Source organism: Ylistrum balloti, unplaced genomic scaffold (assembly GCF_031769215.1).
Source record: "Ylistrum balloti isolate Yb309-2 unplaced genomic scaffold, AGI_CSIRO_Ybal_v1 Utg370664, whole genome shotgun sequence".
Taxonomy (NCBI): Eukaryota; Metazoa; Mollusca; class Bivalvia; order Pectinida; family Pectinidae; genus Ylistrum; species Ylistrum balloti.
The window spans coordinates 201,173-339,656 of record NW_026782402.1 but is presented as its reverse complement, the minus strand read 5'-3'; the positions used below and the strand labels follow the sequence as shown (position 1 = coordinate 339,656).

Here is a 138,484-nt window from a genome sequence, read left to right as displayed (position 1 = left end):
ACAACCATGTCAAATGTCATAAAGAGGTCCTGCCTTTCAGCTTTTAAAAAAATGGACAACAAAACTTCTAAAAGATGTAAAATAATCGATTGTCCGAGACATTGTCTCAATATCGATATATGAATTGAATATCTGAAATATTTTCGCTACAATGGTATTTTAACGAGAAAATAAGGATAACACATGAGCTGCCACGTGTGTTGTATGTCGAATGTATGTGTGAGTGACGTTTGTTTGCGACCACTGCGCGAGAGACTGATGTACATACTTACACGAGAATAGCCTTCACCAGTGTAAAACCGTGTAATTCAGTGTAATATTTCTGTGGTACATAGTGCAATAATATTTAGATGTTCATACTCTTTGATCAGGCTAAAATTATTCCCAAAATTTTCTGTAAATATCTGGTTTTTTTTTTCGTCCATTTGATAGTCGTTTTTGTAACATTGCTATATTTTGAAAAGAATTCTCAAAATTATAATATATTTCAATTTCTGGTTACGTTTGAAAATTAAAACTATTTTAGAAAAACAGTAGTCACCATTTGATCGACAAAAAAATCTTGTCAAATAGTTCAATGTTTTGCCATTGAGTATTAAGTTGTTATTGTATATTTCTTAAATCCACTAGTTTATTTCAATATTATAATCAGTTTCTAAGGGGACAGCCTTTGATGTATACTCTGATCATTTGCATATTTTGACATTTTGCATATTTTTGTCATTTGATAATTTATAATCTGATGATAAATATGTTTTGTTTTGCATATACATTTGCTTATTATATATATTACGTCTTTAAAATCCATTTTAATACTCAGAAGACTTGATTCAATACTCTATCAAACTATTATTAAACAAAAATTGATAAATAAATAAAAAAAATAAATAGATAAACAGGTAAAAAATAAATAAATACAAATTGAAAGTTCAACCGGTGATTTTATAAAATAAAGTTAAAAAAAAGAACATTAGTTGTATTAAAAATATCAGTTTGATATTACAAACGTATATCAAAGATATAAAATTAGACCCATTACTTAATCTATTTTAATCATTTTGAAGCATATAGATTTAGTAATCACGAACGTGTAGTTATCATTAGGATGCGTGTGGAAATGTTTTCAAGCTGGCCTTCATTAGGATGCGTGTGGAAATGTTTTCAAGCTGGCCTTGGTTTATATGTAATACTAGATGCTTTCACGTTGGTAAGAGTATAGTTGTTTCAAAATTCTTTCATTAATCGCTAACTATAATAGATTGGAACACGAAGTTATTAAGACACATGAACAGAGAAGAACGTTTTTTTTTAGATTTAAGACTCTTGGTGGTCACAGGTTGACATTTCTTGAATAGAAAAAAATATGTATGTATTACACATTGAAGGAAAATAAATATCATTTTTAGACATTTTCTTCGGGGTTGCGGTAATGTCAACAGAAATACGTCCTTATAACACAGACACTAGAAGATTTGAGTGTGACGTTCCTATCACTATAAGTCATCTTTATCAAACAACTGACCAGTATGAAGCGCTGACATAACATCACTTCTAACCCATAATATTTTAAACATTATTTAACATTATTTTTGATTACATTAAGGAAAAAATAGAAAGAAGCGAAATCTATTTCATAAAGTCTTTGTGGAAATGTCTTTCAATATTATACATTTATCATTCTATTGCCGTCAATTAACAGTTAATTACGTTCATGGTTGAGAGTGTAACCATACAACAAGGAAATTCGACTATTTGTAATTTTAAATTACATTTTAATTTGACTTCATCGAAAACACATTTTTGGAATTCTATATTTTTATTACGAGAAATTAAAAGGAATATACAAATACAATGTATAGAATTATGATCTGTTTCCTATGAGATTCTGTTTACAAACAAAACAATGTCTTATAAATGTACATTGATACTATAAAGAGAATGATGTGTTCTATATTTTTCTTTCACATAATTGTATTTATTTACTGTTTTTGTCACTTCAAAGCTAAATAAAAATAATTTGATAAAAACTGGTGTTTTTTTTTGTGTTGTTAATTATGTGTAAAATTTGTTAGTTTACAAAAAAAAAAAAAAAAATACACTAGGGTTGATATTATCTTATCTTTGTTCGCGATGTCACTTTAAGAATCAGAGAAAATTGGCCTTTATAGGCAGGTAGTCGTTATATGGAGATGTAATAACCTTATATCTCATCCACATATAGTTCTATAGACAGGTATTTTAATAGAGGTGGCCGTTAAGACAGGCTCAGTCCTCATACAAGTATTGCTGTTAAACTGAATAAGAGAAACGTGGCCTTTATAGGCAGGTAGTCGTTATATGGAGATGTAATTTCTTTTTATCACATCCACATGTGGTCCTATAAACAGGTATTTTAATGGAGGTGGTGTTTAAGGCATGCTCAGTCCTCATACAAGTATGGCTGTTTAACTGAATTTAATATCAAAATATTTTGAATAAAGTTCGATACCTATGCATTTCTTATACCAAATATCTCTTCTAGTTTGTTAACTCCTGGGAAAATTATTCAAACAGCTTTTTATCCAAAGCACTGAAACACGAAACAAACCATTTTGTATCTACAGAAGCTGATGTCGATCGATTGGACAACGATCTTTGATACCCGTTAGGTCATCAACCTTTACGGTTAGTGCTGGATTAGAACAAATGTCCTCTGAGTTATCCCCGGGTTAAGTTCACGGAATTATCGTCAAATCGCAACGGAAGTTCAATGACCGAGTTTCACGCATTGTCGACAAGGAAATGAAACAATGAGTTTTGTTGGCTGGTGGAGGAGTGGGGATCATTGTCGACAAGGAAATGATACAATGAGTTTGATTGGCTGGTGGAGGAGTGGGATCATTGTCGACAAGGAAATGATACAATGAGTTTGATTGGCTGGTGGCGGAGTGGGGATAGACAACAGTCTAATATGATACTTGACCTACTTTTAATGCAAAACACAATTCATGATGCAATGTAAATGGCTTGTGTATCTACTTAATGAAAACAAACTATAATTAGCACGGGATGCAATGAACAGAAGAAAATGCACAGGAAGAACACGTGCACGGTATCTGCGAATGATTTACACTATTGTCTCGCACCTGTTACGGAAACAGGAGGCAGTTCCTCTATATATAAACAGAACATTTCAGGGAGAGAAATGTTCTCTTGCCAGCTGTCTGAAGCATTCAACTATAATGATAAAATTCACCATAATGTTCTATTAATATTTCTTCTCATTCATTTCTAAATCATACAACTCGAATGGGTAATGAAACGATATTTTACTTCTCTATCGAATGGAGCCGGTTGAATATGAAACGTTTTAATAATAGAAATATGAAGTATTCTTGATATGAGTGTTCCGTGGTATTTCCATTGTTCTCTAATAACAATGTAAAATATTACTATTAATATGACGTTGGTGCCAATGCCAATTTAAATCTTCCTTTCCGTGATGATCTCGTGGTTTTCGAGGCGGGATGAGAAGCGCCAAAGTGACACAGACTTGTCAGTTCTACATGTGTTCACAGTCATATGAAAGACTCTTCCTTGGTTAACTTAATATGTAACATGTATTGATAAAAGAGTTAAACAAACTCGATGGTAAAGCCATGCTCAAGATGTACAACCCTTGACTAAATGTTCAGGAGTTTTGTTTCAACGTGTTTGTTGCCGAGTTTCATCCCTAACATCAGACGTAAAACGCCGTTGCCAATATCACAATGACATCTCTAACCTGTTAAAACCACATGTCCAAGTGGCCTGTAACGGAATCACTAAACCGCCATTGGACAGTCATCCGGTAACCATTTATACTGGATCGATCCGAGACAGCATACAATTAGATTTGGTTGATTACAGGCCTTGTTTTGTCGACCAAGTATATTGCAGATAAGTACCGATGAGATCGATGCTATGTGTTAACAGTGTCTCTTTGTTCTTGTGCACTTGCTAAAGGCAAATGTGACGTTATTACACAGCACGTCGTTTTATCGTACATTTTGGTCTGTTTGTCGTCTATGACTGTTCCGACATTTGGTGAAAATGTTCAAATCCTCCTTCGTATGTGTCGGAGTTGGTCATGCGTTTGTCATTCTGTTCGTCTACCCTAAAATAATTTTTGTTACTGCTGTTTCCTAAGAAGTACTGGACAGGCTATTATCAAATCTTTTATAATATAGATTCCTCTTGATACAAAATAAAATGGCTGACGGGTGGCTTGATCTTAACAACTATAGTTTGTTACAGCGATTTCCAAACCTTTATTTGTTTGTTCCCTGTTCATGTCCATACCATTATTTTTGCAAGAAAAAGCAAAAAATTACCTGTAGGTAGCAATCTTTGATTTTGACAGATTTATAAATTATTGCATTCTCAAATTTAAGAATGTATAGAATTACCTAGTCTGATGTGAGGTACCTATTTTGGGACTTGAAAACAAAATGGCCGACAGGTAGCCATCTTTGATTTTCCAGTACAGATATTGTTTGTTATCACTGTTTCTCAGGAAGAACTTGCTGGGTTTATCCCAGTCAATTTTGACAACAGGTAGGAGTCGTCTTGGTCATAATATGCCCATTTACCATATCATTTACTGAATCGAAAAAATGGCGGACCTGTTTATCGATGTTACAAATAAAAATTCCCAGGTCAACACAACAAACACAATAAATTCAACTGAGAAAGAGAATAAAAGGAGTGGGAGAAATTCCAGCTGATAAAAACCTATTAATGGCAATCATGGCGGGCACAAAGTTGTTTGCAATTCCGTCTATTGTATATTGTATCCCTGTATGAAATACATTAACACTATTATATATACAGTCTCGTTATTTCTGGCCGGAACAATTGATTTGGTATCATTAGTACTAGAGTAGAACAATCTCGCCTCTTTCATCAACAACATTTCCCTGTTTCAGAGTTTCCGACGTTGGCAGTAACGGGGCATATATGGAATATATGTCTAAGGGTGATATTAATTTAACTTAGAAACAAGGTTCTTTTGTGATAATCATTCTCGTTGAATCGTGTTGTAATCTAACTACCTTTTGAAGAGCGCTTGAACAAGAGCCGAAACAATTGTCTCCGCTCATATGGGAATTCCGAAGATAGGAGTCTACAAGTCTCGTGAAGAAATTGAAGTGTGATTATCATATTCAAATTATCTTATTTCGTGTGAAGTTTAAGGGTATCCGGATCCTCCGTATCCGTTTCTGATAGTTAAGAAACAGTTACACCGGATATTACCTCATATCTAACCTAACAGTAGAAAATAATCATTCAGTTTTTAACATTCATATATCAAATATTTGTTTATTATGATGAGAAACAAGTTACAAGTGCAACAAAATATTTCTCACGATAGCTTTTCAGTCATCTCTGAAATTGAAAGAAATAGAAAATATGTCAAGTGGGTCGTCAAAATATCGTTAGTTTGCATGAGAAATTTATCATGACCAATATTTCCATTCTAAATAAGGTGTTAGTGTTCTGAGGAAACATGAGCACTCAGTCATTGTTAGGATGTAGTATTATCACTTGTTCTTTCCGTCCGGGCATCAGATCAGATGATGATGAATTTAAAGGCGCATAGATTGTGTTTGAAATATGTAATTTGACGCTCTTCGATTTGTTAAAAATTAGTTGACCAAATGCGCACAATTAGCTTTTTGACAAAAACAGAATAAATGTCAATTACATGTATATCTTTATAAATTTTGAAGCAAAATTATGATAAAGATACATTGTTTAAAGTTAATTGTTGTTCCGCAGTTTCTGTTCTTACCAGAAAAGAACATCTTCATGGACTCCATTACCATACATTGTCAGCTGTGTCTCTTTAGTTACAAATAATGATTAGACTTTCAGTAGACACCGTCTTCAAAATGTACAAATAAAGATGTTGCTAAAATGACGCACAACTCTTAAGCAAAATAAATATTAAGAAGCGAGTTTGAAAACTTGATAATTCATACGCTTGCAATTTTTATATCATGTTACGATGTCAGTAGATGCCACGTTGAATCAATTGAAGAACTACCGTGTCGATTTACATTTAACAGATTTCTAGTCAATCGTTATCAGATGGTGAACTTTTCAAATCGCCCCATTGCCCTCCCACCGTCTGCCCTTTAACAATTCTTGTTATTGTTATTTCTGGAGAAGTACAGAATTGATCATCCTTAATTTTCATATGTGGTTCCTAGAAGTACATTTGCAATTTCGAAGTGATCAGAAAGTAAAATGTCTGACAGATGGCCATCTTGGACTTTGACAATTCAATTTTGTCATTGTTTTTTTTAAGAAGCTTGGATCTTTCTCAAATTTAATACGTAAATTCCACTTCATCCTTAGTATTCGCTTTTCAAATTCAGACTTGAGAAACAAAATTGCTGATAGGCGACCATCTTTTCTTTTCAAAGTTCATAGGGTTAGCCGTGAATTCAAGTAGTGTCATTTCAATTTCGGGGGTGTAAGTAAAAGAAAATGGATGGCTGGTGATCATTTTGATCATGAAAACTTGGTGGATCATTCTCAAATTTTAACGTCATATTCCTCTTTTTTGGAGCTGTTAAAAACAAAATGGCCGACAGGCGACCATCTTTGAGTTTGGCATTGAATGTTCGTTATAGATCTTTTTCAAAGTCAGTTCACCTTGGTGCCGAAATATGACATGCCGTTACTTCATTATTTTGAAACTGAGAAAAAAAGAAGAAGTTCGACAGACATTTTGGCTGTAGACATTAATTTTTTTCATCACTTTTTTTGACAATGTACTTGATGTTTTGTTTAATTGATTTGTAGATTCTCTCTATTCCGTTTAGGTTTGCTTAAGATAGATATATATAAACTTATATTTGCATGTTTCTGGTTGATTACAGAAGGAAGGGAAAAGATCAGGAAACGGTCTAACTTCAAAATAACAATGAAGATAATACAATGATGGACCCCTATGATCCCTATGGGGTCTCCACGTACAGCTTTGAATGCATATTTTGTACACATTTTTAACATGGCTGCCATTCAACTTCCAACTCCAAGATCGTCAGTTTTGTTATTGAGAACATTTTGCGTCAATGACGCTTTAGGAAAAAAATTGCATCTACTAATTAATTGTGAAAACACTATATGCTTTTAGGATTTTGAATGAAGAACGCGGTCTGCTTATCATCAGGACTTCAGGGATTTATATTTCAACAATTAATGATGATTAACGGACGTTCATTTTTCCAAACAAACGATAATTCGGACACTTACCCATTTGTGGCCTTTTATAATTTACTCTAGTGAATGATATTAGACGACGTTTTGATAGATGTATCCGAGCTGTCAGTGTCAACAAACAATTCTTCCGCGAGCAGATTACAGACGGTTTCAATGACATTCAACCCATTTCCAACATCTATCGGTTAACATGAGAACGATATGCCTTTAAGAAATATATTTATACTTAAGAGGATATCAACATTTAAAACAAACTTCCTCGATTAATGATTAAACTTAAAAACATTCCGACGTTTGTGCTTACTACTCGGTAATCCATCGGATGTCTGTGAAAATATCATATCCTGTGATTTGTCAAAACGCCTGCGCGAACTTTTTAAACAAGCTTATTCGCAGGATGTCCCGAGTATGTGAAAATCATACACATCCAGTCACCATCCGGTTACAAATTTGAAAGTCAGATCCGACAATATACACAAAAAATAATTCACATCACTCAAAGAGGCAATATCTAAAGAGAATAGAAAAACGTATTGGTAATACCAATCTTCGACTACAACATACACATAAGCATATCTCAAATGCAACGGACACTTATTCTAAATTTTGAATCAATTTCGGTTGAACGGAATTGTAGGTCTCTATTGCTTGTTTTTACATGTCGGCAAAGCACACTTAAAAGTGCATTCGTATGTATATACACATTGATGACTATACGGCAATTAAGGTTACGTACGGCGAGACGGACGGCGAGACGGACGGAATCAACACTATTTTGGGAGAGGCGACAGCAACGTTGTTTGGAAAACTGTTAACACAGGTCATTATTTTTTGTGTATCCGTTAGTCCATAGACCCAATGCTTATTTTCGTTAGAAGGAAATCTTCCCAATACGTCAATACATATACCCTTTTATGCAACTGGGTAGATTGGGAAAGTTTTGGGGCAAGCAATGACATTTAACATTGACGATGACATACGAGCACTGAAGTAATATAAAACGAATATCATACCCGTTTGCATCAACAAAGTTTTTGAACGCATGCGCTAAGGTTAGTAACTACCACAACCATGTGGTATAATATCACCAGTTTAACCATACAAGCCCTAATCCTTCAGAAACATTGTTACATGTCCCGGTGACCACTGTCGCCACACATCTGAGAAACTTCGGAAGTTGATTTCCAATTTCCGGAAATTTCCTCGATATTTTGCAATTATTTTTTTTTCCAATTTCTTTTAAGAATCACGTGCGGTCTTTTCTAACTTATTGTTGAGAGTTTATTTTTGTATTTGTTTCATTGATCAGCAGATGTGTCGCAATTTTGTGGAAAATACTAACATTACTGTTCATATGGGCTTGCATTTGGAACTTTTTTAAAACTTCAAGCCGATTTAGACCCCCTTTCCTTCCACTAGTGTTCCTGTATTACCACGACGAACTGTTTACACAGAGCTTTAGCTAAGTGATCATTGGCTGCGGGAGGGACGGTGTACTATGATATGGCGTAACTCTTAATGTAATAATAACGCTTATAATGATAATTGTCACATTAAGCGTGGCGAGTGTCATGCTTATTGTAATGAAATACATAATTATTGCATTAAGCGTATAAGCTGCGACGCTTAATGTAAAAAAAAACAAAACAAGAAAATACTTACATGTCAACATAATCATAATACAAGCTCCAAATTCAATCAAACTAGGGCAAAATATTAACTTCTGAAAAAGTACAAGGAGAATAAGGCCAGGTTTACTACACTAAGCGTAGAACTCCTAACGCGTAATGTGTTAGTGCCGTGGTAACCCACTCGCCTTTCATCTAGCCGTCCGGGGTTCGATTCCCGGAATGGAGGTGAAAAGTTATGGAGTCACATGCCCAACCACCTGGGATTTCCCCAGGTATTTCGTTTTTCTCCTACATGACGACCCCTCGCGCGCACTTCCATCCGCAGCAACAACTTGGAAAATCTTTTTTTCGCAATGGTTATAAAACAATTTTATAATTATCATGCTGTTGTAACAAGGTCCTTAATCGTTATTTCAATTTTCTTGGACCCTTCACTTTCTACCAATTTTCTTTTATTGAGTTTGAGTCCTGCCGTCTGAAATAAAACACAATAAAATTCAAATAACACAAGCTAGTGTAATACACAAAAACTTTATTGTCAATTAAGGTATAATATTTTGGTTACTTTTGTAAATATAAGCGTAAATTATGCGAGCATGCATGTTAGAAGCGAAACAATATATGTGACACGCGTGACTCTGACATGAAAGCCGGAAATTTCAATTCGAAATAAGAAGTTTGTTAAACAATAATGATCCCCGCAAACAGGATTAAACCTTCACATTTCATTTTTATGTTCACTGTCCAATTGCTGGCGATGGCTGACTGCGCCAGTGACTGATAATGTTTTCAGCTCTGACGGTTTCCGGATCTATGACGTATGAGAAGAAAGATAACCACAAGAGTTTGAATATGGTTTGGGCACAGCCGAGTTGTGTCCCTTGAAACGGGATCCTGCTAATAGTAAACAGTCACAATAAATCAGGTGAGAAAGTGATATATGATAAAATATATACAAAATACCTATATACGTAGTGCATTACATGAACAAGATCAGTTCAAAGAATCCCCGTGAAACTGGATGACTATACTGACTACATTTTTAAACATGCATTGCATTTTGTAAAGTTAAACATGGAAAGTGCTACAGGAGTATACATGTGTGGCCACGACAAAAAAATGGTGAATTGAAATAGTTAGAGAATTTAACATATACCAAGGACAGGGTGCAGCATCTGTTGGTACAAAGTGTATAGGGACTTGGATCGGAAAAAGGGGTACAAAGACAGGTTATAGGCTACAGGGTAACGTACGGGATAAGGTTATAGGCTACAGGGTAACATACGGGATAAGGTTATAGGCTACAGGGTAACATACGGGATAAGGTTATAGGCTACAGGGTAACATACGGGATAAGGTTATAGGCTACAGGGTAACATACGGGATAAGGTTATAGGCTACATCGTAACATACGGGATAAGGTTATAGGCTACAGGGTAACATACGGGATAAGGTTATAGGCTACATCGTAACATACGGGATAAGGTTATAGGCTACATTACAGGGTAACATACGGGATAAGGTTATAGGCTACAGCGTAACATACGGGATAAGGTTATAGGCTACATACGGGATAACATAGGCTACAGGGATAAGGTTATAGGCTACAGGGTAACATACGGGATAAGGTTATAGGCTACAGGGTAACATACGGGATAAGGTTATAGGCTACATCGTAACATACGGGATAAGGTTATAGGCTACATCGTAACATACGGGATAAGGTTATAGGCTACAGGGTAACATACGGGATAAGGTTATAGGCTACAGGGTAACATACGGGATAAGGTTATAGGCTACAGGGTAACATACGGGATAAGGTTATAGGCTACAGGGTAACATACGGGATAAGGTTATAGGCTACAGGGTAACATACGGGATAAGGTTGTAGGCTACAGATTCATGTGCGTTATTAGTTTACAGGACACTGTGTAACGTAAAAATACGAGTTTGTAGAATTCGGTTTGTGGTGGTACAAAAGGAGACACAGAAAGTCGGTTACAGTAATAACACATTTATACATTTAGTACATTAAAAAGTAATACTGCAAGCGAAAAACATTTCTTATGTACTGTCACATCTTACGGATATTTTCATGCAGGTAAATGCATACAAATGGACATCTGAATTACAGTTAGAAACGAGACTGAATTTACGGTTTACTACCAGTGAACCCGTCCAATGATATCTTATCTACGGCTGGTCAAGTCTCATCCTGTCTAGATAAACAATAACAAAAATGAAGCAACATTGATGATATCTAAGTCTACACATGTTATAACATATAATACAAAAAAACTAAAGATAAGTGCTGTAAATCTACATGAAACCCGTCTTAAAGATGCATGTACCTCGGTTTATAAAAATAAACTGTGATTGATTAAAGATACTTTGGTCAAAATAATCCCGAAGGTTATAAATATACCATCCGAAAAATATTTGATCCGCACACATCGTCCTTTTCCTAATAAAATGTAAATTAAATCTAGAGTTCGTATTCTCAGCATTTGGCAGTAATACAACTATTTTCAGTTTTAATTAAAAGTGTTAATTGATATTGTTATAATCATCCCCGTTACATTAAGTAACAATTTAATGTAATTTACATTGCCGAGTCACGTTTGATAACACATTTTCCAGTACGGAGGTTTTATATTTGAAGTACATTTCTAATTTCCGATCAATATTTCCAGAACTAACTTGACAAACAATCAATGTGAGAAACTAACTTGACAGAAATATTGTGAGAAACGATACTACCGGTCTCCAAAAATGTATTGTAAGATTGTGCCGCGGAGAGGTATCACATGAACGTTCCTGTAAATTTTGATCACTAACAAAATAACTATTTTGCACCAATTTGATATTGGTCTAAAGCATGTTCGAGTGGTATTTCTCTGGCTCCGGAGGGCAAAGGCGTATATACAATGTTCGTCTGTGAGGAGGGCGAGAGGAAGAATGCATATAGGTTTAAACCCCAGTTACCAGTCAATGTACTTAAGAACCTTCACATTTGAGCGACCAAACACTGCCCATAAAACGTTTTGGTGATCCAAGCCAATGACACCAGCGTCATTTGTGTCAACATGAAGTATTCGGATAAACTGTCCCTCACCGGTGAGAAGGCGGACACAGCCGTTGGCATAGTCGCTTAGAACGAGGTGACCAAGGGAGTCGAACTGAACGTCACAAGGACTGAACGGCTTTTCCATCTTGCAACCCCCACGTGTTGGCGGGAGACCTCCGCTGTACGTAAACATCTCTTGTAAATACTTATCAGTGACCAGTACGTGTTTATTACAATGACCACCATCTTCTTCCCTATCCATGTTCATCACAGCCACGTGTTTTGTTAGGTAGCACTCCGACATCCGGTATGCTGAACGGACTAGAGGCACGCTTCGCTGGAACAACGTGTTTTCCCTGCGGTGCCAGTTGTGAGAAGTATGGTGCCACATGTGGTGAATTTTGTTACTTTCTTCGACATACCGACAAGAATATGTTCATCTGCTGTAACACAAATACTATAGACTTTGGAATCGGCAGTGAACCTGGTTTCAGTTTGCTGTGATGACGTGTCACACTCCATGATTTCAAAGTGGGTATCTGAGCACATCCACAAATTTTTTGTCGTAGGCGATAATTGAACCTCTCTGATCGGAGATGTATAGTGTAACTCTGTTCCCCTTTTCCCTTGTTTATCCACAAGTGTCACTGTGTTACCATGGTTACAAATCCATGCTCCATCCTCGTGATAAGGACAAATGGAGCTGATCAACTCAGGAGAGACGAACTCGGACAACGTTTCTGTATGTATCAAGGGTTTGTGTTCAGCTGATGTGATCAATTCACCAAAGGCTTCTTCTAGACAATTGTTAGCGGCTTCGTTAGGAGTAAATGTATGGCAGTGGCGAGTGGGACGTACCGGAAGTGTTTGTTCTGTTCGGGTCATTAGTTCATATCCGGTATCGTAGGTCTGAATGTCTGTTCCCTCCTTAAGTATATGTTTACAGTTTTTCAAGTTGTCGTTCAAAGCATCAAGACGACTACGTAGTTTCCAAAATCCGTTTGTTTTCCTCTTCTAATTGTTTGTACAAACCTTTAAACATGCAAGTGAAAACGTCAATTTTCATTTTCAATGTTTTCCCTTGTCGCACAATGTTCTCTGTGAGTTGATTATATTTACGTGTAGTCTGCACGAGCTCGTTCTCCGCCAAGATGATTAACTGATGAAGTTGTAAACATTGCCACTCCTCCGTGTTGTCTATGTACTGCTGGATCTGAGTACGTGTAGCTGCTGTCAGTTCGCTAAGTGCACAAATGTCGTGCCCCTTGTGTACAGTTGACAAACATGTTAAGCATGCCAAATCTTTACATAACTCACAAAACAGCGTAACAGTCTTGTCAGGATGATGAACACACGAAGTTTGTCCAGGCTTTCTCAGCACTCGCCATCTTGGAAATGCCGTTTAGTTTCGATTTCGTTTTCGTGGCGCGCTTAAATTTACGTGGTCAAAACGACGACTGACTACTTTTCTAACATATTTGATGATTATCCGTGTAAGAGTTGTTAAATTTGCAGTCGCAGTGTTCATTGGATATTTCTATTGGCGTAAACGATAAAAATACTCACAGAATAGGTTTGACGTAAATTAAACCACCCGATTCTCATTATTAGACTCTGCAGTGCATAAGCGAACTCAACCATGTAGTATTCACATCACAATTACATGTTTCATGTAAATGACACATCACAGTGACATGTCTTATGTAAACGACACACCACAGTGACATGTCTTATGTAAACGACACACCACAGTGACATGTCTTATGTAAACGACACACCAGAGTGACATGTCTTATGTAAACGACACACCACAGTGACATGTCTTATGTAAACGACACACCATAGTGACATGTCTTATGTAAATGACACACCACAGTGGCATGTCTTATATAAACGACACACCACAGTGACATGTCTTATGTAAACGACACACCACAGTGACATGTCTTATTTAAACGACACACCACAGTGACTTGTCTTATGTAAACGAAACACCATAGTTACATGTCTTATGTAAACGACAAACCACAGTGACATGTCTTATAAGACAGATTCACCACTGGTACATTACTTATGAGACTGACACACTATAGAGGCATGTCTATTTGGCAGACACATCATGGTCATGTCTTAGAAGACCGACACATCACATAGGCATGTCTTATATGACAAACGTGCTATATTGGCATGCTATTCATGGCAGACACACCACAGGAGCATATTTTATATGTCAGACACATCATATAGGGGCGTGCCTTGTATGTCAGACACACCACAGGAGCATGTTTTATATGTCAGACACAGTATAGGGGCATGTTTTATAAGACAGACACACAACAGGGACATGTTATTTATGATAGACACACCACATGCGCGTGTCTTATATGTCAGACACATCATAGGGGCGTATATTATATGTTAGACACACCATATGAGCGTGTCGTATAAGACAGACACACCATAGTCACTTCTTACTAGACGGACACACCAAAGTCTGCCTTTGTACTAAAATACTACTACATGGTGTTATGTGAAGTGACTATTCTTTATCTTAACAATAACAAAAAAAAAAAAAACAAACAAACAAACAAACAAACAAACAAAAAAAAAGGCAATTGGAATTTTATAGATGTACTTCGATTGGTCAGTTAAACAGCCAATCAGACATGGCAAGTGGTATATATTTAATTATATGCAATAATCCTAAATAGATAAGCTGGTATCTTATATTAACAACGTGTTAATGCCAAACGCAAATTTAAAAAAAAAACTCTCTCCTTTTTATACTAACTGTGTAGCTATAGTTAGAGCTGTAATTCAAGAAATCTGTTTGTAAAATTCAGATACACTTTTACTATTAACAATCAGCTTTTATGAGAAATGCTTAATCTCATCATTTCGGCTAAAACAAAGTCATAATGCGATATGGAGAAAAAAGAAGCAACATTCAGAGAGAAATAGGAAAATGATGTTTTAGAACTTCAATAAATGTAGATACTTTTATTGATCTTATCAGAAAAGTATGCCGAGTTCGAGACCAGGGAAAGTGAACTGAACGTCCGGCGAGATGATAAACTAGAGGTCTTATTAATACATAAAAAGGGGTCCACAAGGGCCGAAATAAATAATTGTTGTGTATAAAGCATAAATTTTACTGAAAAATTAATACTTGAACTAATATTGGATGGAAGATCAAAACTTTATGATTTTAAAAGTTATTTTACAAAAACATGTACATTTGTACAAATTTTTACACAAATCAAAAATCGTTTTATTAACCCTCTGATATGTATGGTTGAAGATAAACCCTATTTAACCAAACTACGTTAAAAACAGTCAAGAGTCGTGAGGATGTTTATTTACTTTAAAATATGAATGTTTCATATATTTCTGAGGACCTGTCCGTACCATAAATAAGATTGTTTTCATCCGTTTTTTTAATAGGTCGATGAGCATAAATGATATATAGCTAAAAAGTAGATGTTATTGGAGTGTCTCAATGACAACGAAAATAAAGTTTAGATTGCTTAAACATTTCAGCAAAATCTCGCAGTAAGTCCCGCCAAGATGCTGAATTCAACAGTTCGCTCGACCCTGTGAAGAGTTTACAATTATTTATGCCCAAAACAGCACTATACAAATAGTGTAATACAAATATCGAATATTCCGGAGTTTCGCGTGGCGCTTGTCCCTGTCAGATTGTAAATAAACCAGTGATTTTAGCTTGAAATGAGCAGCTACACTTTGTGGCCGTCTACGTTCGCCATCTTGAAAAGACCATTCCTTAACAGGTACACGACAGTGATGTATTATACAACACTTTGAATTCGACCTCTGATTTACTTTAGTTGAACACCAACCCATTGAGTTTTACTTTAGTCTAACATTCAACCCATCAAGCTTTGCTAGGGTGATATTTTGCTTACTGACGAGCCTCGACCTCAGTTCTGTAATAACTTATTTTGCTTATTGACGAGTCTCGACCTCAGTTCTGTAATAACTTATTTTGCTTACTGACGAGTCTCGACCTCAGTTCTGTAATAACTTATTTTACTTACTGACGAGTCTCGACCTCAGTTCTGTAATAACTTATTTTGCTTATTGACGAGTCTCGACCTCAGTTCTGTAATATTTTATTTTGCTTATTGACGAGTCTCGACCTCAGTACTGTAATAACTTATTTTGCTTATTGACGAGTCTCGACCTCAGTACTGTAATAACTTATTTTGCTTACTGACGAGCCTCGACCTCAGTTCTGTAATAACTTATTTTGCTTACTGACGAGTCTCGACCTCAGTTCTGTAATAACTTATTTTGCTTACTGACGAGTCTCGACCTCAGTTCTGTAATAACTTATTTTGCTTACTGACGAGTCTCGACCTCAGTTCTGTAATATCTTATTTTGCTTATTGACGAGTCTCGACCTCAGTTCTGTAATATTTTATTTTGCATACAGATATAATAACGTTATGGTCATTTTACCAACAAATTGAGAGAGGGACAGAGAGAGAGAGAGAGGGGGGGGATGAAGAGAGAGAGAGAGAGAGAGAGAGAGAGAGAGAGAGAGAGAGAGAGAGAGAGAGAATAAAAATTAAAAAATAAAAACCAACGATGACTGGTATTTCGCCAAGTGGGATAACAGAACTTGAAGATTTCCGGGGCGAAATATTATTTTTTTCGTTTACATTGTCTTTGTCTGTATTATTTATCTCACGTGAGGTGTTATCCAGGCTCATGTCTTCATTCAGTCGCTGAGGGAACAATATTAAGTCGGTCGAAAATAGGCTTATTGTTATTTCATCCGATATCGCATCTACTATTTTAAACAATAGAACTTGGTGCTCAACCCATAAATGAATGACAACAACATTCATATAATTTTGATGAGGATGATTTATTTATTTTCAACGTTAATATGTTTGCATTATCAAACAAATCAATAAGTTACAAGGTAAAATATCCATTACAATTACATTCAGTCTGTAATAGATTAACACATCGTCCCTGCCTCATTCCGTGTTCTTAGCCATGAAGGATATTGATATACCAAGTCCTGCCGTTAAACCGTATGTGTCCATTCTTTATTACCAAACTTCCATCCCAATTATGACTGAACTTTTTTCCGGTTTCCGACAAGTTTGCGTAGAATCTTTCGTGGTCTGAATTTCCTTGGCTTCACCTTCTGTTCAGTAGAAGCATGAGAGTTCCTGTCTAGTTCGAGGCTGCCCTGGGAAGAAGTTGTACTGTCATTTCCGCAGCTCTTCATCACATAACTGCTTGGTTGATGAGATGAACCATTAACTGGGGTATATACATCCAAGTTGTCCACTACGGTGGTCAGAAAGTTCAGCTTACATTGTTCGTATCCCCTCCTGGCTCGAAAGAGTTCTTCAGGGCATCTCTGTGAACGCAGTCCGTCAAAGTCGCCAAGCACGAGCAGAGGCGCTACCTTGCAGCTTGAAATTTTCTGTAGTACGTTGATAGCCATTTTCATATTAAGGATAAAAAAGAGGTATTAGATATACCTTAAAGCGTGTTCTCAGTTTGTGCTGCTTGTATCCACGGAAAAGCATTTGTGACGTCACAGTAGTTGTGACGTGACATAAATCCCTGATGGGAAGGATCATGATCACGTGACGAAATTACAATAGCTTCTTCAAAAATACAAATATTATAATACGTTGTACCCTGTGAATAAAAAATACCACATAGGAAATTTGAACCATACTTTGTCATATTTAACTCGATTAAGGATACATAGTTCAGTACGTTTGACACGAATAGACAAATGACACTATAGAGTTCATGCTTTGCTGTAGGTCTATGTTTTTTGTGAGACGACGTAACACGGGATGTCTCCTTCTATTTATTCGGTATTTAAAAAAGAACACGTTGACGTATTTACAAATTTCGCAATATTTCATATTTCAACTTGACCAATTTAACGTCTGCAAAAAGATGTAGAAATATCTAGGTATAAAACATCGGACAACTCCGAGACAAGAGGAATGTTCCTGTCCGGTCAGGGAATCGAACCCCGGTCGTATTGGTGAAAGCATTGTCGATGATTAATGTAATTTCGTGTCCGCTGTATGGAAGATAAAGTGCAGCGTAAAAGTGTCATTAGCTTCTATAGAACAGGTGTAATTTCTTGTAAACTGTATGTCAATATGTGAAAAACTTCAAATGCACAATAATAACTTACAGACACACTACTTCTATTACTGTCAAGATTGGTTATCTACATGTTCTTTATATGTTTTCAGCTGAGTTTTGAATGCTATGGTCTTTGGATCGAGCAAATTATTTTTAACCGTATCTAGTACATTTCATGCCGTTCACACAACTGTTCATGCCACACCACCGAATCGGAATTTCACGTCAGTCACAATGGTAATATCTTATTTTACTTCCTGACGAGCCTCGACCTCAGTTCTGTAATATCTTATTTTACTTCCTGACAAACCTCGACCTCAGTTCTGTAATATTTTATTTTACTACCGGACGAGCCTCGACCTCAGTTCTGTAATATCTTATTTTACTACCTGACGAGCCTCGACCTCAGTTCTGTAATATCTTATTTTACTACCGGACGAGCCTCGACCTCAGTTCTGTAATATCTTATTTTACTACCGGACGAGCCTCGACCTCAGTTTTGTAATATCTTATTTTACTACCGGACGAGCCTCGACCTCAGTTCTGTAATATCTTATTTTACTACCGGACGAGCCTCGATCTCAGTTCTGTAATATCTTATTTTACTTCCTAACGAGCCTCGACCTCAGTTCTGTAATATCTTATTTTACTACCTGACGAGCCTCGACCTCAGTTCTGTAATATCTTATTTTACTTCCTGACAAACCTCGACCTCAGTTTTGTAATATCTTATTTTACTACCGGACGAGCCTCGACCTCAGTTCTGTAATATCTTATTTTACTACCGGACGAGCCTCGACCTCAGTTCTGTAATATCTTATATTACTTTCTGACGAGCCTCGACGTCAGTTTTGTAATATCTTATTTTACTACCGGACGAGCCTCGACCTCAGTTCTATAATATCTTATTTTACTTCCTGACGAGCCTCGACCTCAGTTCTGTAATATCTTATTTTGGTTTCTGACGAGCCTCGACCTCAGTTATTAAATTTCTTATTTTACTTCCTGACGAGCCTCGACCTCAGTTCTGTAATAACTTATTTTGGTTTCTGACGAGCCTCGACCTCAGTTCTGTAATAACTTATTTTGCTTATTGACGAGTCTCGACCTCAGTTCTGTAATATTTTATTTTGCTTATTGACGAGTCTCGACCTCAGTACTGTAATAACTTATTTTGCTTATTGACGAGCCTCGACCTCAGTACTGTAATAACTTATTTTGCTTATTGACGAGTCTCGACCTCAGTACTGTAATAACTTATTTTGCTTACTGACGAGCCTCGACCTCAGTTCTGTAATAACTTATTTTGCTTATTGACGAGTCTCGACCTCAGTTCTGTAATATCTTATTTTGCTTATTGACGAGTCTCGACCTCAGTTCTGTAATATCTTATTTTGCTTACTGACGAGCCTCGACCTCAGTACTGTAATAACTTATTTTGCTTATTGACGAGCCTCGACCTCAGTTCTGTAATAACTTATTTTGCTTATTGACGAGCCTCGACCTCAGTTCTGTAATATCTTATTTTGCTTACTGACGAGCCTCGACCTCAGTACTGTAATAACTTATTTTGCTTATTGACGAGTCTCGACCTCAGTTCTGTAATATCTTATTCTGCTTATTGACGAGCCTCGACCTCAGTTCTGTAATATCTTATTTTGCTTATTGACGAGTCTCGACCTCAGTTCTGTAATATCTTATTTTGCTTACTGACGAGCCTCGACCTCAGTACTGTAATAACTTATTTTGCTTATTGACGAGCCTCGACCTCAGTTCTGTAATAACTTATTTTGCTTACTGACGAGTCTCGACCTCAGTTCTATAATATCTTATTTTGCTTATTGACGAGTCTCGACCTCAGTTCTGTAATATCTTATTCTGCTTATTGACGAGCCTCGACCTCAATTCTGTAATAACTTATTTTGCTTATTGACGAGCCTCGACCTCAGTTCTGTAATATCTTATTTTGCTTATTGACGAGTCTCGACCTCAGTTCTGTAATATCTTATTTTGCTTACTGACGAGCCTCGACCTCAGTACTGTAATAACTTATTTTGCTTACTGACGAGTCTCGACCTCAGTTCTGTAATATCTTATTTTGCTTATTGACGAGTCTCGACCTCAGTACTGTAATAACTTATTTTGCTTATTGACGAGTCTCGACCTCAGTTCTGTAATAACTTATTTTGCTTATTGACGAGTCTCGACCTCAGTTCTGTAATATTTTATTTTGCATACAGATATAATAACGTTATGGTCATTTTACCAACAAATTGAGAGAGAGAGAGAGAGAGAGAGAGAGAGAGAGAGAGAGAGAGAGAGAGAGAGAGAGAGAGAGAGAGAGAGAGAGAGAGAGAGAGAGAGAGAGAGAGAGAGAGAGAGAGAGAGAGAGAGAGAGAGAGAGAGAGAGAGAGAGAGAAAAATTAAAAAATAAAAACCAACGATGACTGGTATTTCGCCAAGTGGGATAACAGAACTTGAAGATTTCCGGGGCGAAATATTATTTTTTTCGTTTACATTGTCTTTGTCTGTATTATTTATCTCACGTGAGGTGTTATCCAGGCTCATGTCTTCATTCAGTCGCTGAGGGAACAATATTAAGTCGGTCGAAAATAGGCTTATTGTTATTTCATCCGATATCGCATCTACTATTTTAAACAATAGAACTTGGTGCTCAACCCATAAATGAATGACAACAACATTCATATAATTTTGATGAGGATGATTTATTTATTTTCAACGTTAATATGTTTGCATTATCAAACAAATCAATAAGTTACAAGGTAAAATATCCATTACAATTACATTCAGTCTGTAATAGATTAACACATCGTCCCTGCCTCATTCCGTGTTCTTAGCCATGAAGGATATTGATATACCAAGTCCTGCCGTTAAACCGTATGTGTCCATTCTTTATTACCAAACTTCCATCCCAATTATGACTGAACTTTTTTCCGGTTTCCGACAAGTTTGCGTAGAATCTTTCGTGGTCTGAATTTCCTTGGCTTCACCTTCTGTTCAGTAGAAGCATGAGAGTTCCTGTCTAGTTCGAGGCTGCCCTGGGAAGAAGTTGTACTGTCATTTCCGCAGCTCTTCATCACATAACTGCTTGGTTGATGAGATGAACCATTAACTGGGGTATATACATCCAAGTTGTCCACTACGGTGGTCAGAAAGTTCAGCTTACATTGTTCGTATCCCCTCCTGGCTCGAAAGAGTTCTTCAGGGCATCTCTGTGAACGCAGTCCGTCAAAGTCGCCAAGCACGAGCAGAGGCGCTACCTTGCAGCTTGAAATTTTCTGTAGTACGTTGATAGCCATTTTCATATTAAGGATAAAAAAGAGGTATTAGATATACCTTAAAGCGTGTTCTCAGTTTGTGCTGCTTGTATCCACGGAAAAGCATTTGTGACGTCACAGTAGTTGTGACGTGACATAAATCCCTGATGGGAAGGATCATGATCACGTGACGAAATTACAATAGCTTCTTCAAAAATACAAATATTATAATACGTTGTACCCTGTGAATAAAAAATACCACATAGGAAATTTGAACCATACTTTGTCATATTTAACTCGATTAAGGATACATAGTTCAGTACGTTTGACACGAATAGACAAATGACACTATAGAGTTCATGCTTTGCTGTAGGTCTATGTTTTTTGTGAGACGACGTAACACGGGATGTCTCCTTCTATTTATTCGGTATTTAAAAAAGAACACGTTGACGTATTTACAAATTTCGCAATATTTCATATTTCAACTTGACCAATTTAACGTCTGCAAAAAGATGTAGAAATATCTAGGTATAAAACATCGGACAACTCCGAGACAAGAGGAATGTTCCTGTCCGGTCAGGGAATCGAACCCCGGTCGTATTGGTGAAAGCATTGTCGATGATTAATGTAATTTCGTGTCCGCTGTATGGAAGATAAAGTGCAGCGTAAAAGTGTCATTAGCTTCTATAGAACAGGTGTAATTTCTTGTAAACTGTATGTCAATATGTGAAAAACTTCAAATGCACAATAATAACTTACAGACACACTACTTCTATTACTGTCAAGATTGGTTATCTACATGTTCTTTATATGTTTTCAGCTGAGTTTTGAATGCTATGGTCTTTGGATCGAGCAAATTATTTTTAACCGTATCTAGTACATTTCATGCCGTTCACACAACTGTTCATGCCACACCACCGAATCGGAATTTCACGTCAGTCACAATGGTAATATCTTATTTTACTTCCTGACGAGCCTCGACCTCAGTTCTGTAATATCTTATTTTACTTCCTGACAAACCTCGACCTCAGTTCTGTAATATTTTATTTTACTACCGGACGAGCCTCGACCTCAGTTCTGTAATATCTTATTTTACTACCTGACGAGCCTCGACCTCAGTTCTGTAATATCTTATTTTACTACCGGACGAGCCTCGACCTCAGTTCTGTAATATCTTATTTTACTACCGGACGAGCCTCGACCTCAGTTTTGTAATATCTTATTTTACTACCGGACGAGCCTCGACCTCAGTTCTGTAATATCTTATTTTACTACCGGACGAGCCTCGATCTCAGTTCTGTAATATCTTATTTTACTTCCTAACGAGCCTCGACCTCAGTTCTGTAATATCTTATTTTACTACCTGACGAGCCTCGACCTCAGTTCTGTAATATCTTATTTTACTTCCTGACAAACCTCGACCTCAGTTTTGTAATATCTTATTTTACTACCGGACGAGCCTCGACCTCAGTTCTGTAATATCTTATTTTACTACCGGACGAGCCTCGACCTCAGTTCTGTAATATCTTATATTACTTTCTGACGAGCCTCGACGTCAGTTTTGTAATATCTTATTTTACTACCGGACGAGCCTCGACCTCAGTTCTATAATATCTTATTTTACTTCCTGACGAGCCTCGACCTCAGTTCTGTAATATCTTATTTTGGTTTCTGACGAGCCTCGACCTCAGTTATTAAATTTCTTATTTTACTTCCTGACGAGCCTCGACCTCAGTTCTGTAATAACTTATTTTGGTTTCTGACGAGCCTCGACCTCAGTTCTGTAATAACTTATTTTGCTTATTGACGAGTCTCGACCTCAGTTCTGTAATATTTTATTTTGCTTATTGACGAGTCTCGACCTCAGTACTGTAATAACTTATTTTGCTTATTGACGAGCCTCGACCTCAGTACTGTAATAACTTATTTTGCTTATTGACGAGTCTCGACCTCAGTACTGTAATAACTTATTTTGCTTACTGACGAGCCTCGACCTCAGTTCTGTAATAACTTATTTTGCTTATTGACGAGTCTCGACCTCAGTTCTGTAATATCTTATTTTGCTTATTGACGAGTCTCGACCTCAGTTCTGTAATATCTTATTTTGCTTACTGACGAGCCTCGACCTCAGTACTGTAATAACTTATTTTGCTTATTGACGAGCCTCGACCTCAGTTCTGTAATAACTTATTTTGCTTATTGACGAGCCTCGACCTCAGTTCTGTAATATCTTATTTTGCTTACTGACGAGCCTCGACCTCAGTACTGTAATAACTTATTTTGCTTATTGACGAGTCTCGACCTCAGTTCTGTAATATCTTATTCTGCTTATTGACGAGCCTCGACCTCAGTTCTGTAATATCTTATTTTGCTTATTGACGAGTCTCGACCTCAGTTCTGTAATATCTTATTTTGCTTACTGACGAGCCTCGACCTCAGTACTGTAATAACTTATTTTGCTTATTGACGAGCCTCGACCTCAGTTCTGTAATAACTTATTTTGCTTACTGACGAGTCTCGACCTCAGTTCTATAATATCTTATTTTGCTTATTGACGAGTCTCGACCTCAGTTCTGTAATATCTTATTCTGCTTATTGACGAGCCTCGACCTCAATTCTGTAATAACTTATTTTGCTTATTGACGAGCCTCGACCTCAGTTCTGTAATATCTTATTTTGCTTATTGACGAGTCTCGACCTCAGTTCTGTAATATCTTATTTTGCTTACTGACGAGCCTCGACCTCAGTACTGTAATAACTTATTTTGCTTACTGACGAGTCTCGACCTCAGTTCTGTAATATCTTATTTTGCTTATTGACGAGTCTCGACCTCAGTACTGTAATAACTTATTTTGCTTATTGACGAGTCTCGACCTCAGTTCTGTAATAACTTATTTTGCTTATTGACGAGTCTCGACCTCAGTTCTGTAATATTTTATTTTGCATACAGATATAATAACGTTATGGTCATTTTACCAACAAATTGAGAGAGAGAGAGGGAGAGAGAGAGAGAGGGGGGATGAAGAGAGAGAGAGAGAGAATAAAAATTAAAAAATAAAAACCAACGATGACTGGTATTTCGCCAAGTGGGATAACAGAACTTGAAGATTTCCGGGGCGAAATATTATTTTTTTCGTTTACACTGTCTTTGTCTGTATTATTTATCTCACGTGAGGTGTTATCCAGGCTCATGTCTTCATTCAGTCGCTGAGGGAACAATATTAAGTCGGTCGAAAATAGGCTTATTGTTATTTCATCCGATATCGCATCTACTATTTTAAACAATAGAACTTGGTGCTCAACCCATAAATGAATGACAACAACATTCATATAATTTTGATGAGGATGATTTGTTTATTTTCAACATTAATATGTTTTCATTATCAAACAAATCAATAAGTTACAAGGTAAAATATCCATTACAATTACATTCAGTCTGTAATAGATTAACACATCGTCCCTGCCTCATTCCGTGTTCTTAGCCATGAAGGATATTGATATACCAAGTCCTGCCGTTAAACCGTATGTGTCCATTCTTTATTACCAAACTTCCATCCCAATTATGACTGAACTTTTTTCCGGTTTCCGACAAGTTTGCGTAGAATCTTTCGTGGTCTGAATTTCCTTGACTTCACCTTCTGTTCAGTAGAAGCATGAGAGTTCCTGTCTAGTTCGAGGCTGCCCTGGGAAGAAGTTGTACTGTCATTTCCGCAGTTCTTCATCATATAACTGCTTGGTTGATGAGATGAACCATTAACTGGGGTATATACATCCAAGTTGTCCACTACGGTGGTCAGAAAGTTCAGCTTACATTGTTCGTATCCCCTCCTGGCTCGAAAGAGTTCTTCAGGGCATCTCTGTGAACGCAGTCCGTCAAAGTCGCCAAGCACGAGCAGAGGCGCTACCTTGCAGCTTGAAATTTTCTGCAGTACGTTGATAGCCATTTTCATATTAAGGATAAAAAGAGGTATTAGATATACTTAAAAGCGTGTTATCAATCTGTACTGCTTGTATCCACGGAAAAGCATTTGTGACGTCACAGTAGTTGTGACGTGACATAAATCCCTGATGGGAAGGATCATGATCACGTGACGAAATTACAATAGCTTCTTCAAAAATACAAATATTATAATACGTTGTACCCTGTGAATAAAAAATACCACATAGGAAATTTGAACCATACTTTGTCATATTTAACTCGATTAAGGATACATAGTTCAGTACGTTTGACACGAATAGACAAATGACACTATAGAGTTCATGCTTTGCTATAGGTCTATGTTTTTTGTGAGACGACGTAACACGGGATGTCTCCTTCTATTTATTCGGTATTTAAAAAGGAACACGTTGACGTATTTACAAATTTCGCAAAATTTCGTATTTCAACTTGACCAATTTAACGTCTGCAAAAAGATGTAGAAATATCTAGGTATAAAACATCGGACAACTCCGAGACAAGAGGAATGTTCCTGTCCGGTCAGGGAATCGAACCCCGGTCGTATTGGTGAAAGCATTGTCGATGATTAATGTAATTTCGTGCCCGCTGTATGGAAGATAAAGTGCAGCGTAAAAGTGTCATTAGCTTCTATAGAACAGGTGTAATTTCTTGTAAACTGTATGTCAATATGTGAAAAACTTCAAATGTACAATAATAACTTACAGACACACTACTTCTATTACTGTCAAGATTGGTTATCTACATGTTCTTTATATGTTTTCAGCTGAGTTTTGAATGCTATGGTCTTTGGATCGAGCAAATTATTTTTAACCGTATCTAGTACATTTCATGCCGTTCACACAACTGTTCATGCCACACCACCGAATCGGAATTTCACGTCAGTCACAATGGTAATATCTTATTTTACTTCCTGACGAGCCTCGACCTCAGTTCTGTAATATCTTATTTTACTTCCTGACAAACCTCGACCTCAGTTCTGTAATATTTTATTTTACTACCGGACGAGCCTCGACCTCAATTCTGTAATATCTTATTTTACTACCTGACGAGCCTCGACCTCAGTTCTGTAATATCTTATTTTACTACCGGACGAGCCTCGACCTCAGTTCTGTAATATCTTATTTTACTACCGGACGAGCCTCGACCTCAGTTCTGTAATATCTTATTTTACTACCTGACGAGCCTCGACCTCAGTTCTGTAATATCTTATTTTACTACCGGACGAGCCTCGACCTCAGTTTTGTAATATCTTATTTTACTACCGGACGAGCCTCGACCTCAGTTTTGTAATATCTTATTTTACTACCTGACGAGCCTCGACCTCAGTTCTGTAATATCTTATTTTACTTCCTGACAAACCTCGACCTCAGTTCTGTAATATCTTATTTTACTACCGGACGAGCCTCGATCTCAGTTCTGTAATATCTTATTTTACTTCCTAACGAGCCTCGACCTCAGTTTTGTAATATCTTATTTTACTACCTGACGAGCCTCGACCTCAGTTCTGTAATATCTTATTTTACTTCCTGACGAACCTCGACCTCAGTTTTGTAATATCTTATTTTACTACCGGACGAGCCTCGACCTCAGTTCTGTAATATCTTATTTTACTACCGGACGAGCCTCGACCTCAGTTCTGTAATATCTTATATTACTTTCTGACGAGCCTCGACGTCAGTTTTGTAATATCTTATTTTACTACCGGACGAGCCTCGACCTCAGTTCTATAATATCTTATTTTACTTCCTGACGAGCCTCGACCTCAGTTCTGTAATATCTTATTTTGGTTTCTGACGAGCCTCGACCTCAGTTATTAAATTTCTTATTTTACTTCCTGACGAGCCTCGACCTCAGTTCTGTAATAACTTATTTTGGTTTCTGACGAGCCTCGACCTCAGTTATTAAATTTCTTATTTTCCTTTCTGACGAGCCTCGACCTCAGTTCTGTAATATCTTATATTACTTTCTGACGAGTCTCTGCCTCAGTTCTGTAATATCTTATATTGCTTTCTAACGTTATGGTCAATTTACCATCGAACTGAAAAAAAACCCCAAAAAACAATGATGACTGGTATATCGCCCAGTGGGATAACAGAACTTGAAGATTTCCGGGGCGAAATATTATTTTTTTCGTTTACATTGTCTTTGTCTGTATTATTTATCTCACGTGAGGTGTTATCCAGGCTCATGTCTTCATTCAGTCGCTGAGGGAACAATACTAAGTCGGTCGAAAATAGGCTTATTGTTATTTCATCCGATATCGCATCTACTATTTTAAACAATAGAACTTGGTGCTCAACCCATAAATGAATGACAACAACATTCATATAATTTTGATGAGGATGATTTGTTTATTTTCAACATTAATATGTTTTCATTATCAAACAAATCAATAAGTTACAAGGTAAAATATCCATTACAATTACATTCAGTCTGTAATAGATTAACACATCGTCCCTGCCTCATTCCGTGTTCTTAGCCATGAAGGATATTGATATACCAAGTCCTGCCGTTAAACCGTATGTGTCCATTCTTTATTACCAAACTTCCATCCCAATTATGACTGAACTTTTTTCCGGTTTCCGACAAGTTTGCGTAGAATCTTTCGTGGTCTGAATTTCCTTGGCTTCACCTTCTGTTCAGTAGAAGCATGAGAGTTCCTGTCTAGTTCGAGGCTGTCCTGGGAAGAAGTTGTACTGTCATTTCCGCAGTTCTTCATCATATAACTGCTTGGTTGATGAGATGAACCATTAACTGGGGTATATACATCCAAGTTGTCCACTACGGTGGTCAGAAAGTTCAGCTTACATTGTTCGTATCCCCTCCTGGCTCGAAAGAGTTCTTCAGGGCATCTCTGTGAACGCAGTCCGTCAAAGTCGCCAAGCACGAGCAGAGGCGCTACCTTGCAGCTTGAAATTTTCTGCAGTACGTTGATAGCCATTTTCATATTAAGGATAAAAAGAGGTATTAGATATACTTAAAAGCGTGATATCAATCTGTACTGCTTGTATCCACGGTAAAGCATTTGTGACGTCACAGTAGTTGTGACGTGACATAAACCCTGATGGGAAGGATCATGATCACGTGACGAAATTACAATAGCTTCTTCAAAAATACAAATATTAGAATACGTTGTACCCTGTGAATTAAAAATACCATATAGGAAATTTGAACCATACTTTGTCATATTTAACTCGATTAAGGATACATAGTTCAGTACGTTTGACACGAATAGACAAATGACACTATAGAGTTCATGCTTTGCTGTAGGTCTATGTTTTTTGTGAGACGACGTAACACGGGATGTCTCCTTCTATTTATTCGGTATTTAAAAAAGAACACGTTGACGTATTTACAAATTTCTTTTGGAGAAAGGAAGCCAACTGATCGCTAGTTTACATGGTAAAAAAACATGTTGATAAAGTCAAACATCTTGGCGTGATTTTGGACCCAAAACTGTCCTAGAACTAACAAGTAAAATACGTCACAGAAGGTCTAGGAGAGCTTCAAACACACTCATTTTTGTTACTGGATTCCAACAAAACATATATAGAGGTCTTATCAGATCAAATACACCACTCGGCTTCCGGCAATGTTCTCAAGACGCTAGATGCAATACAACAGAGAGTTTTAAGAATAGCGACATGAGCTGTAAAAACACACCGTCAGGTAGTTTACTGGCAGAGTCGGGCGAAATACCATTAAAGCTTCGACGAGTAAAACTAATTGTAAAATATTGGGCTGGGACAGAAACTTAAGAACCAACTTTTCCTCCCAATAAACTAGTAAAAGATGCAAGGAAAACTGTGTATAGGGATAAAATTAAATTACGCCAGCAGCCAGCATACGATAAAAAATGATGGATAAAATTAGAATAGATGAACAAAGATGAATTCCGATTGAGCCATGGCCTTTACCTAGTCCTGTAATTAATTATGAAATTCCACACACAATTAACAAAAAAAGTAAATCTAACAGATGTAAAATTAGTATCCATGGCAATCATCGATGATATATATTACAGTTTTGTTTTATACTATACTGCAGGTTAAAAACCCAATAAATATTAGAGTAGATCTATAGTTTTTTTCAGTTAGGATTTCAGACAATTGGTCGGTTTACTCCAGTGATTTGATAGCTATAGGCTTAGCATTAATGCTAATTGATCAAATATAACCAGACAGGGCTGTTATTTTATCTGATGGTCTTTCGGCCTTACAATCTAAAGAAACCGGAAACAGTTCGAGGCCTGTCACACTAAATTCAATTCTATGCTAGTTACATATTTTAGAGAATCATGGTATCACTGTAAGGTTTGCATACATCCCATCTCATGTAAATATCCCCGGTGACAAAAAAGCAGACAAGTTAGCTAGGGAATCTTTAGATCATGACGTAATTGACATCGACGTCAAATTTACCAAAAACGGAAGTATACTCGATGATCAATAAAGCTAGAGCACACAAATGGGAACAAATTTGGAACGATCAAAGGAACTCGGAACAATCTGAGACAAATTATAGAAAAATATTTATATAAGAAAATCCAAAGTGTACGGTCCTAATAAAACAGAAGATAAAAAATATTACAAGATTACAAAATTGAAATCAAACATCAATATTATATTAAAATAGAAAAAAAATTGTAAGTTCTGTAGAAACAAATTATTATGTTTTTTTTCTGTTCTAAACATCTCACAGCAAGGGCAGAACTTCCTGATTTTCAGGAAGGAAGGAATTGAATACAAATAAAATCTCAATAGTTTCCACCAACAAAATTCTAGCTTCACTGGATAAACAGGACATTGTCCACAACACAATCATTAGATATTTAAAAATAATAGGCTGCTACAACAAAATATAACACGAGTTAACAACACCACACTGCAAAGGCGATGGTGTCAGGAGCTGGAGACTCGGGCTCATACTTGGGCGCTGTAATGGGCACAGTAGGGCTCTTCTTCTGAATATCAGAACCTTGCGCAATAATCAGAAGTAGGTAGGATTCCCCAGGATACCCAGGGAGACTTTACCAGAAAGGATTACTGCTGATTCCCCTGTGCATTGGTGCAAACTGACACCTTGTGAGGTTTGTGGTGTCCTCCTCTGTGCCCTATCCCCCATATACGCATACAGCGAAGGCAGTTGTGTTCTCCGGAGGTTCCACGCGGAATGCTCGCTTCTGAAAACTGTATACATGAAGTTAACAGCGATACCTCAAGTCGTATACGAAAACAACAGCACAGTAAGGATAACAGATTGGAGACTTGGGTTAATACCCAGGGCGCTGTAAGGGACACAGTAGGGCTCCATTTCAGATTATCAAATCCTGAAACGATACACAATACAACGACACACCCCCTCCACCTACTGGCCCATCTTTACTGCCACTTCCAGTAGTTTTCTTGTTCTATCATCCCTACCCTCTAATGCATTAAGTTTGAAATTACCCTATAACATTCATTAGGTCAATGAGCTACATCGAAACAAGTCTACATACATGTATTTCATTTACCACCTTGTAAACCCCTACTAACACCTCCAACCTCTACCAATACTAACCTCACAATTAGAAGATCTAATCATATAAACGTCGGAAAGCAAACAGCTACATAAAGAAAGGAACAGTATGGAATATCGAAAGCATAGACATTGAAAAAGCAAACAGTATATAGAGTGGCAGATAGTAAAGGATAGATGAATTACACGAGCATGGACACCAAAAACAAATCAGCGCCAGCACCTGACTAACAACTAGCTATTAACCCACAGTCCGTCGGATAGGACTTAAAACGGCGGCCCGTGTGAGAATTTCCAACTCGCACGATAAAGATCTCTCTGTGGCTTTTCTAAAAAGAGCAGGCGTGATAACGTTAGAGTAAGATTAGCATTGGGGATTATTTATTAAGTACGAACTTCCAAAATACTATCAACATAGCGTAGAAGCCCTTTCCTCTTCATCTCAGTCCTGGAACCGGTCCTCTTTCTGTGTCGTGCTTAGTGATAGGCTAAATCTACAACTAGGCCTATGGGTGATCTTCTAAATTATAGTTATCATCTCTGTATCCCACACTCTTCCGTCGCTTCCTATTTTCCCCTCCTACTTATTTCCTATCTTTTCTCGTCAGCTGAAAGGCCGACAGATCGTAATAGTGGACATTAAACCCGTTTAATTAAATTGCGTTTATGAAAATCGTGTGGAAATAATCGATCATGTTTTCTTCTGTTCCAAACATTTAACAGCTAGGGAAGAACTGTATAAGGATTTAAAAATAATAAAATCCCTGTTATTTCCACCAATAACATTTTGTCCGCACTCAATAGGCAGGGCATTGTCCACAACACAATAATTAGGTATTTGAAAAACTATAGATTTCTACAACAAAATATAACATCGGTCACAGTACTAAACACTAAATTGCAGAGGAGATGGTGTCGGATTTGGAGACTCGGGTCCATACCTTGGTCACTGTCAGGAACGCAGTAAGGCTCCACTTCCGATTACCTGAACCCTGTGCAATACTCCGTGGTATAGGTAGGATCCCTGGATACCTAGGGAGACTGTAACAGGAATGGTTACAACTGTTCCTCTCATCCATTGGTACATACTGACATGCCATGAGGTATGTGGCGTCCTCCTCTGTGCCCCTACCCCCGCATACAATGAAGGCAGTTGTGTCCCACAGGTGTTCCGAACGGAATGCTCCCTGCTGAAACTATACACTTAAATAAAACAACACACACAAGTAAACACGTCCTTTCAAATACTTGTTATACAAAGAACTACATACGAAGAAAAATATACAAACAAACTCCACATTTAAGGTCCTACGTCCAGTATAGATAAAACATAAAGGTAACCTCGAGGTACAACGGTCATGGACTGGTTTGCAGTCGGATTCGGATCGTCTATCCATATCTGCATGTGGAACTCTGTTAGGTAGGGCAATGTGGATAAACAGTTCTTGATCATTTTGTACAGAAATGTTTAAGCATACACAGCACCAATACCTGCAATATCGAAATCTAGAATCTCGCACTATTATACTCATTCATACATACAACACAACATACAACCATACAAGCCAATTAAACATCGAACAAGACCCCCGCTCCCACCACTACCCGTACCCCATCTCATAACCTATATACAAATACTTCTACTCTAACCGCGGGAAGTATATGATAGCAAAGAGGTTAAATTAGACAACATAATTCCTCTCAATCTATACTCAAGATGTAATCAGTTAGAATAAACAAATTACTCATGCGAAACACATATCCTAAAATATAATCCAGCCATCATACCTGTGCACGCGCAAGGAATCTTTCTCTTTTCGGAATGGAGTGGAATCACAGAAAGCAATAGAAATTGGTAAAGTAGTTTAAACAACATGATTGGAAAGGTTTTTCAAGACGGGGAAAAAACAAGTATTAACTATAATTACACCTACACCGATCTAACCACAAACCATAGGCCGGCGGATGGGACTTAAAACGGAGACTCGTGTGAGGATTGTCTAAAGTTCCATTGTGGTGTTTCAGACTATACAATTATTTTAAGGTACTAAACGGACTTCAAAAATACCCTAACGCAAACCAAATCTAGACATGCCCCCAATTCGTCCGGTTAAGACAGCGTTGAACTTGAGACGTCACAGTTGTGGGTCCAACATCGAGGAGGTTGCCGCTGAGTCGCAGATGCGCATTTCAGATAAATCACAACAACTGGGAAACGTAAGTAACTACGATGTCCGCATTTTCTTGACATTTTGTTGTATAATATGAAGTATTTTATCGCTAAATATAGCAAAACAATCCGGGTACACTTTAGCACTAAATACTCGTGACATATCAAATTTTTGAAGTCATCTGCAGACTCGTGACATCAAATTATTGAAGCAAATTAAATGCTCGTGATATCAAATTACTGAAGTCAATTACAGGCTCATTACATCAAATTATCAAAGTCGTCACGGCTTCTGACGTCAGATTATTGAAATCATCTACAGGCTCGTGATATCAAATGATTGAAGTCGTCTACATGCTATATATGTGCCATTAAAAGGGAATATTGATCTAGACAAGTCTCGCTCTCTGCTCCAAATTAAAATCTTATAAGGTTATATTTTTTAGGAGTTACCTCCCTTCACATTAATGTTGCGCATGACTAGGAAGTACTTGTAAACATACGGAAAAGGCAGTCGACAAAAACGGATGCGTCAAAAAACCCAAAACAGATGTAAGTATGTCAACAAAACTTGTTTATATTATGATATGGTACTACAATATGATAAATATATCATATCTGACACATCGGAGGTAAAAGGCGAATTAGGATGTTACAGCAGAAGGCTAGAACAGTTGTTTGTTGTTACTGTGCCGAGTGAAGGCAGCAGCACTGAACAGCAGAACACACGTGCATCACCTTGAGCATTTGATCATGTCAGACATTTCTCGCGAAGAACACATTGACAACGAGAATGCTGAATGATTTAATAACCAAACCCCCGAAGAATTGTTTAAGCATGCTGTTGGCGTTGTAATGGTAGTAGGAACACGGTCACTGGTCTGCCATTTATACGTAGAAACGAAACCATTACAAAACTGACGTAATTATGTATATATTGTTTATCATCAACATGCACACAATTGGGTCACAGGGTCTACCATTGGAAAGTAGAACTGTATCATAGATATACTGACTCATCATTTATCCATAACACATTGACTGTTAATCTCAACCAAATCCAAGACTAAGGGTCTCATTTTTACTAATCTACTTGGATGTTCTCTTTAATCTGTGAAACGTTTTTAGTAGACATGACTGAACAACATGGGGTACATAGACTAAGCTCTATAGGTAATAGAAAAGAGTTATAAAAACACCTTGCTATCGCTGGGGTTGGAACTAACAACCGTTTAGCTGGACACTATCACTGGACTAAAGGGAAATTTCCACTAGCTGAGGCTAGTAACGGGGACCTGTACTCTCAACTTCAACACTTGAACATGACTTGAAGAAAGAATATCAATTTTTCATTGCTTAATTCCTTAGAATGGTCAACACCACCAAATCTTGAACTAGTGACCTTTTGATCTCTAGCAGGACACTCTACCACACGACTAAAGGGGAATTCTCACTAGCGGAGACTAGTAAGGTCTGAAATCTGAATATCTTCACGTATTCAATGCCTTGTAACAAGTAGACAATAACTCTAAACTGCATGGAATTTTAGTTAAAATACATTTCTATACAGGGCCCTCACACCCCATTTTGAGACTGGGGCCCGGGGCCCTTAGAATTGGGCAAAATAATGGTGCTTTCCTCAGAATTGGAAAAAATAATGGTGTTTTCCTTAGAGTTGGGAAAACTTGAGGTCTAAATTGGGAAAAAAAGATACTGTTTTGCATTGGGAATAGGCCCGAATATCGGCCCCAAATTTGGCAGATCGAGAGCCCTGCTATAATACTTCTGAGGGATTTTTGTCTATTGGTATTGTCATTAAAATGATTTTCACCTCCTCCAGTGAAAATATTATTCCTATGAGTTAAGGTAGACTTTCAAAACGCAAGGAGTTACCTCTTTGACTGTAATTGTTTAAGTATCACATTTCCTGTCAAAGCTCTCTCTGAAAAAAAAACCAAAATGTGGTCTTAATACTCTTATCCCAGCTGCATGTAGAGAAATTTGTTTTAATGTTGTAAAATAATTTTCAGATCAGTCATTTAAAAGACATCCCTGTACTGAAGACTAAACAGACAGAGAAATATGATAAACTGAGAAATCTGATACAATCAGAAACAAGGCTGACACTAAACATGTACATGGACGTGCAGCAAGACAGTTCATAGTTAATTGAAACCTATATTTTTTTTGGCCTGCATTAAAAGTAAAACACAGGTTTGGCTCCACTCCATGGTATTAATGGACTTCTCCACAATTACCCTAAATTACATACCTACCACTACAACCATCCAAATTCTCCTGTAACTTATCATCTTTGTATTTATTGGCAAGAATGTGATAAAAAAAATCCTGTATGCAGGTTTTTTTGTCATGACTGGAGGGTTACTGTTCTACATTTTAGGTTTCAGAATAAATATTTGGGAAAATGTTCTTGTAGGCATGAAGAGAATCTACATGATGTCGCAGTGTTACATTGAATGTTAGAAATAAACAGTTATATATATATATATAATGAAGAGTCTGCATCAATGAACGTTATCTTTAGGTGTATAGTATACTTCAGAAGTGATCAAGTTTACAGGGATATGTATACTTCAGAAGTGATGAAGTTTACCTGGGTATGTATACTTCAGAAGTGATGAAGTTTACTCGGGTATGTATACTTCAGAAGTGATGAAGTTTACAGGGATATGTATACTTCAGAAGTGATGAAGTTTACCCAGGTATTTATACTTCAGAAGTAATGATCATGAAGTTTACCCGGGTATGTATGCTTCAGAAGTGGTGAAGTTTACCCGGGTATGTATACTTCAGAAGTGATGAAGTTTACCCACGTATGTATACTTCAGAAGTGATGATCTTGAAGTTTACCCGGGTATATATGCTTCAGAAGTGGTGAAGTTTACTAGGGTATGTATACTTCAGAAGTGATGAAGTTTACCGGGGTATGTATACTTCAGAAGTGATGAAGTTTACCTGGGTATGTATACTTCAGAAGTGATGAAGTTTACCCGGGTATGTATACTTCAATAAGTGATGATCATGAAGTTTACCCAGGTATGTATACTTCAGAAGTGATGAAGTTTACCTGGGTATGTATACTTCAGAAGTGATGAAGTTTACCTGGGTATGTATACTTCAGAAGTGATGAAGTTTACCTGGGTATGTATACTTCAGAAGTGATGAAGTTTACCTGGGTATGTATACTTCAGAAGGGATGAAGTTTACCTGGGTATGTATACTTCAGAAGTGATGAAGTTTACCTGGGTATGTATACTTCAGAAGTGATGAAGTTTACCTGGGTATGTATACTTCAGAAGTGATGAAGTTTACCTGGGTATGTATACTTCAGAAGGGATGAAGTTTACCTGGGTATGTATACTTCAGAAGTGATGAAGTTTACTTGGGTATGTATACTTCAGAAGGGATGAAGTTTACCCCGGTATGTATTCTTGAGAAGGGATGAAGTTTACCCCGGTATGTATTCTTGAGAAGGGATGAAGTTTACCCGGGTATGTATACTTCAGAAGGGATGAAGTTTACCCGGGTATGTATACTTCAGAAGGGATGAAGTTTACCCGGGTATGTATACTTCAGAAGTGATGAAGTTTACCCGGGTATGTATACTTCAGAAGTGATGAAGTTTACCAGGGTATGTATACTTCAGAAGTGATGAAGTTTACCCGGGTATGTATACTTCAGAAGTGATGAAGTTTACCCGGGTATGTATACTTCAGAAGTGATGAAGTTTACCCGGGTATGTATACTTCAGAAGTGATGAAGTTTACCCGGGTATGTATACTTCAGAAGTGATGAAGTTTACCCGGGTATGTATACTTCAGAAGTGATGAAGTTTACCCGGGTATGTATACTTCAGAAGTGATGAAGTTTACCCGGGTATGTATACTTCAGAAGTGATGAAGTTTAACCGGGTATGTATACTTCAGAAGTGATGAAGTTTACCCGGGTATGTATACTTCAGAAGTGATGAAGTTTACAGAGGTATTTATATGTGACATTTCTTATTTAAAGAAAAAAAGATACACACTTCATATGTAGTACAACAATTGTGAAACAAGTTATTTCAACATATATTAATCACTGTTGTTAGCACAGGTGAAACTTTCGGAGTGAATGAGGGGTTTAATTGTGGGAGGAAATCAGTATTATTGTCATAACCAGACTGAAATGGCTGATCAATGATGTAGTTTGTCTTCAGTAGTTTTGTAAATGATATACATACAGGTCTTAAAGGCCTCATGGTGACTGTTTGTTTGTCTGATGCCTGTATGTTATTGACTTAGATATGACCTCCACTGGTCAGACTGTATCAGTGAGGTCATTTTGACCAAGGCCAGTTTATGTAAACATCTACAGACCAACCAAATGCCTTGATCATGAATCAGAAAGGTATGTATGGTGGACAGTATCTTATCTTATGTGATCATATAATACCCAAATGATATACTTTTTTAGAGAAAATCATTGATATCTTATATTAGAATATTAAGAAAATTTTCCTATTTATAATAAATAATGTTGGTTTGTGTATTTCTTCGATATCTCAAGTGTAAGCAATGTTTTTATCATACATTCATTTGAATAAAGCTGAACTCTGAACTTAGATAAATATATATTACCCATGGAATACAAAATGTTGTATTTACCCGAAACTAATTGTTTCCATATCGTTCAGACTGTTTACAGAAAAGGTAAGGACATAGAAATTTTGAAATTTCTTCTTTTGATTAAAATTCAAAACTTACTTATAGGGATATTCCAAACAAGCTTGGATTTGATACAATACTTTTGAAGAAAATTGTACAAAATCATCTGCTTGTGTTCTTATGGAAATTGTACACCTCAGTTGACCAATAAATATATATTAAATTTGCAAAATTCAAGCTAGATTGATTTATAAACATTCACACAGTCCTTATTTTGTTTTTACCAGTTTGCATTGTTGTTATCAGAAAAGAATAAAATATTTGTGTAAATTATAAAATATACAGAAAAAAGCCAATTGAATTATTAGAATTGTAACCCCAGCGGAAATTATAAAGAACAGCATGTACTCTTGTGTATTTATCCAATATTCTGTATCAAATCTAAGATCCAGTGATCCTTCAGTTCTGGATTTCATGATGCACTGAAATTTATATTGGCTGGGATTATTCCCATTAATTTCCTCTGTCCAAACTGATCACAGGAGAGGTGTTTTTATGCTTACTGTTGTTTTGATTTATGTTAATCAATAGTTTCAATAGAATTTTCCATTTCAGAATAGCAATATCCCTGCATCTTCAACCTATGGTATTCACTTGTCATAGTTGATTTGATATCATGGTCCAGTTCGCATTATCACTGTTTTCATGCAAGAGGTCATCAACTGACTGACAAACTCGTAACACAAGGGTTCAAAAGATGCAGGTTGATGAAAATTATCAGGAAGTTATGGTCGCAATAGTGATCTCATTGAGAAACATTCTATTTCTTTGTGTAACATGAAGCTGGACGTTTTTGATGCTAGATAGTTTGCCTGTTGGTTCTGTTGTTATATTCTTTGTTCTCATTTGAGAACATGACATTGCTTACTTGGATTGACCAAGGTTTACTCACTTGGATTGACCAAGGTTTACATGGCAGGTGTCGTCAGTGAAGCAGAAGATGCTTATTCTCCTGGAACACCTGGTCTCATTCTCCTTGTACTTTTTCAGGAGTCAGTGTGTAAATCTTTCTTTTGTTCATATTTTGCACTAGCTTTTTAATCAAAAAGAGAGATATACGTGGGGTTTGAAAATGATCACATTTCAGATTATGTATCAGTCCATATTGATTGTTTCATGAATGCTTCTGCAAATTATAAATTATCTGATAAACAGAATCTTACATTTGTTACCATTTCACATGTAATTTAATGAAAGAAAGTTGTCACAGATCTTATGTTTTACCTCACAAGAGACTTAAATTGGTAGAATGAAAAGTTCTTTGATTTTTTTTTCTTTAATTGATTGTACTCATGTAAAATCCGTTAGGATAATATTGTATTTAGAAAGATGAATGTCACATTTAGTGGCCCAGCCCCACCCTCCTCACCCCCATCCGTCTATTTCTGAAAAAAAATCAACAGATTCAGTGTTATGATCTGTTAAATGGTACAATGAACAACAATAACTGTTGAATGAAGCTGCCCACGTTGATCTACTGCAGATCAGAGATGCTGTAAATATATATAGAATCAACAAATTAAATATGTTTGTTCCAGAGTATACCCAAGTTCTTTACCCTGAGTTCATTATTATAAATATTATGAATTCCATGTCAAGACGACTGAAAATTCACTTATGTAATTGTAAACAAGGAACAAGGTCTTGTAAACTGCAATGTGTAAGCCAAGATTTACAAGTGTGTAATATACATGTACCACATGGGAAGGTTATAACATATATGATGGATTGGAATACACTTATGATGAGTCTCTAAGGGAGGTAATTAACCACCATAATGTGTAAGAAAGTGTAAAAGCGTTAACATAGAGTTATCCCAGCTGTATATTTAGGTAAGGTGTATATGAGTGCACCACATAAATTACAGGTTGTATGATAATGGATAGGAAAACAATTGCAGATTGCTGGTTTTGTCATTGACGTAATGATAAAGACATTGAATGTAGACTGTCACATTGTTGGTAAAACTGTGCTACTGACATAATGATAAAGATAGTGACTGTATAGACTGTCAGGCTGTTGGTGAAACTGTGCTACTGACATAATGATAAAGATAGTGACTGAATAGACTGTCAGGCTGTTGGTAAAACTTTGTCACTGACATAATGATAAAGATAGTGACTTTGTTGGTAAAACTGTGCCACTGACATAATGATAAAGATAGTGACTGTATAGACTGTCAGGCTGTTGGTAATACTGTGCCACTGACATAATGATAAAGATAGTGACTGCCAGGCTGTTGGTAATACTGTGCCACTGACATAATGATAAAGATAGTGACTGTATAGACTGTCAGGCTGTTGGTGAAACTGTGCTACTGACATAATGATAAAGATAGTGACTGTATAGACTGTTGGTACTGTCAGGCTGTTGGTAAAACTGTGCCACTGACATAATGATAAAGATAGTGACTGCCAGGCTGTTGGTAAAACTGTGCCACTGACATAATGATAAAGATAGTGACTGCCAGGCTGTTGGTAAAACTGTGCCACTGACATAATGATAAAGATAGATAGTGACTGTAAACTGTGCTACTGACATAATGTAAAGATAGTGACAGGCTGTTGGTAAAACTGTGCCACTGACATAATGATAAAGATAGTGACTGTAGACTGTCAGGCTGTTGGTAAAACTGTGCCACTGACATAATGATAAAGATAGTGACTGTATAGACTGTCAGGCTGTTGGTAAAACTGTGCCACTGACATAATGAGAAAGATAGTGACTGTTAGGCTGTTGGTGAAACTGTGCCACTGACATAATGATAAAGATAGTGACTGTATAGACTGTCAGGCTGTTGGTAAAACTGTGCCACTGACATAATGATAAAGATAGTGACTGTATAGACTGTCAGGCTGTTGGTAAAACTGTGCCACTGACATAATGATAAAGATAGTGACTGTATAGACTGTCAGGCTGTTGGTAAAACTGTGCCACTGACATAATGATAAAGATAGTGACTGTATAGACTGTCAGGCTGTTGGTAAAACTGTGCCACTGACATAATGATAAAGATAGTGACTGTGTTGGTAAAACTAGACTGTCAGGCTGTTGGTAAAACTGTGCCACTGACATAATGATAAAGATAGTGACTGTATAGACTGTCAGGCTGTTGGTAATACTGTGCCACTGACATAATGATAAAGATAGTGACTGTATAGACCAGGCTGTTGGTAAAACTGTGCCACTGACATAATGATAAAGATAGTGACTGTATAGACTGTCAGGCTGTTGGTAAAACTGTGCCACTGACATAATGATAAAGATAGTGACTGTATAGACTGTCAGGCTGTTGGTAAAACTGTGCCACTGACATAATGATAAAGATAGTGACTGTATAGACTGTCAGGCTGTTGGTAAAACTGTGCCACTGACATAATGATAAAGATAGTGACTGTATAGACTGTCAGGCTGTTGGTAAAACTGTGCCACTGACATAATGATAAAGATAGTGACTGTATAGACTGTCAGGCTGTTGGTGAAACTGTGCTACTGACATAATGATAAAGATAGTGACTGTATAGACTGTCAGGCTGTTGGTAAAACTGTGCCACTGACATAATGAGAAAGATAGTGACTGTATAGACTGTTAGGCTGTTGGTGAAACTGTGCCACTGACATAATGATAAAGATAGTGACTGTATAGACTGTCAGGCTGTTGGTAAAACTTTGTCACTGACATAATGATAAAGATAGTGACTGTATAGACTGTCAGGCTGTTGGTAAAACTGTGCCACTGACATAATGATAAAGATAGTGACTGCCAGACTGTTGGTAAAACTTTGTCACTGACATAATGATAAAGATAGTGACTGTATAGACTGTCAGGCTGTTGGTAATACTGTGCCACTGACATAATGATATAGAGATACATGACATATAAACATGTATAGTGCATATAATGTCTACTTGTCAATGATAACAGACTTATGTGTTTATTTGCAGATAAGGAAAATTAAAATTTTTTAAAAGAATAGCCAATCAAACAAATGTTGATTTGGTGCCTATGTCAATGTATTCATAAGATTTCAGTATACCTAAACATACCCAAAGACATCACCCAAGTAATCTACACTGTGTCTTTATGGCATGTGCACCAAGCTGCTAGTTGATAGATAAAGCATGTTGTTGATGGACGAGGATTTTACTTAACCAGGACTTGATTTTGTGAGATTTTCTTGTCTTTTGTTACTGTTCAGACTGGGGAATGTCCCTATTAATAACTTAACATCACAGTAATGATCCACATCATGTCGAAAATTCAATAACCCTTTCATATGTACAAAGTTTTTAACCAAAAACACATCAATTAAGCCCGCGGGATGAGAGAGAAATAATCATCCATCCTTTAGTTGGTGAGATAAGGAGATCTCAACCTTCAGGAAAAGATTATTAAGTTGCAAATACCCTGCAATCCTTGTCAGTTTAATTATCTTTTTCCAGGCTGAGATCCCCCTGTAACACCTCCAAGGGGATGAAGGATTCTATCAGATTTAGTATATGCAAAGAATCAATTGGTGATGATATATTAATTGGTTATACATATTACCTGAGGGTGCAGAATCACAAGTGTTTTTACACCATACTAATTATAAGGTGTCTGTACATCAAAAATGAAAATTATAGTGAAAAAAATTACAGTTTATAATTTCACACATACATGTAGTATTTCATATATTAATCATTTGTTTCCTTATTTTTTTGCAGATCATGGCTTTCCATTTATGCAGTGATGTGACGTTTCCATAGTCATCTTACACATATTAGCCCAGCCTAATCAGGAAGACATGGGAGACAACTCTATTTGAAACATTCCAAGAATATCAATATGTAGGGACATTATTGATAATTTACATGTACTAAATAATGTACACTGACTGTTATAATGTGTATATGGTACAGTATTATAGAAGTAGATTTTAGCTCTCACCCTGACACGTTTTCTGGATATCAATAACTCTTGCTGCAACATCGAACTTTCATTATGGCAAAGGATGAAATTGACTCTGAACTACCGTCACAGGAAGTGGCTAAAGGATTCTACGCTCGATATGAGCCAAAGGAACAACTAGGAAGGTAGGTGAACATACTTCAAGGAACTTAGTTGGAACATTTTTAGCTGTGATTGGAACAATCTAATTTTTCCTCACATTCAAAGACTCACCTATCCTGTGCTGGAACACATAACATAGTTTTTTGCTGTTTTGATACTTGTGAATGATTTCAATTATTTTTTTGGAAACTTAGGAAAGACATGTCATGAACTTTTTTCAGCTAACGGCAGTTTATAGTTTTTATAATGGAAGTTGAAACTTATGCTTGAACACGAAACCCATTAGATACCAAAAACATCATCTACACAGAAATAGGAAAGACTTTTCTAGGTGGATAATGTTGTAAAAATATACGAAAATAAAGAAAATGGTTTCTTTTTAAGAATTGATGCCTGAAATTAAAGTTCAGCATGCAAAGTAGGGAAGAAAAAAAAAAGAACAAGAATGCAAATTTTATAGGAACTGATGTTTATTTTGACAGCCATCACATACAGCACGATTGGCTGTGCAGTCACGTGCTGGATTAATATCACCATGGTAGTTAAATAGCTTTTCTTATAATAGGTAGACAAGTTTTAAGACACCCCATAATTACCATACATCATGCGTGAAAAAACCTATTGTTTTGTGGAATGAGAACTGAAAATATATCCAAGTGTTCGCGCACTGTTCCTGTTCGAGTACTGGTCATGTTAATCTGTGTAACAGAGGCCATTATTCAAGGGACAACTTTCTACCAGGCTTTATGATAGATATGATGATTTCAATTTCTCTTTTTTGACTTTGCATTTCTGGATTGCAACATTCCCTTATCACCAATCTGTGATGTTAACATGTTGATGGGTGAAGTTTCCTTCTGCAGTCTGAAGTTTTTTGCTCGTTTTGAGGTTCCATTGTTGTTGTCTTGTTCTAACTTGGGAAGAGACGTCACTCACTTGGATTGACTAAGATTTACAATTCTCATTGTTCTTTTTCAGGAGTCTGTGTAAATATTTCTTTTGTTCATATTTTGTTGAGGATTTGAGTTTGTTCAAATTGTCCATAGTCCATGATTCATGGTCCATGGTCTGTTTGTCAGTAAACAATTCTTGTTATTTCTGAGAAGAATTGGAAGGATATTTCTCAAATTTGATGTACATGTGCAAGTCCCTCTTGAAACCTAGTTGTGGCCTTTAAAATGAGACTGACTGAGAAAACAAAAAGGCCAAAAGGTGGCTATTTTGTATTTTGACAATGAAAGTTTGTTATCACTGTTTCTCATGAAGTACTTGATGGATCTTTCTCACATTTCATAATAAGCTTCTGTTGGTCCTTAGTTGTGCCCTTCAGTATTGACCAGAAAAACAGGCAGCCATTACTTTATGACTATTTCTTGAGGGGTACTGACTGTATAAGTACTGGATGGATCTTCTCAGATTTCACAAATACATGTAGGTTCCCCTGGGTCCCTAATTGTGCCTTTTAGGATTGATCTGAAAAACAAATTGGTTGACAGGGAGCCATCTTGAATTTTGACTGTAAAAGTTTGATAATTATGGCTATTATGATTTTTATTTCTTGATAACTACTAGATCTTTTTCAAATTTTCATGCAAAGGTTCCCCATGGTAATTAAATGGTCTGTTTTAATTTTAGGACTGCATTCAGAGAGAGAAAAAAGAAAGATGACAGGTCGCCTTCTTGGACTTAAGCTAAAATTCATTATTGATATTTCTTTGGCGCTTCTTTATAAATCTTTCTCAGATTTCATAGGTCCATCATGCTCCCCAGTTTTGTCCTTTTGATTTTTGCAATGATCAGCAAAACAAACTGGCAGGCAAGTGATCATCTTGGATTAGACAGTCAAAGTTTATTATTTTCTCAGAGCAGTTTTCAAATTTTCTGAAATGATGAGCAACAGGTAAGATAAAAAGTTAAAAGAGATGAAATAGATATCAAAGTGCAGAAGGGGTAAAGATCCCTTTGACATTTCTGTCTGTTGTTTCCAAAGCCTCTGGTTTGATACCTTGAGTAAATATAAATGGATTTTGATGAAACTTTGTATGCAGTTTTATATCATCAAAATCTCGCAAGGAGATTAACAATGAGACCAATTTAATGTAACTTATAATATTATGGGTTTGCAGTTGAAATTTGTTTGAGATTAATCAGGTGACAGTTTAGACCCATAGGCCTCCTGTATATTGATGTCAAAGCATGTTATCCATGTGGAGTGAGTCAGTAGCTGAAGTATTTATTGGTCAGTTACTGCCAATCATTTACATTTAGCTGAAGGCAGTATACCAGGTCCTTTGAATTTTTATCTGTACATTGTATGGACTGCTTTAAGGCCCAGAGGTTGTAATAGCTAACACTAAACCTGTTATTTAGATGAATAAACTTGTATGTTATGTATGGTTTCCAGAGAGGTCAAAAGGTCATAATAGCAGACTTGTTATGTCATGGATCATCGATGTTTAGCACTCTTATGAGCACCAGGTTTTAACGTCACTTCACTTACACCTTCCTGATACTTACATATATATATCATTGGTGATATTGTCATATTATAGTCTTGTCCCTTAATGTAAAAGTTCAGTATTAAAGATGGTGGCAGGGTTATTATTTCTTAATTACTTGCAGCATACTATTTCAAAATTGATGATTCTGCTAAAATGTAGACAGGGCTTATTTGTGGGCAGGGACATATTTGTTGAATATGGTATACATTTAGTTACCTCTATTACCTGTATTTGACATAAACTTAATAAAAATGCCTTTATGATGATATATCCTTTTCTTATGTGTTGTACATTATGCCCACCTCAAATGTAATATGTATATTGTATTTGATAAGACAGAAGAAATCCATGAAAAATCAGGACAAAACCACAAATCACAGACTGTTATTGATGGAAATCACAGGTGCTTGGAATTAAAGCAGTATTTGTTAGAGATGTCAGTATTCAAATAGATGCTTTCAGTATGGCATTAAATGAACAAGAAAATGACATTAAAAATTACATGTTTATGATTGTTAGATATTAACACATGTAAGGTCACTGGAATTCATCTCTCCTCTGTTGACCTAGTGGTCATCGTTCATTCTGTATAGAATTCTGTCAGCTAAAACATCAAGGTAAAATTATTGTTTTGATCAAGTTACTTGAATTAGCTAATAAGGTAGTTTTTCTTTGTCTTTATCTTAATTGAGTTTGTAGATAGTGCAGATTTCACTGGATATGTTTTATAACATGTAACTGCATCTGGAATACCTCAGGCCTTTCTTCTGTTTCTGCAAGGAAATCCGGAGGTGTTCCGGATGTGTTTTAACTGTATATATTAAATATTCTTATCAAATATATCAGTATATGTCTTTCCTTGACTTAATCATTTGATATTGATTAATAATTTTCAATAAAAGATTACCAGCATAAGATACAAGTTTTGCTGTATGCATCCTAACATGCATTCCTTCATTTTTCTTCTAGATGTCTAAGCTGGCATATGATAATGTGTTGTGCTTGTTCTATATTTAAACCATCAGAAGCACATTGTGAAAACGTGACATGGCTGGGTCAATGTGACATATACATGTCCGTTTCATTATTCATAATGAAGAATGACATCATTATTCATCTGATTTTAATCGGTTTACATATACAGAGAAGGTTCTTCAGATGAATTATAATAATCCTCAAGATTTCACTGGAAACAATTTTGACATGTTTTTAATATATTTATGAATTGTTAATGGCTTAATATAATATTCACTGCTCAAAGTTATGAAATAAAAAAAAATAGTTCCTGACAATAATATATCTTTACTGTTAAAAACATTATAGTACTGTAGAAATGCTCACTAAATATCTATTCACATATACTGCAAGCTGGCATATTACAATGTGCTGTGTATGTTCTATATTTAAACCACCAGAAGCACATGGAAGAAAACGTGACTTGACTGGGTCAGTGGGTCATACAATTTCTTAGTCTACCACTGTTTATATCCCTTTCAGAGTCTCCTACTTAATCATATATTGAAGAAAGACAATATTGTTCAATAGAAATTAAATTTATTTGTTAATAACATATATTGAAGTGAGTGTAATCTGCTAGACACTTAAAACTGGTTATGTAAGCTTATTTAATGACCTGGGCACGATCACATATAGGTGAGAGCTGGCATAATCTGCAGACATCCCAATGTACAGTAGATGATGAGAGGAAAAAACTCTGATAAGTCTGATTGTTCAGTTATAATTTGTCTGGGCTACACTACTTACGTACTTAATAACCAAGAGCACATGGTGGCATTAGAAAAATTTAAGTACATGTACATAGATGTATAATTTTTTAATAAGAGGTTTGTGTCAGCATGTGGATGACTGTGGATCATGATGCCAGATATTATATACAACTTTAACTATATACCTGCAGTGTGACTTTACCTAAGGACAATATACCGTACCGGTGCACTTGTACGCTGATGTAATTGGCACCAAAGTTTGTTGTCCTAGTGGGGGCGTGTTGGTATACAGTCCCAATCAATAACACTGGACGAGCAGTTGTATTATGTGTTCAGTGGTGTAGTGATTGTGTTGGGTTGTTTTGGATTGTGATCTTGTGTTGTGAATCTGGTGATATTTGGATTACATATAATTGTATTGAAACATATGGTAATTTTGAGTGTGAACTACATACGGAACCATTTTCAGGTAGATTTGTGTAAATGGAGACAATCTGGTATCCTGTCTTATCAATAAACTGATGTCAGACATTGGATTTCTCACCATGGACTTAAATCTCAAATCTGTATTGGTGTAAATTTTCAAACGGTTTAAAGACTGTAGACTTGTTAAATTCTATTCCAATTTTAATCATCTTGCGGTATTTAAAGGTTGTGTGCTTTGGTAGTTGCCTTAGTATCTAATAATGGGGAGATACAATGAAAATCCCCTATCCTTCACCTCTGATGGTGACGGAAAAATCCTGTTACTCAAGGGGTCTTTTGGAAACAAAGAGTTTCTAATGAGAAAGGATATCAAGTGTAGCCATTGTGGTTGGGTTCACGATCTAAACAAACGCAGAACAAAAACTGATAAACAAAAATGCAGGCAAACGTGTGACAAGGAAAGACAACTCAGTGTAAAGGACATTAGGAGAAATGTTGAGAATGTGATCCACCGAGATGGGAAAGACCAAAGATGTATGGCCCAGCAAAATGGTGACAACTTTGATCGTAAGGATCAGTCAGTGACTAAATCCAGAAAGGACCAAAAGAAAACTTCATCAACCAAGAATTATGAACAGTCCAGTGAAGAAAGATATGTCAAAGTGTTTGAAACAAATTGTGAGACTTCTAAGTTTGCTTTGGATGATATTTGTGGAGTGTAAGTATGTATGAGATACAGTTACTTCATGATAAACTCTAGCCAAGATACTCACAAAGAAAATTCATTTTCTGAAATGTATACAATTGATATATAAAACATTCACATGTATGTATATAAATTTATATATAACTAACTGGTCATCTATGTGATAACGCCCATTATATAATTGTTTGTTATTTTTAATGTGTGGTGATATGACCTAATAGGGCTGCGATTGGCTCTCGTGGTTTCCTTTGTTATGTCATAGCTTCATGATGTCCTTTGCATTATGATGTCACCACCAACAATTATGAATAGAGTAAGAATGTAGCCAGTTTAGTCTGATCAAGTGCTGTTTTCACAAATATTTGTCGATGTGGTAAACAGAATCCTTCTTCACATGACATTACTGAAATTCTAAGTCTTGTTTCATTACTCTCATATGAATCAAAACTCATATGATATCTTCTATATATAACTTTGAGAGTTATTAATAGATGTTGTAAGATAACAGATATTTAGCAACTCTTTGGCCCTGTTCATAACAACTGTAAAAATTTTGACAAAAAGCAAAAATAAAAAATGGTTCAGCCCATCCCATTTGTTCATGCATTAAAATCTTTTACCTGGAGATTCTTATCTCTTAATTTTCAACTGGCACAAAGTTGAGTTTTCTCAAACAAAAACTTGGTTCCACTAATTTAAAAAAAAGAGTTATTGCCCCTTGTTTAATCCCTTTATAAAGTTTTCCAGATATCACCTCTGTCAGTTTTCATCTCTTCTCTTTGGTATCATTTAGACAATACACCTGACTTTACATTGTATATCACTGAGCGGAATTTCCGTTCGATAGTTTTTAGATGAGTTATAGGCCTTTATTATTTTTCAGCATTTTCTCTTCAATCATTATCTTCTAATTTAACATGTTTCACTTAATTTTAATTCTGTATGTTGTTTCTTAATTTTAGTTGATCAGACAATATTTGTATGTATACTGATACATTAATAAATTTGATTATGACATTAATATTAGACACAAATTGTTCAGACTCCAGGTACCCTTGTTATGAGTTAGAAAAGACTTTGTAAAAGTATAGAGTCCCCTTGAATTTCTACCTAAGAATTTCAGTACGCATAAATTTCTAAACACAATTCATAGAAATATAGAAAACCTTTGATGTCAGGTTAAAAGTTTTCTATGTATCCATAGAAGATAAATTTGAATCCCCCTTCCCCCTCCCATCCCTTCCCTCCAAATCAAAAAACAAAAAATCTTTAGCAGACAATCTTAGAAACGTCAGTGGTTCTGAGTAAGATGCCTTTATGTAATGATGATAAGAGTACAAGTGATATGATGGTACTGGTATATGTTTGACTGAATGTCTCGTATATCTTTACTATTGCGTAGGATGGGTAATTTTACTTGTAAACATGCCAGGTATTTGTGTTTATAAATCAAACACAACAGTAGTAACCCTACGAGACTGCAGCTCTGATGTTTATAAATAACATCGCACTCTCACGTCATATAATACTTTTATGATGTCTGATGTCATGCTTTTTCTTATCCTAACTATAGATATGTATAAACATACAGAGTGTTTTCTGAAAGCTGAAGTGAAGCTGTTACGTAATATTGATAGCAGGTTACTTAAAAGAATAGCGAGGCATGATCACATGATCTGTCAACTTGAACTTGAGACGGGCATTGCTATTTTATTATGTGAAATATGTAGGTCAAGAATTCAGGTGTCATGAGTGCTAAAGACTTGACGTAAACCTGGTTATGTATGTATGTCATAAGGTCTCTAATCTGATTGTTTGATTCCTTGATATCTGTACAATACTAAGTTTTTAAAAGTCTTTGTTATACTGTACATATATGAGTAACTATTTGTAACACCATCAACAGATGGTCCTTTGTTAACTTGGCTGCAATGTTTATGTTTGGGAATGAATGACCTAGATATGGCACATGCTGTAGTTAGGGTGTGAATGTAACCTCTGATCTGATTGGCTGGCAGATATTGGTCAGAAATGGGTGTGTTCCATTCCTAAGTCCTGATTAGCTAAAAATTGTATTCTTGTCTCTAGATGTATATATGTTAGCTTAAAGTCGGTTAACTTTGAAAGGGGAGCTACTCTATAGCTTATATGTATTTGTAATGTTTGTTTTAGTCATGTGGTGCTTAACTCCCTTGTTAAAGACATGAATCATAATTTGAAAAATGTTTAAAAAAAAAAATATTTTGACAACAAAAGACAAAAGTACAATATGGAATCATTAATTAAGATGTTTTGTTTTTGACTATTTTAATATCAAATTTATTGTAACTGGTTTTTATTCTCATGATTTTGTTCAACTTTTACTACAATGATATAATAGGTAAAATTCCTGATCTTATGGAAAACAGATGAAGTGAAACTTTATATATTGAGAATAATGAATCTGACGACACCATTGATGAGCCTGGTGGGTAATAATTGTAAATTTGATTTTAAATCATTTAGAAAATTATCTAAGAGGCTTTTGAGTGGGTGAAGCCTCTGACAGTTCTCAATCCCTAATACATTGGTATACAAGTAATTTATGAACATGCAATTTTGACCTGTGTTGTTGGAGATGTAACATAGCTTTTGTTTTAACTAATGTATATCCTTTGGTAAAAAATATCTCGTGTTGAAGGAAAGTAGATATGATACACATGATTTTGGGAGGTTTTATGATAAATTTCTTCTCTTTCATGACCTGTATAATACCTGTATTCAATACCAGTACTTCACAGACTTCATAGGCTTTGGAAAAGATTGAGGCATTTTTCTATTCCAGCTGTCATCAGTATGTCTTCTATGATTGTGAGGTCGGTTCCTCATTGTGAATGATTTTGATGTGGGTGCCTAATTGTGAAGTATCCTTGTGCTTGTTTTAGGGGTGTGAGCAGTGTGGTGCGTCGCTGTGTGGAGAAGGAAACAGGAAAGGAATATGCTGTTAAAATCATTGACATCAGTACAGAGAAACAGGAAGAGTATCAAGCAGAACAGACAAAGCAAGACACTATAAGGGAGATTAATATACTCAAGATGTGTTCTGGGCACAAACATATCAGTAAGTATTCAGGACACAAACATAACGGTAAATGTTCTGGGCAAAAACATAGCAGTAAGTGTTCAGGGCACAAACATTATCAGTAAGTATTCAGGACACAAACATAACAGTAAATGTTCTGGGCAAAAACATAGCAGTAAGTGTTCAGGGCACAAACATATCAGTAGGTGTTCAGAGCACAAATATATCAGTAAGTATTCTGAGCATAAACAAATCAGTTAGTGTTCTGGGCACAAACACATCAGTAAGTGTTCTGGGCACAATAAAATCAGTATGTGTTCTGGGCTCAAACCTATCAGTTAGTGTTCTGGGCACAAACCTGTCAGTTAGTGTTCTGGGCACAAACACATCAGTAAGTATTCTGGGCACAAACAAATCAGTAAGTGTTCTGGGCTCAAACCTATCAGTTAGTGTTCTGGGCAAAAACATAGCAGTGAGTGTTCTGGGCACAAACCTATTAGTAAGTGTTCTGGGCACAAACCTATCAGTAAGTGTTCTGGGCACAAACCTATCAGTAAGTGTTCTGGGCACAAACCTATCTGTAGGTATTTTGGGCACAGATTAGTAACTGTTCAGAGCATAGATATAACAGTTAGTGTTATATGTGGGCTAATTTGCTTTTTTATAAAACCAAAATGATAGGCAAAACTGTAACACGGGCTTTTTATTTGATACATATTGATGTTAATTTAATTTCAATCTATTTTGATTTTGTAGATATTTACAGGTGAGACAAATATGGTTTAAATATGCTAATTCTGGCAGTAGCTCATGACACATCCTCTGATATCCATCTATGCTCTGCTTCATACAGAAAATCATTTCTGTGTACCATTATAATGATAACACTCCTGTGTAGACATGACAGCAGATTAAATATCTTATTTTATGAATACATTGAATTTTATTTCTTTATTCATTTCAGTTGAACTTCATGACTCATTTGAAACCAACACTTTCATCTTTCTTGTATTTGAATTGTAAGTATAATACTGAATTGAAAACCAATTAATTGAGTCTTGTTTATTTAAACTACTACATGATCATTGTTTCGGCCTGTTCTGTTTGTTGTCTGTTTGGTAAACTGTCAATGCATTTGGACAACTCATTCATGTTTATATTTTAACAGGACTTCAAAAATATGTTTTTGTTTATCAGTTATAAAATATCGCGTAATTATGAAATAATATAGGAGACTATTTTCAATTAATTCCAATTAAGCTTCATTTTGATGTTAAAATGAAGTAAATGTTCAATATTTTTTATGTTAAACATTAGAGGAATTGATTCATACCTATGGAGGGCTGAGCAGATTGACCAGTGAAATTTATTGCCAAATCACTGTCATGTTTAGAATAAATCACAAGGAAGTTGACTAGGCTTTTCATTGGCTGAAGTCTAAAAAAGAGTTATTTTTCACTGGGAAAAATAACAAATTTTTTTTTTTCACCAGTGAAAAATAACACTTTTATCAATGAGACAATTCTCTATATTTCACTGGAAAAAATGTAATAAATCGGGAATATTCAGGTTCAGCATGATAATGGTATATACAATATTCAAGCTTTCAGTAATACACAAGTATCAGAAATCATGAAGACATTGTAATCTCTTGTGAATGTACAACTATATGTAAAGGGCTATGATAAGGGTGTAATTTAGATGCAACATTTTGGTACCAGTGTGACGGGTGATATAGGAAGCATAGAAAGTGTAAAAATATAATAAGGTGTAGTATTACATAATGTCACAGCTTCAAGGAAACAATGAGTATTTGGTATATCTGTTGTTGGCAGGTTTACTCTTCCTCCCAGGCCTGACTAATATATATAACACCTTAACTCCATTCACACTGACCAATGGGCTTATGTATGTTCTATAGGTGGTGTAAAATCACTCAGCATGATGTAATGAGCCTGGAGGTGTTTTAAAACCTATAATTACACCCTATGTGTATATATATATACATATACTCTCACACACTCATCTCCCCTGTCTGACCATATGTCAGCACAGCTATATTTAGAGGAAGGGTTTCCTGGAGGTCAGTCAGATTAAAGGTCTAGTGTTATTGGTATATGTACATGGACATCCACTTTACATGTCTGTGGAAATATAACTACATTGTGTTTGTTTGATTCAAGAAGTCTTTCTGTATGATGAGAATCGTGTATTTCTGTGACGATTCAGTGAGAAAACAGTATAATGTGTGATTTTAAATCATTCCTGTACTAAAAAAATCATCTGGATCTATACCTAGAAATTGTTTATTCATTATCGATGCTGTCATATTACCTGAAAACTTGACAATTATAAAATGGCAGTGTTGAGTGAGTGTAAACTTCGTGAAGGAAAAGTGGCGAAACAGATTAAATCGTTGGAACTTAACAGAGTGGCCAGAATATGGAGAGATTTTATGAAAAAGAAAAGGGAATTTAAACGTGAGAGATCTTCAATTAGCAAAAGGTAGTATTAAATACCCATCATAGGAAAAAATGTTCAAGAAAATACAGTTATTACATTTTTATCTCTATATGGATGGTTACTAAGTACAATTACGGAAATTACAGCATAGTAAACAATGGGAGAAAAGAATATAATTTTTTATGTATGTTTATTTACTTTTTTTAGTATGATTTTGTTTTTTGTTACAGATGTAAACAGGGAGAATTATTTGACTACCTCACACAAGTTGTAACTTTATCAGAGAAGAGGACACGGTAGGTTAATAGGGAGAATGTTTCTAGTTCAACAGAAACCTAATCAAGAATGTTGTACCTATTAGTGACTTTTAATTTTATGTCTGAATTTTATAACTGTCATTGCCTACATAAGATTTGGAAACTTAGTAAAAGTTTTTAAAAAAATGGGATAATATTCCTGATTTTTTTTCTCATTTTGGTTTTACATGTACAAATTTTGGCTTTAAGCAAAAAATATCACTGTATTTATTTTCTTTGTGATTCATTGCTGCCAGACTGAAAATGCTGGTAAAGGACCTCTGTAATTATCAGGAATATAACACATCCCTTCAACCTGTTATTGTATATTAAGTAGGATCTCTGTTTAGAGATGTATGTGTAATAATTTCTTAATGGTGAGGAAGTCGGGTTTACTGGCTGCATGCATTTTGTATTCATGTTTTATTGTGGTTTTCAGAATTGTGATGAGACAGTTATTAGAAGCAGTAGAGTTTGTACACAAGAAAAATATAGTGCATCGAGATTTAAAGGTAAATTACTAACAAAGTTTACCGTACTTTGTGTTAAGTTGATGTAGTAAAAGATAGACGCATGTTCATGTTAATTGTCCACTTTTATCAAAACCGATTCATTGTATTATATATCTACAGATATATATACAGTTAATTACTGATAAAGAGACACAACTTCTATACACGTTTGCATTAATAGTTAAACACACAAATTCTGTTTGCATTAATAATGAAACATGGACAACAAGCAATTTTTTAAGGAAGAATATTTTTATACTCAACAACAAGATATTCCCCTCAAGATCTGTTGATTCATCAGTCATTCAGTCAGCATGTGTTTCAAAGTGATATGGTTGTTACATAACGACATGGTAGAAGGACTTAAATCATCTTAAACGACAGAACACACATGTACAATGTATATCCCAAGCTGTGTCATAGGAGGAAATTCTCTCCTGTGGTCTTTGTCAGTGTATAATACTGGTTCACAAGCCTTGTGAATTTTTAGCTGATATGATATAACTTCTCAGGAAGCGCAAAGAACAGTGACATCTGTGATATTAGATTATTCATTAATCACGACAGCAGGACATGATCAAAATGTAAATTGAAGTTTGACTGTTGAGTTGGTTTGTCTGTGGGAAGGTAGGATGAGTCATAGCTGTTCACAAGTTTGTGATACGCTGTGGTTGTAATTTGGCGTCAGACAGGACCAGGTGTTTCTTTGTTCCAGTATTCAGTGATAGTGGCCACACACTTCAATAAAAATCCAAGAACAAATTTAGGAAAACCGGTATATTTGAAGTTGAGTCACACAAAATTAAATAATTTTTCTAACTTAATGTTGTCCCTGTGATACTGAATATGAAATGTTGTTGGCTAATGATTACTGTGAAACAAGACTAAACATTTCATTCTGATGAAAAATATCAACAATCTAGATGTGTGATATTAGAATGCTTAATTTTCATATCAGGTTTTGTTTTTGTCAAAGGCAGATTGTCAATAACAGGGAAAATAATGGACTTTCTGGTTAATAATGGACTCTTAGGTATCCATTATGAAATATAACGTACCAATACAACAATACAGACGTTGACTTCACATCCGAGTTTTAAACGTTAAAAAAAAAAAAAAAATGTTCTGGCCCAGGTTGCTGAAAAGTTAGTTATGTGTTAACCAGTGGTTAATGAAACATTGAAATTACTGCCACTGAACATATAAAGAATGTTTAAAATAGCAGTCTGACCTGTCTCATTAAACCTATAACTGTGACATAAAAAAGAATGTTTCTGATTTTCTTTAGTTCATTTTTCACTAACTACTAGTTATCTCTAACCAGTCTTTGATCAACCAGGGCCAAGAGGCAAATTGACTCATTAAATCAATTGTTTTGCTTCTTTTAGCACTACCAAAATCAAATTCAAAACACAATCATTTTACATCAGTATATGTTGGATCGTGGATATTTTTCCAAGAATGTTCTAAATTCTAAAGAAAGGAGGGATTTCTTTGAAAAGATATGTAAAGTTGTTCATTTTTATATTTATTTCAGCCTGAAAATATATTACTAGACGATGATCTCAACTTAAAGTTGTCGGACTTTGGCTTTGCTACAGTTTTGAGTCCCAATGAAGAATTAAGTGGTAAGTGATCAAAGGGAAGTAACTCATTATCAAACAGACCATTGATAAATATAAAATGATACTATTTATTTTTAGTTATTTTGTATGGAAAAATGAGTTATCTGCATGCCAGGTTATGATTTATTCAAATAAGATATACACTTGACATTCTTTGGAAATTCTTTGAAATGTGGAGATTATTGCTCGACCCAATCTAGCTTTTGTGATTTTTGATTTATCTCAGTTGCCTCCAAGATTTTAGAATGTAGGCCTGTAACATCACTGACGAGTCTCAGAAGGATGAAACAGCTCTTTGATACAGTTTTATTCTTTAGTGGGCACTACTGTTTCTAATTCTAAATTTGTATTGAAAGGTCTTATTCACAATCATTGATTTGTGTTCAATCATGAACTGTAATTGTTTCTATACATATGGGGAAAAATGCAACCATGACAGTTAGGTGCTGTGTATATAAGTCTATTCAAATTGTATAGTCCAAAGACGAGGTACAATTTTGTAAACTTTTTATTAGAGAGATGGATTCAGTCAAACAGATTTGTAAATATCAATGCAGGACTTTGACATCTGTGACTTGACCATAGTCAGAGGAAAGAACCAGACCACAATGAATTCATGTGTTTTTTGTTTCTCAATGTGATGAACAAAAGTCTTTCTTTATGTGTTTGTATTTTGTGTAGTGGTAATTATGTTGTTTTACCAGTATTTATTTTGGTAATTTTCAACTTCACAGAGCTTTGTGGAACACCAGGGTATTTAGCACCTGAGGTATTGTCAGTGTCTATGTATGACGATGTACCAGGGTACGGTCAGCCGGTTGACATGTGGGCCATAGGTGTTATTATGTACACACTTCTGTGTGGCGCACCGCCCTTCTGGCACCGTAAACAGATGCAGATGCTGCGAATGATTATGCAGGCTAACTACCAGTTTGGAAGTCCAGAGTGGGATGATGTCAGCCAGGCCCCTAAAGATCTGGTGAGTCAAATCCCCACAGAATACATGATTGTGTTATGTTTTCTTTAATATTTCAACTTTTTAAGAGACTTCTGATGGTTACGCTCCTATACATAATTATATTGAAAGATGTCCCATTAAATGTCAGCTGTAAAGTTTGCTGTTATGGATGGAACAAAACACAAATGTAATATCAAGAAAATAAAAAAACAAAAATTGTTCGTTTCAGATTTTCTCAAAAAATACACCCTTTTTGCTAAGAATTTTGAGAAAAAAGGCGAAAATTTAACAATTTAATAAATACAACCTTTACAAGATTTTCATGGATAAGGAAATGATGATTTTCCAGATTTTGAAGCATGAGTGAAAACACCAGTCTGTTTTGTTATATAAGGATATTCAATGGGAATTTAGGTTATTTTCAGTCAATTATGTTTTTTCAAAAGTTAACAAAAATGGTGAAAGAAGTTTTTGTATCCAATAGTGCTGCATCTTGTTGTATCATAGTTGTCTGATTGTTATGATATGATGCCTCACAACACGACTTTATGAAAGATATATTTAAACCATCAGTATATATAGCAAATGTACATTAAGACATTGGCAACCATCAGAGAGAGCAGTGTGCTTTAAAGAGAAGATAACCTGTTGAAAATACTGCATACCTATTTTTTTTTCTTTTCAAGATCGCATCATTGCTGGTTATAGACCCAGTCAAGCGACTAACTGCTTCTGAAGCTTTGCAGCATCCATTCTTCAAAAGAGAGGTAAGCACACACAGTTTTGACAGAGAAACCATCCCAAAAATGGAAGGATCTGATATAGTTTAAAAGGATATATTTTCAGGGGCCTTAATTAACAGTGTTTCTCAAAAAATTGCTATTTCATGGACACTGGATTTGAAATTTTGTGAAAGAATACTGCTCAGTAACCTGATTTCAACTGTTTGAAGACATATCAATATGTGTATTATGAATACCCACGATATCAGTGAAAATAATCCCCCACAAGAATTAATGATTTTGCAGTATAACAGTGAACCGGTGTGTAGGTGATATCCTATTATTTCTGTATGTTTAAATACAATTATTATAAATAATTAATTAATAGATAATGACATTGTCTTTGTACTTTACTTTATATAGTAGGTTATTTCTATCTGAAATGTATATAAACCAATGATAGGAGATCAATGAACATTTTATGTAGAAATATGATTTTTTGGTGAATGGTACATGTATTAACAATTTTATTTCAAAATCTTGCATATTAATTGAAAAATAGAAAAAACTTAAAGTGCAGTTTTTAATGCAATATGCACAATGTAATTGTATTGATGTTTTTTTTTTTTTTGTAGCAGGTGAAACCTGTTGTAAAATTCCAAGCAAAGAAAAAGTTCAAGGTAAGTGGATGTGATATGTTACACTACATAAAATTATAACGCTACCCAGTTTTGAGTAGCGTTATAGCATGTATCAGCTGTCTTTCCCAAACCAACGTGAGATAAAGTTATCCTTAGCAATAACAGGATAACCGTCAGAAATCTATGAGAAGTTTATGTCTTAAGTTTCGGAAATGGCACATTTTTTCACGATTTTCTTTCTGCACTTCCTCACAAATTGTTTGACAAATCAGGTAATGAAACAAGTAGATTCAGTTGTCAGGTTTTTGAATGAGGGATGTTCACCAATTGGGATCTGTTAATTTCTAGATCTCAGTAAGAAGTATATTTATTTGTTTGCTTCACGTCTTCCATACACAATAATTAATTTTTAAATGTTTACAATTTTATTTTCAGGCTGCAGTCATCTGTATCAACTTCTTCTTTCGTTTGAGGTTTTTCAAGAACAACCCTCCGCCTATATCTGGTGAAGTGATGAATAAAAATCCATATAGTGTTAAAAACTTTCGCAAACTCATCGATGGGTGTGCATTTAAAATGTACGGACACTGGGTAAAGAAAGTGGACAATCAAAACAGAGCTGCTCTGTTTGAACATGCCCCACGCAATGACTGGAAAGAACAACACCAAGATTCATGATCACTTTTGACAGGAGGACTGCAAATTACTACTGCTTCTTAGTTGGCCATATGCCTGATGTGATCAGACAATTAGAAAAAAAACAGTGCTCTCTTATTGGATAAATGTTTGAGGAGAATGGCACTTTGTGCTACACAGATTTAATGCAAGTTCACAGGTGTGTTGCTTTTAAAGAAATGAAAAAGAAGAATTCTACCTTGCCAGATTAGATATATGAATAGTAAAAGTAGACTCCTCTGAATGGAAGTGACTATTTCCCAGCTTTTTCTACACACCAAACCAAATGTGATATTTTTCTATGTTTTCCTCCATTTTGATGTTCAGGAATTTACCAGTCCCATTAAATATGGTACACGTCTATTCTTGCATGTTTTACACATAGACTATTTTTAAATTGTGTTTATTTTATCAGGTTTCAATTGTGTTGCTTAAATTCAGTGATGTTGAATCCCTAGAAATGTGATGTGCTCGTTTATCTAATATTTAAATGATTTATTTATGGGTTACCTCGTTTTTTGTTCTTTCATTTTAACTCATGCTTGTTATGTTTAAACTCCCTGTAGTATCCAAGTACCAGTATACATTACTGTTATTATGGAGAAAGATTTTTGCTTTTGCTTCTGTAACCATGGTAACCTGTCAAAGGTCAAGTGCTGACCTGTTGGAGATAAGATATCTCGGGTCATTTTTATCCTAATTGTTTGCATGGTAATTCATCACTGATTAGAGTTTCACTGTATGTTGATGCCTTGGCCATTGACAAAGTCCCTTTTGTTTCAAGCTGATTTGAAAGTCAGTTGTCGTTGTACACATCTGGTATGTAATTTAGTACCAATATCTGTTGCTTAAGAAAATCTCAGTGGATTTCCGAGAAATTAGATTCTTTGATGACTTTGTGATATTAAGTCTTCCTACTCCGTAGATAATACCCGGTGAAGTAAGTACCAATATTTATTAATCAGGGTCAACAACTCATTCCGCAGTATTCAATGCAGCCTATTGTTCATGCAGTTTTATCATCCCATGTGTATCTATTTAGTACTCTCAGAGATTACTGTTTGTCTCAGAATTTCACTCTCCCGCAAAGAAATATAATTCCATTACAGATATACAGAATTTGATCAGGGAACATGAATTTTTTCCCCAAAACTCCACAACTACACAAAAAAATTTTTGTTTATTGCATATGATCTGATACAATCATGTTTATGTTAAAACAGTGGACTTCAAATTCAAATTAATCAAGGAATGTTGGAGAGATTTTATAATTTGAATTCAATGGAATTTATGAAGTTATGGTTTTGAAATGATTTCTAAGAAAATACAATTGAAATGATGGTTTAGTATAGGAAGACATTTATTTAGATTTCATTTCTTCTTTGGACGAGATAAAATAGAAATCTTCTGTATAGAAATGACAGACTTGTTAGCTAGTAGATTGTGATGAGGGGTTAGCACAGAGTTTGATATGTTACAAGTTGTGAAGGATATATGCATTAGATGTTGTTACTGCTAGCTTTTGTGTGTGTGTGAGAGTTGTTCATATGCTATGTCCTCCCCAAAAAACCAAGAGATTTCTACAAGCTTCTGTTGACAAAATTAAAACTTTAAAAACTAATTATAGCTTTGTTGTATTTTTTGTTTAACGATGTCTTTGGAACTTGACGAGGATACAAGCACTGGCTTAACCTGTGTTCTACTAATTGCAAGCAATATTGTATGAAAACAATGAAATTCAGAACCAAGATCTTGCTACCCCTTGGGAATGCAACTACGTACGCTTGATGATAATTACCCTGAATCTTGGGAGTTAGTAGCTAAAATACAGAAAAATAGATAACTGACAAGTTGTGTATCCAGTTGTTATAAATGTATAATGTACTGTAATACATTTGTATAAGTATCTCGTTATGGAAGAAAGCATAAGAGTAGAATCCCCGGACTTTGAGCAAGAAGAACTTGACCCCCTGGGCTTATTCCCGGATAACTGTATTATCCAGATTTGGTGGAAATAAAGGTTTTGTTATTAAATGAAAAATATTTACTGAAGGATAAGAATTTGGGAAATGCCAATCCTGTTGTATTATCTCGCACGGATGCTGATACTGATCGATTTCAGTCATCTGTAAGAATTGTGTCCCTCTTCACATATGCCTTTGCAAATACACATTACATGTAATGAGAATGGAAAAACTTGTAGCCACATCATTGGGTAGGCCGTTCAGAATGGAGGAATACAGATCAGATACATTATACACAGATTGTATTAATCTCAATTTCTGTAGCCAGAGTATGATAATTTCCAATTACACTGTAGACTGATTGTAATAATCTTTCATTACTGTACACAATGTAATTAAAACATTATCATTATAGACAATTGATACCACGTGGCACAACTAAACACATACTGATTCATATGACAATTTATTTGGGGATTTGACAATGATATATATACATGAATGCGATGACATTTATACATGAATGCGATGACATTTATACATGAATGCGATGACATTTATACATGAATGCGATGACATTTATACATGATTGCTATTTTATACATTATCTATCACAGTTATTTTTAGCACTTTTTCATGTCACATACTAAAGAAGGGAATATATAATCATTTACCATTGTAACAGTCTCTGACATAAGAAACTCTCTCCGTGCAATGTACATTTATAATACACATATGTACAATTACTAACAGTTTTCAAAACTGAACCAGAATACATAAGGTAAGTTAATATTAATGCAGCTAAGATGCATTGTCTGTTGATTTGTAACATCATACAGTCACATCTTCAAAATGTTCATTTTGGCTTTTGAAACCACAGTATCAGTCTCACTTATGTGGTTCTATTGAGTTTGATGATTTGATCCAATAACATTACAAAAAAAAATAATAAAAAAGATAGCGAACAGCATTGAATTAGTGATAGTTTTGAAATTAAAAACTAAAAACAATATTTGCAAAAACAAAGCTTCTGGTTAAAAGAAATATTTTTATTAATTTTTTGTTCAACCAAAAAAAGTGAATCTTTATACCAAGTTATACCAAATATCTCTTTTGATATGATATAAAAGTAAACATATTAACATATTACAAAATAAGATTATTTCTACTTTATGTCATATCTTGGCCTTACCCTTATCTAGGCCTTACTTTATCTAAGGCTTTACCTTATTGATGAAGGCCTTTCCTTATCTAAGAAGACCTTAGGAAGGTCTTAGGAAGGCCTTACCTTATCTAGGCCTTATAATCATGATCCATAAGCACCAAATTTCATACATGTAGCCAGCAAAAATATAAACACTACATAGACTTAAACTGAAATTTTGGCAGGACAAACTATGTACTTGGCAATGCAGGTTAATGACATACAGTGATTTCATTGTACTGTAACATGACAGGATCTTTGTAACAGCTTTAAGCAAAGGCTGTTGCAAGATTCAATTAAAGTATTACAAGGTTACGGTGTCTTTAACACTATATTGTGATGCTTAAGTATCATTAGCTGAAAAATTGATAGAAAAATATTAATTTGAACCAGGTACATTTATTTTAAAGAGGATTTTGTAAAATTATTAAATGAAGTTTATTTTTCCTAATTTGTATATGTATTAATCTGAATACACCTAGACTGGTCGTATAAATTGGTATACTACATTAAGAGTATTAGCAATTTACAAAAGAGTGCTATGAAACCTTCTGACTCCCAGTAATTAACAAAAAAAAAAAAAACAATCACAGCCTATTTATAACATCTTATACTACACATCAGAGCTATGTGAGACTGCCTATGGAGACATCTTGACACAGTAATAGGTCACCCTTCTCATCAGCCAGGGCGTTATGATGTACATCAGAGCTCTGTGAGACTGCCTATGGAGACATCTTGACATAGTAATAGGTCACCTTTCTCATCAGCCAGTGCCTTTATAACGTCCAGTAACAAGTCTTTACTGAGTCTGCGGATCTCAGGTAGACGAGCCACCTACAAGGTAATGTTAGATATAATAGTAATGTGTATGACAATAACACACAAGTATGAAGTCAAATCAGGTCAGCTGTTCAACTAAACTTATAAAACAAAATGTTGAACTTCTGACACAAAACAAAACTGCAGACAAAAATATTTTTCTAATCCTAAATGAATGATATATTACATAAAGATGAAGGACATCAGAATAAGCTTAATGGTCATTAGTAAGAAAACAACACTTTTATAGAAATTTTGTTTCCTTTAGATATTAATGGTCTTAATAAGAGAGTTAACTATGGTGAAGTGGTGGTGTATATTTGTATATATGTTACTATGGTGAAATGGTAGTGTATATTTGTATACATGTTACTATGGTGAAGTGGTGGTGTATATTTGTGTACATGTTACTATGGTGAAGTGGTGGTGTATATTTGTATACATGTTACTATGGTTAAGTGGTGGTGTATATTTGTATATATGTTACTATGGTGAAATGGTGGTGTATATTTGTATACATGTTACTATGGTGAAGTGGTGGTGTATATTTGTATATATGTTATATTTGTATATATGTTACTATGGTGAAATGGTTATGTATATTTGTATACATGTTACTATGGTGAAGTGGTAGTGTGTATTTGTATACATGCTACTATGGTGAAATGGTTATGTATATTTGTATACATGTTACTATGGTGAAGTGGTGGTGTGTATTTGTATACATGTTACTATGGTGAAGTGGTGGTATGTATTTGTATACACGTTACTATGGTGAAGTGGTGGTATGTATTTGTATACATGTTACTATGGTGAAATGGTAGTGTATATTTATATACATGTTACTATGGTGACACTGCAGTGTATATTTTTATAATTTCATTTTTACCTTGGTGAAGTGATGTACTATCAGATTCAAGGCATGCTTCTTCATATCTAGTGCCTGTATCTTGTCAGCAGCCTCAAGAATCTGTAATGTTTAATTCAAACAAATATTAAAAGGTTGGCCAACATATATGCCAATATTAAACAGCTGATCACATATCAGAGATATATAACCGTTAGTTATCGGTATGGGAATAGAGCCAGTACTGTCCGTTTATGTATGAGTGAATAAGAGGGATCAGATCCCTTTATCAGATTCAGCTTTGTAAAGACTGATGAAACTTCAGCTCCTACAAGGTCGTTTTATGTCAGAATTTTGTATGAGTAAAGCATAAAAATATGGAATCATCCTGACAACATACCTGTACCACATTTTGAACTGTCACATTTTTCTCCAGATTATGTTTGCAGAAAGCCTGTAAAATGGAAATAAAAACATTATCATTAAAAAATGATATGAGTTCTTGAAACGTATTTGTTTGTTAGCTGGGTTTGATTACCACATTAACATCCCTTGTGGTATACCATTTTGCGGTAGTTGGTGGTTACCTCGCTGGGGTAAGTGTCTTGCCCAATGGTATAACCAATATAGAACAGACTAGGCTGTCTCTCAGCTTCCTGAGAAACACAAACCGCCACTGTCCAAGTACATATCATACACCACAAGTATATCTTTTAGCTTTGAATCTAATATCAGAACATTTTTTTGTCATTTTAAAAACAAATTTGAGAACAGTTAAACTATCTTAGATCAAGAAATTCAACAATTTGCTCAAAATCCTCTTTCTCTACAAGGTAATGTCTCTAATTACACATTTGTCTGTACTCCCACACCTTCTCAAAAGAAAATTATAACGGGTAAGAATATAACCAAGGACAACAACTTTCTCACAAAATACCAGCTAATACTTCAATAGTAACGTCAAAGGTTGATCACTGATGTGTCAGTAAGATATTTGAGACATGTCTTTTGAATGCATCTTACCTGTAGACGATTATTTGAGAAGCCATAAAAGTAGGGAGCCGGGAACAGGTAGAGGGAATCTTCTGGAGGCATGATCACATCCCCGTAATAAATATACCTCAGTAAGCTGTTGAAAGCTTGTCGGGATGGTACCATCTCCCCAATCGCAATCTAGATGTGATGAAATTTGTTAGACTTGTCAACGGCTGAGTATTAATAAATCAATACAACACAAAGTAGTTTCAATCTATAATTCTGGAATCTTCCAGCTTTTCTATACCAGTAAAGATAGATAGGACCTAAAAATTATTTTCTTACAAAACTTCAAATTATTTTACTTTCAAAGAGTTTACTACATATTACAAAATAATTCTAACATGGAATGGGGTCCATAATCAGCACAACACAGCCACTCCTTGAAATAGTCCAAGTTATTTACTGCTAAAGGGGGCACTGTGTGAAATGACAGTCCCACATCATGTACAAATACAGAACAATTATTATGACTGGGAATATAGTTCTTGCTTTATAAGTGAGTCTATTGAAACAGAAAAACAATTCCAATATTTATCAGATAAATCTACAAGGGAAGTGACTCACATTCCATTACCAACATAAAAACAAGGCGTAATATTATTTTGTATATATACAAAGGTATTTCACAATACTATTCCAGCACATGTGTTTTGTTGTTTTACAGAAAAAAGCAACACAAGAGGCCACTATAACATAACTAGTGATGCTACTGTATTTCTAAACTCTGATACTGAAAACTGATTGGATGATTTTCTCATATAACATGGCAGCATCTGACATTTTGTGCAGTGGGACATAAATCAGGGCAGATCTTTCATCTTTACTTACTGTGATGGTATCATCATTAGGCTTCCACCTAAACAGAGACTCAAAATAGCTACACCTCGCCGCCAGGATGGCTCTGTGAGCTCTGATGGGTGTACCGTCCAGCTGAAGGGTGATGTCACAGAATTCCTCCCCGCTCCCCTTCAGAAACATCTCCAAGTCCTTCTCTAGGGACTGATCTGTAACATAACTTAATCATTATCACATCACAGGAAAGATCAGCACCAGATGTGATTACAGACCAAAGGAACTACATATTTCTGAAACTGTTGCCATGGTATCTGTTCTTGCATCAAAACCATAACTTCAAAAATTTATAATCAAGAAAAATGTTTATCCACAACTCCAAATAAACAAACATTACTAATGACGTGTGTTTAATGAAACAAAAATTTGCCAGTACACTTTTGAATAATACTTATATTTGAGAAACCAAAAATTTGATCATATCCATGACAATATGTACACAATTATAGTCTTTAATGTGGAAACATGATTTTATCAACCCAAAACAAAACACATTTTTGATGCTATATTAAAATGCACTTATTTGAGAAAAAAAACTGCTGATTCTAAGAAAATATAAAATAGTTACATTAATTCTATATATGATAAACCTGTAATCTATTAAGTAATATACCTTTTAATTTTGTGAAACATTTTCTTTCCGTTTGTAGTAATATATAGAACAGAACTTCTTATATTGCAACAATTTCTAATGAGGTGACAGTGTGGTGATGGAAATGCTATACATACTTTTCTTTTTGGGTGTAATGTTTTGTAGAATGTAATTTATGACCATTCCAACATCTCTGAAAATTTGAAGACATTTTACTCACCATACACATGCTCTGGTTGGGAGTCGGGCATCATGCGGACATAGGTTGGCTGGGAGAGTTTTCGTCGGATGATCTCCACCATTAGGGGTTTGTCGATGTCCTCAAACTCCTTACTCATCACAATAAGGTTACAGTTACTCTCCTTTACAATAAATCTCAGGCAGTATTCCTGAAAAATAATCCATCATATGTTACCTGATCTGTAAACCTCTGTGACAAAACACTCTTTTTACAATTCTGTATAAAAGGAACAGAAGTACCCACTGAATACCCATGTTTTACTGTTTATTACCTGAAAAGCTCATTAAAATGCAGATTTAATTATAAATATATATACATAAATGTTTCTATTCAATTATATATAACTTTTTATCTCAATTCTTGTATATTTTACCTTGAGAAAATCCAAACTCAGCTTGGCAGCATTCTGTAGTGCTACAAGCACATTCTTGTGTCCGATACTGGCCTCTAAGTACTGAACACATAGCTCCTCTAAACGCCTCATCTTGAACTGTCAAATTATAACATAGTATTTTTTATAGTATACGCTAATGTAACAAGTGATAATAACAGTGTAACTATGTATTAAATATTATCTCTTTTGTCCTGTAGTTGGCAACCCTCGGACTTTTCCATACATGTATGTGTTTGATCCCTAGGAAGTATACATAGGTAAACCAGTTTGACTTTCTCTCATTTTGCCCATTACTGAATGCTGTAAGGTAAAAATAAAAGATGGGCTACAGATGGGAGTTTAAGCTAAAATGTTCGCTTTTAATTTTCTTCAAAGCAACTTCATGACTGGACAAACATGAACAAATTTATGCGATGATGAAAAATAAAAATGACCAGGGTGAATATTTCTGTTTTTCAATCTTGATCTCATTTCGTGTGCTGTATATAAGTAAGGTGATGAATCAATGCATGTCTACATACAATATCTCTCCTTTTCAACCAATTCAGATGAAGGTGTTATATACAGATGTGAACTGATAATTACAATGTAGAGGAGAATCCTGCCTTCCTACATGATAAACTCTACCAAATCCAGGATATTAATGCTGATGTACACATCTTCATATAGTTTTTTATATTTTTGATAAGAGAATTCTATATCTGTTTTCATGTGCTGTAATGAAGTTTCACAATATGGTAATGGTAGTTGTGGATTACTGTGTTGTTACCTCAAATTACCAATTACATACAGTATAGACACTTTCTATTTCAGGGATGATATTATTCACCACTTCACATAACATTAATGTAATCATGAAAATTTAATATACAAAATAATCAGACACATGTTTAATTAATTAAAGTGTTATCTTTCTTTTTTAAACAAAATTGTGATAACATTGATGTGTAAAAATTATCAGTTATACCCTATATGTATGGTTGTTAACTTCTATATCAGTTAGTATCAGCAGTAATTAATTGACTGAAAATTTTCACAGTGAACTGAACAAATAACCAACCTGTAGAGAGAGTCTATACACGTCCATCATCAGGAGTATCACCTCGTTACTGCTGTGTTCCTGTCCTACAAATAAAAACATTCAACTTTTCACATGTTTCTTCTGTCTAACATCAACAGAACACAGATATACAGGGTCTGGTATCACACAGATGATTAGGCACAGTTCTTATGACACCTTCTATAATTATGTGACAATCTCATCTCTTTTTGTTAAACTTTTCCCCACTGCATACTCACAGAAAGTGAACAAACTAAATTGTTTGTAGAATATGCTATACATATAAAAATACATGAATTAAAATTGAATCCAGTCATACTCAATTAGGGGCTGTTTTATTTAGTCAATATCAAATTCTATTTAGGTTTCAACCAATTGGAGGCTGTTTTATTTAGTCAATATCAAATTCTATTTAGATTTCAACCAATTGGAGGCTGTTTTATTTAGTCAATATCAAATTATATTTAGATTTCAACCAATTGGAGGCTGTTTTATTTAGTCAATATCAAAATATATTTAGATTTCAACCAATTGGAGGCTGTTTTTTCAGTCAATATCAAATTCTATTTAGATTTCAACCAATTGGAGGCTGTTTTATTTAGTCAATATCAAATTCTATTTAGATTTCAACCAATTGGAGGCTGTTTTATTTAGTCAATATCAAATTCTATTTAGATTTCAACCCATCAGAGGCAGCAGATGCTGCCTTAAATGTGAAAAAATGAAGGAAAACATTCTTAGTATTTAGACCTATGTACTTACTGTCTCCTGTAGGCATGATCTTGTCTGTATAGATATAGGACAACACCATGGCGAAGGCTGTAGGATCAGCATCAAGCAGCTTCACCTGTATAGAGGCCTGCTTCTCTGTTGGTTCATCTTCTAATAAATTCTGGAAAAAATTAGAATCATGTTCTATTACAATGCTGGTGTAATCAATATAATCTATTACAATATCAGTGTAATAAATATAATCTATTACGATGCTGGTGAAATAAAAATAATCTATCACAATACAGGTATAATAAATATAATCTATTACGATGCTGGTGTAATAAATATAATCTATTACAATGACATTGCATGTTTTGAATCTCCATTACTATACTTGTAAAATCAATTACAGCAATATGCAAAATAAATTACTACTTATAACAATATCAGTAGGATAATTCCTAATAATCTGTATTATTGGGTATTACCAGTGTCATAAATCCCTATCTATTACAAAGTTTGATAAATCTCTGTTTACTTGTACAGTGTATTAGCATTGCATTGAGATAAATCTCCATGTATTACAATCATAGTTGATAAACCTGTATTTAATGGAATAACTACTGGTGAGATAAATCCCTATCTATTACAAACAATGTTTGATAAGTCTCTACTTTCTGGTATCACTAGTGAAATAAATCCTATCTATTACAAACAATGTTCGATAAATCTCTACTTTCTGGTATTACTAGTGAAATGAATCCCTATCTATAACATACAATATTTGATAAACATACCTGTTGCCTGGCAACTCGAATTTTGCCTTGTAACCATAGTGACCGAGCAGCCACCAGTGTGATGTGAGCTGGAATGATTTCCTCCTCCTGAAAACAGACAGTAAACTATCAGTTATCAACAAGATTATCGCACAATGTCAGCTTATATAACCATGTTTTCTCAAATAACTTAATAACAAAGAGAGATATTTCTGGGTCTGTATTCATGAAACCGTTGTCATGCTCAAGCATGAATTTTGTGCTCAGGCCTTATGTCTTGTTTAAGTTGAAAATCAATAAATAAGACTGATTTTGCCGAAGTTTTATAAACAATTTTGAAAGGACTTCAAGTCAAAGTTATATTCAAGGTGTAGATTTGACATTTGTATTATTTTATGTGATTTAGGTGAATTATAAAAAGGTTTGCTTGAGCACAAAATCTATGCTTGAGCATGAGAATGGTTTTGTGAATACGGGCCCTGTTTTTTTTGTCATTCAACTTCTTCAGTGACCACAGCCAATTTCAATTTTTCTAACACTAACGCAGATACATATTTTGGGCTTGATCATCCAAACTATTTCTGGATATTTTCAAATTCAGAAAAGTAAAATTTCTTTAAACTAAAAATGTATTTCATTAATTTTAAAGTGTCCATCAACAAAGTAAGGTCATCTATAGGCTAAAAATGGAGGCCTACTGACACATTTCTCATCAGATACGTTGGAAACTATAAAATATTAAGATATACGTTAATCAATGTAATGAAATTTATACTGTCAGAAGTATTTCAAATATAACTGAAACTACACTACAGAAATAAATATTATTAAACAAAACACTACTTTTTTGTACTTAAATTCTCATGTTTAGATCAAATTTTTGCCATTTCTGAAACAAATTTTATCTAAGAAAATTCTAGAGTTAAAATCAATCCTCAAACCAAGTTTATTCAAAATACATTGTCACGTTCAGATTGATTTTGTACCTTTCCTACGATGAAATCAATATCTGTAAACTGTCGACTTTCCAGGAGTCGTCCATAGTCATCATGCAGTGTACATTTTGGATAACTAGAAAACTAAAAAAAAGCAAACACATGAATTAGACACAAAACCTTAACGCCTGTTCCTGCGACCAGAAATTCACAAGTGTAGAATTTGACACTCATGAAGTCATGTTCTTATTATTTTTCTAATATTTTGTAAATCTGCATTTCTGACTTGAATTTACTGTCTGAACAAACCCTTATTCATGTAACACAAGGAGTAAGTTTTGATGAAGAGTCAACACAAGAGAACTGGACATCATTACCTGGAATCTGTACATCTCCCCACTTCTAACATTGTTATCGACGGTCCCTCCAAACACATACATAGAGTCTGACACCACAGACGCAGCATGAAACAGCCGACCCGCAGGAACCTGATCGTAATAAAATATTATTTATTCTGTATTGTGTCATTGAATTTTAACAAAAAATAATATGAGCAATTTTGACATTTGAATTGTAGGTTTACATCTTATATTTTTAATAAGAAATGGAAACTCTTTATCCTTACTTTTAAATGTTCTTATTTGAAGTAGATTCATGAAAAGCTTTGTTTACCTGACTGTCATTGGAGGGATCCACCACTGACCAAGTCTGGGAGTCCAAATCAAAGCTGTAACAAATAAAGGGGCGTAACTCTTACATTTATTGTCCTGATAACCAAAAGCTAAAATAAGTAAGGGGGGATAACTCTTACAGCCAGATTCTCATTGCTGTCAATAATCATAATCTTTTCTGATGATATGTAAATTCTAAAAATAGAATCAACATACTAACAAGTTTAAAATTTAAATATCATTGTATGCATTATCACAACGAGAATCTGAAATGATCAAACAAGGAGAAACTATGTATGTATATCACCATCTCTGAATTAATACACACCAGTGTAACTCATTAGGCAGGGTTTGTCCCGTAGCTCCTCCAAACACATACAGGTGGCGATCAAACGCTACCATCGTATGACCATACCGCTTCTCTGGTGGGGGTGGAGCTCCACGCAAGATGTGGTCAGTCGAGATTCTAGTCCACCTGTTAAGGACAGAGAATTTATACTAAATTTAAAAAAACTTAGATTTTCTCTCAAAAATGTTTATACAAAATTCTGATTATATCATTTTACTTCATTTGTAAGTTTTCAAGTTGCGTCATCATCAATACCAAAGTGTTTTAAAACTGTATGATAATGAATATTTTGAAAACATGACTGAAGAAATTTTGGTAGATTCATTGCATATATCAACAACTGTGTAACATTTTATGTTCAACACTGTGATACAATGTACCATGAATATTGTATCTAGTTGGTTTCTAGTATAACAATTACATGGAAAATATTCCTGGAGAGATCCAGAAATTCTAACACTATAAATCAAATATTTTCAAAACATTTAAATGATCGATTCAATTTTCTGAAAAATCTTATCCTAATAAAAAAAACTTTTTATTTTATTTTTCAATTTATCTTTCCAAGCAAGAACTGGTTGTATGGATCAATATAAGTTAACACTTACTCTTGAGCATCAAATTTGAACTGGAAGAGATTATTGGTGATCTTAGCACCGCTTTGTCCCGAGAACACGTACATGGAATCCCGAGCTACAGCAAGGGCAAAGTTACAGCAGGTAGGGGGTATGTTACCTGTCTGATTTACCTGTTAATCACAAAAAGAGTCACATCAAGTTAGGGTTATATAACCTGTTGGATCTACCTGAAGATTACAAGGTTATACAGCAGGTAGACGTTATATATGTATAATTTACCTCTTAGACACCACAAAGTTACAGCAGATAATGACATGTCACCTGCTTTACCTGTATATGAAATATACCAGTACTACTACACTACACATCTTCAAAGTGCTGAGTGCATTTAAAGATGCTGTGCTTGGTAGGTTGAAATACAGGAAGTGGTATATCAGTACAGAATGGCAGATTATAACTTTAGCAAGGATCATATGGAAATTTACTGAGAAAAGTTATCTTATTTAATGGATAAAATCATTTATCGTGTTCATTTTGGCAGGCTTTCAATCTTCACCCCCCGGAATGCAACCTACATCGCATTATTCATGAAATTGTTAGGACTTTGCAAAATGGACGACAGGAGACACATATGTTCTATTGCCTCCCTACTCCATCATAGCATGAATAGTGCAAAAAAAGAGAGTTCTGAATGCTTGTTGATAAAGCATGTCATTGTGGCAAATTCTCTTATTTTTCCTTTGATTGATTGATTGACTGATTGATTAATTGATTGATTGATTGACTGATTGATTAATTGATTGATTGATTGACTGATTGATTTATTAATTGATCCCATATAGATGTATTTGACCATTTAACATCATTAATATTAACATGACTTGATACGATTAAAACATACATTTAATTAAATAATTAATTTAATTCAACTGATGAAGTCTGCTGTTGGTTTATTAAGCAGCTCGCGGGGATAAATGATGCATAGCATCTCTAGAGATATGACAAAACAAACTTCAGCCTACAAACAATTGAAATGCATCATCTTTTGTCTTCAACTTAAATACAAGTTAGAAAATTTATAAAAAATAAAGTATTTTGGTTTGAGAATACACACCAAAATTAATAAAATCATTCAAATAAGCAGTAATTATACGCTTTCAATTAGAAGTCAGCTGGCAGTGAAAGTTACCTCTTCCCAATTTTTGGCACTTTCTGTCAATGGAATTGTCCACATATCATTAAGTCTTGCATTCCCGTCATATCCCGCAAATATCCACAGTTTCCAATCATAGATAGCAGCACCATGGGCAGCACGAGCGACTGGGCATCGACCCTCAAATTTCCACTCCACCCACTGTCCAGTCGCAAAACGATATTCAAATAGGTCGTTCTTATTGGTGAGGTTTAAGTTGGAATGGATGTCCCCCGTGTAACCACCTGTCACAAACACATATTGCAGTAGTGCTCAAACTTTGACAATATAGGTAATGTTGAAACCATGCTCTCACTTAAAATGTGTATGATTAAATCCACCTCCAGTTCTCTCTTATATTTAATTCGTTTATTGGTGATGTATAATTCTATTAACCACCAGGGTAATTTAAAAATGTGCATTGTTTGGACGGCGAAAGAAAGACTTTTTTGAGAAAAACACAGACCTGTTGTGAATACCTTGTGACTGCCCATGTTCTCCTTAACACTGTGACCCAGAGGTGATAGGCTAGTGATAAGATATCAGATGTCTTGGCCACTATGGCCCCTTCCCTCTTATGTTAAATTTTCTAATGTATGTAAGACAGATTTTAGCAGTATGCTTAATGGAATAAATATTTATTTCAAACTAACATACATATTTCTGGAGATTAGAGTGTGATGATTTGATGACTATACAGACACCTTCATCAGACCTGTTCAGTACTGGCCCCCTGTTGCGTATCCAGATGACTTCCTTAATTAGCCACTTTACCCAGCCAGGGCTCTTGATCTGCCAGATTTGGAATCCCAATGCAAAATAGTATCTTTTTTCCCAATTTAGACCCGAAGTTTTCCCATTCTAAGGAAAACACCATTATTTTTCCCAATTCTAAGGGCCTCGGGCCCCAGTCCCAAAATGGGGTGTGAGAGCTCTGCCAACAGCGGACCAGTACAGGGACAATGGGGGCCACCGACTCTTAATCTATGTGTTAAACAAAGTGTAGTCAAATTGACTACAGTACATTGTTATCATCTGGTGTATTTTTTTAGTCTATAACCTGCTTACCATCTCATCTAACTAGTTTTTACCTTAGTGTACATGTGATGATTCCATACCATCTTGTACGTACGTCAGTGCTAGTACGCTCCATACTGGTAATTTTTCTGATGAAGGTGACTGGTTTTGTTATAACTACTATTCTAATCACATGGGCAACAGATTTATAGCTTTATAAAAACAGCTTTTTGAATGTAAGGTCTTATCAGATATTTCACTTCTGTACTATGCACTCTTTGATTTTTTGTGAAATTCTTTTACAACATTCTGATTAATACATGTAAAATCTTTGTAGATATCAATATAGAAATGATATTTTCATAGAAGAGAATCTTACATTGATCAATCAGCCCATTATGTTATTTCTTACCAAAAACGAACATGCTTCCCTCATGGACAACAGCTGAGTGGTGATAACGAGGGGCTGGGGGATAGCCAGTGGTGAAGGCCCTGTTACCAAACAAATTATACAAACACCATTAAATATCCTTTAAATACATCAGTTTTGCAGTTTATAAACATGTTTAAAACAATCTCAAGGCCAGCAGATCTAATATAAAATGTGATAATTTTAACTCGTTTTTTTTTTTTAATTTTGAATTCAGTGTCAACCATAGTTTACTGTTTTTGCAGGATACAATGTTACAACTTATTTAACACTATAAATAGAAATAGCCTCAGCTTGTCTGTGTCAGACAGAAATAGCTTCAGCTTGTCTGTGTCAGATTGATATAGCCTCAGCTTGTCTGTGTCTGACAGAAATAGCCTCAGCTTGTCTGTGTCAGACAGAAATAGCCTCAGCTTGTCTGTGTCAGACAGAAATAGCCTCAGCTTGTCTGTGTCAGACAGAAATAGCCTCAGCTTGTCTGTGTCAGACAGAAATAGCCTCAGCTTGTCTGTGTCAGACAGAAATAGCCTCAGTTTGTCTGTGTCAGACAGAAATAGCTTCAGCTTGTCTGTGTCAGATTGAAATAGCTTCAGCTTGTCTGTGTCATACAGAAATAGCCTCAGCTTGTCTGTGTCATACAGAAATAGCCTCAGCTTGTCTGTGTCAGACAGATATAGCCTCAGCTTGTCTGTGTCTGACAGAAATAGCCTCAGTTTGTCTGTGTCAGACAGAAATAGCCTCAGCTTGTCTGTGTCAGACAGAAATAGCCTCAGCTTGTCTGTGTCTGACAGAAATAGCCTCAGCTTGTCTGTGTCATACAGAAATAGCTTCAGCTTGTCTGTGTCAGAATGATATAGCCTCAGCTTGTCTGTGTCAAATAGAAATAGCCTCAGCTTGCCTGTGTCAGACAGAAATAGCTTCAGTTTGTCTGTGTCATACAGAAATAGCTTCAGCATGTCTGTGTCTGATAGAAATAGCTTCAGCTTGTCTGTGCCATACAGAAATAGCCTCAGCTTGTCTGTGTCATACAGAAATAGCCTCAGCTTGTCTGTGTCATACAGAAATAGCCTCAGCTTGTCTGTGTCAGACAGATGATTTTTACCTTCCCCAGGACTTGTCTTTGACATCAAACCTTAGCAGATCATTCAGCATATTCTTCCTGTAAAGCAAATAAAATCATTCTTATCTGTTTTTTTTATTACATGACAATTTAATGTACAATGTATTACATATGTACCTACATGTTAAACAAACTATTGAGTTCCTAAATGGATAATGTGAGTAATTTATCAAATCAGGTTAGTACAGCACCATGAACTCAATCCAGAGATAAATATTATAAAATTGAATATTTTTTTAGGGGGAGCAATTAGGTAACAAGTTAGTGAAACTATTTGTAATATAATTACTTTCCTCTTACAATGCATTGGCTAAATGGCAGCATACAATGTATGCACACACATGGGTTAGAATGTCCTTTTATAGTTAGCAACAGATTACATGGAGAAACCCTATACAATGAAGCTGTCATTATACATAACTTTCAGTAATAGTCAAATGTTATGAGGATTGTAAAGCTTCAGCTATGAACACATTATAAAGTCATTTTTGTGATTTGAATCTGCCATCTTTAGACTGGTTGATCATGACAATTAGTATATATATAGGTACCTCGGTTGCAGAATATTTGGCAACAGTTGGAGATCCTTGGTTCAAATTTTGATCTGTTGCCTTAGCTTTTAGTTCAGGTACCTTTTGTTAAGAATTGTGTCTTTGGTTTGTCAAAAGCAATTGAGAAACTCCATAGTTACAGCTGTACTGGTGAATATACCTACCCATTATCACCTCCAAACACATAGATAGCTTCTTTATAAGCAACAACAGTGTGTTTGCTTCGCCTGGAACAGAAATTAAATTAATGTTAAACATATAAAGTGAAAAAGAATTAATAGTAATCAATTTGATAAACTTTTATTTATTAATACTGTTGGTTATTATAGAAGCATGCAGGGATGTTTTGAGGTAGAGGGAAGAAAATTTAATTGTATATGGAGTATATTTGTGCCAGGTACATTTAAGAAATAAATCAACTATGTGCAGCATGCATTTCTTCATGTTTGAATGGAGAATCAAAGCAATTTACATCTTAGTGAATTAAATTTTAAGCAAAAAATTTTTTTGCAATTCTATACCGATTTTTTGTGTATTTACTGAGGAATGGGGGTATTTGCAGGGCTCTTGATCTGCCAGACTATATCTTTTTTCCCAATTTAGACCCGAAGTTTTCCCATTCTAAGAAAAACACCATTATTTTTCCCAATTCTAAGGGCCTCGGGCCCCAGTCCCTAAATGGGGTGTGAGAGCTCTGATTTGACTTAAGAATATCTCAATTTTTTTACAGTCCTTTGAGATGCACATGTATAAAAAGTCTAGAAATGTATGGTATAGATTATTTACTGTCCTTATGATGTTGAAAAGAGAAACATTATTTGGTGAAGTCTTATATTATTATCATGCTTTCAAATGTTCATTGAATCAGTACATGAAGATACAATCAATTTGGATCAAATGTTTTCCTATTTAAATGAAACATACTGACCTGGCCCCTACAAACTCATCACACTCTGGCATCCGTCTCCATCTATGGACCGTCTCGAAAGGACCAAAATCCAATGTCAGGCACTCAGCACCTTCTGTCCACAGATGGTCAAACTCGATACCAGGGGGTCTGGCCGCCGCCATGTTATCACACAAAAATACAGAATCAAAACAAATATTGGATCATCATTTTTTGTTGTTAAACAGCAACAGTAGCTTCATGTTACTGATCTTTGTTGGTTCAGTAACACAAAAACTTCAATTCGCATTCAACAACAGGAAACAGGAAATGCATCAGACAAAATCCATGTCAGAAAGACGTTTGCTGCTTAAGGAAGAGCCCGTAGGGATCGAGTTTGGAGCGTCTTTGATACATTGAGTTACTTTCATTTTAACTTGACTTTGCACCTGATGCACAGCACTTCACAAACGACACACGATGGGTGTCACGCTTTGGCTGGGTACAGGTTTAGTGACCGTAGCATGCTGTTACATCCTGTTCAAGCTAACACAACGTTATGTAGCTACAAGGAAACGTAACGCGATGATCGAGAGGTTTCCAGGCAGTAAGGCAAATATCCTGTTTGGAAATTTACTAGAGGTAAATGTATGCAAACCCTCAAATTTATATATAGAGAAGTCATGATTAGATGCTTATATTTATATAAATATAATTCATGTAATCCACATTTTGATTGTGTTGCTAGCTTATAACTATACTCTGCACTTTATGTGTGCATGTACAACGCATGAAACACACACTAACAAAACACTGCTGATACAATTTAACTAAAAGAAAAATGTAGAAAAAAAATCATACTGTATATTGCATGTGATATTATATAGCTAGTAATGATAATACTCATAATTCGATGACAAAATGCACTCTGACCATGGACTTTAATATAGAATCCATCTATATATACAATGTAATATAAGTCTACTTAAATTGATTGATGCTGTAGTGTCTGTGAAAATGAAAACAATATCAAGTATATTTTAGCATATATCTCTGTTGTTGGTGTTTGATTTCAAATCACTACTGATTTCATCAGCTAGTAAACTTTGATGAAATCATTTAGAAACAAGGGTTGAACGGTCTAGTTCTTTTATCAAACACAATTCAAAGGTCAAGGTCATATATATCGCTGCAACATGTACTTTGTATTGACACACTATATACACAAATGTTTAGGAGTGAATGTTAGGAAATATCTTTTAATGATGTACACTGTTTTTCAACTGATCTACTGTATACACAGTTAGTTTTAGTACCCGGTTTCATATCATATTTGTTTCCCCTATTATAAATGTACCCATACACTATTATGATGGGGGATACAAATATGATATGACACTGGTAATAAACCAGTGATTTGTACGTGAAATTCTTATGAAACATTCAATTATATAATCTATTATTTCATTTTCAATTGTAGCAAATGTCATCACATTTAAATTTTTTTTAAAAAAACAGTACCCAGGACCTAATGAAGCTGGACTAAAATATCAAAGGGACATGACAGCTCTATTTCCTCGAATATCCAGAGCATGGCTGGGACCGTTTATTCCATTAATAATTGTTAATCACCCAGAGACTGTCAAGGCTATTATGAAGACATCAGGTACACATGATAAGTTTATCTTGCAATATTTAGCCCATGTCTGTCAATAAGCCCACCCATATCTATTATTATTCAGCAGCATTACCAACAATTGCTGTTGCAGTTACTGAATTTGAGTCGGAAGAAACATTACTATGATATGATTAAGAACTTAAATGCACGTTTTAAACATCTCAAATGACGTTAAAAAGATGTATTTTGTTTCTTATATTGATATTTTCTTTTAAAGTATCAACAAAATCATATTTCAGCTTTTTAGAGGCCATTTTTTTAATTCAGGTTTATTGTCAAAAATGTTACCAACTGGTAGAACAGTCATTTTAGAAGAACACCATTTAGTTTTAATAATGATCGACTCTGATTGGCAACATCATTTGGAAATCATACGGGAATTTATACAGTGATTAAAATTCTTATTTTATGTTTTATTTCTCATATGTGTGAAGCACAAGTGAAAAATATAGATATGATATTTAACGTAAAACCATTGAATTATGTTTTGATTACATTTAAAATGAAAGGAAATGAAAAGAAGTTGATCCAAACATAAAATAAAGTAGCTTTCAGGAAATATTAGTGTGTTCTTTGATGTCAGATAGCTTGACAATAAAATGATGCCAATTTGATCAGGTTCGTTAAGGTTCTATTTTACCATTTTATGCTGTTAGCTGGTAAATATTGCATACAAAACTGTTTTTGTATACCAAATTAGTTAAATTGTTCTTGTTTTATAGAATAAAAAAGAAAAAGAAAAGAAATCAGAAAAATACAGAATTGAAAACCATTTTGAATATGATAAGAAGACATTAATAGATCTAAACCAAGAAAATGGCTACAAGTGTTTCTGATGGCTCGACACAGTACACCATCTAGAAACTTTGTGACTTTATCCGAACCACGGAATTCAAGATTTATAAAGCGGCATACAAGGCTACAAAATACAAAAGAATAGATTGTATGTACAGTTAAGTTTAATGTGATAATTTGTAAGTACCTACAGACATTCCCTATGAAACTGTAGCTTGATATGACAATTTTTATCATCTTAAAAGAACCAAAAGGAAAACAGATCTACCGACTGATTGAGCCCTGGGTAGGAGATGGACTGTTGCTCTCTGGGGGCAGTAAGTGGAGAAGGAATCGCAGACTCTTGACGCCAGCATTCCACTTTGATATTCTAAAACCATACCAGAAGCTCAACAATCGCACTGCAGATATATTTATTGTAAGTAAAACTTCTACCACAGGGTATACCCTATGCATTGTATAAGATATGTCCTTTAGACTCCAAGTTGTTATCCCATTTTAAGCTTGTCTAAATCGAAAAAAAGTGAATTTCAAAATGATTTTTTTTTATCCTGATGAATGTATTCTTTTCGACAAATGAAAAAACAAACAATATTGTGTATAACCGCTACCTTCTTAAAGGGTGAGTATATAAGTAATCACTTTGTCTGTTTGTCCAACATATTGTATAACATGTCTCATAAACCTATAAAAATATTGTGTATAAGATGTCTTTCTCATGAACCAATAAAAACATTGTGTATAAGATGTCTCTCACATGAACCAATAAAAACATTGTGTATAAGATGTCTCTCACATGAACCAATAAAAACATTGTGTATAAGATGTCTCTCACATGAACCAATAAAAACATTGTGTATAAGATGTCTCTCACATGAACCAATAAAAACATTGTGTATAACATGTCTCATAAACCAATAAAAACATTGTGTATAAGATGTATCTCACATGAACCAATAAAAACATTGTGTATAACATGTCTCATAAACCAATAAAAACATTGTGTATAAGATGTCTCTCTCATGAACCAATAAAAACATTGTGTATAAGATGTCTCTCACATGAACCAATAAAAACATTGTGTATAAGATGTCTCTCTCATGAACCAATAAAAACATTGTGTAGAATATGTCTCTCACATGAACCAATAAAAACATTGTGTATAAGATGTCTCTCACATGAACCAATAAAAACATTGTGTATAAGATGTCTCACATGAACCAATAAAAACATTGTGTATAAGATGTCTCTCACATGAACCAATAAAAACATTGTGTATAAGATGTCTCTCACATGAACACCAATAAAAACATTGTGTATAAGATAAGATGTCTCTCACATGAACCAATAAAAACATTGTGTATAAGATGTCTCTCACATGAACCAATAAAAACATTGTGTATAAGATGTCTCTCACATGAACCAATAAAAACATTGTGTATAAGATGTCTCTCACATGAACCAATAAAAACATTGTGTATAAGATGTCTCTCTCATGAACCAATAAAAACATTGTGTATAAGATGTCTCTCACATGAACCAATAAAAACATTGTGTATAAGATGTCTCTCACATGAACCAATAAAAACATTGTGTATAAGATGTCTCTCACATGAACCAATAAAAACATTGTGTATAAGATGTCTCTCTCACGAACCAATAAAAGCATTGTGTATAAGATGTCTCTCACACGAACCAATAAAAACATTGTGTATAAGATGTCTCTCACACATTGTGTATAAGATGTCTCTCACACGAACCAATAAAAACATTGTGTATAAGCTGTCTCTCACACGAACCAATAAAAAACATTGTGTATAAGATGTCTCTCACATGAACCAATAAAAACATTGTGTATAAGATGTCTCTCACATGAACCAATAAAAACATTGTGTATAAGATGTCTCTCACATGAACCAATAAAAACATTGTGTATAAGATGTCTCTCACATGAACCAATAAAAACATTGTGTATAACATGTCTCATAAACCAATAAAAACATTGTGTAGAAGATGTCTCTCTCATGAACCAATAAAAACATTGTGTAGAAGATGTCTCTCACATTGTGTAACCAATAAAAAAAAACATTGTGTATAAAAACATTGTGTATAAGATGTCTCTCACTCACATGAACCAATAAAAACATTGTGTATAACATGTCTCATAAACCAATAAAAACATTGTGTAGAAGATGTCTCTCTCATGAACCAATAAAAACATTGTGTAGAAGATGTCTCTCACATGAACCAATAAAAACATTGTGTATAAGATGTCTCTCACATGAACCAATAAAAACATTGTGTATAAGATGTCTCTCTCATAAACCATGTCTCATAAACCAATAAAAACATTGTGTATAAGATGTATCTCTCATGAACCAATAAAAACATTGTGTAGAAGATGTCTCTCACATGAACCAATAAAAACATTGTGTATAAGATGTCTCTCACATGAACCAATAAAAACATTGTGTATAAGATGTCTCTCACATGAACCAATAAAAACATTGTGTATAAGATGTCTCTCACATGAACCAATAAAAACATTGTGTATAAGATGTCTCTCACATGAACCAATAAAAACATTGTGTATAAGATGTCTCTAAACCAATAAAAACATTGTGTAACCTCTCAATAAAAACATTGTGTATAAGATGTCTCTCACATGAACCAATAAAAACATTGTGTATAAGATGTCTCTCACATGAACCAATAAAAACATTGTGTATAAGATGTCTCTCACATGAACCAATAAAAACATTGTGTATAAGATGTCTCTCACATGAACCAATAAAAACATTGTGTATAACATGTCTCATCACATGAACCAATAAAAACATTGTGTATAAGATGTCTCATGAACCAATAAAAACATTGTGTATAAGATGTCTCTCAACATGTATAAGATGTCTCTACCAATAAAAACATTGTGGATGTCCAATAAAAACATTGTGTATAAGATGTCTCATGAACCAATAAAAACATTGTGTAGAAGATGTCTCTCACATGAACCAATAAAAACATTGTGTAGAAGATGTCTCTCTGATGAACCAATAAAAACATTGTGTATAAGATGTCTCTCACATGAACCAATAAAAACATTGTGTATAAGATGTCTCTCACATGAACCAATAAAAACATTGTGTATAAGATGTCTCTCACATGAACCAATAAAAACATTGTGTATAAGATGTCTCTCACATGAACCAATAAAAACATTGTGTATAAGATGTCTCTCATAAAAACATTGTGTAACCAATAAAAACATTGTGTATAAGATGTCTCTCACATGAACCAATAAAAACATTGTGTATAAGATGTCTCTCACATGAACCAATAAAAACATTGTGTAAAGATGTCTCTCTCATAAAATAAAAACATTGTGTATAAGATGTCTCTCACATGAACCAATAAAAACATTGTGTATAAGATGTCTCTCACATGAACCAATAAAAACATTGTGTATAAGATGTCTCTCACATGAACCAATAAAAACATTGTGTATAAGATGTCTCTCACATGAACCAATAAAAACATTGTGTATAAGATGTCTCTCACATGAACCAATAAAAACATTGTGTATAAGATGTCTCTCACATGAACCAATAAAAACATTGTGTATAAGATGTCTCTCACATGAACCAATAAAAACATTGTGTATAAGATGTCTCTCACATGAACCAATAAAAACATTGTGTATAAGATGTCTCTCACATGAACCAATAAAAACATTGTGTATAAGATGTCTCTCACATGAACCAATAAAAACATTGTGTATAAGATGTCTCTCACATGAACCAATAAAAACATTGTGTATAAGATGTCTCTCAATAAAAACATGAACCAATAAAAACATTGTGTATAAGTGTATGTCTCTCACATGAACCAATAAAAACATTGTGTATAAGATGTCTCTCACATGAACCAATAAAAACATTGTGTATAAGATGTCTCTCACATGAACCAATAAAAACATTGTGTATAAGATGTCTCTCACATGAACCAATAAAAACATTGTGTATAAGATGTCTCTCACATGAACCAATAAAAACATTGTGTATAAGATGTCTCTCACATGAACCAATAAAAACATTGTGTATAAGATGTCTCTCACATGAACCAATAAAAACATTGTGTATAAGATGTCTCTCACATGAACCAATAAAAACATTGTGTATAAGATGTCTCTCACATGTGTATAAGATGTCTCAACCAATAAAAACATTGTGTATAAGATGTCTCTCACATGAACCAATAAAAACATTGTGTATAAGATGTCTCTCACATGAACCAATAAAAACATTGTGTATAAGATGTCTCTCACATGAACCAATAAAAACATTGTGTATAAGATGTCTCTCACATGAACCAATAAAAACATTGTGTATAAGATGTCTCTCACATGAACCAATAAAAACATTGTGTATAAGATGTCTCTCACATGAACCAATAAAAACATTGTGTATAAGATGTCTCTCACATGAACCAATAAAAACATTGTGTATAAGATGTCTCTCTCATGAACCAATAAAAACATTGTGTATAAGATGTCTCGCTGTAGTACCACTCCACCAAGGTATACACCTGCGTGGATTTTGGTGGTTAACAACCAAGGTTAAATGTAAAAGAACACCATTGAGGACTTTTGAAATAAAAACTTTATATTCACACCATAGCCTGACACTTTCAAGTTCTATACTAGATTACATTTTGGTGGTCATTGGTCAAAGGTTAAGGTTAAAAGTTGCTTTGATCAATTTTGAAATGAAATCTTGTTATGATATTTCATGAATCCCCTAATAGATTAACTCCTCAGTAGAATGGGCATATACCTATGTGAGCCCATGTTCATTTTGTTTATATCTTTATTTTGTTACTTGTCAAAAAAGTGTGGAATGGTAAAGATCACTTTCATAATGCATGTATATTCTCAGCAAAAAAATGATCCATCAAGTTTTCTATAAAGCCCCGCCCCCCTCCCACTCCAACCTCAGAGAACACTGCCCCCTTCGTCTCCTCAAAAACATCCAAATTCTGCAAGGTCTGCATTGTTGCAGCTGGCCAAAATCCCTTATATGGAATTTTCTGATTTACCTACACATACACCAAACATCATTCTGTATACATTGTTTATTTAACAAGATAACAAGATGCATCAGTGAAGACATTATTTGTAAATGTACTCTTAGGCATTGATGATAAATGAATTTATTATTTTTTTTCGTATAAATTGTAGACTATATCTTTTTATTCCATTTACCCTCTGTCATCAGGATAAACTTGACAAATTCCACCTGGAGGGAGATGGCTACTTTGAAGCTTTTTCACATGTCTCTCAGTACACATTAGATGTCATCCTGCAATGTGCATTCTCCTACAAGACCGACTGTCAGAATATAGGGTACGTTTTTTCCATTTTTATCCTGGAATAAGCCCAGTGGGCCAACAAAAAATATTGATTCAAAATAGGGGTTTAGCTTAAACTCAAATTGTAATTACACAGAAGCTGTTAGATTAATACTACTGTAGGGACCAGGATTTTTCTCTTGATAGTTAGAAATTTACTAAATTCTAATGATTTTAAAGTATTTCAGTGGCAGTTCTATACCAATATTTCTGAATGATACAGGGTTCATTTAAAATAAAATTGCATGTCATGCTTGCAATTGGGGAATATCATATGAAAGTCAAACCAATCGAGTGTATTTCCTATTTTGCTTATTGAACTCAAAAGCTTTTTCTTGGCAGAGACAAACATCCCTATGTACGCTGTGTAACAGAACTGCTGGAGTTGATAACAGACAGATTTTTGTAAGTATGCTTTAATGTCAATGTTGATGTGATATTTTCTGCCATAACTTTTGTTTATGAAAGAGTTTGTGTTCATTGTATGTGTTGATGGGTAGGAATTTTCTTAGAACTTTTCTTAGAATTTTTACTTTGTGTTAAAGTTTAGAATTAAAGTTTGTGGAAAGGTTGTGTGTGATATACTTTTAGCTTAATATTTCAAATTTGATGACTCTGCAAAAATGAAGAAGGAGACATGTTTGTTGGTGGGGGATTACATGCAGTAAGATCTCATACTGGGGACTTCTGATGAATTGTGAGGAGTTTGCATTTGGATATCTGGTATGACAGTGTCATAAAGTCTCTATGAGCACTGTTTATTACCTGTGATTTATTTGGGTTGTACAACTAAGTGGATTTTTTTACAAATAATTTATAATGTTTGGATGTATTTCTGTCTGTACAGTAAACCGTGGCTCCATAATGACATTGTCTACCTATTGACAAGTGATGGGCGACGCTTTAAGAGACATTGCGACTTTGTACACAAAGTGGCGGAGGACATCATCGCTCAGAGAAGAGAAGCAATGGTAATTAGTCATCAGCTGTTACACTAACGTTTATACTGTACATAATAATTCATGGTTGTTATGTTAATGTTTATTCATTTGATGAATGTATAGATATATTTTTTTCCCAGCTTCAAATTGTGTTTGTAAATGAAAAAGAATGTAAAAACGGTGAAGGAAAAAAAAACAAAAAATATAATTACAGAAAATAAATATTACTGAAATGTGACTAATACCCATTTGACATGAAATAGGTGTACTGTCAATCTATCTCTTAATATCTCACTATCACCTTAAGGTCGTACATATTTGAAGAAATCCACAACTTGACATTCACAATTTCATTTTAGAAATTAGAAGACAGTTCGGGGGAAAAAAAGGCACTTGACTTCTTAGATATATTACTGACTGCTAAGGACGAGGAAGGGATGGGTCTCACTGATAGTGAGATCAGAAACGAGGTGGACACATTCTTGTTTGAAGGTAAATAACCAGAAACATTAAAAATGGTATATGATGGTCGCATGAAAATTTATATAAACATGTATTGATTGTAATGCGTTCAGGTCTGAAATCCTTTATTTTCATGGATCATGATTTACTTTGACAGATTTAACAGGATTGTTTGACTTTTTTACTGATGTAATAGAAATGTTAATCAAGGAGCATTCAGATCATTAATTTGGTACATATGATAAGTCAACATGCTGACTTGTATGATGCTGCTGACTTGTTGATGTCGCTGACTTGATGATGCCGCTGACTTGATGATGCCGCTGATTTGATGATGCTGATTTGTTGATGCCGCTGATTTGATGATGCCGCTGACTTGATGATGTCGCTGACTTGATGATGCCGCTGATTTGATGATGCCGCTGACTTGATGATGCTGCTGCTGACTTGATGATGCCGCTGACTTGATGATGCCGCTGATTTGATGATGCCGCTGACTTGATGATGCCGCTGACTTGATGATGCCGCTGACCTGATGATGCCGTTGACTTGAGAATGCCGCTGACTTGATGATGCTGCTGACTTGATGATGCCACTGACTTGATGATGCCGCTGACTTGATGATGCCGCTGACCTGATGATGCTGCTGATTTTTTAGAATGCCACTGACTTGAGAATGCTGCTGACTTGATGATGCCGCTGACTTGATGCTTCCGCTGATGTGATGAGACGCTGATTTGATGATGCTGCCGACTTGATGATGCTGCTGACTTGATGATGCTGTCGACTTGATGATGCTGCTGACTTGTATAATGTATATTCACATTTTCCAGGCCATGATACGACTGCCAGTGCTATCTCCTGGACTCTGTATTCATTGGCAGAACATCATGACATCCAGAAACGAGCCCAACAAGAGATTGACGAGGTACTTCAGGGACGAGACTCTGACGATATTACCTGGTATGTTTTATATTTTTCATATTTTTTTGTTATTGTTGTTGGTACATATAAGGTTTACACTTTGAGAGAACAACTTTTTTTAGATGCAATATTCTACTTGATCATTTTTATATTCTCTTTTCTTATCTTTTTGGTCCAAGGATCAGAAAGCAAAACAAACAGGTATATCTAAAATGAATAAATGCTTTTTTCAAATTAATGTTGAGTATGGTAGTGATAATATCTCATTCAGTAGGCCTTGGTCAGCTCTTGCTTGAAACCAAGTCTGCTAACTAACAGTGGGATGGTGACTATATATAATTGGTTACCTTATCATTTAACCTGATTCGATGTAATGATCAATTTTTGATTTTAAATAATTGATCATCAATATTTTCCTGTTTTCTGATTAAGAGAAATTTATATTTTGAATACATTAATGTAATAAAAATGCCAATTGCCAGTAGTATTCATTTCTATTCTCGGTAAGAAAGGTATTTTAGGTTAATGTTAAGAAAAAGAAAGTATTGATGCCACATGGAATTAATTCACTTTCTTTGAATATTGAACTCACAGTCAGCCTATTATATAATTGATTAACTACATCGGAAAGTCTGTCAGATTTTAACCAAAATTGATTAAGGAATTTGACTGTCCCATCCCTAATGGATACACTGCTTTTAGATTGATATGCCTCCACGTAAATGTTCACATCAATTTTTGGTCCAATGTCAGCTATCTCACCTCTGAACAATGCAATCTTTTCCAAATCCATAACACTTACAAGCAGTTAATTTTTTTTTCTTTTTTTTTTAACAATCATAATCACAAAATTATAATGAACTATCTGTTGTATTGATTCAATATGCAGAATAATTTCAATGGAAAAAAAAAATTAGATTTGAAAGTAGACATTGTTTTGTTTGTAATAACTCAGTTGAAGCAATATACACGAATGTATATCAAATTCATGTGCTTTATATTGATAAACTTTAAATACCCTGTCAAACAAAGAAAATGGACCTTTTTGATTCTACAACCAAGTTTATTATCAACAGGGATGATTGTTCAAATTTGCCATACTTGACAATGTGTTTACGAGAAGCAATGCGAATTCATGTCCCAGTCCCGCTACTGTTAAGGGAGACAACTGAGGACTTAGAAATGTGTGGACATGTCATTCCGACGGGAACTTTGATAACTCTAAGTTTGTACAGACTGCATCATAATGTTGAAATCTGGGAAAACTCCCTGGTAGGTGTATTACCTCCCTTTGGTAGCTCTTCTACTCATACGACAAAACACTAAGTACTGCTGAATTAAAATTTTAAATCTTTGTTTTGACATATATATAGTAGTTGTCCAGCTGTTAGAATCAGTATTGTGTAGCACTCTGATTGGTTAAACCACATCAAAAAACTTTTTTGATTTATTTAAGAAAGAACACCAGGGACTGGAAAGGCACTCTATATCAGACAAGATTCCTTTTTTGTGTATTACCAGTTCACAAATTCTAAATTTTGCAAGGACTGATTGATAAGTTGTGAGCCTCATATTTAAGGGGTGACTTTTAGCGGACATGTTGCATTATTTTTCAACATAAGCCCCTTCAGTATCTATATACTTTTGTTAGCAATGTTTAAGGGCCTCAATGCCACTTTTAAAGAAGTCCTTTGCATGACTAATCAGAAAGTTCTCCACTGCATGTATGACATCATCATCTGAAAGTGGGAACCAGAAATGGCCTATTTTAAATGATTTTTTTTGTAAATGCCAAAATTTTTCATGAACTTGAAAATGAAAACAAAATGTATGAATACTTTATATAATTTGTGAGCTCATTACTTTCAGTTTGAGAAAAGGTGGTTTTATGGATAAATGGCTAATTTCATTTTTACCAGATAATTATGTCTGGAATAATTCTTATCAAAGTATTTTTTATCCCATAATTTCTGTTGGATTTACTCAGGTAATTTTTGCAAATAATATAGTGTATTAGGGTAATATACCTTGGAGCGTTTTTCATTGGCTGTGTCGGTCAGAAATAGATTGTGATGTCATATATGATATGGACAATGAACTTTTATCAGGAGTTGAAAATGGTGAAACGGAATGTCTGCCTCAATATAATTTTGACTTCAAAACCTGTCAAAATGTTTCTTACCTATCTGATAAAAAGTCTTTTAAATTTGTTTTCATTTTGTATGAGATTTTGTGAAACTCATTTAAAAGTTTTATTTTGTTTTGCTTGCTAGGCCTGTAAAAATAAAAACTGCTAAAATTGATTTCATAAAATTTCATATGAAATCAAAACTCTTGTGAGATCCTACAAAGTACATATATTAACAGAAAAAATCTTAACATATTTAACAGAACTTAATCAATTTTGTCTGCTTGGTGAAAGTGAGAGTAATAATGTTATAAATTTTGAATTGTGTGAACAAAAAAATTTTGTCTAAATAAATTGGTTGTGTCTGAATCAGAGTGCTACACATGGTACACATTCCCACCTAACCTTGCTTGTGAAATCTGCAATGCACTTGCTTTCTTGTTAAAAGAAATTGCCCTGAACATAGATATATACCAGTATGTGCTGAATTGTATTGTACAACTACCTGTATCAAGCTACTGTCTGTTGTTAGAAAGCTGTCTTATAGCTTAAATGGTCTATATACAAACAGTGGCCATGTTAAAGAGTGTCTGTTGAATGTCCTTGTGGCTCAAATCCTAGTCTTGCCCAGTTGTTTTTTTCCTTTCCTGTACATTTGTATTATCCATACAACTGCCTAACTGTGGGTGGAGAGCGCAACTCTGTATCTATGTTAACCCATTGCTTGACAACATAAAGTAATAGCTTCACTGTGCTGTTCAGTTGCTTTGCACATTTATGTGTCTACAAATGTTTAAGAAGCATGTAAAAACTCTTACGTCTGTCCGAGTGTTAATAGAGACAGTCAGTCCAAACATGTGTCCATCCGTCCGAACTTATGTGTCACTCTGTCCAAACATATGTGTCCATTCAAGCTCATATATATCTGTCTGTATATTTACAGGGGTGATCTGTTCATACTAAACAAAATCTGCAAAATTCATGTGTCTGTCTTTGTGTTATTACAGAGATGGTCTTTCCAAAATATCATTACATAATGATCACATCAAACATAATTTTTTTGTCTGTCCCAACTCAAGCGTCTGTCTTTGTGTCCTTATGGGGATGATCTGACCAAAATATCATTAAATAATGCTCAGATCAAACACAATTTGTTTTGTCTGTCCAAACTCAAGTGTCTGTTTTTGTGTCAGTACAGGGATGGTTGAAAACTCCGAAGTCATTTATCTGTCTGTCCAAATCCATGAATGAAAGTGTCTGTTTGTGTGTTATTACAGGGATGACCTACCAAAACTCACGTACCTGACAATGTGTGTTAAGGAAGGCATGAGACTTCACTCTCCAGTCCCAATCATTGTAAGGGAGATAACTGAGAGACTTGAAATAGATGGTGAAATTGTCCCGATCGGTACAATGGTCATTGCTGTTATCTACAATACCCATCACAACCCTGAAGTTTGGGAAAACTCAACGGTATATACATGTCTCCTTCCTGGTCTTTCCTTGTTGGTCTGGTGTGGCTGTTATTCAAATAGTAATTAAAAATTGATGTTGATTTTGTTTTGTGTAGTTTTAATTTTTTTTTTTTTAAATTATTCTGTCAACAAATACATATTGAATACCTGATAGTAAGTCACATCCGAAATGTGTCACATCACATCATGTTGTGTCTTATTCACTCATAACACTAAGCTAGAAGGAGGGGACATTAATGTCCAGTAGACAATCTACTTTATTATTATTATAAGAGTTTTTTTTTGTGATTATCTTAACATTTCCTATTTCTCCCTATGGTGTAAATGATGGGATTTAAATTTTTCCTTTGTCACGCATACATCTGTTAACACTCTGTCTGTACCGCTTCATCTTAGTAAAGATACAATTGAATTTATGATGAAAGATTACAGATGTTTTAATCACGAAAAGTAAATTCACAGATAGATTTTCATTGAGACCAAACAGTCTCTCATACGGTTTGTCTGTAACATAAATATCAAGGCCAGAGTAAGAGGTCAAGGTCAAAGCAAGAGGTCAAAGGTCACTCCATGTGTTTTTGTAGTACCTCCTCAGGAACCTGCACATATATGATTTGATGTCTGATTACTGTTGACGCTCCAAACATTAAAAATATGTTGTCTCATGCTGTCTCATATTTCACGCTTGTCAATCAACTTATTAGCTTGTGTGCTTATGTTGTCACTTGTCTTTCCAACGCTTTGCATGTTTTCATGTGTTTCTAATGATTTTTGTGGTTTCTTCGGAACACTAACCCGTATTTATCGATAACCATTTCTGCCTGCATTGAAACATGTCAGTGTTATAGGTGCCTACATTTGTATGTATGTACATGTAGGTTAAATTTAATTTTTAGTAAAAGCTGTCGGTATCTGTTTCAATCTAATGTATATATAAAACGTTTATTTCAAAGCTTTAATTTAGCACACTATTCATACGTACATTAAAATCATTTATTTTCATGAAGGATTTTTTTATTGATTTTGTGTTACTGTTAATCTATGAATTCGTAGGCCCACCAAGTGTTGAGATATGTAGTTTTATAGAGCTGTGTTTATCCATGAAATCAAGTGTTCATGGTAGAGTAATTTTTTTTAAAATCTCACAAAAGATTGAACCTCATGAAATGATATGACTCTACAGTGCATTTTGCTTTCATTTCATACTAACTTACACAAGGAAATTACAAATATATGATTATGTGTTTAAATTTCTCTTGTCTTTCTCATTGACGAGATTTTAAACATCAGATTAATGTCTGATATATTTTAGATTTGAATTTTGTTAAAGAAACACAGTGATTTTATAAAATTTGAAAATGACCATGCTTTGAGTTGTCCATATTTCTAACCTCTTTTACATATCACTACTGATTTTGAAGTTGAACATCCATTCCCTACTTCAGGAGTTTGATCCAGAAAGATTCACCGTAGAGAATATGGAGAAGCGTGACCCTTTTGCCTTTGTTCCTTTCTCTGCAGGTCCAAGGTAAGTCAGTTACGGGTTCCTCGGGTAAAATTGTCATTCCCAAACTGTGGATAAGTATATATGGGATTCCTTAGTTTTTGATTCAATTTGTGATTCCCCAGATGACTCATCATCTTAATTTCTTTGCCAGATTTATGAACCTGTTAATCTGCAGAGAGTCAATTAACTCTAGACTATTAACATATCAATACTGTATGTAATTACCATGGTAACACTAAGTAGTCTCTTATTTTGCAAGTAAGGAATTTATTCTTATTTTCTCATCATGAAAACTTTACAATCATGTAACAATTTACCTTGCATGGTTTTGTATGATGAGTTAAAATGAATTTAACTATAAGTTATATTTTGTTGCATAATATTTGTCAAAAACAATATTCTTTGCAAGAGTTACTGCCCTTCCCTCAGTAATGGCACTTAATTTCAGGCACTATACAAAATGAGGTTATTCTAGACCAGCCTTTTTCAACAAAGTACATGAAAGTATATTTGGAAATACATAGGGCAGGACCAGCCTTTTTCAACAAAGTACATGAAAGTATATTTGGAAATACATAGGGCATGGTGTTGTTCAATATAAATATGATTAGATTTACCAAAAGTAATGGTTGTGTTCAATATAAATATTATGAAATTAACCAAAGCCATGGTGGTGTTTACTATAAATATTATTAAATCTACCAAGGGCATGCTGTTGTTCACTCTAAATATTATTAAATTTACCAAAACCAAGGTGTTGTTCACTCTAAATATTATTGAATTTATCAAACCCATGCTGTTGTTCACTCTAAATATTATTAAATTTACCAAAACCAAGGTGTTGTTCACTCTAAATATTATTGAATTTATCAAACCCATGGTGTTGTTCACTCTAAGAATTATTAAATTTACCAAGTGCATGGTGTTGTTTACCATAAATATTATTGAATTTACCAATGCCATGGTGGTGTTCAATATAAATATTATTGAATTTACCAAAGCCATGGTGGTGTTCACTATAAATATTATTGAATTTATCAAACCCATGGTGTTGTTCACTATAAATATTATTGAATTTATCAAACCCATGGTGTTGTTCACTATAAATATTATTGAATTTATCAAACCCATGGTGTTGTTCACTATAAATATTATTGAATTTATCAAACCCATGGTGGTGTTCAATATAAATATTATTGAATTTATCAAACCCATGGTGTTGTTCACTATAAATATTATTGAATTTATCAAACCCATGGTGTTGTTCACTATAAATATTATTAAATTTACCAAAGCCAAGGTGGTGTTCAATATAAATATTATTGAATTTATCAAACCCATGGTGGTGTTCACTATAAATATTATTGAATTTACCAAAGCCATGGTGGTGTTCACTATAAATATTATTGAATTTATCAAACCCATGGTGTTGTTTTTATAAATTATCATTAGATTTACCAGGGGTATCATACCTGTCAATTCACCAAATTGGTGTAGGTCTTACCTGAAACTTTACAATTTTGTATTAGATCATCAATTTGAAGTCAATGACCTGAGTCTCATCTGCTTTTCATGAAATCTACAGTTTATAGTTCATCAATAGAAGTTCTTATAACACAACCAGTAGTTCTGTAAGAATTTCTATTCTGTATGTCATTCTACTGGTTGTGTTATAAGAATATTTCTATTCAGTATGTCATTCTACTGGTTGTGTTTTAATAATTTCTATTCTGTATGCCATGATACTGGATTTGTTATAAGAATACTTCTATTCTGTATTCTATGTGACTTAATTGTCATTGAATGTGATTTGTAAGGATTTATTCATACATAGTCCCATAAGGAATAAACAAAGATGAAACTTGTTGCTAATGTTTCATAACAATTGTGTGATTTACGCCTGGTTTTGTTATCAGCACTATGGCCTATATATGGTAACTATGATGCACACACACCAACATGAGGTTTGGAAATTGATGCAAAGTCCCTGTGCTACATATACTACAAAGTACAATCCCAAGATAAGTTGTAAAATAAAAGTGAAACATACAAAAAAACCCACACCATCAATACACAAGGACAAAGTCAATTGTAAAAACAGAAGAAAGGCTGTGTAGACCTTGAAATAACGTCCACAGCACACTTTGTTTGTATCGTGTACATATATAACACATCGTTTGCCAATTTCTTGTTCTTCATAAAACCTAACGTTTCCCTTCTTAAGTTTAAAGTGAAAGTCTGTGAAAGACTGTTTGAAAAAAGATCGGCATTATTATAGTAACAAATCTTGTATACATATTGACTCTGAATTTACAATTTATTGATATAAAATCTATTGTTTGTTACTGCTTGAAAAAAAACTATTTTGAGGTTTGTAATTTACATTTTCGTTTCATTTGAAACGTTTTTTTGTTACAGGCCAGGAAATACTTATTTTTCATTCTTTTTCTAATTATGCAATCAAGTTTTTGATTATGGAACATAAAATGCTTTTACGTTGGAATAATTATCAATTTAGTTTTTTCACTATTGAAAAAAACACATGAAATTTTTAAAAATGTTTTGTCAGAATATTGTTTTGAAATAAGAAATATAATAAATGATGCTTTTCTTGAACCTGCTGATTAAATGATAAAAAGGATATGATAAAATTATTGATAACTGTTCAAAAATGAAAATTAAAATACTATTATTTCTATGAAATTAAAAATATAATAAAAGATGAAAGGCTAGTTTTGATGGAATTATTGATAAAATGAAATAATATTATATAATTATTTGATCAGAATTGTGATAAAATACAACTAATATTTTACACAAAGTAGTCATCTGGTACATTCTACACAGACAGTACTTAACCTTACATTCATGTATTCTGGTTTTTATTGCTGATTTCGTTTAATTTATAAGTTAATGTCTTTAAATTCAAACTCAGAAAAAACCACCTGGGTGAAAAACAGATGTTTTGGATATAAAATAATTTGAAATACTAACATTGATCACTTTTTATGTCATACCAGATTGAAATGATATTTTGAATATTTGATTTCATATCATCCCTTTTGTAATACTTATTGATAAAGCAATGAAGTTATGTGAATATATCTACTGTCTTCAATGTGTTAATTAAACAAGGACAGTGAATTAGTTATATATTAAAATAATTTAACACAGAATAATCATTTCATCATTATGTAGTAATATTTTTTGCACAGCATATCTTGTTCTGTCCGATGCGAAATAATATTTATTCATGCTTTGTTTATGCATTCTTCACTTCCATTTTACATTAAAAGTAAACATTGTTATGATAGAAAAAATTAGTTAGTATATCAAAGATAAATTAAAAAGGTATAATATATAAACTTGAACCCTCTCTTGAATTTGAATTTTCAATATTATCTTTGTATGGAAACCTATTCATAAAATCAAAGATATGGATATATTTATATAAAACTTTATGTCAAACATTCAAGGAATTCAAATTTTTCAGTCAGGATGATTCTAAAAATATCAGGTATGTTATGGTAAATATGGTTTCTGGACGATGTTTTTCCGATAAACTAGTATCCAGATGATAATGAAGCAAACAAGGTTGGACATTTTTGAAGAATATATAACATATATATGGGTGACTTACCTGTACTCACTTTCTCTCCTTCATTGTCAGTCTAAAGAATGTTGTTGAAATCTTCTTACTTTCGTTAGTTCATTGCCTGTGTGTCTGCTGCAAATGTCTCTAAAATTGTTCTCCCCCCTCTATATGCTCATACAGTAACAGTCGTTGACTTCATCACAATTCCTGTTTTTTGTGTCTCATAGGTTCTGTGTTTGTGTCTCCAAAGTTCGTGTGTTTTGTTTCCCCTAGGTTACCTTTGGCTGCGTGTCCTCAATTCTTCTTTTTTTGTCACCTAGGTTCCCTTCATTTGTTTCTCCAAAGTTCGTGTTATTTGTGTCTCCTAGGTTCCTTGTGTTTGTGTCTCCTGAGTTCCGATTTTTGTATCTTCTAGGTTCCTTGTGTTTGTGTCTCCCCAGTTCCTATTTTTGTATTTCCTAGGTTCCCTGTGTTTGTGTCTCCCCAGTTCCTATTTTTGTATCTCCTAGGTTCCCTGTGTTTGTGTCTCCCCAGTTCCTATTTTTGTATTTCCTAGGTTCCCTGTGTTTGTGTCTCCCCATTTTTGTTCCTATTTTTGTATTCCTATTTTTGTATTTCCTAGGTGTCCCTGTGTTCCCTGTGTTTGTGTCTCCCCAGTTCCTATTTTTGTATTTCCTAGGTTCCCTGTGTTTGTGTCTCCCCAGTTCCTATTTTTGTATCTCCTAGGTTCCCTGTGTTTGTGTCTCCCCAGTTCCTATTTTTGTATTTCCTAGGTTCCCTGTGTTTGTGTCTCCCCAGTTCCTATTTTTGTATCTCCTAGGTTCCCTGTGTTTGTGTCTCCCCAGTTCCTATTTTTGTATTTCAGTTCCTATTTTTGTATTTTTGTATTTCCTAGGTTCCCTGTGTTTGTGTCTCCCCAGTTCCCCCCTAGGTTCCCTGTGTTTGTGTCTCCCCAGTTCCTATTTTTGTATCTCCTAGGTTCCCTGTGTTTGTGTCTCCCCAGTTCATTTTTGTATCCTAGGTTCCCTGTGTTTTTTCCCCAGTTCTATCTCCCTGTGTTTGTGTCTCCCCAGTTCTAGGTTCCCTGTGTTTGTGTCTCCCCAGTTCCTATTTTTGTATTTCCTAGGTTCCCTGTGTTTGTGTCTCCCCAGTTCCTATTTCTGTATTTTCTAGGTTCCCTGTGTTTGTGTCTCCCCAGTTCTATTTTTGTATTTCCTAGGTTCCCTGTGTTTGTGTCTCCCCAGTTCTATTTTTGTATTTCCTAGGTTCCCTGTGTTTGTGTCTCCCCAGTATTCCCTAGGTTCCCTGTGTTTGTGTCTCCCCAGTTCTATTTTTGTATTCCCTAGGTTCCCTGTGTTTGTGTCTCCCCAGTTCCTATTTTTGTATTTCCTAGGTTCCCTGTGTTTGTGTCTCCCCAGTTCCTATTTTTGTATTTCCTAGGTTCCCTGTGTTTGTGTCTCCCCAGTTCTATTTTTGTATTCCCTAGGTTCCCTGTGTTTGTGTCTCCCCAGTTCTATTTTTGTATTCCCTAGGTTCCCTGTGTTTGTGTCTCCCCAGTTCTATTTTTGTATTCCCTAGGTTCCCTGTGTTTGTGTCTCCCCAGTTCCTATTTTTGTATTTCCTAGGTTCCCTGTGTTTGTGTCTCCCCAGTTCCTATTTCTTTTTCGAATTATAGGGCTTTTGCACCTCCTCGTCGAGATTTTCGCTTTTCTTTCGATCTCTTTGAATTTTCATCTGTCGCCTTCTAAGTTTCACAATTTGGTACTTTAGCATCACTGGCGAGTCCTAGAAGGACGAAATAGCTGTATGATGCAGTTTTAACTCATTGTTTGACTCTATTATATTTGTATATTGAATATTTGTATTTATACCGGACCTCCACCATGGCAAGCGAGTAAGACAGTCATAGAAATAACAACTAGAACACAAGATGTGAATTGAATATGGCCGTTTATTAAAGTAAACGACATTTGTTATTTAGTTCAAAGTTTATCTTTTAAATCGACCGAACAAGTCTAAGATGGGGCTCATAATCTGCCACAATGATTTCTGTAAAACTTATGCATCAATAAGGTAAAGTAAAAGTGACGCAAAAATCCACTTATGTGTCTTTTATACAATCCTGATGTCCCCTCAGTAACTGTTTTCTGATTGTTATACAATCTTTTCTTTTATATTTTCATTGGGTGCCTGCTCAGTTACTTTGGTTGATGTCTCTTTTAATGGTCGACGAAATCTTTTTTCGTTCTCGATGGCGTGGCGTCTGTTTTTTCTTGATTTTATATGTCCACGGTTTTTGTTGTCTTTCTTATATCGACGTCGAAATCTGAAAGTTTACTGAGAACAGTTTTAATACCTGGAAAATCATATATTATCTCATGGCACCCTGTAATAATTCATATACTGAAACTGACTTTGTGACACCTGAATTGAGTTTTTATAATAGCATTACGACGTAATGTGATATCCCCTCTGATCGAAAACAAAACATTGTCTTCGGTTTCAACGGTTCAAACGAGTGCACATGATCATTTAGAGGGTACACTATTATCTATTATCATATATTTACTGATAGTATTGGTTTTCATTTGGTTTATCTGTATAATGAGTATGAAAAAGTGGCATATCGTATAAAAGAACACTGCTTCAGTTGTGTCTCATAATATACTTCGCTGTTTCAGTCTTCGAGGTCGTCATTCGTCGCGAACATAACAAAAATTACACGCACGCGAAAAACCTGTTATGTGGTATTATTTTGAGACGGTACACGCCAAAAGTCGGAATTTATAAAACATTTTTTTTATAGTTCTGCATAACAACAATACTACACTTTAATAGCAAATGCAAAACATTTTATTTTCTTTGTTAAAACAAACTCTGATGTATGTCTTTGTTTAGAACATTTTAAACTTCGCGTATAAATAAAATGTTTTTTTCGGTAGATACATAAGCAACAGTGAATGTATGTTAGATCTTGATATTTCAATCTAGCATGTCAAATGAAACGGTGACCGATCTGCTTGTGACCTTGATGTTAAATTCTATTATGTAGTTCTAAGCTTTGGTAAATTAAAAGGATTTCTACAACACTTTCTATCAGCAGATATCTTGAGAAATAGTAAAATCAATTACAGAAACAGATAAATCATTTTAAGACTTTCTCGTCAAAAACCTTAACATCAATTTAGATAAGAGCCAAAATTCGGCGAATTACTTCAGAATACGCAATAAAACTTCCAAAAAATGTCAGTTTGAAAGATACGAGGAAAAAGATGAGTAGGGCCTTCAAAACACGTAAAAATATATAGATTACAAATTGAATGAATTGTGACTAATTTTTATAGAGAAGAAACATCTGTTTCAAAATTTTGATATTTTACGCTAATATTTCTGGTTCATTTCCAATATAAAGTGTTATTCATTTACATTTAAGATGTTACCTTCTTCATAAAAATGTTTTATCAAACGAATGAAGTTATGTGATATGGGTTTGAAGTGAATCAGATGGAGTTTGTTTTAAATTTGTTAAACGTAATGAATACACTATAAATAACGGTGTTTTATTTTAGTAGATTTTGGTATAGAAATTCCACAATTGGTTCTGGGAATTTCTAAAGCGACGTATCTGCATAACCAGAATTGTTTCTACTTTGTAGCTGCCTTGTCTATTAGTAACATTTATTTCCAAAACATCGCAGATAGAAATAGTTTTTATAAAGATGATTTAATATAGAAATATCTGTGGAAGAAGAAAGAGTGAATACACGCTGTGAATTATGGGGGTCCCTTTTGGCGTAGTAAATCATATTTGTGACATATGGCTTGTAATACTATGTAATCAGGGGTGGGATATCGCTATGACGAGGCAAACTTTGATACAAAGGCAGAAACTCGTTTCAAGACTAAAAGTATGCAACACGAGGCAGAACCAACTTTGCAGTCATATTACGGTGTTAATTTACGAGTGCCGTATTGCGGAAGATGATAGACATAATTATTCCATATTATGCATACACGAGGGAGAACAAAGAGTATGTATGCCCTTTAAATTAGTTTGCCCTCCACCGTATTAAATCAAACTAACACATGTTATGGCATAATGTATACCAAGAAAAATTAAAGGCAGGAGGCAAAATATTTTGATATTAACAGACGAAATTTTGACGTTTCTACGTTTGATGAATGCAAGATGGAGGGCGGATATTGGACAGAGTGATGTGATTAGGTGTTATGAGGATAACATACGACAGACTGTATACAATCAATTCACAGTAAGGCCATGGATGGTTGTACATATATACTATATATAAAGGGGAAAACAACATAATCATTTGCTAATTGAAGGCAAGTGCCTCTAGCGTAGACAGATGATGGTGAGACAAATTTCATCAACGATGTTTGTGATGTAGGTCACCAGTTGTTAAGTATATTCCACTGGTGAAGAATTTTCCCCATTTTGTTTTAACCACAGAAATACATTTATCGAACAGAAATATTGAACACAGCAGTATCATATTGTATTTTCTTTTTGCTTTTAGGGTTGGATACACAATTATATAATAGAAAAAAAAACATACATTTCTTCTCTTTTAAACGTGACATAATGGGCGTATAAACATATATACAGGGTAATACTAGAGTAGACAATGTGGTTTTGAACACTTTAAGACTATAATTAACTGTAAGTTATCTACCCCTCATTTCTTATTCGTTTTAATTTTACATAAGATGGCCCACCTTATTGTCATTGACTATTATGCTGACCGTTGCTGTCTGCAACTAAGATAAAAAAGGGACAGGGAAATAGAATAGCTCTGTTTGTGTATAGAATGAAGAGGTATTAAAATGTTTTGCTTTATAATGTACCACTTAACTTAAAAAATGATTGCTATGATCACGGAGCACTTTGATTTTACTTAAAATTTAATCAAGTAAACGATGGCATAGCAAGGGTATGTTCCGTCTAGACGCCTAAATTGTTGAAAATATTCAAAATATGATACAGAATGAGATGAAATGGGTACATGGTGCATTTTAGTGTTTATGATTACCTAAGCAATTTTAAATATGACTGTTTAATTCTATTTGTTGCTTTTAAATCAACAATATATTTCTTAAAGTATTAAAAGTCTTTGTCACACCATTTTCTTTTTTTATTTTTTCTTAACGTAATTCTTTCCAGTCTAGTGTTCCTACGTTTTCTTTCAGCAGACTGTTTTATTGGTCAATTTTTTTTTCGTTCCCCTATTGGAATATACAGTGGGAACTAAACTAACGTTTTGTTTGTAAGCTTTAAAATACTTTACACGTAGCTAGTGTATTTAGTAATTATGTTTCCTTTTCATAACTCCAGCAATCAACACCTCCAGTATTGTAAGGTGGTGGTTGGGAATCGACAAGTGCATTTCCATGTCTTTTCAGTGTTTTCTCACGTAAGAACTTTCCTTATCAGAAATCGGGGGGAGGGTGTAACTGAAATGTTAAACAGACTTGTTGAAAAAAAAGAGAAAAAAACAAAAACCGCACAAACACAAACACATGAATCGGATTATTTATTTGTTTTTGTTTGGTTTTGGGTTTTTTTCTTTTTGCGAGTTTTGAACATGCTTTATAAATATTGAATTATTTGTGTTTTTGAAAGTGTTAACAATACCTCAGATTAAGTTCGGATATCACATGAAATATTCCATCGTTGATTTTTAAAGGAGGAAAATGTTCAATCTGTTTTCACCTTTATGTGTACACAGAATTTTCTGACATCTATCATAACAGTAGAAGAAGTAGCATTAAGTTTTGCTGTTTTCAAAGTCCAAAAAATGTTATTGAAATCTACTTAACAACGTCTTCAGGCTGATAGATATTTAACACGACGATGCATTTTTTTCAAATTGTAGAAAACCGCTTTTAAACGAAGCTCGAATTGAAGAATTTATACTATATATGTAGAGAGTGAACACCTCTTCAGTGTTCAAATACATCGAAATGTGTGTATTTAAGTTTTACTTAACACATGCTAATTTTCAATGTTTTTTCCAAATATATGAACCCAATTTTTACACATCTATTTCATGAACTGCCACAAGCATCATTTTCACTAGAAATGTTGATTGTAAATACCAAAAATGATACGAAGATGTACTGTTCTTTTTCCTGGCAATGGCATACGAAGAGTGTTAGCTTATTTATTTATGAAATATGAATTAAAGAGACTAAAGACTTCAGGAGTATATCATTACAAGTACTTAACACATGATGCCTTATATCCGTGTCTAGATTAGTGCTGATAGTGTAAATGTAATTATTTTTATGGAATTTATTGTTTTTTCAAAGATTGAACAAAAATTGAGAATTGTAGATACACAGACATATGGAATAAATAGTGGAAAGGACTATATTTGATGACTTAGATTGAAAATAAATCGTTTTGAACCATCTGAAAAATAGTCCTTTAAAACCTTGTTTTAGTTTTCCATTATTTTTAAAAGAAAAAAAAAATTCGTAGATTTTTGATTCCGTGGTAACTAAAGCTCAATTAATCTTCTTACACTTTTTTCAATATTTTTTTGACATAAATTCTTGGATCAAGATTTCCCGCGAAATAAATGGAAATATATCCCCACGAAATTAATGATTTCACGTTATTGAATTCAACAACTTACATTTGAATTAAGTATGTTTCATTGAAAGACTAATATCACTTCACCTACTATTACTAATGAAAACATCTCAACAAATCCAACTAGCCGTTTTCATATTTTTTATATTTTGAATGTTCTCTGCAGCCCAAGTGAAAAATGAGAACTATGAGTTTTACTGTTAATTGGTAGTCTGTTTAACTCTGTTCTGCCAACATCATATAATATACAGCGTTGTGAGTTTTTACAGATGCATGGTCTCGCTAAAGGAAAGAATGGTTATAAACACATTTATGGAATAGTTCTAAACAGAAACTTTTTTTGACATCCTGTTCCTAATTTTGTCAATCTAAACCAACTCTCATAGACTTGTTCACAGAATGACTGTAAATTATGTAACAAGAGGAAAAAACTATGATTTGGCCTCCAGACGCGTATGCTCCCCAGCGCGTAAATCATGTGTAATATATGTTGTGTCATTATGAATGAGGTAAGGAATTGGTAACAGGAGGGGTAAACTTTGATATAAAAATGAGAAATTTCTGCCAATTAGCTGTTGATGGAAGTTTGCAAATGAGACTGTGGAGGGCTGAATGGAACTCGCCGAAACCTACTGCGGTATAGCTTTCTGATGGGTCTCACTCCTCACTTTCGTGGGATTTACTTTTGAATGAAATAATAGAATGTCATATGGGCTATTACGGGAGATAAGACTGAGATACACTCCACGATGTTTTTCGATATAGTTTTTGAAGCATTTACAAGCGTGATAACATGGAAGGTATCTGACAAGCAAAAGGTTCATGTGGAGAACCAACAATATAAAATATCCTCGTCTTATCTCAGTTACATGCGTCATACTTCATTCAAATGCCCAAACATATTTCTTTCATTATTGCAGATAAAGTTAGAAAAAAGTGTGATAGTGATTTACTGGCGATAAAGCATTCATAACATTATATTCCTCTCTATATCAATTAACTAATCAGTGTCCTAATCTTTGAGGGCATACTTATCATGCTAGTTACGTTTGATGTCGGAGATACCATGTTCTCCCGCTGTTCGAACGGCTCTTGTTTTTTCGTCAGCACAGTTGACCTACTGCAGACTTAAGGAGGTGTTGATGCTCTCCCCCTGAAGAGCTCTTTAAACAGAATGTGCGGTACAGACAGACTGGCGGTGATGTGGCAATAACACCAGTTTTATCTAATTAATATGACAAAGTGCAAGGATAAAAAACTGAGGCACGGCAATATAAACCAAATATTTCAAAAACATAACTTTAAATGTAGTATTTTAAAAGAAATTAGAATAATTTCAAATTTGGGTTTTACTTTAATACTTTTTTATACTTTAATAGTCCTAGAATATTGTTAATTTAAAGTGTTGCTGTTTTAAATTAGGCTTGGTATCGCTTCGTTATTACATTAGGTCTTTAATGTGATGTAATGCCACTTAACCCCATTTTGGATTAAACTTGAGCTTTATGTAGCTAAAAAAGCACTATTGGTGGTGTTGATGCCTTTCACTTGGGATTGAATCATGAAATAAGGTTATCGCCAGTATACTTCTGATGTGTTAATTATTGTATGTCATACCGACACATTCCTTACCTGACGCCAATTCCTTTATGATAGGATCAAGTAATTACACGGACGGCAAATTAATGTAGAAGAGAGAAATGACTTGGTTACCATTTGATTTAAGCCATTGTGATAACAAATATAATAATTTAAATTGAAAAGCTTCGAATCTGTTGTTTACATAATATGCTTTCTTCAGAAGGTAATGCATGATTCTCATTTGTATTCAAAACCTGAAATATGGTTGAAACTATTCAATTATTATTAATTATTAGTTTTTGTCAGAAGACAACACCATATCCGGAAAGGAAACTAAACCGTGAAGGATAACAGTATTTGTTTGCTAGTTTTTGTTTTATAGTTGACTGGTTTTGTTTGTTTTTATTTTTTGGTTTTGTTTCTTATTTTGATTTTATTTGTGTTTTTTGTCTATAATTGGTTTTGGTATGCTCCTAAAACTCTTATTTCCCTTTTGATTTTCTGATTTCGTTGTATTGCCGTATTTAATCGTTTTTATACCTTTTCCAGCAAATAAAGAAACTGTTTCGAATTGTTTTGAAAGGAACGGTTATTTGTTGTGAAGGTGTTTCTAGCAATCCCATTCATTCTCAAACGAAACCAAGAAATGTTACAGTGCATCGGATTCGCCGTTTACTAGTTCATACACTCAAATAAATTATGAGAATTTTTCCACATAGATATTTAATAAGTCGTTTTGATAAAATTATTAAATACTTGTTAATGGATAAAATTATTTATCCTGACAATATTCCAATTCTTGAACATCCTAAAATAATCATAACCTTTAACAGGATGTAATGTAACAATAACCTAAATCTAACTAGATCCAAGAAATCGGACGCAATCATAATGCTGTTAGTAAATGTTTACATTCCCGTTTGTTCCTCAACCCTTGCTCGTTGAATATTTTAAGATGAACAGCACCACGTAGCTTTTAAACATGCATGCTTTCTGGATGTTTTGAAAAAGATACACAAAAACAAGAACCAATTTCCTAATTATTTAGATAAGATCATAACATGATTTTATGACTTCAGTTATCCGATACGATTCCCCAACAAATACTAGTTATAATCAGGACTGAGAGTATGAATGTGGAACTAATGAAATAATCTTTAAGCGTCCATGTTCCAAAATCCATTTTATAGTTGAATGGCGCGATTCTTGAGAAGTTGAAAGCTTACAACTGAACATCATTTTCTGGCTCCTGTCAAAGACGACTTGTTGTACAAGTTTATGTATCTCTCTAGGATATGCATGTATTGGATCCAACTTCAGGAGTTCGAATATTGATAAGGGACATCTGTGAACACGCTGTTGGCCCATGCTATCAAACAATTATACAACATCATGCAGGCTCGTATTTCGATAGAACGAGGTATCATGGTGATATCACTGTGACCTCACGCTGAATACCGAAGATCATGAAGTACAGTTCAGACTGAGAGGTTGGACATTATGTCATTTGACCTTCATCTGTTAATACATAGTTTCTGAATTTAATTCTTAGCAGTGCTTAAACAACTCGTACAGAATTTTTACTGGAGGGTTTTGGCGAAAGATAAGCATCATTTAAGAGTCCTGGGTTAGCAAATGGCGGAGTTGGGGGTTTTGAGCTACTTGGATGAAGAGCCCCACATCTGGGTATAATAATGGCCTCAGTCATGCTTATGTAATCTGCACTTGTCTCTCTATTAATCACATCGTCATAAAGTAGGCTCAGTATCAGGCAGAACCCCCGTGGAGGGAGGCTACGTGTGTTTTGTTGTCGTAACACTATGTTTATTGGAAAAGCCACCCATTTGCATCTATTTACTACAGTTTTATTGCCAAATTTAAGAGACCACGCTCTAATGATTTGGAAACAAGAAAGTTCTCCCCGTGTTTTGGGTAGATAACAGCAGTATTGAAATATATTTTATAAAGCGTGCAAATGAATAAAATTGATAGGGACTCTGCTGTTGCAGTAGTTCGTGCTGTTTTGGGTTTGAGTGTGATTAATACTAAAACCATGGTGATTTGAGAAGTATTAAACCTGAAAACGTACTTGGAAATATACCATGATTTACATGAGTTTTTTTCTTGATATAAAGAAACATAATAGATGTACTGTTACGAGAATGGCCGTTTTGATAAGTCTGAACTCGGCCAAAGCACGGATTCATGCAGTGTTTAATGCGTCTATAGGATAAGACATTTATTGAATATAGCATGCTGATTCCGACAACACTGGCACTTTTTCAAAAGAGCGAACGTCCAAGTCATTAGTTGTTAATATCTACAATGCTCACCAGTGTTTCCTGGTTATCGTCAGATCGTTATATTTCATTAATCGCTTTTACAAATTAGTAATTACTGTAATTTCGTTATTATGCAATAACGTGTTAACTAGTGAGATATTTAAAATTGATAAAAAGTGGGAAATCTTTTAAAATCCTGATATGAGATACATAGAGAATCAAAGTGAGCAAATTGATACGAAACGGAACTTAGATAGGTTCGAAGATATCAGTTGATATGGGGTTTTCCGTAACCATGAAGTTTTTATTCGTTCAGAAAGTGGGTCACGGAGACAATTATTTGTTTCGTTTTTTAGTGGGTCTCCGAAATTCCACTTTTCTCGTGCCAGTCTTTTGTGCCATAATGTGCTAGTTGCTGGTGTCCCTCTATGAAATCGCTCACGAATATTACAGTTTGGGGTTTTGTCCCAAATTGTATTGAGCATATGTTTTAGTATATTTTAATCCCAAGCATTTTATCTTGTGTTGTTTTGCATTTTATTGTTATGCGAACATTTCCTTAGAGGAATGTGTGTCGCAAATCTTTAAGGATATGATTCACGTCAGGTGTTGTGCTGGCAGCGGAAGACAGCGATGGCTGCATGCATACTTAGGTTGGGCGACAGAGCTCTCGTTATTTCTCAGGGTATCACTTATGTGCGTGCACGCCCTCAGCCATTATCACTACCCGCTACCCTAACACCCAACAGTGAACATTCCCACCACTTCAACCTCTCCAACTGCCAGCGATAACACTATAATTGAACGCGAGGTGCTAATACCTTCACCAAATTGTCGAGAGGAACATATTTCAGTGTTATTGCTATAAAGTCATCGAAAATGTTACGCCAGCAAGTGCAAAGATATACTTTACGCAATAAACCATGCTGATTTGATTTGAACGTGACAGAAAGATGGGATTTTTTGTGTCCCCAGCGTTCTAATCAAGTCCAAACACTTGAATGTCAGGGCTATTATCGTTCGTATAGTTTGGCATTTGATGAGAATACATAGGTGTCAGAATTTGAATGGCTCTTACTTTTCTACTTCTGTGTGCACCAATAGTTATATTTTGTAGTTGTTTGCATGATATGGGGAAAAATCTTTATGCGGTTATGTCATTTCTTACTTCCCTTCTCACTTAATATGATCTTGTTTCAGCAGCTGCATGCGATAATTTTGCACATTTTGTTTCTATTTGATTCATTTTACTAACAAGTAAGGCCCATCGTAATGGAAATGATTGTATATTAAGAACAGCAAAACCCGTGCACCTTCAATGCCAGTAACCTGTGTGTTAACATTATTAATAATGTTTTGGTTTCGCATGCGTCTGATATTCCAGATTTTCACATACATTTCCCTCCATGTATAACATGTACACAGACAATACTTGTGATTCATTTGAAGTGCTGTATATTCTTTATGGCTTTTGTGTACAACTGGTTTCTAATAATATATTTCCCCTTCATAGACATTATTTTTTACTTATTTTCTTCTGTTATACGTAATAGGTTAAACTGTAACAGGCGTGACTCGTTTGCAGAATGCTGTATTACCCAAGTTTCGCGTGCCCAAGCTTAAACGCAATATTTCTTTCCGCGTACTAACTGCTGTTTTGTAGTTTTATCTCGGTGAATAGTCAACACTGTGTATAGGTTTTCTTAGAGAATATTAACAGTTTTATATGACTATCTTAGTGAATATTAAACAGGTTTATAGTTTTGTCTTAGTGAATATTAACACAGTTTTATAGTGTTGTCTTGGTGAATATTAACACAGTTTTATAGTGTTGTCTTGGTGAATATTAAACAGATTTATAGTGTTGTCTTGGTGAATATTAAACAGGTTTATAATTATGTCTTAGTGAATATTAATTTTTATAGTGTTGTCATAATGAATATTGACACAGTTTTATAGTTTTGTCTTAGTGAATATTAATACAGTTTTATAGTGTTGTCTTAGGGAATATTAATACAGTTTTATAGTGTTGTCTTAGTGAATATTATCACAGTTTTATAGTGTTGTCTTAGTGAATATTAACACAGTTTTATAGTGTTGTCTTGGTGAATATTAAACAGGTTTATAATTATGTCTTAGTGAATATTAATTTTTATAGTGTTGTCATAATGAATATTAACACATTTTTATAGTTTTGTCGTAGTGAATATTAACTTAGACTATTCCATGACTCTCAATATACCTCACAAACCGGAATTTGGAAAACGTGATTTTATGGTATTGCTACAGTCAAATAGTAAATGAAAGCATTCTACTTTCTTTCAAACCAAATACTGATATCCGGTTTTTTTCGGACATTTTTAAACCCGAAAATATACAAAATGCTTTTATCTATAACTACATGAACTACAGTGAATACTTTCTATTAAATTTCCCGTGTATATATTCCTTTTGTCATTTTGCCCTAGCTTCATCGAAATGAAGTTTGAACTAAGATTCTGTTTGTCGGTATTCTATGAATATAAAACCTGGAAAAGTAAGTGATAAGTTATAACTTTCAAATAATTTTCATCTAAAATTTCCACGTAGAATACACTAAGACATGTAAGGACAAGCTCAGATATCGATTTCACATAATAATTAAGATGTTAGTTATTGTCAAAGCCGGTTGAAAGATATATATGTACGTTGATATTATCATGTGGTGGATGCACGTGAATGTTAAGTATGCCACATTTCATGTATATAAATCAGTGTCTGTTTGGGCGGGAACAGTAACTGTCCGCACGTGGTAGCTATTGTATTATTACACAAGATATACATACATATAGATGGTGTTGTCTTGATATAATGGAACATAAACACTGCGGTGTTCCGGAATCCTGAAGGAAAGCAGCTTCTAATTAGTTCGTACTAACATGATATGTTATTGTTACCTCCACACGCTATTAATAAGTACATGCATGTAACGATCTTTTTACCTATTATTTGCATTTTGATCGCAAACATGAATTTTATGCAAATCGTATACCTTCATTAATTACAAACAATAATATCAATTGAAAAGCGTGCCTTATGGTTTCCATACTAAGCTAGGGTAATGAACTTACCGCAGAAGGAATGGTTGTGTATCTCCGTGGTTTTCAAGGGAAGGATTGTTTGGGTGGCACAGTAGCTTCAGAGAAAGCTAGGATTGTGTCGTAGTTGTTGCAAGGGAGGGGATGGGTGTCCGCGGCAGTGGTTACAGAGAAAAGGGTGGATGTGTGTCGTAGTTCCATAGTAAATCGTGGATGTGTAGGGCATTGGTTACTTGGGGAGTGGTGGACAATTGTTGGGATGGCTCAAGGCAAGGGCTTGTTGGTTGGTACTTTGATTTGTATAGTCTCCTTTTAAGGCAAATATAACTTCGATTGCTCAACTAAATATGAAAAGGATGAAAGGAAAATAAAGTGACCCGCCTTGTTGAATTTCTTTGGGCACGGCACTCCAGTTTCATCTCCTAATAAGACTCCTTGCTCTCCGATTAGGACCAATAATAATGTTAGATATAAGTTTATATCATTTGTTTCACAATTGCTGTTAAAAGGTTACAAAATAGAGGATGGCTTTCTAAACAGAAATGATAATTGTGACCAACAAGACTACACATTTAACTGTATTCCAACCAGATGATCAAGGTAAAACAAAAGAAGTTGTATAAGTGCGCAATTGAAGAGTAACCAAATCGATCCATTGTTGTTTGTGGCCTACACCTAAACATTAACTCTTTGAGGATTTCCAAGATTCGTTCTATAGTATAGCCAGATTGGAAGAAGATGTAGTAAGTCGAGAAAATATATTGGGTATTTTGCAATTAGAATCAATGTAATCTGGGTTTCTGACAACAGCCAGGTATACGATGTGTAAATGGGGATTAGGAATTCTAGATATACGTGTGTTTTTGACATGAACACATGCGGAACATATGGACCACCACATTCCCCGTAAACCTTGAGTAAACAGATAAGGCAACCATGAAATAGTCATATTTTCACACATGCTTTAGCTTCTGGATTTGCCATTAAAATCCGCGGGGCCATGTAATTCGGTCCATTATGTTATGGCTAACAATGCTGCGTTGCTCTTTCATCTCTGTGGAAAAGAGAACATTTTTCAAACACCCTGTCATTTCTGAAAACAAATTACATCTACATACTATTATGTGAATTTTTGTTACTGTTGAATTACGAGACAAAAAATGAATGACACCATAACTTTTAAATTCCGACTGGTGAAACAAATCATGGATCTGTAGTTGTTGAATTCTTCTTGTGTATAAGTATATCACACTACCTAAAGATTTGATGACTGATATAGTCGTCATGGCTAAGTTGATGATGTTCTCCCTTACCTATCAGTCAGTAGAGCCTATGGTATGACCTAATTTAAACGCAAACAACGTTATTAACTTTTGTCATTCTATAGACTGTCATTAATTACTTTGTGCAGAATTGACATATTTCCTTTTTTACACAAGGGAATTGTGTGAAAGGTTCACAAGTGCACAGATACATAGTTAGATAGAGATGAAATACCTAAGTTATGAACAAAATTGATTAAGCTGCGCCATTCTACCAGAACTCTTTAACCAGAACTAATGCTCATGCAGATGCACGCCCGCTGTGCATTTTGGAAAGTGTGGAGACAGAATAAATATGTTGTAGAAAGAAATATCTGAAAGATTATTGTAATATTTAGGGTCATGCTCTTAATCAGGATCTCTCATTTGACAAACTTAAATGACCGCACTTTCACACTGAAATAGATGACATTGTTGCCTGGTACCTAGTTGTTATATTTTCTGTGTTGCTGATAAGGAGACACACAGTTGAGAAAATATATTAAAATATGTAGCCATTTACTAATGGTTGGTTTCTATAGAGAAACTATCAATTAATTCACTCCTTAATGTTTGCTTTCGTCTACACTGTATATACTAACAGGTACTACCTCGTTAAAAGCCATAATGATTTGAAAATCCTCCTTGGTAATGTAAAGAGCTTTATTAACTGAATGAATTCGACAGGAACACATAAGCGACCGTCCGTTCTTTGGTCCATCCGTCCTTGCGTTCAACCTCTTTTCGGGAATTATCGTGGGTTATTGATATTGATGTCTTAGTACTAGATATACATGTTAGTGTTGCTATGAAAAAATGGTATAAACTGGAAGTCCTGTGTAACCTATAAGCATGAGTATAGCGTTTTTGACAGTTTAATAAAACACTTTACAAATGCGGAAGAAAAAATCTCAAACGTATCGGCTGTAATATTCGATGTATTATTTTACTTATGCTCATTTATTTTATACCGTTAACACTTTTAAAAAAAATATCCATACATATTGGTATCAATTAAACATTTTATGAAATTAAATCATGACGTTTTATAAACGTTGAATAACTTTTTATTTTATAATGAGTACGTTTCAGATGTGATGTTGTGAGGATTTTATGTATTTCTGCTATAACTTTTCTGTAACATTCATTTCATGTTTCTAAACGGTGACATTTCAATATTCCAGTCGTCCATGTATGCCCTCGTATCAATCATTCCTTGTTTTAAATTTTTGGCCATTTTTGGATTCCTTCGCACTCCTATTCATTGCAAGGAAGAAGCTAGATGTCATTGATTTATAGACCATTTTAACGCCAAATTCACAACGGAGGTCACGCTCAGAACAAAATTTTGTTTTCTTTTCATTAACATTTTATGTATTGTAGCCAAAAAGTCGCCTTGACCTAGGTACTTAAAGTATGATTATCTAAGCAAGTAATATATTATCTTTGATATGGTCTATTCATAACAAATTCTGGATTTACTTAATCAGCGTAAATCATGGCCTCACTTTGTTTTAGAAACATTAGAGCGAATAAATCGATACACTTGTTTGATTTGACAGACCTTTAAACATCCAGCAGGAGGCTGACTGATGATACAAGAAGAAGAAAAGTCTTATCGGCGTTGTTGAGCTGTAATTTTTGTTTTAATATTTTCAGGAACTGTATTGGACAGAGTTTTGCTATGCACGAGATGAAGACGATCCTTGCAAGGATACTTCGAAGGTGAGGAAATTCATTCAACTTCATGCCTTTTTGTGGCCTGTTGATATTTTTGTGAAAATATTAGGTACCTGATACAGCTATAAAGACTTGAACCTTGGTTAGAAGTTATTTTTAAATACAGCCAAACTTGCTTTGTTAAATACCAGTTATTACATGCCACCTTATACAAAGGTCACCTGTAAATAAAGGTCACGTTTTGGTTCCCTGTTTGATACAATTCATATTAATTTAGTTGCTCCATGAGTGACCTTTACAGACAGTTATGACTGTAACTTGTACGTGAATAATATGTAATAATTCCGTACGTTTTGTAATAATTATTAATAAACTTCTAATTGAAAGATAGAAACGAATGGATAATAAATCTAGCTTATTCTAATAATTATCAAATTTAAGCATTCCTTGTAAAAGAATGATTTCATTAGCGCAATGCATGCCATATTTTATAGACTTAGAAAATATATATAAAAAAAATCACAATATTCAATTTGTAACATTTTTTTTATATATCATGCCTGTAAGTTGACGAATGTACAAATGTTCTGAATATATCATCTGTAGGATCTTGAAATAATATTTGCGATGCTTACTGAACGATCCAACCAGTTGTGTACATACTATACCTGGTAAACATATCCTTTCGATTGTTTGTGTCACACATAGGTCATTTAACTTATGTATGTTAAATGGATTATAGAAATGCAGAAACATTCATGTACAAAACTTGAAATAATAACAGTTTACAAAACTCACTGACCATTGCATCTACCAATTTAGATTCGATCTTGATTTCTCCGTTCCAACCTAGGATTCAAAATTTCATATCGCAGAGAAGTCTTCGAAAGACAAAACAACTGTATGATGCAGATAATAGTCATTATCGGCTCTGCTGTGTCGGATTCTTAATTTGTTTAGAAAGGTGCTATTCACTTACGTGTTTAATTTACTATCGTCTTAAGGCCTTGATTCATTTTCGCGAGTGTTAAAGATACAACGTGGATGATGTATCATTATCGAATTAAGTCACACTATAATTTCATGATTGTTGACTCCTTCATCCTTAGAAGTACACACCAGTCTATCCTGTATGCCACGTTAAACTTTCTTTTAGCATCTCCGTCATATTCATTTTAGATAATTTTCTATATTCATTTTTTCTGCGAGAAGTTATCGTTATTTTTTCGTTGATATTCAGTACTATTGATCTTTTATGGAGCTGATGTTTCGCTAGTGTCTCTGTCATAATTCATTGACGAGAATCTAGTTTCAGGTAAGTCTGTTTCCCATTGACGCATTACTATCATTTAGCACAATAGAAGTATTACATTTAATGCCCGCGAATACAGCGAAAATAGCCGTGCGCATTGATATTATTGTTATGTAGTGTATACCTGGAAATATTGGTTTTACCGATACTGGGGTGACGTCATTGCCTGAAACGTGTATGCTTAAACATATTTTTGAAGTGACATTAGTACCATTTCCTATTACTTGTTAATGAGACAACACAAATCACTCGATGTAAATGAAATACATCTTTTTGATTTTGACTATGGATCAGGGGGTTTTAGAATTTAAGATTTTATTTAAACAACCCTTATTTCAGGACATGTACTGCCGAGTTTTTTCTATTGCATGGGCGTAGATAAGAAAGAAAATGTATGTAAATAACAAAGTATACCAACATCGAGTCAGTCTATGTTAAGACGTCTTGGCGCGAGCCTCTGTAGGTAATGTCTGTAAAATACTATAATCTTTGTCGTCTTCTCGGCATGGAAGGAACAGATGATATACACTCTCTATGTTCAACAGAAATTTATTTGTCTCTTTTTCAAGAGTGTATGAAACCTTATACAAAATCAAAGCCTTTTCTCCCGGTATAAATACTTCTGCTGATGGACCTTTGGTCAATGAAAAGGTCATGGGCACTTATGTTTTATCCGCGTACTTTTCTTAAGTTACGGAAGTAGGTACTATAAAACCAACACTAACATCATCAGATAGCAGCGTTTATCGACTCATTCGCTCTGGTCCGTACACGGTGAGTTATAGGTCCCTCCTCGTAGTCAGATTTACCCTTTGGTCTGGCGGCGATGCCCTTGATAAATGGACGAGAGTTTGTTGTCAAACTTTACACAACATTAGTAGCTGGTCCTCTCAGACTCCTCAGGAATTTGTGAAATGGTTGTTTATAATCCGTTGATGATGATGCTGGAGCCAAGCGTCTGTACTAAGACAGAGGCGGAGACCGATTTGGGCCCCGGGAAGCCACATATATCACAATGATAGAGGGGAACAAGGATTTAGATACACATGATATTTTCTAGTTTTATTGTTTTTAAATCCCTCGATTACAGTAAGAAAACGTTTTTAGTCTCGTGTTTCTCACGTAGAATGGACCCGGCTTTGTTTTTATAGTAAAGAAATCTTTCTTTAGTGTTTATCTATCAAATACCATCAGGACTTAACATTGTTACAACTGCAGTCTCCTTAAATCTATGTTTGGAGTACTTATGTTTTACAATATTCGCTATTCCAAAAATCCTCCTTTGAAAGACAGCAACAGCGTTAACGTCAATCTTCATCATCTTCAGCAGATGCTGATTTTTAATTGATGGTACCGAGGTTGCATTCTGATCTACGATCTCTTCATGTTTTTTAAGAAAATATCTTGAATTTGTAATATATTTATGTAATTATCTACAGCATCGAATTGAAAAAAACGGCGTTGTTCTGTTGTTAAATCTGTCGCATTGACAAAGAAAAACCCAACAAAAAGGGATTTTTTCTACTTGATGTTATAAGCCTACTTTAGTTATAAGATATGTGTATGTTTATTCTCCTCTGTATTGCCAGCCTTACTTTTGATATATTCCACAACACGCTTTTTTCCTGCTTTTGAGTAATTGAAAATCGAAATTGATCAACCTAAACATTTTGAACATCATTCTATCATGTTGTCTGCGTTTTTTGTGGTTGGCATCGCTCTAAACATATAAACATTTTAATAAGATATCTAATGTTGCAAGGACGTTCAACTTTGAACAAGACAAAGCGAAATAATATATTTTTTATATATTTCCTGCTTTGGTATGACGACTGATTCATCACGTACGTTTATTGTATAGTGCAAAAGACGGGTGCTTCCTATGATTTGCAAACTGCCAAATCCGGGTATTCTCTTTGCTTAACTAAGAGTAATGTTATTTAGTAAGTAAGGTAATTAGCTTAGTAGGGACAGTGAAGATACAGTGAATACCATTTATCACCCATTATGTAACTTTCTACTGTATATAACAATAAGTTGATGTCAAATATACTTTCCAGGGTTTAATTATCTTGTAAACACGGACCGATGACGTCTACTTAACATTCATGGATTTTTTTCCCTGTTAAAGATAATTAAATTTCAATCTGCCGAGCATGTTTCCTAGTCTGCCAAAGATAAATATATGCCCTTTCGAACTATTTTCATAATTGAACATTAGTCAATACGAATTTCAAATAACGGTTCGTTTAAAATTCGATTGTCGTAAACTTAGACTGAGTCATTGATTTTATTAATGTCTCCAACTAAGCTGGGGTAAGTACAAGTATTAATAGCATATGTATGTGGAAAAAACGTATTGTTGTCAATTGAGAAAAAAATTAATCCAAAATATAAATAAGTTCTCATTTCTTTATGTAGACTTGTCTGAAAAAAAACTTTTATTATATATACGGTTTCACCCACTCCCTTACCCGAATTTATAAAAAGGAAATATTGGTACCTGCATGAGTTCATATATGACTTGCACAAATTGGCAAACTTGGATGTAACGTATATTATAGGGATGGTAGGGTGGAGTTGTGGTAAAGAACTCGCATTTTATCGAGGCACCCGGATTCGGTTACCCGATCGAACGTGAACAGGTATAGGGTGACCGGCCCCTAGATGCTCCAGTTTCCTTCCTTAGTAAGACCCTTCGCACGTTTTAATCCGGGCTTACTAGAATGATTACGTACTATTATAAACTTTGCTTCACAGTGGTTGTAAAATAAAGTTTATATCTCATATAATATTTATAGTTTAAATACAGTATAATAAAGTTGCATTTTTAGATACAGAAACTAGCGTCAACTATGCAATCACTTATAATGTTCGAAGTTTAAACATACTAGCGTCCACTATGCAAACTCTGATATCCCGTTAACAGTATTAAAGGACTAGTATTGAGCAAGCGTTAAGATTTTCGACTTTGGTCAATTTGGATAGCATTCAACTGTAAAGAATATTAATTAATTAAAATAAAAGTTGTGATGTGTAATTGTCACAAAGTAGTCAAGGCAAAGTTTATGTGTGATTGTTTAAGTATCCATTTTGAATGGGAAAAAGAAGGTTATTGTTAAACTCTCATTCATTGTGTATTCGAATAGTGTAAAGAGTGTTTTGTTGTTGACCAAGCACTGTGAAAATACAGTGCAAGTATCCATAGCATACCCCGAAATAAATGCTACGTTTGACAAATGTTCATATATCTGTTCAGATCTAAAAAATAAATACATAAAGATAAGAAGAAGAGGAAGACAACAAATCGAGGAAGGCATTGAAAAAATAGTCCTTGAGAATTCTCTCTGTGCTACATTCTTCCTCAGTTTTTGTAAGAGAATCTTCGAAAATAACTTCTCGATGATGCCTCCATCAGTAACACGCAGGCTGCTGACTATGGGATGTGTTTATTCGTAATTCATTCCAAGCACGTAGTTGACAGTTGTGATGAAGAATAATCGCTGCTACTTGTACCGTTACAACACTTTCAAGTGTTCAACATGAAAACGGCAATAGAAAAGTGGGTAAAACACGGAATTGTCAGGGACTAGGGCGAAGTGAGAACATATGGGCTACAAGGAGAGCAGCGCCACTTGAGTCTCTGGGGTCGAGTTGAAGGCTTTCTGAACATTGTTCACCTGAATATGTCCAGGCTGAGGAATGTGTTATGGGGAGTGATATTTATGTATAGGCAAGATTGCTGCCCTTCACCATATGACGTCGTTTGATAGTCTGCACTGATGTAACATAGGCATGCAGGTACGGTCATTTCTCGCCAAACCTAATATTATGGCGGTACACGATTTACTTGGCGTTAGGCAATTTGACTAAGGGCGTGGGGCGAGGGTCATGGCTAAATATTATGGAGACGAGGGGAAACTATTAACAACAGTAGCTTGTGTAGTTGAAAACGTTGTGTTTTTTCGTTTACAGACGGCAAAAAAGTATATTGGGGCTGCATGAGGTTATATATAAATTATGTGTTTGCTAATGTCATGGTCGTTTTACTACTTCATGAAATTGGATAAGTTATCCAGATGTGTTTCTTCGTCCCAAATTGTTCAGTGTTACTACAAATCTGCTCTAGTTTCCTTTTAGATATCAATTACAGTCTTATTTGGTGGAGTCGATCCACCCAGAAAGTTCCATGGGTCTCCATCACATTTGATTAACCGTCCTTAAATGTCTGTCGCTGTTGATAGGACGTTAAAAAGAAAAAAAAACTAATTTAACCCTTTGATTAAGATGTCTCGTTCTCAATGAGAGTTGATTTACTCAAACTCGACTAAGCGTCCAGGGATTGTCTTGTTCTCTATATGAGCTGATTATTAAACTCACCCATGAGGCCAGATCTTGTTTTGTTTTCAGTATGAACTGATTTAAAACTAACACAAAAGTCCAGATCTTGTCTTTTTTCAGTATGAACTGATTATTAAACTCACCCAAGAGTCAAGACCTTGTCTTGTTTCAAATAAGAACTGATTTAGTAAGAACAAATAGAAAATTTAATTCGACATGAAACAATATAATCATTACTTAAGTACAGTCTAACCTGTATTAAACGGTCACTGTCGGGGAATTATGAGAGTGGCCTTTATAGAGAGAGGTGGCCTCTTAATTGAGGAAAAACGATTGAGAGGGCATGGAAACGGCCGTTATAAGCAGGTGGCCGTCTAACTAAGGTGGCCGTTATGACAGGTTAGACTGTCTTTTCCATTTTATTGATTCTAACTTTGATTGACATGTACATATGTATTCGTTTCCACATTTTTGCTATATGAAAGAATATGTGATATTTATGTTGTGCTTCTTTTGCAAACCTCGAGAGAGAGAATTCGTCATGTTTATTATACACGAAGAGCATCGAATGAAATGAAAACTTGAAAACCCCTAGACATGTCCTTTTCAGTATTATTTGCCAATGTTGCAAATGGAAAATATTTTTCTCTGACTCAATTGTGTCAATTTGATATAATATCAATTATGAATCAAATGTTTTCTAGATATAGACTTAATGTGATGATGCAAACAAAAACATGAAAATGGCGTTTAAATCTCTACTGAGTACATGTTAGTCTCCCACGTGAAAACTTTTCTTCTTTTTTCTTTTTAGTTGATGTTAGTTTGACAATTTTTAAAGAAATATGCGGAATTAACGACAAAACATTGTATAGAATCTAGTTTAGTTTGGATTTACGCTGAGTGCTAGCTTGCAATTGGGTGGCATTGCCTCACCAGATGGGTCATGGTATTACATCTTGCTGTAGGTGTCGTACTGAGGTGGTATCTAAGTTATGTTGGATAATTGTGCATGCTGTCCGTCTAGATGACGGTCCAACTATAATGGAAAGGCAGAAATCTGACGCCACATGATGTACTGTTGTAATGTATATCGAATAGCCATATGGTTATGGGTATGTAATGTCATATTAGCAACGGTATGTTGTATCACATTAGAAATGCCTTCTTTTTTGTGAACTTTTGTGAATGTATTGTACATTACTAGAGCTGATAGATAAGAAATGAGCCTCATACTTAAGGATTGGACTTTTGAATCACTGCTCTTTCAGAGATTTTGTCCATTTTGCAAAAGTCACTTGCCTTGTTTTCTTTAGAATGCTACCTTTTTCGGCATAAACTGAGCAAATGGCACCAGTCTTAGGGTACACAACCTTAAATAGCCAGGGAATAGTAGGGCTGGAAAAGGACATCCCTGCTGAACATCTTCAATACAAGGCTCACAAATGATAACTCAGTCCTCATACAAGCGGATTCTGTATTACTTTACCAGTACAAATGGGTGTGATGGGATTCATTATAATATTCGGAGTTCGTTAAGACTAAGTGTTAGGAAGACTTTTTAAAGTAACACGTGTCTTATCTATGGTTACTTTGTACATGTTAAATACCATAGTGACGTTTGAGAACGACACTTTAATTTACACATGTATAGAATGTAAAAAATTCTTACCTAGAAATATTAAAAATACTGAATTCCGATAATTCTTTCACTTTTAATTGCGAAAATATATTCAAGTGACAATTAAAAATCAAAACAAAGCAGATAAAATAAACCGAAAACCCCACTTATACAAAAACAAAAAAACATGTGCCCATTATTGAAATGAAAATAGAGAAAGGAACATTTCATGGCTTACCATTTAATGTCAAGTCACTTGATTATCACCAGATACTGACGTACCGAAATCGAATAAGTTCATTTACTGCATGCATTACATTCTGTTTTGCAGAGTAAAATAAAACCTGTGTTTTAATCTCTCTACACTTATTTCTTATTCATAATTATTGATTATATTGGAAAATTCCTCCAGTTCATATCGTTTTGTAATTTATCATATAGCGCGACCTCTTGTCGTTAGATGGACTAATATTTAACTGTAAACGTGTACACGAGTTATATGATATGTATGTTAAAATCCTTATTATAATAATGATAATTAAAGAGCAATTACTCGCTTACAAATATAAGGACATCTTTTGATGGTGATATGCTGTTTGTGTTTTACAGATTTGATTTGGAGCTCGATCCAAATCACAAGGTTGAAAAGAAGGAAGCACCAGTGATGAAATCCCAAACTGGAATCAGGATGAAAGCCACGCCGAGACAGCGTGCAGCATAATATTTTGTGTTGATGACATACCTGGTAGTGCTGGTCAGTGGCCGCACACCTTCTAATCACTTGGGAACATGGTAGACACTACTTTTCCGAGAATAGACCGCAAATCAACACTCTAGGAATTAATGCGGTATTTGTAAACAAACATCTTCACGGGGAACACATGTTGTAATGTGTGTGTATGGTGTCCGTGCGAAATATACAAATTGAAGTATACATGTGTTATAATTGACGTTGTCATAACAAATGTCTATGTATATCTAATTATTTCGAAAACAAAATAATGATCTTCCTGGGTATTTTGAATAAAGCGGTACTTCATAGATCCAAGCCAAACGAATATCTATACTTACATCAGTTAATGGTAACTAAAAATTCTAGTCATTTATCATTAATTACACTGTATTCAGCTAAAACTGTCTGTATCTATACATAATTTACTGTATGATGTAATTAGCATTAAGAATTTACTTTAATTTGTATAGAACGTAATTTACGAATACGTTCCTTATTAATTTTTGTTTCTTTTTTGTTTGTAATGTATTCTTGTGTTATCTTGCCTTTCATTTTTAAAGTAAAAAATTCTTTATTTCTCAATCGTATTTTCAGTACTGCTGATAGGTCAGTAAGGTTGTCAATGAATAGATCAGCCAGTTATTGTGAAATCGGGTTTGTATTTTTTTTATTTATATATACTTGTATCTGCTCCCTGATGTAGTGACTCAGAATCAAAATATATAAAAGAATTTCTTATAGACAATCATATTCCGATATTAATCTATTGAAAATATAGTTTATTCCATAGCCTATGTTGGCTGGTTGACATATTCAGGAAGAGAGGCCTTATACTCATTTACATTTAGATAATATGATGAAGACGTTAAACATTTGAATAATTGTAATATTTTCTCTCTTGATATGTAATAAATTTATATATCCTCAAACCGTTTCTTGAATTCTTTTTTAACAAAGAAAATAAAGAAAAATACTGATTATCTTAAATGGGAAACTATAAGATGTTTGAATGGTCACATGTCCAAACTTTGTCAGACGTGGCATTACGTATGTATTGTTGATTACTACATATAAAAGGAAATCTGTTCTAGCAATTTTACAAGGCGACATACTTCTGCTGTGCAAATGCTTTATAGGAATAATATTTTATTTCATAAAAAAAATCCCTTTTAATATCTTTACGTTTTTATACACGTTGATGGTTGCTGTTGTGAATATATTATTAAAATATGCACGAAGAATCACGTTTTAAAGTCCATACTACAAATTTACTGCAATTTCGTTGGAAGATGTGACATATTTTTTTGCATTCTTAAAAGTATGCTTCACAGGGTTGGAATGTCGCATTCTATATTTCATTTACACAGTTTCTTTTATAAATGCTACTGTATGGTAAATTTGAGGAGTTATTCTTCGAAACTTTCATATAGATTGAATTGAAGTCGGGGACAAATCTAGTTAACTGTTGCATGTTCTCCGTTTCATTACGGAGTGTAAAGTTATGGAAAACACCTTTTCACTAGCTTCACAAGCCAAAACGTCGATAAGGCTTTTTCGTTTTTGTTTTTTTCTTTAGCGTCTTCCCACCATAATTTTATTTCTGAGTAAGCCGAACGCATAATTGTAGATCGTCACATCAGTTTAGGAAATAATCAAAATCAAATATGAAGGTATTTAAAAACATACTGCATGAATGTTGATATATTTCAGATTTGACAATTTAAGTAGTTGCGATGTCATATTATTACAGAAAAGTCTTTTTCGGTTTTAATGAGGTTATTTTTTTAAATGTATGTTGATTATCTCTTAACTCTTCTCTTAACTGCTGGGGGTCGTCACATTGTGTGCACTGGATTAACGACTTTGAGACTCTCGGGTTGTTTATTGTTATAATTACACACATCTGGTCAGGTTATCTAAAGCACAAGCTATCACAGGCATTATTACAATACATTACTTTACATTAACTTAGACTTGTTTTAGTGAGAGTTGCAACCAAAATGTGATTATGCATGTCATAAAATCAGATAGTGTCCTAGCGTTATTAAAGCTTCCAGAAATTTATCGCCCATTAAAACAAGATAAATGACAATTTGCATCATGAACGATATCAGAACGGTCATACCCTATAGCCGGCTAATAATACGGAAATTATCTTCGTATGAAAAGATAGTTTTAGGTAATTCCTATCAATTTGCTCAAAGTTAGACGATAGTGTTCGCCGTGCGTCCCATGGGGAACAATTACAACACGAACTTGTCGACGGTTGTAATGTGGATGTGTAAGCGGCAGTTAAGAAGAAATAACGTGTTCTCGCTCATGTTTTACACACACTTACATATACTAGCCGTCAGATTGTATTAAAGGATAAAGGATATATAATGTACACACGTTCTGTAGTCAGATTTTAGGGCATTTTGATCGCCCCACGGATGTAGGGGATAAGAGAGGCACGGGTAAGCAACCCTATGTAAACTCTGTATTGCCACCTTGGTATATAGTTTTTGAAGTTGTCTGAACCAATCTTTGGTGGCGTTAGACACAAATGTTTTTGACGAGCACATGTTGTGCCCGTGAATTACCTGTCCTTTCACACTTAAGTTGAGTTTGATCAGAACCATATTTATTTGTAGTATAAAGCTCATTGAAGTCGTATCTACTATCGGCACCTACTTGGAGTAGACTGCGGTAGACTTGCACAGGTTTTTTCTATACCAGTCACATTAAACAAGTAATATAACTCAACACAGGAAGACTCAGCAACATGTATAGGGGGCATGAAAAGAACCTGATTTGTAGGTCTATGTATGACGAAGAACCAAAACACTTACAAAATGTTTCAATAAAGCCGCTTGGTTTAATATACATATCTTACGTACATAGCATTGTATTGATAAGTTTTATATCTACATTTGCTTACGATTTGCACTTGTTTATATTTATTTTGTTGCGCTGACGTCACAATTGTTTTGATGTTACAAATTGGATCCTAGTATATCTTGATAGCGCAACTTCAAAAGCCCTGTTTTTTTTGTTTTTTTTTTTTGGGGGGGGGGAGGGGAGGGGGGTCTTTTTTTATGATATATTATTCGTTCTAGACTTCTTCAATTTTAACAAACTGTACATTGCCAATATTAACTTATGAACGTTTATATATCTCTGGGACTTTTTTGTGCAACATTTGGATCTATAAAATTAATTGCCTATGGATTTAACTTAAATTCAAGCATTTCTTTGCTGATTACTTTGGTGTGTAAATTGCAGCTTGAATTCTCAATAATCAGTTACATCCTTAGGTTATTGCTACCGCTGGTATGTTGTATGTTTTGAAAGTCATACGATCGTCATCCATTTACATTGTTACAGACATACATCTGTATTTCTATGTAAGATGAGTTCGTTCTGCCCCGGTCTTTACGCGGATGTTGCGGTTAGGTCGCACTACCCACATCTTTGTAAAAAAAAAATAAAAATGTCATTGTTGGAACAATGGATATGTAGACCGTATTATCTCGTCAAACTTCAAAGGCTTGTACGAAATACCTTAGTTACATACCGAGACGGGGAGAGGATTTATTTCCTCAACATGAATTGTAGCTTTCTGTCACGTTGTATAAACATAACCGCATAAATTTCGTAACATTGATGTATATTTTCAGATCTTATGTAAAATATATTAGGAAAAAAGAATATTTTCTTTCAAAGAAAGGGTTATCTCCCTTCCGCTGTAAATTATAACTAAAACGAGAATTGAAATTCAAAACTAGGATGAGAATTAAATATATTATTAAATTAGTTGTTAACTAAATATGTGTTAAAATGTGTGGCCCGAGCAGAGAGATGCTGTACACGTGCAGGTACAGGCCAGTATGGGTGGCCTAGCCGGATGACGTACAATGATCACTCATGACGGTACGCCACAGGGGTGTAATTTGTGGTGTAAGCCCATGCTATCTCTTCTCCCGTATTCATTTACACACAAAAAATGTCTATACACACAAAGTTTAGGTCTAGGTGGCTTTCTTTCATGACATGACATCCGAATTTAAAAACTATAAAACAAAATAAAAATCCTCTATTTTTTCTTAGTTGTATTAGAAGGTTTGGTTTGTATTTCTTGGCACGTCGCAACACAGGGAAATATGTAAAATAGATGCATAAGAAACCTGTTGTCATCAAAATTCCTCCGATATACGGTGAGAAATGATAACACAGACTTCGTGGATAACCATTTGTGTGGCTGTAACTTGAAACCAGCAGCATTGAATTTATTTTTTGATTTATTAACGTAAATATTTACCGCAAGCTATGAACAGATTTGATGTCGAAAGTTATCATTTCTGTAGTATCCACTTCATTGTTAATGTGTTGATATTAAATGATGATTTAAATTCGAGAAGTTGAAGCAGTTAAGTGTTATAGAAATAATGATCGACGTGTTATTTGTTCTCCTATCATAACATAACGATTTTCAAGTTTTGTAAGGGAGGCATACAACAGGAGAGAGAGAGAGAGAGAGAGAGAGAGAGAGAGAGAGAGAGAGAGAGAGAGAGAGAGAGAGAGAGAGAGTAAAATATAAATAAACGCATGAACTCATGATGTGGAAAAAAGTTGTCTCATCGAAAACAACCGCTATGCGAATCTAACCTGAAAATGTCACATATTTATGTTCAAGAGAGAACAAGAAAATTGACAGCGGAACTGCAAGCCTCCCCTACGTAAGTTATACTATAAATGCACACGTTTCAATGCAGATTACTGGTGTTTACACAGAAAGGGTGAATCGACACTTAAGTAAGACGTTGTCGTTCCAGATGAAAGGACCTGTATTCTATTATCTACCCTCTAAATCTTACAACTGGACTTAATTGTTAGATCAGTAATCAGAGGGATTAACGTTCGTGAAATGCTCCAGAGATTCTCAAAATCGCTTTATTTTACACTGCGATGAAATCTAGTGATCTTTACTTCTACCACCCATGAAATCATAACAAACGACGTATTTCAAAATTCATTCTAGAAATTTTTTTTTTATTTTATGGGAATTACATTTACTTAAAAATGTTTCTAAGCGATATACGAGTATCCTTCTGACACGGAAGTCTAATTCTCCTCACATAGTCCCTAAAACCATTTATTTTATGCATATTTTGTCCACTTTCACTCGATTTCGTGTTAAAATTTTGAATGGATGTTTTATATTGTGTACACCTTATTCGTTACATATTTGAAAATGTTACAATTGAAATACATCTTTGAATGTAACAAGTTCACTTTCATTCATGTATTGAATAAGATATGTTTCTAGATTAGAGAGTCGTCAGCTATGTTTTTTAGAGTTAATTTACGGCGGTTACTCCATCTGCATACCACATCAGCATTCGTATGAACAATTGCACTGGCGCAGAACATGATTTCATTGAACATAAAAAAACTAAATATTTATAAAAATAAATGGATGACTGTACACCCTTGCTTGCAATCGCAAATGGTTTGCATATCCTAACATCTTACCTAGTTAACAATACGTTTGGCCTTTAGCATCACTGATGAGTTAGAAGTAGGTCAATTCCTTATTTGGCTATGCTGTATATATAAGTAACTGTGTGTTGAAAGGTGATAATCCGATGTGTTTATCGTGTACATTTCTTTAAAATCATAGGTCACTGGGTTCAAATAACATTAATGCTGATGTTTCAAATATATAAGTCAATTTTCACCTCTATTGTACAAATTACAGGTCGTCGTTACTTATACAAAGAGGAAGGAAATGCTATGCATCCGTATTAACCTTCATTGAATTTAGCTTCATGTTTGAACACATAATACTGTCGTAACACACACATTTAGATATACTGATATACTATTTATATGTAATAAATCATATGAAGAAAAAAATTAATCTTACATTGTTGTATCTATATATTCATATATATCATTATCCTGTGACATAAATCATAATTTTAATTATGAATTATATGACACACAGTAATAAATCATCTTTAATATGTCGTGTAAACTAAATGAGGGAGGGTACACTCAATTTCCTTCTCCAACCTTTTCCTAGTTAGATACTCGGGTTGTTTGATATCTTTATACAGAAACACTACATCGTAAGATGGCTATCTGGCGCCATATATCATTTTTATTTCTTGTTTTTTTTCCCGTCAGGTATCAGATGAACCACGTGGTAGGAAATCAGCACCCGGTAGATATAACCGGGTATGTCTGATCGCGATACCCCAGTACCCGTCGTATGAAGGCCATCGCTATTCTCTATTGGGTATCAGATGACACGTTCAGTCTCCGTGTCATACCCTTGGTGTCATCACGTCCGAGTCCTTAATGATTTATATCTAGACATTGGTAATAAATATCATATGCACAATAATGAAATAACAACGTTTGTATAGGTAGGACTGGTTCAAAGTGAGTTTAACCAACATTAATTCATATAAATGAAAATAACACGTGTAAATAGAAGTCTCTCACTGATGAACACAGTATCTTCCCTTCTGTTAGAAAATAATGGTACGAAACGGTAACATGTCTGTGTATTGCAGCAGAATATAAACATATTCATTTACATATTTTAAACCACTAAATTTTATCCAAGCAAAATTAAGATTTTTTATTTCTTCTCTACTCATTCATTTCAAATGAGCTTTGCATGTCTGTAAATTGTTTATGCTGAATATGTTAAATAATGACGAAAATCAGATCGTGTCGTGTTTGTTTTGTTTAAGACGCTAAACCTTCCGGAACCCCTGATATTTTTCTCCTTGTTTCTTTTGTTAATCTTTCCTTTGTTCATATTTTGTCCTAGTCCCATCGAATTCATGTTTTGAATTAAGATTCTGTTTATATGTTGGATGTTCTTTGTAGATATCGTTATGATATCCAAAATCCAGAAATTCAGTTGGAATGAACATGAATTCTGCATATTCAATGACGGATCTCGCACCTGACGGAGCAGATAATCACGACCAGGAAACACCACTGCTGAATTATCCATGTGGCTGAGACTGTTGTTTTTCATGTCCTGTGTTTTAATGTGTTTTCTTGTGTTTTGACATTTTTCTGTTGCTATGTCTACCTTCCGTTTCCTTTACTATTCGTGTCTCCTCGCTTCCTGTTGATGTCTTCCCCTGTGTTTTGGTATCTCATCTGTTACTGTTACTACATTCCTTTTACTATTCGTGTCTCCTCGCTTCCTGTTGATGTCTTGCCCTATGTTTTGGTATCTCATCTGTTACTGTTGTTGCTACATTCTCTTTACTATTCGTGTCTCCTCGCTTCCTGTTGATGTCTTGCCCTATGTTTTGGTATCTCATCTCTTACTGTTGCTACATTCCCTTTACTATTCGTGTCTCCTCGCTTCCTGTTGATGTCTTGCCCTATGTTTTGGTATCTCATCTGTTACTGTTGTTGCTACATTCTCTTTACTATTCGTGTCTCCTCGCTTCCTGTTGATGTCTTGCCCTATGTTTTGGTATCTCATCTCTTACTGTTGCTACATTCCCTTTACTATTCGTGTCTCCTCGCTTCCTGTTGATGTCTTGCCCTATGTTTTGGTATCTCATCTGTTACTGTTGTTGCTACATTCCCTTTACTATTCGTGTCTCCTCGCTTCCTGTTGTTGTCTTCCCCTGTGTTTCGGTATTTGATTTTATCGCAGTGAATTGAAAATATAAACTTTACGAAAACACAAACACTACCTTAGTTTACTTTTTATCTTCCGTGTGTTCACAGGAAGACCACTGCTATATTAAAAGCGGAAAGGAGAAAAAAAACGGCATATACAGAGTTGTCCCTTCCAACGCTACATCCGACTGTAATCCCTATTTAAGAATACATGCGATCTCTAATTATTTGCTGACAGGGGCCTCTTTTTATGTACAGTGTTCTTTTGTTCGCTATTCGTGTTATTCTGACAATCTTCCAAGGAAAGTAAGTTGTCTGAGACGAAATACTTGCGAAAACGAACAAAAAAAAAAAGCAAACAAACAGAAGACAAATTAGTTCAAGGACGAAATCGTTTGCGTATCATAATCGGAAGTAAAATCTCAAACCTTTGCTAGTATCTTAGTTTCATACTGTTCAATGTTACAGAAGCACGTGCATTTGCAATTATTAGCATATTATGGTAATAAACAATATTAACCATGGGAGTACCCGAAGTAATTTGGTGCATATCTACTTGTGCCTCGGCGTTGATAGCTACGCACTGTGTTCTGTTTTTGCGGGGATAGGCCGTCAACTATTTTAAGCGAGTGTTAAGACAATAACTGCATTGATGGTGATCTTAACTAGTATCATTACTGGTATAATGTTACACATTAATTGTTCTGTCCTAGGTCTTGTTGACAACTTATCAGATGACCTTGAAACTCCTCTCAATAAATCTTGACATTGTCACCTGTCCAGGTGAAATTTCATCAATGGTGGTTCTGTTTGAAAGTCACATCCAGTGACCGGATTCTGCCATCCCCAATGCAGCGTGTTTCGTTTGTTATCATACAATGATACGTCAGTTGGGACTTAGATGTAATTTATGCTATTTTTTATCAGAGATTTATGACATAAAAAAAAGCAGAAGAGATCTAATAGAAACTAAATGGACAAAGAGTTATGCACCTTAATGTTGGGCGTATGTCAGACATTTCAACGTCGATATATCGCTACTATCATGCATTTCATAAGACAGGGATTTATATATACATACACACACACACATATATATATATATAATAAATAATTTAATGAATTGGCTGTTGTTTATATTTTGGTATATTGGTAAGTCTTGTAGCGGACCGTTCCACATCGAACTTTTAAAAGTTTTCACAAGACATGGAACAACGCCTTGAAATGAAAATGATGCAATATATACCACATGTATGAGCGAACCTGTGAATAACATAATAAAATGTACTTTGTAGTGTTTCCAAAGGGGAATAGGTGAACCAAGTTGAACAGGTGAGAAGTTTCATAAACCCCTTGACCAATTTGATAAAAGATGGTTGATAAACTTTAGAACACGCCAGTTAATTTCTGGACCGACGGCACTGTTCATAAGCTTTCAGGCGTAGAATACAAATGTAAGCGAAACATTGGGGTCTAAGCGTTCCAATTAGTAAAAAAAATAGATTATATCATAGTTACATGTACAAGCTGTATGATAGGTTTAGATGTGATATAAGTATTATGTATGTACTTAGAATATTTATACTGTAAAAGTCATTTCAGTCAAAGGTTCAAATTTTCACGACTTTACAAAAAGCTTAAAGGATGAACCTTTCACGAAATATCGAATTCATATCCGGGGTATACTTTTTTTTCATGTTGCTGTCTTCAACAAAGACGAAAACAACATATTTTACTGTCATTCATAAATTATATCTTATTTGCGCACTTTAATTTCAGGAGTTTTAATTTGATGACATAACTGTTATGAAATAAAAAGTAAGAGACGATTGTCAAAGGTTGATTATTTTTTACCTGGAGAGTAAGCAACATATCGATTTTAAACAAAGTTCGTGCAAGTGATTTACACAATTTAAGTTTCAGCAAGAAATGATCTTAGCATCACTGCCGAGTTTTAGAAGGACAAGACACCTGTATAATGCAGTTTAACGCGTAAATCGGCTCTACTTATTCTTAAGTTCGAAATTTATAATTAAAAATGTAATTCATTTGTATGTCTTTTATAGACTCTAAGACTTATTTCGATGTTGATCCATGTACTCATTCAGTATCTAAGACATGACTGCTTACACTTCTGTCCTAATGACTAACTGAGTAAATCGTATACCGGATATCACCTACAACCCAATATTTTGAAGTTATCGGTCCAACCTTTTTTCCGGGTTGACATGTTTTAGCGTGTGGTTTTAGGTCGATTTGAAGACACAATTACGCAAGAAATGAGGATTTTGAAATAGAAGCTTGATTTATATGCATATTCTGGTCCCGAATATATGCAATACCGGCGCCTTTCTCATACCGACTACATAATTGTTTCTGTAAAATTCATTAAATGTTGCTGATTTATAACTTAAAATTGAAGTGTAATAGCTCCATTCTATTGTTTATGATCTTTTGAAATAATCAATCATAGTTTTCCCTGTTTAAAACGGCATTGATTAAATTTGGAAGAAGACTCGGCTCATTGAGATTCCTGCACGATTTTGACAGTCTATACGATTCCTTATACTCGCCATGGTAACTCGAACCTATATGGTATGCCAATTTTCTAAACAAAGAACGCAAAGCAAACAAGTTTTACTGCAAATCATATTTGAAACTTTTGAAAATTTCATACATATTTAAACTACTTCATAAATTTTGAGCTAAGTAAACGATGACGTTAGCGAAATTTGAAATTGGAATTTTCTACCACGTCCAAGTTAACGTTCTCAATACCGTGAAGTATTTTGAATATGTAAATAACTCCAGTGTTCATATTGCTAACAGCTTGTGGTACTTAAGAATGACATAGGTTTGTTTTAAGAAAGACTCCAGCACAAGGTAAACAAAAATTCGTTCTAAACAAGCAGTGACGTTAGATAGTGACTGTTTTTGCAGGGACACGGTAAAAATGCGTCATATCTCATAATTAGTGTGACCGATCTGGATGTTTCCAACTGGCCTTCTGCTTTACCAAAGTGTAGATCCTTAGCACAATTGCTGACTCCTTAAAGGTCGAAAAGAAGTATAATTATTTTCATTCATAAGCAGGACGTATACAGTATCAACTGTATTTAACATTCATTGGATTGTTTTATTCGCCTTTTTTTGTTCAATCTTTAAATATCAAATAGACAAAATGTTGTACTGAAAACTTAATGTTTTCAACTGAAAAAAAAAACCGACAAAAAAACCAATTGAACCAATACGTTATGTTGGGTGCTATTCTCACGAAGTTGTATCTTTCATTTATATAAACAGAAACCAAACTGACAAATAAATCCAGTCATATTTTTCCAGTAACATATATTGCAAACAGGTGATTAATGTAGCTCGAAATATGGTCATCATGAAGTTTAATAGTATCATTTATGAAGGGCTGATGAATTACTATAGTGTCTGATTCGAATTAATGGACGTGTACCTCATATTTCTTTTACTGTTAAAACATTTCATTCTGTAGAATAATGAATGAGGGAAGCAAACTCGAGTGTGGCAACCTATGAGCAGTTTTACGACTCAATATTTTTTCATTATTCTCCTCAATTTTTTTTGTTAAAGATGTGCTGGTTTTTTTTTGTCCTGGAACTCCGCATATGGTTAAATGATCCAACTGTTGGAGCGACAGCGTGCAACCAACTTACTACAAGATTCACACCTTAACGATAATCTTTGAGGATTGAGGAGCCCGCGTTCTGATGTGTTAAGATGTGACCGGTTCCTGCGGTCCGGTGACAGCTAACTAATATCCCAATGGTGATCGGCGTAGGGTGCCAAAAAGTCTGTTACCCGATGAGAATTCTTCATCTACGTTTGCTGACTTCCTCTTCCGATGCATCATTTAGACTTCCACGTTCCGAATAATTTACTCTCATTTTGCAACTGCACGCAACGTTTTCACAGGCCACAGGGTAAAATGATACGGAAAGTCAACTCACGTGCGCGGCCGTGCATGCGTGGCATCGGCTCAGCGCTAACTGAAGGTGTTTGTTGAAGAAATGACATGGCTCATTGCAAATTAACATTTGGATAGGACAAACGCGATTCTATTTTGCTTTCTTCTCCAAACTTATTATCTGTGCTTCACCAAACATTTCCCCATATTTATTGAAGTTGAAGGAAAACATGGTCGCATCTCCCGCTGGACATGCAACGAGAATTCCATGTGTATACCGCACACGACAGCAATCTCAGGTCACGTGATACGTCATCAAACCGAGAGTTTATGATATGGCTAGGGAATCAAACCCCGTTCACAGACCATACTCGGGACGTCCTCAGTCGAATCACTCTGGATGGCGGTGGGAGTCGGACGAACTCCCGTGATCTGCTTTGATTCATACGCTTTAGATTAATTTTTCTTACAGCATAACTGATTGATAATTTTCACGTCAAACACACATAGACTTTTTCTGTTTCATTTTAACACATTTCACAGTAGGAACGCTTTAATAATTATTTGAAAGGGACACGCAGATTAATGGTGCATTTGAGAAAAGAAAAATAATTAAAAAAATGTTTTCAATTATTTTTTTATTATTATTTCTTTTCTCAAATGCACCATTTATATATAAAATAACGCAACATTTTGATTAAAAGTATTGCTATTTTTTTAGTTATCCTAGTAGCAAAAAATCCTTGTAATGATAGGTTACTACACCGATTCTCTATTACCAAGCAGTTGATGTAAAATCAGGGTGCTGCTGAATTAGTGTTATTTGAATAATTAGATATCAGATCGTGGAGTTTTTTTTTTGAAAATTGGCACATGCGCACGATCAATCTTGCAAACTCTACCCTCGGGTCCTGTCTAAATAATAAAGCTTCCGACGAAAACGAGGCCAAATGGAACTGGCACCCATGATTGTTTGTGTATTACACCAAGCAGTCCCTGTCGTTAGGACACGTGCCGAACTTTGAATTTGTGTAAAAGTGAGAAGCCTTTCCTTGTTAATCCATTAGATGGTTTATTATTAACCGGAAGAAGGTCAAACCCTACACGAACAAAACATCAAATTTGTCCTCGGGTGGAATTTCTACTTTCACGCTATAATTTTTTTTTCTTGAAAATGTGATATTGCTTTATGAAATGACGTGTTCTCTTCTTGATAATCATCCTCGTCATCGCTGTCGTCTTTAGAGGTCTGGATATCAGTTTCGTTAATCATCATACGACGTGTAGCGATAGCGCGTATAACTCTCAGTCCACACAGTAATTAGTGTTTCAGATAGCTGGTGTTCCTTTATGTGACTTTTGATTTGTATAGTAAAACAGAATGTATACATTGGTGAAAAATGAAACGTCACTGTGTGTATAATCAGATAACGCATGCAGTTACGGCTCGTCTGCTGAAAGACTGTAATAAGGGAAGTAAAATCGATTAAATGATAAATAAATAAATAATTAAATAAATAAATAAATGCAGTTACGTCAATGATATTTCTGTTATTTACAAAATAAAACATTTTTGCTGCATCATCTCCTTTATTTAACGTAAACATCTTTATAATATTTCTATTCATTTGAAGAATATGTAGATTTTAACTATATTGAATCGTTCCCATCTCCGCGCCACTTTTTTTAAGAACTTGATTCAGTTATTGCGTTTAATTCTAGATCTAATCAATATCAACTGAAATTTAAATTACAAATGTTAAAAGAGAGTGAGTTATTTATGTTTCGAGCTTTTGTCACCCTGGTACATATGCCTCGCTGAGAATGTTTTATGTTCAATTTAGCTTACTGAATTAATTGCTCATGAATATGCATGTTTGTATCAATATGCCGGCACATGTATATTATACATCACCCACATCCACCATCAACATGTACCCATCACGCGGTGGTGGTAGAATTTTAATAAGGAAAGTTTAACATAGGTATCAATTTAATACATTTAATATTAATTCAAAATGCGTTCAGCTAAATTATCACAACATGTATAGCCAATTTTAGGCCATATACATATAATTCGCACAGGCTCACTGGTTTAGTACGGTAAGTTGATGCAAGTAACTATGTCTTTCCATAATGTCTCTTGTTGTTGTCAAATTTAGGAACCCCAGCTAATAATACATTTATAAATGGAAATTTGTGTAGGAGCCTTGATAGCACGCGAGTTAAGTTATTTTATGGCAATTGAAAGCTTGGCGTTAAATTACAATTCATTATGAATTTGATATAAACGACTAGAAGATATACACGACATTTTCAATGGCATTTCTATATTAAGCTTTTTTTTTTGTATTTAAACTGATAAATAGAAAGTCATTTAAATACGTTTATGTTGTGTTTCATCCATACAATTAGTCATTAGTAACAAATGATAAGTCAGGTTTATCGATGTTTCATGTCCATGCGATATTCGGTTAAAGTATGAAATATAAAAAATAGCACCTTTAGTAAACTTTGGTAATGTTTTATGAATGGAAACTTCATTATAGTGTGATAATTACGAGAGAGAGAGAAAAAATAAACAAGTAAAAAAATACGCTCACTTACACTTGATCACACCGGATACACGCCTCGTCGTGTTGTTTAATGAGTTCACGATGCTAGTTTTAATATAACGATCCTCCCGTACAATTCAAGGCCTGCTATTTTACTAACATTTATAGCGCGGATACACAGTCATACAATTAAAAATTCCTCTAATACAGCAAAGTCTAGATTGATTGATAAATATTACAATAAAATTTCATGAATGACTGTCCTCAATTCTAAAGGTAGCCGTCCACAGCTAGCCTTCTCTGATACTATCTTATTCGATGTATTTATATATAACCGAAAATACCGACCGAGACGACAAACTGTCGACTTTTTATACAATTTCATTCAAAATAGAAAAGAACTTATAAATAATATGCATATCGCTCGTATTTCGTTTGAAGTATTGCAGTTTATTATAACGCATACAATTGTACGCTTTTTAACCACGTCATTAGAAAAAGGTGTGAAGAATGGACCGCGATTTATGAGGGGTTGATCTTTAGCTTTTCTTTTAAAAAGACCTCTGACTTACTGTGACCAACGATAAATCAAACTGAACAGGCACTTTGGGAGGTTTAGCGCAGACATATACCTATATAGAGTCAGTCGTAATTATACCTCATTTCGCGAGTCTATCTGAACTATTAAAACTGGTATCAAACATGTCCTTGTTGTCAAAAGGTATAAAAAAAACAAATTCCGAGAGTTTTGGGTGGTGTTATCAGATGAAAAATTACCTGTAAGTTTTTAAACAAATTATTTTGTCGTTTACACTTCAAAGAGAGAGAGAGAGAGAGAGAGAGAGCGATGGTATGCTATTGTGCTATCTCCCTTGTAACCCTGGCTGCCGGGATCATAGGCTTTCTTAGTCTATTATAGAGGAACTAGCTTTTCAAACTTCTTGTCAAATTCATTCAAATTCAAATCTTTCTAAAAAATATTCCTCTTTTCTAATTTGTAATCTGATGCTTATTACATAATACGGACACTTTCTTTATTGTTTTAATGAAAAAGATTTTAGGTTTGTAAATGTTTTACCTCGTACGAATTCGGCGGTTAAACAATGACTAAATAGACCACCAAACCAACGGCCCTTTTTATGGCCACCATGTTACCTAAAAAAATGTCTGTGTAAAGTATTGAATATACGCCAACTATTTCTATCTGCACAACAAGTAAACTTGATTCAGTTTCAGTTTTTATAGTATTATATGATAGTAAACTTATGACGCTTACTGGAACGCAGTATTGGTCGATACCACACACAGATAAAGTAGATCGGCTTTCATTACTCGTACAATTAACAGTAGTTACTTAATATGAAAACTCGACGTAACAAACTCAATGATCCATGCTTCTTAATAAATGGAAAAAATTACGAGACGAACGCCACAATGTGATGAACTCTTTACCTCAAGGGTTGTATTCTTTTTAGGTAATTACGGAATATTATAATACTGCAAAGATGTAAATTTAGGATATCTGGCATCAAAGTGAAGGAAATTACGTTACCGGTTTTATTTCCTTTTGTAGTGTATTAATGTTCTTTCGTCAATTGTCCAACAATACTTTCACTTCTGAGATGTAAACCTCATACATCATTAGATAACGAGAAGGCCTGACTGGAATCCATACAGTAATTTCTTCAACTTTGCTTCTATGAAAAGCGCTGGGTGTTTTTTGTAAAGAAAAAAAACGAAAAGTCATGTTGATATATAAAATGTGTAGGTTTTATACACACAGCTACTAAAGTTATCATTAAACATTATTTGCAAAATTTTCAAAAGCATTTCTATTTTTTGTGATTTTACAGGTAGCAATGCATGGTATAATTTCCATTAGTCGCCTCCTTGGTTTCAACACTTTATGGCCTTAGAAAAAAATGACGTTTCATAGAAGAAAGAAACAATTGTATGATGCAGTTTATTTCATTAATTGGCTTTAGTGTGTTTAAATGTATTGAAAGGTAATATGCACGTGTGTGTGTTGAGTACAATCCTTTGTGTAACGACCAAAGAAGCGATATTTAATACGGACCAAACGGACGTCTATAGATGGAAACAATAGAAGGACATCATGTTTTTTGTCTTCTACAAGAATGTAACAACCTTTAAATGTATGGTATATATTTCTTTTAATATATGATTGTCACATGATCAATGAAGCTTGTCACGTGTGATCATTTGGAATGTTGATATGATATTTAAAATCGGCTTTGTATGTTGTTGAGAGATACAATTTTTGCAATAAAATTTTCAAGCAAATGTCAATTACCACGTATAATAAGCGTCTTGTTGCTAGGCTAACGTCTAGATCGTTGTCATCATTATTTCTTCCATAGTTTTTTTTAGTGATAGAAAACATGTTACGTCGATGATAAATAGTGTGTATCACCCAGTGTGTTGTCTTCCAACACTTTCTAGTGACGCTTGGGACAAAAAGTTCCGAAAAACAAAAAAACAAACAATGAACATTTCCAGGTCAAATGCAGAATGGAGCCTACGTTTTGTGGTGCCAATTTGATCAACGTCTGACTAATGAACGCACCGACCTTAAATATCGCTATAGTTTGAATGCCTATCTATCATTTTATGGGTGTACATCAATTCTGACTTCTCTTTGAATTTAGTCAATGTCAAAAAATGCAAATTTACGGACGACAAGACCACCAAAACAGAGTTATTGTCCCTGGTGGTATGTCGTTATTTTCACACGTTAAATTCGGTAAGCGGGGTCCATCAGGACCCCCCGCTGAAATATTCGCTCTCAATGCAGTCTGGCGTGTATTGTGCGGAGTAATTAGCTACGTTTGCTTTCATCAAGACCGTTGTTGTCGAGATAAACATTCTCTAGAATTCCTGATCAGATGCTTGTGATTGTGACTGACATTTGTGAACGTTATATACATTTGGCCATGTCGGGACATCCCGTCACAAAAACGCCAGCAGTCAGACAGGCAACTGTGTAGGGAGAATAAAACATCAGTAATTGTCACGAAGTTTTCGGGAGGATCTGTTATGATACACATGCTTTATGTTTACGCTAGACAGTAAACATTAGCATAGGGTATACGGACATATACTGTACGGTCTCACATCCAACAACTATTATAGAAATCGTTTTCATTACAGTAACGGTTACAAAGTTCTGTTTTAAAAAAGCCACGATAACACTGTCATAAAATGAAGTTCTCCAGCAAAAATTCTGCAAAATTCATATTACATTTTAGTTGTTAGATTTAAAAGTATATATCAAAAGTCAAAAATATTCCCTTAGATTTTATTCCAGTTTCAATTATACTCTACTTCAAATAATAATAATAAACAGCAAGAAAATATCAACATATCAACATAACCATAATCCAAACTTAAAGTCAATAAAACTATTGGAAAATATAAACAAAAGAAAGACTTCCACGGAGACTCCTGACATAATACAAATCCAAGTGTTCCGGAAGAGTAAGCGTAATAAATAAACAAGTTGCAACGCGCCTTAA

General features: G+C 34.6%; 3 protein-coding genes across 6 annotated transcripts; 2 read left to right on the top strand and 1 right to left on the bottom strand.

Moving 5' to 3' along the window:
- Window positions 1–33,533: 33,533 nt before the first annotated feature.
- On the top strand, window positions 33,534–60,745 carry LOC132557373 (phosphorylase b kinase gamma catalytic chain, skeletal muscle/heart isoform-like). 2 transcript variants are annotated; one of them, XM_060221869.1, is made up of 11 exons: window positions 33,534–33,583; window positions 42,466–42,834; window positions 51,096–51,271; window positions 52,197–52,251; window positions 53,926–53,991; window positions 54,431–54,503; window positions 56,041–56,131; window positions 56,863–57,107; window positions 57,773–57,853; window positions 58,444–58,488; window positions 58,885–60,745. In XM_060221869.1, the coding sequence occupies exons 2-11, from the start codon at window positions 42,743–42,745 to the stop codon at window positions 59,125–59,127; spliced, it is 1,167 nt and encodes a 388-aa protein (XP_060077852.1). In that variant the 5' UTR covers window positions 33,534–33,583; window positions 42,466–42,742; the 3' UTR covers window positions 59,128–60,745. The 2 variants fall into 2 exon arrangements, with proteins under 2 accessions (XP_060077852.1, XP_060077851.1); XM_060221868.1 differs by lacking the exons at window positions 33,534–33,583; window positions 42,466–42,834 and adding an exon at window positions 47,108–48,183.
- Window positions 60,746–61,537: 792 nt separating this feature from the next.
- Window positions 61,538–77,670, bottom strand: LOC132557366 (leucine-zipper-like transcriptional regulator 1). Its single transcript, XM_060221857.1, has 20 exons — window positions 77,400–77,670; window positions 76,636–76,698; window positions 75,903–75,959; window positions 74,783–74,862; window positions 73,351–73,598; window positions 72,192–72,331; window positions 71,563–71,709; window positions 71,236–71,290; window positions 70,941–71,051; window positions 70,615–70,707; window positions 69,650–69,736; window positions 68,901–69,030; window positions 68,139–68,203; window positions 67,058–67,174; window positions 66,664–66,832; window positions 65,828–66,003; window positions 64,985–65,134; window positions 64,362–64,415; window positions 64,004–64,084; window positions 61,538–63,129 (listed from the first exon to the last, which is right to left on the bottom strand). Exons 1-20 carry the CDS (start codon window positions 77,540–77,542, stop codon window positions 62,998–63,000), a joined length of 2,298 nt encoding a protein of 765 aa, XP_060077840.1. The 5' UTR covers window positions 77,543–77,670; the 3' UTR covers window positions 61,538–62,997.
- Window positions 77,671–77,837: 167 nt separating this feature from the next.
- On the top strand, window positions 77,838–121,731 carry LOC132557367 (cytochrome P450 4F2-like). 3 transcript variants are annotated; one of them, XM_060221858.1, is made up of 12 exons: window positions 77,838–77,999; window positions 78,876–79,023; window positions 80,076–80,248; window positions 85,104–85,231; window positions 85,579–85,641; window positions 86,084–86,207; window positions 86,537–86,669; window positions 87,473–87,602; window positions 90,969–91,164; window positions 92,612–92,694; window positions 112,785–112,850; window positions 120,689–121,731. In XM_060221858.1, the coding sequence occupies exons 1-12, from the start codon at window positions 77,838–77,840 to the stop codon at window positions 120,798–120,800; spliced, it is 1,518 nt and encodes a 505-aa protein (XP_060077841.1). In that variant the 3' UTR covers window positions 120,801–121,731. The 3 variants fall into 3 exon arrangements, with proteins under 3 accessions (XP_060077841.1, XP_060077842.1, XP_060077843.1); XM_060221859.1 differs by lacking the exon at window positions 90,969–91,164 and adding an exon at window positions 88,640–88,835; XM_060221860.1 differs by lacking the exons at window positions 90,969–91,164; window positions 120,689–121,731 and adding an exon at window positions 88,640–88,835 and having other exon boundaries at window positions 112,785–112,854.
- Window positions 121,732–138,484: the final 16,753 nt, after the last annotated feature.

Coding starts and splice junctions, on each gene's coding strand:
- LOC132557373 (XM_060221868.1), top strand. CDS start 47,726: ATGGGGAGATACAATGAAAATCCCCTATCCTTCACCTCTGATGGTGAC. Junction 51,272..52,196: donor TTCTGGGCACAAACATATCA/GTAAGTATTCAG, acceptor TATTCATTTCAG/TTGAACTTCATGACTCATTT. Junction 52,252..53,925: donor ATCTTTCTTGTATTTGAATT/GTAAGTATAATA, acceptor TTTTTGTTACAG/ATGTAAACAGGGAGAATTAT.
- LOC132557366 (XM_060221857.1), bottom strand. CDS start 77,542: ATGGCGGCGGCCAGACCCCCTGGTATCGAGTTTGACCATCTGTGGACA. Junction 70,708..70,940: donor GGGAGATGTACAGATTCCAG/GTAATGATGTCC, acceptor GCTTTTTTTTAG/TTTTCTAGTTATCCAAAATG. Junction 66,833..67,057: donor TGAGTTTGGATTTTCTCAAG/GTAAAATATACA, acceptor ATTATTTTTCAG/GAATACTGCCTGAGATTTAT.
- LOC132557367 (XM_060221858.1), top strand. CDS start 77,838: ATGGGTGTCACGCTTTGGCTGGGTACAGGTTTAGTGACCGTAGCATGC. Junction 85,232..85,578: donor ACCGACTGTCAGAATATAGG/GTACGTTTTTTC, acceptor TTTTCTTGGCAG/AGACAAACATCCCTATGTAC. Junction 112,851..120,688: donor CTTGCAAGGATACTTCGAAG/GTGAGGAAATTC, acceptor TGTGTTTTACAG/ATTTGATTTGGAGCTCGATC.